This window comes from Carassius auratus, chromosome 32 (genome assembly GCF_003368295.1).
Source record: "Carassius auratus strain Wakin chromosome 32, ASM336829v1, whole genome shotgun sequence".
Lineage (NCBI taxonomy): Eukaryota > Metazoa > Chordata > Actinopteri > Cypriniformes > Cyprinidae > Carassius > Carassius auratus.
Window position 1 is genome coordinate 29632872 of NC_039274.1, and position 118578 is coordinate 29751449.

At 37.2% G+C, this 118578-nt stretch overlaps 10 protein-coding genes and 1 non-coding gene across 16 annotated transcripts; 10 read left to right on the forward strand and 1 right to left on the reverse strand.

The window, feature by feature from the left end:
* The first annotated feature begins 6118 nt into the window (after positions 1 to 6118).
* LOC113052434 (phospholipid scramblase 1-like) lies at positions 6119 to 7658 on the forward strand. The gene is made up of 5 exons (XM_026216875.1): positions 6119 to 6379; positions 6621 to 6770; positions 7048 to 7112; positions 7213 to 7255; positions 7420 to 7658. Exons 1-5 carry the CDS (start codon positions 6232 to 6234, stop codon positions 7656 to 7658), a joined length of 645 nt encoding a protein of 214 aa, XP_026072660.1. The 5' UTR covers positions 6119 to 6231.
* Positions 7659 to 15074: 7416 nt separating this feature from the next.
* On the reverse strand, positions 15075 to 25066 carry LOC113052032 (activated CDC42 kinase 1-like). The gene is made up of 14 exons (XM_026216293.1): positions 24738 to 25066; positions 22288 to 22470; positions 22101 to 22171; positions 21831 to 22019; positions 21572 to 21724; positions 20961 to 21238; positions 20672 to 20798; positions 20418 to 20564; positions 19943 to 20037; positions 19089 to 19298; positions 18899 to 18963; positions 16522 to 17009; positions 15696 to 15791; positions 15075 to 15596 (listed from the first exon to the last, which is right to left on the reverse strand). Exons 2-14 carry the CDS (start codon positions 22445 to 22447, stop codon positions 15444 to 15446), a joined length of 2232 nt encoding a protein of 743 aa, XP_026072078.1. The 5' UTR covers positions 22448 to 22470; positions 24738 to 25066; the 3' UTR covers positions 15075 to 15443.
* Positions 25067 to 31591: 6525 nt separating this feature from the next.
* LOC113052036 (uncharacterized) lies at positions 31592 to 36539 on the forward strand. Of its 3 annotated transcripts, none has more exons than XM_026216301.1 (11): positions 31592 to 31800; positions 32448 to 33154; positions 33418 to 33570; positions 33861 to 33972; positions 34078 to 34225; positions 34329 to 34376; positions 34652 to 34729; positions 35077 to 35214; positions 35373 to 35456; positions 35560 to 35610; positions 35839 to 36539. In XM_026216301.1, exons 2-11 carry the CDS (start codon positions 32485 to 32487, stop codon positions 35947 to 35949), a joined length of 1593 nt encoding a protein of 530 aa, XP_026072086.1. In that variant the 5' UTR covers positions 31592 to 31800; positions 32448 to 32484; the 3' UTR covers positions 35950 to 36539. The 3 variants fall into 3 exon arrangements, with proteins under 3 accessions (XP_026072086.1, XP_026072088.1, XP_026072085.1); XM_026216300.1 differs by having other exon boundaries at positions 31593 to 31915; XM_026216303.1 differs by lacking the exon at positions 35077 to 35214 and having other exon boundaries at positions 31592 to 31915.
* A 573-nt stretch (positions 36540 to 37112) lies between these two features.
* LOC113052039 (eukaryotic initiation factor 4A-I) lies at positions 37113 to 43416 on the forward strand. The gene is made up of 11 exons (XM_026216306.1): positions 37113 to 37192; positions 38630 to 38678; positions 39117 to 39249; positions 39544 to 39683; positions 40080 to 40248; positions 40380 to 40489; positions 40872 to 41015; positions 41332 to 41469; positions 41639 to 41728; positions 42014 to 42093; positions 42175 to 43416. Exons 1-11 carry the CDS (start codon positions 37170 to 37172, stop codon positions 42317 to 42319), a joined length of 1221 nt encoding a protein of 406 aa, XP_026072091.1. The 5' UTR covers positions 37113 to 37169; the 3' UTR covers positions 42320 to 43416.
* Positions 41119 to 41254, forward strand: LOC113052570 (small nucleolar RNA SNORD10). The gene has a single exon (XR_003277074.1). It is a non-coding gene; the product is annotated as a small nucleolar RNA SNORD10 (small nucleolar RNA).
* Positions 43417 to 47567: 4151 nt separating the features above from the next.
* Positions 47568 to 50821, forward strand: LOC113052043 (transcription factor Sox-19b-like). The gene is made up of 2 exons (XM_026216318.1): positions 47568 to 48515; positions 49075 to 50821. The coding sequence occupies exons 1-2, from the start codon at positions 47884 to 47886 to the stop codon at positions 49310 to 49312; spliced, it is 870 nt and encodes a 289-aa protein (XP_026072103.1). The 5' UTR covers positions 47568 to 47883; the 3' UTR covers positions 49313 to 50821.
* An 8827-nt stretch (positions 50822 to 59648) lies between these two features.
* LOC113052046 (metallo-beta-lactamase domain-containing protein 1) lies at positions 59649 to 60980 on the forward strand. Its single transcript, XM_026216324.1, has 2 exons — positions 59649 to 60107; positions 60204 to 60980. The coding sequence occupies exons 1-2, from the start codon at positions 59703 to 59705 to the stop codon at positions 60441 to 60443; spliced, it is 645 nt and encodes a 214-aa protein (XP_026072109.1). The 5' UTR covers positions 59649 to 59702; the 3' UTR covers positions 60444 to 60980.
* A 1547-nt stretch (positions 60981 to 62527) lies between these two features.
* Positions 62528 to 64230, forward strand: LOC113052049 (transmembrane 4 L6 family member 5-like). The gene is made up of 5 exons (XM_026216326.1): positions 62528 to 62843; positions 63021 to 63086; positions 63342 to 63478; positions 63682 to 63868; positions 64018 to 64230. The coding sequence occupies exons 1-5, from the start codon at positions 62652 to 62654 to the stop codon at positions 64024 to 64026; spliced, it is 591 nt and encodes a 196-aa protein (XP_026072111.1). The 5' UTR covers positions 62528 to 62651; the 3' UTR covers positions 64027 to 64230.
* Positions 64231 to 64343: 113 nt separating this feature from the next.
* Positions 64344 to 66486, forward strand: LOC113052435 (lysophosphatidic acid receptor 6-like). Its single transcript, XM_026216876.1, has 2 exons — positions 64344 to 64891; positions 65830 to 66486. The coding sequence occupies exon 2, from the start codon at positions 65872 to 65874 to the stop codon at positions 66484 to 66486; it is 615 nt and encodes a 204-aa protein (XP_026072661.1). The 5' UTR covers positions 64344 to 64891; positions 65830 to 65871.
* Positions 66487 to 70785: 4299 nt separating this feature from the next.
* On the forward strand, positions 70786 to 73306 carry LOC113052047 (transcription factor HES-2-like). Its single transcript, XM_026216325.1, has 4 exons — positions 70786 to 71028; positions 71714 to 71809; positions 71976 to 72048; positions 72219 to 73306. Exons 1-4 carry the CDS (start codon positions 70966 to 70968, stop codon positions 72668 to 72670), a joined length of 684 nt encoding a protein of 227 aa, XP_026072110.1. The 5' UTR covers positions 70786 to 70965; the 3' UTR covers positions 72671 to 73306.
* Positions 73307 to 88644: 15338 nt separating this feature from the next.
* Positions 88645 to 114670, forward strand: LOC113052055 (galactose-3-O-sulfotransferase 2-like). 4 transcript variants are annotated; one of them, XM_026216336.1, is made up of 5 exons: positions 88645 to 88956; positions 106108 to 106199; positions 107740 to 107850; positions 110102 to 110411; positions 111241 to 114670. In XM_026216336.1, the coding sequence occupies exons 3-5, from the start codon at positions 107744 to 107746 to the stop codon at positions 112228 to 112230; spliced, it is 1407 nt and encodes a 468-aa protein (XP_026072121.1). In that variant the 5' UTR covers positions 88645 to 88956; positions 106108 to 106199; positions 107740 to 107743; the 3' UTR covers positions 112231 to 114670. The 4 variants fall into 4 exon arrangements, with proteins under 4 accessions (XP_026072121.1, XP_026072120.1, XP_026072119.1 ...); XM_026216335.1 differs by lacking the exon at positions 106108 to 106199 and having other exon boundaries at positions 88646 to 88783; positions 88877 to 88956; XM_026216334.1 differs by lacking the exon at positions 106108 to 106199 and having other exon boundaries at positions 88646 to 88956.
* Positions 114671 to 118578: the final 3908 nt, after the last annotated feature.

A 118578-nucleotide genomic window follows, 5' to 3' on the forward strand; every position in this document is an offset into this window, starting at 1 on the left:
TTTAATAATATCCCTGTCATAAATGTATGAGTCTGTCATAACATACCACATGACATTTGTTTATAATAATAATCTGGTTGGTTATATAGACACTGGGCTAGTATCAATAAAAGAGTATATATAACATCATTATAAAAATATACAGACAGTTTGTTTTGTTTTAATGTATGTTTTGGTCACTTTTTATTTCAAACTTTTATATAAATTTACTTCATTACACTGCAAATGAAAGTTGTTTCCTATCACTAACACAGTGAATTCTAACAATAATAGAAAAAAAATGTTAAACAATCATTTTGTTAAAACAATGTCAAATTCAGTATCCTAGTTGCTAATTACTAATGTGTTAAACTAACTGTTCTCCGATCTCCCGATGCATAATCAATATACTTGCGTATGTGTCTTCTTGTGTATATGTGTATGCCATATTAAAACATTATACTTAATAAATGTATATTATTGTTATGTTGGTGGTTGTGTGATTTATATTACTTTATCTAATATGTAGCCAAACTGAAGGACTTCAGATGTGGGCTTAAGCTAAAATAACCATCATTTGCAATTTTACAGTGCCTTGGAAAAGCTGCTGCTTAAGGTTTTATAATAGCAATTTGCATATACTCCAGAATGTTATGAAGATGAATTGCATAGTACTTCTTTGCCATGAAAATTAACTTAATCCCAAAAAAACCTTTCCACTGCATTTCATTGCTGTCATTAAAGGACCTGCTGAGATCATTTCAGTAATCGTCTTGTTAACTCAGGTGAGAATGTTGACGAGCACAAGCTGGAGATCATTGTGTCGGGCTGATTGGGTTAGAATGGCAGACTTGACATGTTAAAAGGAGAGTGGTGCTTGAAATCATTGTTCTTCCATTGTTAACCATGGTGACTTGCAAAGAAACCCGTGCAGCCATCATTGCGTTGCATAAAAATGGCTTCACAGGCAAGGATATTGTGGCTACTAAGATTGCACCTAAATCAACAATTTATAGGATCATCAAGAACTTCAAGGAAAGAGGTTCAATTCTTGTAAAGTAGACTTCAGGGCGTCCAAGAAAGTCCAGCAAGCGCCAGGATCGTCTTCAGCTGCGGGATCAGAGGGCCACCAGTGCAGAGCTTGCTCATTAATGGCAGCAGGAAGGTTTGAGCACATCTGCACGCACAGTGAGGCCAAGACTTTTGGAAGATGCCCCGGTGTCAAGAAGGGCAGCAAAGAAGCCACTTCTCTGCAAAAAAACATCGGGGACAGATTGATCTTCTGCAGAAAGTATAGTGAATGGACTGCTGAGGACTGGGGCAAAGTCATATTCTCCCATGAAGCCCCTTTCCGATCGTTTGGGGCATCTGGAAAAAGGCTTGTCCGGAGCTTGTGTGTCATGCCAACAGTAAAGCATCCTGACACCATTCATGTGTGGGGTTGCTTCTCATCCAAGGGAGTGGGCTCACTCACAATTCTGCCCAAAAACACAGCCATGAATAAAGAATGGTACCAAAACACCCTCGAACAGCAACTTCTTCAAACAATCCAACAACAGATTGGTGAAGAACAATGCATTTTCCAGCACGATGGAGCACCGTGCCATAAGGCAAAAGTGATAACTAAGTGGCTCGGGGACCAGAATGTTGAAATTTTGGGTCCATGGCCTGGAAACTCCCCAGATCTTAATCCCATTGAGAACTTGTGGTCAATCCTCAAGAGGCAGGTGGACAAACAAAAACCCACTAATTCTGACAAACTCCAAGAAGTGATTATGAAAGAATGGGTTGTTATCAGTCCCAGAAGTTGATTGAGAGTATGCCCAGTCGAATTGCAGAGGTCCCGAAAAAGAAGGGCCAACACTGCAAATACTGACTCTTTGCATAATTGTCATGTAATTGTCGATAAAAGCCTTTGAAACGTATGAAGTGCTTGTAATTATATTTCAGTACATCACAGAAACTACTGAAACAAAGATCTAAAAGCAGTTTAGCAGCAAACTTTTTCAAAACTAATATTTATGTAATTCTCAAAACTTTTGGCCACAACTGTAATATCTGTCACTCTGTTTAAACAAAATAAGGAAAGGAGCATTAACTCAAAATGCACTGTACACTCAAATGGCTTGCCTTAATACACACATGCAGATTTAAGATGGACATTTCAACAACCCCTTTTTTTTTTTTTTTTTTTTTTTTTTACAGATTAATTTGAATATAATTCACATTAAATGATGCTAGGAAATGTAGCCATAGCTAACACTAATGTCAACAAGATGCACTTGTTTCTGTTTATCTACATCCACTTTCCCTGGTTCATATTTCACAGAATTATATTAAAAACATTAGATAAATCAAGTCATTTTTAGGGTATCCAATATGACCAAACCAATTTATCGGATCGAGATTGTACAGCACCGCTTTATGTAACATTACATAATAAATTACATGAAAATAGACGGTCTACGAAGACATGCAGACAGACTGACAGATATAAAAATTGTGGTACTTTTTAGGTATATATTAAACTCCTGGGTCTGCTAGAGAGTGAGGCATTAGTGTAATATGATCTTTTAAAACAAAAAAAACAAAAGTGGTACACCTTTCTCAGGTTGTTAATTTAAATATGTAAGAAAGGGGAGGAGATACTATCAAAACAGAAACCATAAATACATGAATGGGATAATACAACAAGCACAGATTTCTCCACATGTTAAACCAGACAAAATCCCCCCAAAAATTATTAATCCCTGTATCAAGACAATCATTCCAACACCAAGGAATTTCTCTACAGAACATCCCATTTGTGGATCATCCAGTGAGGTAAGACTTTGTTCAGAGTTTTGATAGGTAAGTGATAATTTATGTTATGTGTAGTTGTTGGACTAATTATACTACAGTATGTCTATTTCTGACTTCATAGGGATAAAAAAATTTTTTTGTACAACTTAAACTTCATTTACTTCTCCTCCATCACCATAGTGGCTGTGCTGCTTCTCTAACAAAAAGTCTTCAGCATCTCAGTACCATGTATTGAAGTTTAATTGTTTAAAAGAATTCTAGTCATTTAAATGACCTCCATATATTCAGTTAATAGTCACAGTTTTACTGTGCTAGGTTTTTCTCTGTGGCAGGTGATACACATCCTGTTGCTAGGTGATTTTATATAGCGATTTGTCTTGTTTGAATGCCCAATATCTTTTATTTTTTTTCAATTTGAAAATTCTAACCAAGAAGATGAAGGAATGGAATGCACAATAACATGAATGACCACATTCTACAGTATGGAACGTTTGCAATAGGTTATCAGTGTGTTTTGTTTAGTTTAGTTTTTATGTCTGTCAACTGTCCGTGTCTTAACCTTTCTTTTTTCTTGTTTTCTTTACTGTAAGTGTCTCTGAATAAGTATCACCGGTTAACCAAGTTCCACATCAATCAGAAAAGGCACTAAAAGTCCTAAAAGTATGCCGTCTGACAGCTTTGATGAAAGAACAGAAAAAATTTAAGCGGTTATTCAATGAAAATCTTCAGGCACACTTTGGCATCTTTCACTTTCGTGCAGATTGTAAAGATGGATATCTATGATCTGAAATCCATCCACTGATTCAGACTGCAAGCAAATTGATACCAGAGTGACTCTGTTTTATTGAATATTGCCTTAAACCAGACTGTCCACCAAAACCAACAGAAAACCAATATCAAAATCTCATACCTCAATCAGAAGGTCCTGCACCGGCTCCTCTAGCCAAAGAACTTCAATCGATGAATCAACCACCTCCAGTTCAGCCAGTCATGAATCAGTCTGATCCAAGTAAACCTGCACCTGCCCAGGTTCAGTCTTATGAAGGTAAAATGTACAATAAATGTGCATCTGAGCATTCTATGATGTTTTGATGTTCATGGGAGGAAATTGCACTTTACGAAATTCAACTAAATTAGTGATAATACAAATAGCTCAGCTGAACAAAAAAACTTCCCATAACAATAAAGTTTATTATTTTCAAATTTGGTCTGGTCACACATGCACAGTTACAGTTATAGTAAATCAAAACTAAAAAGTGCTGTGTTTTTATTACTGAGTTTTCTCAGTTTTCTTTATTAAATAGGTTGTCCACCCCAAAATGAGCTTCCAAATCCCATGCCTCAGTCAGAAGGTCCTGCAACGGCTCCTCCGGCCCCAGGACCCCAGACAAATGATCAACCGCCTCCAGTTCAGTCAGGTTTGACTCGGTCTGAACCAGTCTATGAAACTGTTCTCCAGGTTCCTGAAGAGCATACATACATGTGTATGTATATCTGAATGTGTTATAATTTTCAGAAGTTGGAAATAAACTAAATTTAGCTACATGACAGTTAGGTTGTACTTAATCGACTTACATAGTGGCTCAAACAGAATAATTTATTTTACTATACTAACTAGAAAGTTTTTCACTCTCATTTAGGTCCTGATCCAGCTTCTCCTCCTGCTGCTCCAGTTCAGCCCGTCATAAATATGTCTGCTCCAGTTAATGCAGTGCCACAACTGATTCAGACGTATAAAGGTAAGTGTAAAATAAAATGATATCTGAGTGCAACATAACATTTAGATGTTCAAATGTTTAACTAAAAAGGCTATTTTTTTTTTTAAATAGACGATAAAGTTAATATTTTCAAATACTAAACATCACATCAATAAAATAGTGCCACATAAAGAAGAAATGTTACGTCACTGTCCTAACTAGATTCTTTAAACTTTCAAGGCTTTTACTTTCACTCTCTATTTTTTATTTTTTTTGTTTGTTTTTTTAACTAGACTATCCAGTCCAAATCTACCCTCCAAATGCTATACCTCAGACAGCAGGACCTGGACAGGTTCCTCCAGCTGCAGGACTCCAGCCACATAATCAAACACTTCCAGTTCAGACGGTCATGAATCCATCTGGTCTGAGAAATCCAACACCTCACCTGGTTCCATCATGTACAGGTAAAAAAAAATATATATATATATATATATATATATATATATATATATATATATATATACACTCACCTAAAGGATTATTAGGAACACCTGTTCAGTTTCTCATTAATGCAATTATCTAATCAACCAATCACATGGCAGTTGCTTCAATGCATTTAGGAGTGTGGTCCTGGTCAAGACAATCTCCTGAACTCCAAACTGAATGTCAGAATGGGAAAGAATGGTGATTTAAGCAATTTTGAGCGTGGCATGGTTGTTGGTGCTGGACGGGCCAGTCTGAGTATTTCACAATCTGCTCAGTTACTGTGATTTTCACGCGCAACCATTTCTAGGGTTTACAAAGAATGGTGTGAAAAGGGAAAAACATCCAGTATGCGGCAGTCCTGTGGGCGAAAATGCCTTGACGATGCTAGCGGTCAGAGGAGAATGGGCCGACTGATTCAAGCTGATAGAAGAGCAACTTTGACTGTAATAATAAATAAAAATGTCGCCTGGTCTGATGAGTCATTCAGATGGTAGAGTCAGAATTTGGTTCCATTATGCCTTGTTACCACTGTGCAGGCTGCTGGTGTCGGTGTAATGGTGTGGGGGATGTTTTCTTGGCACACTTTAGGCCCCTTAATCCCAATTAGGCATCGTTTAAATGCCACAGCCTACCTGAGCATTGTTTCTGACCATGTCCATCGCTTTATGACCACCATGTACCCATCCTCTGATGGCTACTTCCAGCAGGATAATGCACCATGTCACGAAGCTCGAATAATTTCAAATTGGTTTCTTGAACATGACAATGAGTTCACTGTACTAAAATGGCCCCCACAGTCACCAGATCTCAACCCATTAGAGCATTTTTGGGATGTGGTGGAACGGAAGCTTCGTGCCCTAGATGTGCATCCCACAAATCTCCATCACCAGCAAGATGCTATCCTATCAATATGGGCCAACATTTCTAAAGAATGCTTTCAGCACCTTGTTGAATCAATGCCACGAAGAATTAAGGCAGTTCTGAAGGTGAAAGGGGGTCAAACACAGTATTAGTATGGTGTTCCTAATTATTCTTTAGGTGAGTGTATATATATATATATATTATTGTGATCTCATAAGGAAATTAACTAGATTATTAAAACTAAAAAAGTTCATGGTTTTCAAACTTTTTTGATTATTGTATTAAACTAGGCCATCCTGTCCAAATCTACCCTCCAAATGCCATACCTCAGACAGCAGGACCTGGACAGGTTCCTCCAGCTGCAGGCCTCCAGCCACAGAATCAAACACTTCCAGTTCAGACAGTCATGAATCCATCTCCAAATCCAATGCCTCAGCCAGGAAAGCACCCTTATCCCGTGGGAGGTTATGTGACACAGGTTCCTCCACTTGCAGGGCACCCACAGGGCAATCATCCACCTCCAGTTCAGACGGTCGTGAATCCATCTAGTCCAGGTAACCCAGCACCTCACCAGGGTCAGTCATATGCAGGGAGAAAGAATAAATGACATATGAATGACATATTTAGATATTAAAATGTTCAACTAAAGGCTTTTCTTTCCATGTACAATACAATTTAACAATTCTCAAGTGTGCTTTGTTGTCAGTCGATCCAGTGACATAGGAAGGAGTACATCAATACAAATGAGGACACCAATCAATAAAAACAAAAATGGTGATTATTGTCTTAAACTAGGTCATCCCGTCCAAAACAACCTTCCAAATCTCATGCCTCAATCAGAAGGTGGAACCATGGAACTTCAGTCAGTGGGTTCTCCAGTCCAGCCAGTCTTGAATCAGTCCGGTCCGAGTAATCCTGCACCTGACCAGGTTCAGCCATATGCAGGTAAACCTAGAATAAATGTATATCTGAGTGTTATTTAATATTAAGATATAAGAAATGTTACTTTGAAGTTGGAAGGAAGTTAAGCTTTAACAACATCAAATTAAATTAAGTTAAACAACTCAACTGAAGTAAAAAAATCTGTACTTCCCAAAATAAACTATAAAGTTAATATTTTCCTATGCACAGTTGAATAGTGTGTTTGTGTGTGTGTACTTAATGAACATCAATGCTTTAAAGACGATGCAAGTCTAATGATCCTCCTCACAAACGTCTCTAGCACCTGCAGTTCCTCCACTACTTCTACTTTATGGAGCACCCCCCGGTCTCGAATACCTCGCTCAGGTGGGGCTTCCCTTTTTCTTCCTAACAGTAGATCTTTCTGGAAGTGTAATTTCTGGTTACTACCTGGTAATCATTATTATAATTTTTTTGTGCATTTCAGATTGACCAGATACTCGTTCACCAAAAAATGGAGTGTATTGAGAGTGAGTCGTCTTCTATTAGTTCTTTTATTAAGTGTGTCAGAGCAATATCAATGTTTGAAAACATATCTGTTAACACTTTGATTTCTAAAAGATAACATACTTTCACCCTGTTTAAACATAAGAGATATTTTAATCTGACAAACTGTGATCATACTTGTCTACAGTGATTACTGGCTTTGAGACTAACAACAAGTATGAGATCAAGAACAGCATCGGACAACAGATCTACCTCGCCAAAGAAAAGAGTAACTGCTTCGTGCGTAATTTCTTTGGTCCAGCACGCGGGTTTATAATGAAAATTACAGACCACATGGACCAAGAGGTCATTCATCTGGAAAGACCAATGCGCTGCTGCACGCAAGAGGTAGAACAGACTTTATCAGTCTTATCAAGGTTAATGTAGCATCTAAATAAAACGTTTTAATGCCAATTTTAAAAGGAGCTCCAACATACTAGGCATCGGGACAAAGAAACTGGCAAATAATTTTTTGACCTAGAATGAAATATCATTGGAATCAGTCAATTTATTTAGTTGACAGTTTACATAATTGCTAATTAAAGATTGCTATGGATCAGCTTTCACCTAACTTGATAAAGCTTAAAAAAAACCTTTGTAGACCCACACAAAGCCTAATTGTGCAATTAAAGGTTGAGGATAGCTATTTGAAGGGCTAATTTGAAACTAATCTTGGTATGAATGGGAATATGATATGAATTTTTAAGGACATACTTGCACGCAGCTGTGCAGGGATTTGATTTTATTCTTTTTTTATTGGACAGTGGTACAGGGGTTAAACTGATTTAGCATAAGATTGACAGCACTCTATTTTTAGCTTTGTATTTACACACTTCTTGGGCATGTGTCTAACACTATGAGTTATTCGATTCACTATTACAAATTCCATAATATAACTTTGTCTGATTGCACACATTACACAATTTATCCATTGATGTGAATTTTCCATCTTCAGATTGAAGTACAGTCTCCCCCTGGGATAACCATAGGCTACGTGAAACAGGAGTGGTCCTGCTGTTATCCTACATTTTCCATCCTGGGGCCCAACAATGACGTACTACTGAAGATCCGGGGACCCTTCCTTCCGTTCAAATGCTGTGGTGACATCAATTTCGAGGTAACATTTATTCCAGGCAACATGAGAGCAATAATGAAATATATTTTTTTGACTTGTTACTGACATGTTAATGTGTTTTGCATTTGATGTTAGTATTATACGTCTTCAGCACCACTAAGGAAGTCTGTCTTTAGGTAAAAGGCTTGAATAGTGGACAGTCCATTGGTCGAATCACAAAACAACGGAGTGGTTTCATTAAGAAGTGCATCAGTGATTCCACCAACTATTGTATCCAGTTCCCTATGGACATGGATGTTAGAATGAAGGCTGTATTTTTAGGTGCTTGCTTCCTTATTGTGAGTATTAAGCAAATTACTTTTGTGATTTACAGGACATTGTGGTCTAACTGTAAATATTGGAAGTTTATTAAGAGCTGATGTTATTAAGTTTTTTTTGGGGGGGTGAATTAGACTTGGCATATAACATAAATTAATAAAATATCAACAGTATGCAGTTGTGTTAGAATGTATAGTATTATAGTAGTGATTGTTTGAACTAATCTCTCTTCATTCTCTTTCCTTTTCTCCTCATAGGACATCATGTTCTTTGAAAAAGGTGGAAATTTATTTCTAAAATTATTAAAGGGGTTTTAAAATCCCTTCCTTTTTTAAAAAAGTATTTTTTTTATAATGGGTCTGAATTTAATAATATCCCAACATTTTCCACCCTGTCCCTGGCTCTCTAACTGAAAGGCTCAGTTTTTGTGGTGCTTGGCATTTTTTTTTGGGGGGGGGGGGGTAATTTTTGTCATAGGAAATAATGTCGTTTTTTTTAAGAATACAAAAATACTGTATGTACCTAGGTGATTTATTGCATTAGTGGAAGGAGATACAGGATTATAAGAGGAAAGATGCAACACAATATGTTATATATACATATATGTTATATATACACATATATATAATATAAATTAATCTTACACATGTATAACTTAAAAAGAATTATGTTCTTGTCCGTTTGCAAACAAGCATTGCTCTAAATGTATGATTCACACACTGTCCTTTCAATTTATTATTATTATTATTATTATTATTATTTGTATTTTATTTGTATTTTTTTTTTTAAATTAGCTCATATAATGTTTAGTGCAAAAACACAAAAACAAATTCCATGAGTCTGTAAAGGTTAATCAGGAGGTTAATGAGGTAATATGCAGCCAATTAAATACCCATGTTTTCTGTTTGTTCGTTTCTTTTTTTTACTATTGGAATGTATTTTCTGGAATGCCATAAATAAATTGCTAATATTATTTTGATTACATATTACGTGTGCAAAAGGTGGTCTTATATTTAAACAAATATATGATTTTTTTTTTTAACAATATGAGACCAGTTCATTAACTTTTACAAATGGGACTTTCACAACAAAAAAGCCAAAGACTGTCTTTTACCATAACTTGCTAAGAATAAAACTTCAAAGTTTTGAAGCAGTCAGCTGAGGTATCTCTTTTTAAATATGTTGGTCACTGAATTATCTAATCACACTGGTGTGATTAATCAAATATCAAAAATATTATTCGGCTATTTTTGTGTTTTGGAAGCTGCATTTAAAATCCACTTGGCTCGGACACTTTGAATGGACACGATGCCTCTGAAGTTAGTGATAATGTCTGTTCATTTAGCTATATAATGTTAGCAATAATTTATTCGCTGTTTGAATAACTGTGGAAAGGAAATGTTATAGAGCCTAATTAAACATTTCTAATGTTTTCTAAATTGTAATCACATAAGGACGGTTTGCCATCATTGATGGAACAATGAATTCTGAATTATACCAGCAAAAGGAAAATGTCAGGACATCTGTCCCACAACTGAATCTCAAGAGAGAGTGGGTCATGCAACAAGACAACCAAAGAATAGTTAAAGAAGAACAAAGTTCACTTTTAGGAATGGTCAAGTCAAAGTCTGGACCTTAATCAAAAGGAGATGTTGTGAAAGGACATGAAACAAGCAGTTCATAAGAGGAAACCCACCACAGAGTTCAGTGATTCTGTATGGAATGGGCTAAAACTAACTAAAAGCAGTTACAAGAAATGTTTAGCTGCATTTACTGCTGCAAAAGGCGGTCAGACCAGATACTGAAAACAAAGATTCACATACTTTTGCCACTTACAGATATTTCACACTGGATATTTTTTTTAATAAATAAATGTCAAAACAAATTTAGTCCCATTAAACATATTTTATTAGCCTACATAACACCCATGTCTGGCTGTTGCCTAAAGAGACGGTTTATGATGTTTAATACATTTAGAGTTGGTTCACCCTCCGCCTATGACCTCGCTTTAGTTTCTTAAGGATTACATAATCAGAGAATATTCGTTTTTGATTTGAATTCATTAAAAAGTAGACACAGGCATTCTATAGACATATTTCTCATTTCTCTGTGTCAAATTTCGCTCAGTTTGTGACATGTAGAAAGTTGCTCATGAGACCTAGGCGGCAGTTTTTTATTTTTATTTTGCAAAAGCACAATGTTTTGTTGTTATTGTCACTGTTCACAAATACAAGTTGTCCCTTTTGAGATTCGATTGATTTTTAGTCTTATCTGAGTATTTGAGGTTTCTCTGTGAGTGTGGAAAAACTGAAAGTGAAAGCGCTGGCGTGTGCACAGAGGGTTAAAGACGCTGCGTTCAGTTTTATCTTTAGATGGTAAATTTAGATTTCAGATTCAATATTGATTTAAGAACTGTTGAAATTATTTACTGTATGTAACGCAAGTACATTATAAGTAACTGTAATTCAATTACCTAAAAATGAGCAGTAATCTTTTACTTTACTTTTTCAGTGGATAAGTAATTTAATTACAGTAACTCTTACTTAGTATGCGTTACACCCAACAGTGGTCCCATTTTATATTAGGTGTCTTTAAATGCTACATGTAGCCTACTTCATATTATTGATCTATTGAGGTGGGATAGGATTAAGGTTAGGGGCAGGTTTGGTGTCATGGTTAGGTTTAAGGAGTAGAGTTAGGGTCAACGGTGTAAATATTGATGTAACTACAGAATTGAATTGTAAATGTACAGTATTTTCAAATATAAGTACAATGTAAAAACATGTACATACACAATACATGCATTGTCTCCAATTAATAATTTAAATGTAAGTAGTAAATTAGGACACATTATAAAGTGGATCCAAAATGATTTAGACTATTATGCCCACCAAAATTAAAGGTTAAATGCACATTAAACCATGAAGTCAGGACCCAGTAGAATCATATCAGACAGGGGAGGGTTACAGAACATAAATCAGCAAGACTTCTTGTCCAGCCTGTTTATGTTGTGAAATGAGTGAAGAGAATGCAACACATCTGTAGCATTTACTTTTGCTTTCTTTATTAGGCTTTGTGTCTTTCTTTTTGCATTTTCAGAATCCAATCAAACAAATGAGACAAAATATATACTTCCTTATTTATTTATTCTGGAAAATGATACAATATTACATGTAAATGGCAAAAGCCAAAAAAGGGTTTAAATGAGCAGCGTTATGTTTGGAGAAAGAAAAAACACTGCATTCCAGCAGAAGAACCTTTCCCATCTGTGAAACATGGTGGAGCTAGTCTCATAGTTCTGGCCTTTTTTGCTGCATCTGGTCAAGGACAGTTTGCCATCATTGATGGAACAATGAATTCTGAATTATACCAGCAAAATCATGAATCTCAAGAGAAAGTGGGTCATGCAACAAGACAACCACCCCAAGCAAACAAGACGTTCAACCAAAGAATAGTTAAAAGAACAAAGTCACTTTTAGGAATGGTCAAGTCAAAGTCTGGACCTTAATCCAAAGGAAAAGTTGTGAAAGGACATGAAGCAAGCAGTTCATAAGAGGAAACCCACCACAGAGTTCAGTGATTCTGTATGGAATGGGTAAAAGTCGTTGTTCAGGACTGATCAGCAGTTACAAGAAATGTTTAGCTACATTTTTTGCTGCAAAAGGGGGGTCAGACCAGATACTGAAAGCAAAGAATCACATACTTTTGCCACTTACAGATATGTAACACTGGATAATTTTTTTAATAAATAAATGACATACTGTAGTGTATATTTTTGTCAAATTTGTTTGATCAGATTATTTTTGTCAACTTTCAGGACTTGTGAAAAGCTGATGATCTTCTGGGTCACATTTATTTAGAAATGTAGAGAATTGTGTAGGGTTTACAAACTTTTTTTAAGCACCACTAAAAAAATGTAACTGTTCACTCTCTGATCTCTAACTTTTTTTGCGATAGTGAATGAATGGCAGGTGTTTATAGCCAGCTAAACTCCAGGACCAAAGTTGGAGAACCCTGGCATATTGTTGTTTGAGTATTTACTTTCAAGCTGTGGACCTGGTTCACTAATATAAATGTAAAACAACTTTTCCCCCTCTGATTCTTTATTTCTAGAACACAGTGGAACACTATCATTATTATAATAGGATGTATAATTGATAAGCCATTATCCAGTAATGTTGATGGGCATTCTGATTCTGACACGCGCTGTGTGCAGTGGACCAATCACAACAGACTCCCAGGCTCCTCTGCTCTGTTTTTTTTTTTTTTTTTTTTTGTACTTGAAGTCTCAGCCAGGTGTCCTGTAATTAAGGTCAGGTTCAAAGAATTTAACATGCATTTATGTCAATGGCATGTTTTTATGTTAGTATGTTGTTAGTATGGCATGTTTGGAATTAAATGCCTCACTCAAAATATAGCCTCACTAAATATAGGTACATGTACCTCTAATGTACTAAAATGCACTCTTCAGGGGTTAATAATCCTTACAAAAAAGAAGTATACTTCAAGTTTATTTTACTAACTATACTTAAGTAAAGTTCAAGTATATTTTTAAGTATACTTTATGTAGCAAGTATTAAGATATCAGTGTTCTAGTAGTATACTTGTAAGTGTACTGTTTCAATACTCCTTGGGACTAAATTGGCCCACTTTCTAGTATACTTTGTATACTTTGAGTACACAACTAGTTTACCTCTATGTTTATAGTTTGTACTTCAATTGTATTAAAGTGAAATTATAAGTATACTGATAGTTTACTAATTAAATACTTTACACTTTGAAGTATAGTTTCAGTAAACTATTAGTTTTATACTACAAGTATACTCGTGTAAATACAAGAATAAATGTTTTCGTTAAGTGAACTTTACATCATACCTTAAGTATACTACGTCCCTATTTAGGTTTGAAATTGTATATATTTTGTTATATAAATAACTGAGCATACAAAACATCCAAAGAAAGAACAGGGTATCTGCTTGTAAACAAAAACATTTTATTTTAGCTTCATGCATAATTTTTTTAAACACTTTAATGTGGGTAAGTTTTATTAAAAAAAATAAGAAATAACATTTTAAACAAAAAGCTGTAAAAAGACTATGAATTGGATTCAGAATGATAATCAAAATGTCGATCAACACCCCAAACCTTGACTGTAAATATTAACTCTTCATCGGTTGACATTTTATTCCATAATGTTACAGTTTTGGGGCTTGTTCCATGTCAGACAATGTGTTACATGTGTTAGTATCTGGTGTTTCTTTTGTCTTCTTTACTTGTGTTTTTTTTTAAAGTTCTGTGCAGAAGATGTGTACTAGCGCCCTCTACCGTATAACAATGAAATCACAGATTCTAGGAATTTAGCTCAAATATATTTAGAATGTTTAAGTCAACTATACCTAAATGTCATTTTAAGTGTATTTATGAGGAGTAGCCTACATAAAGCCCATTTCTGAGAAGTACATAAAAAGTCAACTAAAAGCCAACTTTCCTATTTTTAGTTTAAAGGAAGTATACTAATAGCAAACTTGAATAAACTTCGTTTTCATAAGTGAAGGTACAAACGTATACCTTTTGAAAGGGTACTAATGTATGCACAGTGACAGCTTTTTAACCTTTTTCCTGAAAGTGTAGCATAGGCTACAACACCCAGAGAAATCAAGCACTGGGCCAGACATCTTGTAGCTCAAATGCCTCAGGTTGAGTTTTGAAAACAGCAATGTTTCCTTGAGTTGTTGTCCCACTATACAGCAGAAATATTGCTAATAGAATTATGTAGCTCCTTACATTGTAACTCTTTGAAAGCCTTCTCTCAAACATTTGTGTTACTGTGACACATTGTGGTTGTTTTGGGTACAGCAACTCTTTTAGGTTCTTTTCAGTTCCCATTAGTTGTTGTAACTTCAGAGGACATTCTTTTTTTAATCAATATTCTACAATTTGAACCCTTTTTTAATGTCAAGTTGTGTTACAAGCACATGTTTAACTTAATAACTGAATGACAGCTTGATCTTCAAAACTTACGTAGACGTTTTCCTCTCAATGATATGTAAACATTTTATATGTGCCTCACTTTGTCCTTGTCATAAATATATCCATTTGTACCTTAACTTTGATACCTGGAGTCAATATGGACATTTTTCATTACAACTACAAACTGAGATGGAAAATCCTTAGCATGCTATTTTCCATAATTTGTTATGTTTTAAATTCCAGTGTATGAGAATATGAAAACAAACAAACAAACAAAAATGCATGTTACTTTATTGAACAAATACAAATATTTCTAATACTTCATATGTATTTTAGTGCTGTCAAATTGATTAATCACATTTGTTTACATAATATGTGTGCACTATGTATATATATATATATATATATATATATATATATATATATATAAAATTTCATCATATACATTTACACAGTTTCACTGAATTTAATACATTTCAAATTTTACAAACCTAATTTATATACAAACAATAGTAAAGTAACAATAAACAGTCACAATGGCAACTGAAATGACATTCTGCATTTAATATGAATGATGATGCTGTCTTTCCAAACAGATGTGAAATAACTGATATCACCAATTTAATAATCAAGCACATTATACATAGTCATTAAAAATAGTTTCACATTGGAGATGGATAGAAACTTGTTCCGAATGAGAAAACAGAGTTTTTGTGTGCCTTGGATTATTTTGACCTCTTGACAATTCAGTGATATCACTGAAAAACATGAACTCATCAATAATTATTCAGTTTTAACATTGTCTTGCATTAAACTCTTTCTCCCCGTCTATCAAATGCAGTCCTATCTCTGTCTTGTCGGATGATGTAACGTCCCGCCAGCTGTAGGTCCCAGTTGTAGCTGGTGAGGATTTTTTGACATTCCTCACGAGAGCACTGAGTCATGTAATACAGCTGGTCTATCTGATGATGTAAGTCAAACATGAAAGAATAAGTACAAGTAATGCAATGAATAAAGTCAAATGTTTTACTTTGAAAGCACAAGGGCTAATTCTCTATTACCTTAAGTTGCTGCTCTGCCCTCACAGGATTCCAGTCATTGCGATACAGAGCTTTCTTGACCTGCTCAATGGTCACTCCATGTACTGCCTCTTGAACCTAGCGACCAATCAGCATTTAACATATTAGCAACAGCATTGAGGAATTATATTATTTACAAAAAGGTTATCCAAAACTTCAGCAAAAAAATTAATTATTATCAATTTTGAAATCAGTTGTGCTGCTTAATATTTTTGTGGAAACTGTGATATATTTTTTCTTTGATAAACAAAAAGTTACAAAGAACATTTATTTTAATACATTTTCAAGAGGTGTAACAATATATTGCCAATATACCAATACAAAAATGTAACAATAAGTATCATGGATAGTGATATAAATAACAAACACGTTATTTAATAATATACAATATTTAAAACTTTTTACATTTATGTATTCAGGTACAGAGTGCAGCCTTATGTAGCTATTTAACAAAATAAAAAAAATAATATTTGTGTTGCTTAGGGAATACAATTAATTTAGCTATTCTTTATGTAACACCAACATTTAATAATAGTATTTTAATTTAAATTAAATCTTGTTAACTGTTTATCATGTCTTAGAAGTAATATATTTTTTGTATTCAATTATAGTTAGTGTTAAAATATATTGAGATCAGAATCATGTTAAGTGTATTGTTACATGCTTGCTGAATAAAAGTATTATATATATATATATATATATATATATATATATATATATATATATATATATATATATATATATATATATATATATATATATATATATAGACAAAGCAAAGTTGTTGAATGTAAAGAAATCTACTTACTTGCGCCATGACTGCTTCCTTGCCAATTTGTGGTGGATACCTCTCCTTTGCCTTCTCCCGCTCTCTTTCTTTATCTTGCTCCTTCTCTTTCTCAGGGCCATCATCTAACTGAGGGCTTGATTTGGCAAGATGTGTCATCCTGGCAAGGTTACTATTCCCTAAATACTGCTGTTGTTGTTTGAACTGGATCTGTAGCTGTGAATGAGTTTGAGGGGCCCAGCCCGCTGGGTTTACTGGTCTCCGATCATGGATCGTCGTCTGAGGTTTGACGAATTGGAAGCCAGTGTTTGGTGGGCTGATGCATTTGAAATTGGGACGTGGTGGCCGTGAAGGTGGGACAACAATAGCATCACTAAACCTGCGTGGATCTTGCAATAAATTACTCTGCATGAGTCTGTGTGGATCAGGTCTCTGAGCTGCATTCCCATCAGCACTTTGACCTTTTCCCTGTGAAACACCAAGGACAGACTCCAGACTCCTTGACATGCCTGAGGATTGAGAGTAAGTCAGAATGTGACTAGATAGATAATCACATGATCCTTCAGAAGTCATTCTTATATGCTGATTTGGTGTCAAAAACAGTTGTGCAACTTAAATTGTTTATGGAAATTGTGATTCCCTATGGAACAGTCTCTCCCATGGTGTTATACACTTTAGGAAAACTCTTGTTTACTCTAAAAATGGAAGCCTGATTTTTTAATGTTTGTATACCTGCATGACCAAATGGTGCTTCTGCCCACCAAAAGGTGTAGGGCTGACTGTTACATAAGTTGGCTCTGAGCCCCATTTCACCAGAATGTTCTCCTCCAGTGCAGGAAGAAGCAGCAAGTAGAAGAGACCCAGCAGCAGGAAGACACTCCTCTTTTGCACCTTCTCCCCTGATGCCATGCCGCTTATTCGGCTCATGCAGGGCGCCCCTGCACACTTCAGATGAGGACAGTGAGTGTGCTGCTCGCCTGGTCCATGCCAATGCTGAGGCTGCTCTCACTATGATAAGATCCAGGCACTATTTCCCCAATTAATTAACACGTGCTGGCATGGGTAGCAAACTAGAAGTAAAAAGTGTCTCGCCCTCACTTCTGTTGATGACACTGAGTAAAATGGGACATGGTCATTGCACATCTCTACCCTGTCATAAACCAGTGCCGGTTTTCCTGGAAGTTCACAATGAACTTACCAAGGTGGGGCACATCCACTGTGTGCGTATCCACTCTTCTAATTTTGCTGCCCTCACCTCTGCTGATGGTGCTGAAAGAAAATGTGATAAGGCAAGGTCCCTGTCTGGAGGTTGTGGTCGCTGCATATCTCTGCTTAACAGCCAGTGCTGTGTACCCTTCCAGGCCCAGCAGGTCCTCTGCAGAGGATTGGATGAGTCCAGCCCTTAAGGAGTGCGCACAGCAACTGACCTGACTCTGTGCACTACCAAGGCTATTGGACAGGCAACTGGCAAAGCCATGGTGGTGCTAGAGCGCCACCGTGGCCAGATTTAAAGGATATCAAGGGCAGAGACAAAGTCGCCTTCCATGACTCCCAATTTGCCTATGGGGTTATTCAGCCTCGCCATGTGCGAAGTTTTTACCGCAGCACAGAAGTCATTGCCAAAGCAACTGGTTCAGGTAGCCAGAAGGCTCCATCTTCCCAGCATCCTGCGAAGTCTCCAGCTCAGCCTCAGAGCTGAGGCCCTGACAGCGCCCTCAGATGGCTAAACACTACCGTTTTATTGGCTCATGCTCATAGGAGCCCTCACTGCAGGCGATCAGGGGATTGGCTTGCAGAGCGGCTTCCTTCTGCACTTGCTTAAACGTTCCCCACAGTGTATAACGCAATGGGTGAGACTGTTCAATTGGGAATGCTCCATTTACTAATGTAACCTCGGAGCCTCGTATACGAGCATTGTATATGTTGCCGTGCTATAAGACACACCAGAGTTGATGACTGCTGCTGTCAGTCAAAAGATTCTGACACAATGGCACTCAAAACTGACTTGTATCAAGTAAACAGTAGTTTCCATGTAGTATATAACGCAACTCTCGTTCACTTATCTGGAGACTGGGACCAAAGTTATGTTAGTAACCGGAGCATTTCTATTAGGATTCAGGATCCTTTGATGAAAAGAACATTTAAAAACAGCATTTATTTGTAACAGAAATCTTCTGTAACAATGTAAAAGTCTTTACAGTAGCTTTTGATCAATTTAATGCATGTATAAAATAGCTAATTTCTTTCAAAGAATCCTTGCTGACCTCTTAACTTTTGAACACATACACTCTTAATGTATGTGTACAAGATAATAACCTCTCTTATAGTAAATTCAGGCCTTGAATAATACTCAAATGATAAGGTGTGAAGTTTGTTACAGTATATTTTAAGTTCTAACCTGCCATTTTCTTGAGATTGGAGCCTTCCTTCTCTCTTGCTAATGGAATCCTCCAACGTCTGGAGCTGAAAGGTACACAAACAAAAAAATGGCAAAAGTCACATAAACAGTTACATTAGATTAGAGTGACATCCAACTGTTAAGTGAATTCAAACCTTTAGTTAATATCTTTAGTTAAAATGTCACTCACTCTTCTATTCGTTCTGGGTTGCCCCAGCTGCGTGCTGGGTCAGTATCTCCATGGCCCGAGTGCTTTAGACTACCTTTAATAGGAGAAGAGATCAGAGTCGGACCAGATGCAGGAACTGCTGCTGTGAGAGCGGGGGCAGCCAATGAAGGAGAAAACCAGCCAACACTTAGAGTTCTCTGGTTTTGGCCCTTCCACTCACATATTTCCAGCCTACAACACAACAGAAGAGCATAAAAAAATAGAGAAATCCAATGGAAGTTATTTTTTAATAGTTCCTGGTGATCACTACAAAGCCCTAATTTAGCATCTCTACTTGTAGTTTACAAATAAATTTAGATGGAAAATCTACAGCACCTTTCTTTTTTGACAATTCCAATGTGTTCTTAATTTTTGCTCCAAAATTCTGTCTATTGTTAATTATTATCTTCAATCTGCTATTGCATATTGCACATGCTAATTATTTTCATTCTATAAATTCATATTTACAGAAAACTGGATAATGTAATTTGATTTCTGAATCGGTCATTTAATTTCTAAGAGTGGTTTGCATGAGCTTATGGAGAAAAAAAAACACTAAGTTGATTGAAATTAAAGGTTGAGCTATGAATTGAATGCTACGAAGTCAAAGGGAGGGGAGACTGGTTTAAAATTACCTAAAACCTTTATCAGAGTCAACAGAGATTATTGGCAGAACTGTTAACATCTTTTAACAATGCCAAGGGTATAAGGTATGAAACAGACAATATAGAAAATGTATATACTAAAGTAAATTTCAAAAATAAAGAGAGAAATAAAAGACAGAAAAATAAAACATTTTTATTATTTTATCGTGATTGCCCTCAAACCCTTCTTACCCATGATCTATTACAGTCACTAGATCATTCGCCTGTAGAGAGAGTTTTCTGGGCTCTGCGAAGTCTTTCATTGCACGAACCTCCATAGGCTGTGCCTGAAAAATTAATTTAAAAGAAAGAAAGAGAATTGTGAGAGAAAATACATTTGATGTGTATCGTTCATTAATTATAGTACATGTACACAATTAACACACTGCACCAAGACAGGAGGAAACTGTCCTGGTTTTAGATATGTTTTTTTGTATAGCACAAGAGGTACAGTATACTGTTCAGCAGTTTGGGGTCAATAAGTCTCTTATGCTCACCAAGACTGCCTTTGTTTGATCAAAAATACAGTAAAATCTGCAATTTTATGAAAAATTATGACAATGCAAATTGTAATTTATTTTTGCATGGGCAAAGCTGAGTTTTCAGCAGCCATTACTCCAATGTGAATATCAATGAGATCACTAAGAGGCAGAGCTTTAAAACTGACCTCTGCTACCATGGTGGTGAGCTGTGAGAAGGTCGGCCGGTCAGAAGGACTGCAAGCCCAACATTTACGCATCACAGAATATAACTCCTGCGGACAGTCTGGAGGCCTTTCCAAACGCTCGCCTTCCCGCTCAACACGATATAAAATCTATACAAAGCACAACATTTCATCAAAGGAAATAGTGCTGATTACAAATATAGTTCATAAACAGAACACAGCATTTTTCACAATGTTATTGCATCAAACATATATACCTGTCTGCCAGACAGCCCAAACCAGGGCTCCTCACAGTACGTGAACATTTCCCATAATGTGACACCAAACATCCAGACATCTGACGCATGAGAGAAAGTACCTACACGCAAACTCTCAGGAGCACACCTATAGGAAGCAAGAAAGAGTTACTATCCTCGACCTAGCAAACAGGTAATAGTGACAACCTTTCTTCATTAAGATCATCGTTTCTACTTATCCTTTGATTTATGAAATTGTATTCAAAATTCTGAGATAGCTCTTTCTGGTTCTTTAATCCAGCTTTCTTACCATGCAAAGGGAATGCGCTTGTGTGCCGTCATGATGTAGTGGTCCCTGTCCTGATCCAAGCCTCTCATCAGCCCAAAGTCTCCGATCTTCACTAGCTCTCTGGCAGCCAAGAACACATTCCGGGCAGCGAGGTCTCTGTGGATGAAGCGTCTGGACTCTAGGTACTCCATACCTGCAGCAATCTGTGTGCTGAAGAGCCAGAGCCGTGAAAGAGGATATTCTCCCTGTCGTAGACGCAGAGTGTCGTATAAAGAGCCAAGGGGAGCCAGCTCTGTCACCTAATAGAAAAATACTGATTCACTGAGGAACGTGCAGCGGTTAACTCTGCTTTGCTTAAAAAGTATTTTCATGAGTGGTGCACAAAAATACACTAAGTAAAAGGGCAATATTGTGTCTGAAATATAAGTAACTAAATATTAACTTCTTGTCTATTGAACTGGTTTATAAAAGCCAATATCACACTCGCAATCATATTTTGGTCTGAATATAAGCAAGACTGATACTCCTTCAATTAACAATAAAATAAATATGAAAAGGTAATAAGTTATTTATATTTATAATATAAGCATAAAAAAATAGAAAGAATCGATTATTAGTGCAGTTACAATTACCATTTTAAGAGGGTGAGTAAGGACAACACCATACAGATGTATAATGTTGGGGTGGTCCAGAGACTGCATGGTCGTAACTTCCTGGAGGAATTCGGTCACCACTTCTCCATACCTGGATGCGCCACCCCTCAAGGTTTTCACTGCTACAGACAACTTAAAATCGGAAAACAGGACTGTTAGTGCAGTATTTATTACGATCTGTTCAAGCTTCTAGATAGAAAAAAAGAACATATACTTATATTTGGTTTAAAGCACTCACCACTCGTCCAGTCGGTGTTTGCCATTCTGCTTTCCTAACTACCCCAAAGGAACCTGAGCCTAGCCTGTCCCCAAAAATCAGTTCACCGTCCTGGATAAGACAGGGGAGTGCACGTGCTGGTTCTGGCCCCTGGCCTGACCCAACACCATTAAACAGCTCACGTCCCTCTGCCGAGCGACTATTGAAGGCCTAGTAGAAAAAAACAGACAGTGATGATCATAGGTAGGCTAAGTGAATGAATAAAAAGAGAGTGTATAAGATGTGAAATACCTTAATCATCGATGACCGTGGTTGCATGTTGTTTTTGTAATGGCTGACGCCTTCCCATAATCGTCGCTGTCCTGTTGACAGAAAGCACTTAATGGTTATATTCACCATTGTAGGGTCTTGAAGTGCACAAAGAAAATCAAACAAAATAACATGATCTTCAAATAACAAACTGCTTTACAAGACAAACCTGGTTTACTAATGCCAATATGTTCAAGATCGGCTTCTTTAACGTAGTTCAGGTGCTCAAAACGTGTCACATTGAGTCCATCTCGCATCCTTAGGTAGAATCTCTCTAGCTGCACACCAGCAAGGAGCTGGTACAGCCACTGAGTGTCATGATCCATCATTATTAGACTGTCAAACAGCAACTCTGAAAGACCAACAGAGCAATGAAATCAGATCAGAAAATAATGTAAAATAAATCTGAACAATCTAAGACATCCGTTGTTTTTCCCATATTCCTGAATAGACACTACATGGCTGTTCCTTACAATTTGAGTCCTCACTGGGATGCTATGAATGCTTGTTGAGAATTTGCTGCAAGCCAATGAGAAGTGAAACAAACAAGAAACCTGAGCTGTGTTTAGAAAGCCCTCTTCAAGTGCATGCTACTCAAAATACTTCCTTTTTTTAGATTTAAAAGGGTGGTGGACATATATCTTTTTTTTTTTAATTGCCAGCTTAACTGTTAAAGAGATCATTTTCAGCTATAGTTACATAATAGTTACATAACCAACTACATAAATATATCTATATGTTTATAAGTTTCATGTTACTTTTACTACTGGTAAAAAATGCAGAAATGAATATCTACTGTACATGCTAACAAACAGACTAAATCTTAAGGAAGCAGTTGAGTTTATAAACCAAACAAACCACTTTTTTTTCAATGGATGCCAATGAGGAGAGAGGTATGTTGCCAGCCACTTTAGGCATTTGATTAAAAGAGAATGATTTAGCTGCTCAGCAGGATTAAACTCATAAAGCAATCATGCTATGAATGACCACTAAACACCTCTCTGAAGTATACTAACTTGTTTGTATTGGCAAGGAAATCCCGTTTTACAGTTGCATACTGTATACACAAGTATGCAAAGCAAGATTTGGAAGTTATGTGCAGCACAGAATATTTTTTTGCCTGTCAAGCACTGTGTCGTTGTCTTCACAAGTCCATGAACCTCCCACTCCTATCAGCATGTGTACAAAAACAACAACAACTAGAAACTCTCTGCACTCTTGTGTTTACAGAACCATGACAGCATAAAGACCAACTCAGACATATGATCTTTTAGTGAATAATCAGCCAGCATGCCTCAGAACAGACCACTCTAAAACTATGGGGGCTTGTCTGAGCAGGTAACATGAGAGTATCAAAGTAAGATTCTCCAAGACAACACACCCAAAGTCCACACCCTGAATGACAAAAACAAGACACTGTGTGAAACTCAAGGCTCTACAGTTTAGCTGTGAAGTCTATTCTAGACCAGATCTTACATTTGTAAAAACTACAGGATTATATAGTCGTTAATCGGAGCATGAGGTTGCAACTTTTAGGCTGGTTTTCCACAAGCTGGCTTGTTTGATAAAGCCATGCTTCTGTTAACATTTGATACAATCTCCTCTGAAACTGGGTGTGAACTGATGCATCAAACTGTTTCTACAGCATTATTGTAATCAAATATGTTTTAAACCTCTTGAAAGTCTTAAAAGCAGAAAACAATGGACTTTTACACAGAGGTATCAGTGAGTGTAAACCCAGTGTAAAGAAACAAATGACAGCTTATGTTTGTCATGTTTTGTCAAAAGGCGTGACTTTAATCCTTCATGTATAAATAACTTTAGAAATGTGTCAAACATTTGCACTTGACCTGTGACCAGGTAGTTAGTCTACAAACAATATGCAGGTCATTACATACTAATTTCCCAATTAATGGCACAGTAGCTACTAATTAAGATATTAAAGTTATATGAGAGATTTGTTAAGTGTACTGTATAATGCTACCTGCCCACCTGATATTCAGAATGAGTGTAGGACAAATAACTACTTTATTTGTTATACATTTTTTTCATAGCAGGCAGCAGATAGCAGTATGGTCCCTCATTAATAATCCATTTTTCAATAAGGAGAGAAACAAAACTTGGGTCATATGAAGAACAGTCATTTCAACCAATATGAAAAAGGCCTACACTTAATCTGAAACTACACAGATACTTACAGATACAGTGTGTTTGGGGGGGCGTCGTCTATATAAGCCTATATATTTTAATTTATATAAGCCTGTATATACTGGAATATAGAGTAATTATTATATACACTGACACAAAGTCTTTAATGCAGTTTTTGAAAGCAAACGTACATACTATTGGTTTCACCTTGTGCTATAAATCAACCATGACGGCAGATATGGACGGCTTTATACTTTGAACCAGGTGAGTGTTTAAAGCATAAGACCAAAGCGGAAATGACGCTTTTAAAAAGTAATTCCATGGTAAATCGTAAGCTGCTTTTGACCAACCATCCCTTGTGCTTAGACTCTCATTCATTTTGAATTAATACACTGCTTATTTTCCATGTATCATTAATTTTTCTTTTCAGAATAAAAATGCTTATTGCAGTAAAAAATAGCTTGTACTTACAAATAAATGCTCGACGTTTTTTTTTTCAGTCTAATCACTTTCTTCAGCTCATAAGTCAGCTGCACTCCAGGTATAAACTGTCCATTATGAATCGTTCATTTTCATGGAGTTCCACGCATGTTTATTATAAATTATAATCCGCCGTGCTAGAATATGGAAGATAGTCTAAATAGTCCGCCTATCATTAATCTGTAGGTTAAGAGTATTTTTTAAAGTAGCCTAAAGAAAGGTGTTTTATAGACTGCATCTGACGTCTCTCTGCGATTCCAAAGCATCCAGTCTGAGCTCTTCCTCACTCCGCCTCCTCCGCCCTCAACACCGACATTTCCCTTCACCGCCTGCCGGATTTATGCCCTTTATTACATAATACTGTTGATTTTCCTCCGCAAATTTGACACTCATATGGATTTTGATGTTTAGGCTATCTTATTTTTTCCTCTATTGTTTAGCTACCATGCTTGGCTCAAAAAGCTACTTTTCAAAAAGCTACATCCCTAGCCTACTTGACATTGTTATTTATATTCCCCGTCATTCCCTGACATGATGAATAATCCAAAACACTGTTTGTATCTGCAACTGGCATTTTAATTAAATTGTTATCTAAGGGCATGGGCAATATCATGGTTTTCCAATATCCTTTTTTTTTAAATATATTTTACTAAATAAATGATTAAATTTAAACGTGGTGCTTGTGGTTATATAGGTTAAAAGTAATATTCCACAGCAACCATGTGTTTAGCTTTTACAGGAAACGTGGGCTTATTTTCTTGTTATTGGTTTAGAAAAGTCGGAAGTGTTGAAATAAAGGACGTCAACAGTTGTGACAAATTACAATAAATGGGCGTGAAAAGAAATTTGTAAATATTGTCTTAGTACACTCAGTATGAAGAAACTCTCACATATTACATTAAGCCGTGCATCATTATTAGCAATTGAAAACAGAGACTATTTTCACCAGTGCTCATTTCAGTTAGCCTATGCCTTTCTGATCCTGTCTTTCCAGTTTGACTGGATGTTTATGGCCTTTCTTCTTCTCACAAGACACACACACGCACACATATGCAAATGATCACGTGAAATCATGTATTAGATTATCCTTAGTCAACCTATAAAAATTACCCTTATGGGGAAAAAAAAAACTTTTATTAACAACTCACTTCCTGGTTATCTATTTATGATACTCTACATGTCATAATATTGACTGTTAACTTTGGGAAAAAATTATAAAAAATTATATAATTTTTTATTTATTTATTTATTTTTAATGTAGGTGATTTAAACCAGGGAAAATAAACTAACTGCATTGCATGGGAACATGCTTATTAAGCACTATATATTTATGCCATCAACTAAATATTTTGTCAGTGACCATTAATTTCATTTGCAAATAAACCAAATACACAAATAAAATATTTGTATACCGTAGTGAACCATTAGCAACATAACGGATATTATCAGCTCTGAGTTCTGAGAAATCCCATTAACTGTGAATAGGTTGAGTCAACTGTGTTTTACAATTAAAAGGCCTCATCATTTAGTCCAGACTAGTCCCATCTTTTAAATAAGTTCTTCCTTCCCATCACATTGTGACTCAGACCTAGAAATGTGCAGCCTGTACTTGACCATATGTTTTTTTGCTTTAAGTAAATACTAGATACTTGATCTAGAAAAAAAAACTAAATAAGTAAAAATTTATATAAGTTCCGTTATGTTTCTCATTTTTATTCTAAGAGTTAATTTGCTTTAACCCACTTTTTACATTAAAAGCTCATTCTTCATCACATGGTTTGATCCAGTATTAGTATGTGTTGCAAGTATCTTCGTTTGGGTGTTATTTTTAGTGTGTTATTTTTAGTGCCTTGTTTTGTCATCATTTGATGGGAATCCGGTCTCTTTTTAGGGATCCAGATCATTTGGCTCAGCTCAGAAAAAAAAAAATGGTTTCAGCTCTCAGATGTCTCTTTTTAGTAGGCAACCACTTCTGGCTTTTTTAATTCAGCCAAATTTGTCAGCGTTTTGATCGATGTCTGTTATGTGTGCACAAATATATTTGAATTATTAAACGTAATTGAACTAAACGATTAAAAAAACTGAATGCAATAAAATGCCATGTAATATTCAGTTTTGTTAAATTACATTAGCCTATAGTTCAGATTTACACAATTTAAATCGTTTTGTCATATTTCTGGCTCCATACGCCTTTCCGAAATAACATAATTTACAATATTTTTGTTATTAAACCCCAAAACTCAATTTATGTAAAAATTACAGAATATTATTACCCAGATTGCACAGGTACAGTACGTCTCTAAGATGTCTGCTAAAGATGCTTGTTCTGGGAAACATTTGTTGTGTAAAAATATCTGATTTACATAGATTCTAAAACATCAACATCCAGCAAACATTTAGTGTAATTTTATATCAATTCTAGGAAGGATATTTTCGTGGCCAGAGAAAATAATTTAGTATTAATGCATTTAATTCGATTAGATTAGATTCAACTTTATTGTCATTGCAAATGTAGGGTACAAGGCAACAAAATGCAGTTAGCATCTAACCAGAAGTCCAATAAGCAGTAAGTAAAGGATATACAGTGTCTACAATATGTTACAAATGTACAATAATATACAGAGAAGGCAGTACTATGGACATAATTTACAAATGTTTAAATACTATTTATTTTTAAGTCTATATAAGCAGAAACTATGAACATATGAACATAATTTACACAAATGTGCAATGGACATGAAAAAAAGGGCATAGAAAAATATTCCAGTGTGCAAATGGATCTATCAGTATCCTGGATGAACAGACAGTAGGAGTTTAAACAGTTATTGCACTGGCTTCCAATATCTGCTTGCATAAAATTCAAGGCATTGATGTTTGCCTACAAAACCACCACTGGCTCTGCACCCCTTTACCGAAATTCATTACTTCAGACTTATGTGCCCTCTAGAAGCTTGTGTTCTGTAAGTGAACGTCGCTTGATTGTGCCAACCCAAAAAAGCACAAAGTCACTTTTACAGACTTCAGAGCAACTCAGAGTCCTTAGCCATCATAGAGTCCTAGCCATCATTAAGAATTGGCCTAAACACATCTCTTAAACTTTTAACACTCACTATTCTAATTATATTCTTATATGTATGTATGTATGTATGTATGTATTGTTATGGAAATTTTTAGTCTTGTTAATTTGGGATTGATTGCATTAATCTCATTTAGGTATCTTTAAACATACAATGATCAAGGTAGTATATATAGTCCATAGGGACATTGAGTTATTTTATGTATCTTGTGCACATAAATGCTTTAGGCTGAAAAACAACTTCTAAAGAGGAACCATGTACCAGGAGTAATTAGTTCTGAGACAGTCCGTACCAGGGAGAGGTGCATCATCTACGTGAGTTATGAGGTGATGTGCACTGAGCAACATGATTGGCTCAAAGGTCCTAGTCTGTCCTTCAATATATATTTTTACATACTATAAAAAGTGGTCTGTGAGTCTGTGTGTCATCTCTTTGCACACAGACTCATAAGCTGTGTGTAAACCAGATCATTCTCTGCAGAGAATTAAAGCAATACAAAGACAAAACTCTGTTTGGTTTTTCATTCTCAGTCTTTACAAATTGTTATTGAATTAGAATTTCCACGACTGTACGCATGTATGTATATCTAACTAACTTTCTATTTTGTTATATATTATACATTTAACAAAAGCAAAAAAGACCTCTAACAGTAGTTTCCTCTATTCTTTTTGTATTCTATCTGTTTTCTTTGTAGTCACAATATTTATTATATTATTTAAGAGCCCTTGCTATACAGTATGTACTGCATTAAGCTAATTGTGAGACTTGTTATAGCATGTGTATATCATTGCTATTTTGTTGTCCTCATTTGTAAGTTGCTTTGGATAAAGCATCTGCTAAATGACTAAATGTAAACGTAAATGTAAACGGTCTATGAAAGGATTCCTTAAGAATGCTGAAAGCTTGATATAGACAGTGTTTCCTCTGGATCCCTGTGATACGTTGAGTGGTTTTCATTCAAATGGAAACATAAAGTGTCAATGTAAGCACACCTAATCTTAAACGCTGAGCTGATATCAATATACATCATCCGTACATGTGTTATTATTATTGTTCAAATGTGTGAGTACAAAGTGCCGCACTGTGCATACTGCATCCTCTGTGCACCTATTGCTACGGTAGGAAAATTGGTGTGGGTCCAGTATGGGTGGGAAGCAGATCTTGAGATATGCTAGAACCAGTCACTCAAAGCACTTCATAACAATAGGTGTGAGTGTTACGGGGCGGTAGTCATTCAGGCACAACAAGGAGTGTTTCAGCACTGGCACAATAAATATGTGGACTTAAAGCATGTTGGCATAGTTGCTTGGGTGAGGGATAGGTTGAAACCGCTGTGAAGACCCCTGCAAGCTACTCTGCACATGCCCTAAGCACTCGTCCAGTAATGCCTTCCAGGCCAGTAGCCTTGCGTCCATTGATCTGGCTCAATGCAGTGTGGACATCTGTGGAGGTGAGTTTGAGGGGTTGGTGGTCTGCTGAGGGTGTGATCTTGGTGGCTGTCTCCTTGCTGTCACTGCTTAAGCAAGCATAATAGTCATTTAGCTCGTTAAGGAAGTAGACGTCTGTGACCGCTGGATTGGAGTTGCTCGGCTTGTAGTCACTGAGGACCTGGATGCCCTGCCACATGTGTCGGGGGTTAGAGTTTGAAAAGTATTCCTCTACCTTTAGCTTGTAGCAGTAATTGGCCTTTCTGATGCCCCTCCTCAGGTTAAAGGGTTAGTTCGCCCAAAAAATAAAATTATGTCATTAATGACTCACCCTCATGTTGTTCCAAACCCGTAAGACCTCCATTCATCTTCGGAACACAGTTTAAGATATTTTAGATTTAGCTTAATTAAAACAAAAGGAGCCCCTGCCATTGAGTACATGTACAGTAAATGAACATACTTTCCAGAAGGCCAACAATTCACTAAAACATTTTTTTGTCTTATGAAGTATTCTCATTTGTTGAGATGTGCATGTGCATTGGTGGGTTTTTGTTTAATGTTAGCCAAAATCATCACAATTAAAAGAACCAAAGACTTAAAGGGGGGGTGAAATGCTATTTTTGCTAGTTTTTTACACTGTTAAAGAGTTGGATTCCCATGCTAAACATGGACAAAGTTTCAAAAATTAAGTTGTACGTTTGAAGGAGTATTTCTGTTCCAAAAATACTCCTTCCAGTTTGTCACAAGTTTCGGAAAGTTTTTTTCGAGTATGGCTCTATGTGACGTTAGATGGAGCGGAATTTCCTTATATGGGTCCTAAGGGCACGTCTGCCGGAAGAGCGCGCGCTCCTGTATAGCAGAGCAGAGAGAGGCTGTGCACAGACAATCACTGATCAGAGTGAGAGCGTCGCGAAATGTCACAAAAGGAGTGTGTTTTTGGTTGCCAGGGCAAGACAACCCTGCACAGATTACCAAAGAAAAAACAGCATTAAGGGACCAGTGGATGGAGTTTATTTTTACAGAGCATCAACAGAGTTGTGCAAGTGTTTGTGTTTGTTCCCTGCATTTCTAAAATGCTTGTTTTACAAACAAAGGCCAGTTTGACGACGGATTTGCGTATCGTTTATTTCTTAAGGATGATGCAATCCCAACGAAAAAGGGTCACGATTGTGTGTTGGAACCACAGGCGGTGAGTAAAACTGCTTAAAATATCTCTGCCTCCTTGTTAGTGCGTCCGCCTCCCATCGGAGACCCGGGCTCGAGCCCCGCTCGAGCGAGTCGTTGCTGCTGCTGCTCTCGTTCAGTTTCAGCCTTCACAGCTGTCACAGCTTTCAAACGCTCTCAACGCAACTGGCGCTCATGATTCTTTAGCTCCGCCCACATGTCACGCCTCCAGGCGCTCGTGTTTTTCCGGGAAAAATCGGTACAGACTATCTTTCTCTTATGAATATAATAAAACTAAATACTTTTTGGAGTTATGAAGGATGCAGTACTACTCTATAGGTACTCAAGATTAACATGATATTGAATGAAAACGAGCATTTCACCCCCCCTTTAAACATTCAAAGAGTTTTACTCCCGTCTGTTTGCATTGAATTTATTTAATATACAAGTTTCACAATTTGAGTTGAATTAATAAATAATTGAACTTTTCTACGACATTCTAATTTATTGAGATGCACCTGAGTTTCATATGAATAGGTGCAAGTATGTGTGAGATATACATCACGTTTTCTGACTGTGTTCCAGGGGGAGAGCTGTAGAGCCTCTGTGCCACACCCGGGTCTCCTTTTCCTTAGGATTATTTTTTTTTTTCGATTATCCGGGGCATTTTGGGGGCCTTAACATGCTCAAAAACTCTTGAAAACACTGCAGAGGCTGGAACCCGGGCATAGCACAGAGGCTCTACAGCGCCACCTGTAACACGGTCAGAAAACGTGATGTATATCTCACACATACTTGCACCTATTCATATGAAACTCGGTACACATATACAGGTGCATCTCAATAAATAAGAATGTAGTGAAAAAGATCATTATGATAATAAGATATTACATATAATTTGGTAGTAAAACAAAGTGCTACACGTTTTAATGGTGCAAAGGGGAGTAGCCTATATTTATTTTGTGCATCATTTACAAATGATTTTCATCACTTAATTAGAAGCACCAGAAATTAAATTGTGTCATCTGTTTTAGAGACTACTGAACAGACATTTATAAAAGTTTATTTTAAAATGCAAAGTATCGAAAATAAAAATGCGTTTTTACAACACTTGTGTCCCACCAGGTATAATGACAAGTTCTACACACACTTGTGGTCTTCATCCTCACTAGGGCCAAATACAGGAAATACGCCATACAAGTAGTCAAGTGATCAAGTGCAAAGACCGCAAGTGTGGATATTCAGACAAGGATCTTGGTATGGACAGTAAAAGATCTTGGTCAGCATCTGCAACGCCATTACAGGAGACCAATGATGTCATCAGTTTCGCGCAGCGTTGCTGTTTATGCTTTCGTGGAAACAACGCGACTATATTCATTGATTGAGGTGAAAAAATCTCGTCATGCATAATTTGGTTTATTTGCCCCAAATGCGTGGAAAATAAAGGCGAAGCTGCTGTGTGTGATATTATCTTACACTGGTGTAAAACGGCACTTAAAAGGTGAGTGACATGTGAGCACAATTGAATAGGCTGTAAGCTGCTGTTAGCTCGAAAGCTAGTTAGCAAATTTGCACATGCCAACAAGCGAAAAATACCAAATGAACCGTGAATTATAAAGTCTGCCGTTAATGCAAAACGCACTAAACGCGAGTTGTTTCAAGAAATTAAATGGCTTTTGAAAGGCTTGGTGGATATGAAGCTGCATGTTCTCCGTTCATTTGATTTGTACAACTGTCCATGGACATACCTGAATATATTGAACATGAATAAATCTGCAAATTTAATCTGAATCTGAATCCTGTTTTGTTAAACGAGCACAGACAATTTAATTACTCTGAGAATGCATATCGTATAAAAACGCCAATAGCTGCTTTCTCTTCAAACATCTGCTAACATCTGCTTCACATGTCAGTCATCATATAACTAACTGATAACTGGTCTTATAAGTAACACATCTGTATTGTGCAAATACCTGCCTACACCGTAAACAAAACTCAAGGCACTGAAATGACCCTAATTCTCACTCTTGCAGAGACGAGCTGGCGCAGGTAGCAGGTTGCCAGTGGACTATGAGAGACAGCGGTGGAAGCCTGGCCCAGAACCACTGGCAAGGTGAACTCTCCTTGATTGTGAGCCAGGAAGCCAGCAGTGTTGGGGGAATGGGAGGTGTTCTAATGGACCCAAACTCCCCTCCGAATGCTACCAGCCCCATTCACCTCAAACTAGGTCACAAGGAACAAGTCTGGACTGGAGAGTACATAGAACCGGTAGAGGTTGATGAAGAAGCTGGTTTTGATGAGGATGACGAAGATATGGAAGAAGAACAAGATGAGGAAGACATAAATTCAGAATGTGCTCCATGGGAGGAGAAAGATGAAGTGGAAGACTGGCAAATGCCATTTGAATCACAACCGCAAACCATGCTCGCTAACAATTATCGGCAGCAGGAATCCTTGTGTGAAGTTGAGGCCAGATTCCAAGCCAGAGACTTTGTTGAGAATCCCTTCCGGATTCGGCTTCATGGACTTAGACAGCAAAGGCTGAAGCGATGGCGAAGACTACGGTCTAGTGCAAGGTTACACAACCAGCTTGTGCAGAATTGGAAAACGTGGAGACAACGGGCCCAGTGGGTCAACACCTTAGGGTATCGACGGGCAAGGAGGTGCCGCCAATATAGCCTTTGTGCCAGCAAGAGACGGGATGAGCAGGGATGTGACACCACGGGTTCATCACAAACAGGTTTGGATTGTATCTGTATCTATTAAACTACATAAATGAAATAAATTGTTAAAATGAATGATTGGTTTATTTTTATAATATAAATTATATTTTAACTGCATCTGTACAGTACTACAGTGAGTAGAAATATAAAGGTAATAATGTAACATAATAGAAATGTATTATTTTGCAGAGTTGGTCCCTCACACACACTTGAAAACCACTGATTAAGAGTAAGCAGAATTATAGTCAAAACTGTAATATATGTTTGTCCCTGTCCACAGAAACCAATTTCTCTGGTTTCAATGGTTATCGTGGGGATTCTCAGTCAAATTCAACAGTCAGTGGTGGTCAGGAATATCTTTCTGTGCCCCTGAAGCCCACCGCTCAAAGGATGGAGATGACTCTTACAGAGGAGCACAGGTCTTATGTCCAAGGTAAACTCTTATTCTCTAAAAGCTGTAGAAACATACATCTAATCTCTTACAATCTCTTTTGGTAATGAAATGGAAGTATGTCCGGTGATAATATAGGACTATACACCAAGATAGCAGTTTAAAGTTGATCTTATACTCAATTTATTGAGATGAAACTGGTATTAAGAAAATATTTTTTTAGTTTTATTTTACATCTGCATGATCCATTTTTTTCACATAATTTGATGTTTAAATGGAAAACATTTTCTGTACTCTGTGGTTCTCAATGCATTCAATTATTTATTTCTCAGGTCTTCTTGACGAGTACCTTCAAAAGTATGGAAGTCTGATTCCTGTACATTCAGATGACATTGTTGAGGAATTGCAGGGCATTTTCAGCGAGGACTTCTCTCAGCCTCACAGGTCTCACACATGCACAAGCTCAAATGCACTCTTTCTTTCAGTTGTTTATACCACATGCATCTTTGGAAAGAACTAATTTTTTTTTTCTTTACCATGTGCCCACAGGAAAGTCATGGTGCAACATTTAATTCAGTCCTATCAGAGATCATCAGGGACTGCCATGGTGAAAGGGTTCCGGGTGAATTACAAGCGTCATGTTCTCACAATGGATGATCTCAGCACCCTCTATGGACAGAATTGGCTCAATGACCAGGTCAGTTTTGAGTTCTAAATGCACAGCACTATTTTGCATTAATTTTTCATCTGTCCATTCTTAAAGCACACTTTGTTCTTATGCACACATCTGATTTCTTAAGGTCATGAACATGTATGGAGACCTTGTGATGGATTCAGTGCCTGAAAAGGTGATTATTTTTAGTTATTTCTCTCTTTTTCCTATTCTTTCAAATTAGTTAACCTGATCCTAGTTCAACCTTAATAACAAAGGTTGTGAAAAACAAATGGATCCTGGACAGTTCAGTAATCAATGTCAAGTGTATAATAAAGTTAACATTTTTAGACACACATTATTGTGAGTTGGTTAGTCAGTTTTACAGTTGTTGATTGCTAGGGAAAGTTATTTGTATTCTGTTGTGTTCAGTGCTTTCTGTTATATTTAATGACATCTCCTGCATTTTAGGTGCACTTCTTTAACAGTTTCTTTTATGACAAGTTGAGGACCAAAGGTTATGATGGAGTGAAACGGTGGACAAAGAATGTAAGAAAGCTGTAAACCTCTTATTTTTTGATTTGTTGTACACTACAGTTTAAAAGGCAACATATAATATATTTTAAAAATGTATGTATTACTTTGATAGCAAGGCTGCTTAATATTTTTGAAGAAATCACTTTTGATACATTTAATGCATCCTTGCTGCATTACTGGTAATCAATAATAATAATCTTATTGACCCCACACTTTTCAGTGTATAATTTTCTTGTGTGCATTACATGTACTATCTAATGATTAATTTATTTGGGTCCATTCTTTAGTAATAATCCTAAAAGCAAATCAGCAGAACTTCTTGATATGCTTTTATTTATACAAGTACAAACATGTTTTAGGTGGACATCTTCCAGAAGGATCTGTTGTTGATTCCCATTCATTTAGAAGTGCACTGGTCACTGGTCTCGGTTGATATTAAACAACGCTCCATCACGTACTTCGATTCTCAGCGAACCCTTAATCGCCGCTGCCCCAAAGTAAAAGCTCTAAAAAATATTGTTTTATATACAGTCAAAAACTTCTTTAAAAGCTATGAAATTTCTTTAAAGTTGTGTGTAATGTATAAAACATTATACAATTATTTGTTTTATGTTTGTAATTCATATCAGCTAAGTGACATTTTCTCTCTCCACAGCATATTTTTAAATACCTTCAGGCAGAAGCCATAATAAAAGAGAAGAGAGACTTTCTCACAGGGTGGAAAGGTTTATTTAAAATGGTGAGTCCAGTGACTGTTACCATAAATTACTGCCTGACTTTTTTTGGAATGTTTAGTGCTGTTTGAATGACAGTTATTAAAACCTCTCTATTTTATGTTATAGAATGTTGGCAGACAGAATAATGACAGTGACTGTGGTGCATTTGTCCTGCAGGTTTGTATATACACCAACTTCATACTGAAGATTTATCTGTGCTTGATCAGAATCAGATTAACTGACAAAGCACTGTACATTTATAGCAGTCTATCCAGAGGAAAATCCATAAAGCTCTTTTAAAAACCACAAAACATTTGTCAGAACATATGTTGTTTGAGATGTCTTTTTCTCAGTTACACACACAAAATATTTACCTCTTATTTCTCTTTTTATTTTCTTGTTTAGTATTGCAAATGTCTTGCATTGCGTCAGCCCTTCAGCTTCAGTCAACAGGACATGCCCAAACTGAGGAGACTTATGTACAAAGAACTGTGTTATTGCAAGCTCTTACTGTGATATTTGTGTAAAGACTGCACAGCCAGTGGAGAAAAAGATACATTTTACCTGAGAGACTTCACACTGAGGATATTTCATCCTCACTTTCTATTTTATTTTTTTGTATAACTTTTTTGTTTGGTTTCGTACTGGAGCCCAACATATTGTCTGAGAAATATGAAGTGATTTATGGTGGACAGCCTGTCTTGCCCTTGTGACATACTGCCTAAAAGGAAAACTGTTTCAGATTTTGCTTTTGTTCTGTGCATAAAGATGTAGCTGTTCCGAAATGTTGGCATGAGGGTATCTGTTCCTGGATGCAAGTGACAAATCATGTCTGCAGTTTTGTTTTTAATAAATCATCTTATGAAAATAATGATCTGTGTGTTCATCAGAACACTTAAATTATTATTCTGTCAGTCACATTGCAATTAATGATGACATGATATTTTGAAATGGCCGGGATTTCTAATGAAGTGCTACTGAATCAATGTGTCAGGCTGAAGTATTCTCAGGTTAAGCTGTTTTCGCCCTTATTCAGACTGGAAATAAAACCAGTTAGCTGATTTTTCCTCAATGCATATTTGTATGGATTATTAAATGACACACTAGTAACACAAGCTGTGAATCATAAATGACTCAGTTGCAACATTTATGTACAGGAAAACAGCTCTTGGGTAATAAGGGAACTGTTACCTCTGTATTTTCTGGAAGTGAACAAATTAGTATTTGTATGACATAGTAACAGAAGATCAGAATTTTTTTTTTTTCAGTTTTAATTCAAGTACAGTTAGTAAAGTTCAAAAGCAAAAATAAGTTATAAAGACATATATTAACAATGAAAGTACCTTCACAGTCTATTAAAATCCCATTAACAAATAGTCCTCATTCTTTTTTAAATCGGAATAATAACCTCAAATTGTAGGGACGAAAAAAATTTGGTTTGCCCTTTGTAAATTGTTATTAATTTAGTTATGTTACTTATTAAAACAGGTCATTTAAAAAAGCATATTCTGGAAAACCAAAAAGATTTTTCAAAAAAATGTGGTTTTAACTTCCAGCTAGGATTTTTTTCGTGACGTCTTCAAACAGGCGGCACCGATCGTTTCTGAACCAATGGGAAATCACGGTGGGCGGGTGTATAAGCTGACTGAACGGGACGATGTCCAATCAGTGAGCTTTAGCGGTCGTCACGGTTTAAGTATTTGCGCGTTTCCGCCAGTCTACAGTCTTTTGTGATAATGTCGTCTGAACATGAAGATAGGTAAGAGAACGTGTTCGAAGAATCTTTTCCCCGTTTGTGTTAATGGTCGCAGTTTACTTAAATGTTCAGTCAGTATCATTGATTACACATGATTTGTTTGAAAATATAGAATATTTGTTTTCCATTAGCGATTCAAAAGCTAACATTATCAGCCGGTTTGGCACGTTCGTCCGTTCTCTCTGGTTCCCGCCTAGTTTAACGTGAAATGCTTTTGGAAATGTTTTTTTCACCGGGTAGTGTTAAGTACCAGTCACTTTTTTAACGTTATATCCGTAATGTTTGTTGGAAAGTCTTTTAAAATGGGTTTTGTAACGTTTATTCGACGTTCCGTTAGAATGCCGGTTCTTGTGACGCAACGTGTCTCACGCGCTCGTTCAGTTCCTCGTGTGTCTATGCGGCACATGGTCGCTCCCTTCTCCTCATTTTAAGCCGATTGCCTACATTTTAGACATTTGTTGTATTATACTTTACCTGAGAGCTCCTTATCCAGTGCCATGAAATAATAAGTCTATGACTGTTTGCAGATGTCACGTTAGGCCTAAAATTGAGAAAGTACGTAGGCCACATGGCCTTTGCTGGGCGAGACAATAGAATGGTCTGGAAGAGCAGGCCCAAGGCCTATCATCAGATATGCCTCTTTTATAACTACGATTGATATACTATTTATTTAATAAAAAAAAGGGAAGCAATGTCGTCGTTGAAAACTTTACTAGTATTATGTATCTCTAGAATTAAATGTCGTTATGTGTTGGCGTAGTAATACGGTGACGCACAAGGTAATTTTATATGTATTTTTTTTTTTTATAAAATCCAACATTTTAATGATCGTTTGTTACCGAAGCGTCTTTGTGAATTAGTGGAGCCACGTTGTGAATGGCGCAGAGCGAAAATGGCTGCCACTTAGGCATTTTAACGACGAGGTTACAATGTCTGTGTTTAAATTTAAAACTAACGCTGTTTTATGGGTATTGCAGATGATTACAATCAAAATCGTCATCCAAACCGGTGTGACGTTTTCCCTGTGGACCCAAAAGAAAACGTTAGACAGAATGATGGGTCACTGTTCACTTTCATTTTATGGAAAATGATCTAATGAAAGTGAACGGTGACTGAGGCTGTCATTCTGCTTTTGTGTTCCATAGAGCAGTCATGTGGTTAAGTAAGTTTTAGTTTTTGCGTGAAACTTCATTTAAACTAGGTCTTTCACACATTAACAATAGCTGTACATGTATGGGATGTTCGTGTAGGCAATTCCCTGCACTTTAAAGTGACGGGGTCTAGCAAATATTGGTTAGAATCCACTCTATTTACTGTTTAGTTAAAGGTATTGTGAAAAATGTGCTCTTTGGGGCTGTTTTTTTTCTTCAAGTGCTCACAACTGTGAATGTGAAATGAGTTTAACACAAAAGCTATACTAATTACAATGTCTTGTTTCAGACCCAGAGACAATGGCCCTGAGGGGATGGAGCCCGATGGTGTCATTGAGGTTGGTGTCTCATAAGAGCCATTTAATGTAAATAATGTATATTGCTGATTCAGGTTTGTTGTAGCACTCTGTACATGTTGGTGCTTTTCCATAGAGGAAAGTGTAAGAAACCTTTCCAAAAAGATGTGCCAAACCCTTCAGTCTATAAGCATGTCCCCTAATTGGGCAAGGCAGTGTCTGTCAGTGACACAGAGTCCTATATCAGTTAGGGGCAGAGCAAATAAAGGCCATATTCATCCCAGTCAGCTCAACACAGTGAGAAAAAGACTGTTTCATGGTATGGGCACAGATACTTGTCCAAGATGGTGTAGTATTGATCCCCCCCCCCCCCCCATTTATGTTAGGAATCAATTACATAGGAATGACAGTTCCCCCTCTCACACTAAATATATATGTGTATGTATGTTTTTCAAAATCTTATTTTATTTTTTTAAACAGAGCAACTGGAAGGAGATTGTTGATAGTTTTGATGATATGAACCTGCGAGAGACTCTTCTCAGAGGAATCTATGCTTATGGTTTTGAGAAACCTTCCGCCATTCAGCAGAGGGCAATTCTCCCTTGTATCAAGGGTACGTAAAACCTAATTTCTAGAATGGTCTATCTGTATTTGTCACTTAGGTATCATAAGTTCAGTTTATTCACACCCTTATCAGTTGGGCAGGGCAGTGTCTGTCAGTGACATTCTGACCTATATCTTGTAAGGGCAAATTAAATAAAGCCCATATTCATCCCAGTCAACTCATTACAGTGAGGCATAGACTGTTTCATGGTATGGGCATAAGCTGCCTTGGTACTGTAAATTGTAACAGCCATTTATTGAATGGGCATTTGTTTACTTTCTGCCTGTTTTTGTCTGTATGTAGGTTATGATGTCATTGCACAGGCTCAGTCTGGCACAGGAAAGACCGCCACCTTTGCTATCTCCATCCTGCAGCATGTTGATGTGGACTTGAAGGCTACACAAGCTATGGTGTTGGCTCCTACCAGAGAGCTTGCCCAACAGGTGAGAACCATTGCTCGTTCAGGTTTGTTTAGCACTTTGTACTGATTCTGCTTTTTTTTGTTGGAGGTTTTGGAGACACGGAATACAAAGTGTAGCTAACACTTCAGTTTTATAAGAGTGTCCCCTATTAATTGGGCAAGGCTGTGTCTGTTAGTGACGCACAGTCCTATATCTGTTAGGGGCAGAGCAAATGAAGGCCATATTCATCCCAGTCAGCTCAACACAGTGAGAAAAGACTGTTTCATGGTATGGGCACAGATACTTGTCATAAAGCTCTTATAAGACGATTGACTAGTAATTTGCCGTGACTCATGAGCACAGGTGGTTTTTCAGATCCAGTTGAAGTTGAATGGAGTTGATTTATTTTAGTTCTTGATCAAATGTCTTTGTCTTCAGATTCAGAAGGTGGTGCTGGCTCTTGGAGACTACATGGGGGCATCCTGCCATGCATGCATTGGTGGGACAAATGTCCGTAATGAAGTTCAGAAGCTTCAGGCTGATGTGCCCCACATAGTGGTTGGAACCCCTGGCCGTGTGTTTGACATGCTCAACCGCAGATATCTTTGTAAGTCTTAATTGAGACTTGTACTAGCATTTTCTCAACTACCTGCTCTCTTAATTGAGTTTGTACTTAAAGGTTTAATATTCTGCTTTGCAATGGCTTTAAAGACCACTTGATTTTCCTTGCTTTTTCAGCTCCCAAATATATAAAGATGTTTGCACTGGATGAGGCAGATGAAATGTTAAGCCGTGGCTTCAAGGACCAAATCTATGAGATCTTTCAGAAGTTGGCCACAGATACTCAGGTGAGCTGATCCTTTTGGTTTGATTTTCTTGGTACCCACACCAAAGTCCCTCACCTACCAGCTTTCTGTGCTGTGATGGGAATCATGAACTTTGGTAGAGTAATGTAACTGCTCTCCACTATGATTGGGCTCCTAGGTCCCTCTTCATGACTATTAAGCAGCTGACATTTTATATCCTAAAGTTTTTAATTGCTTTATATTTTGACTTCAAGAGAGACGAAAGCTGGCATACCAGTTAATTATGTCTGTCTTGGTCAAATCTACTGAAATAAGGTCACGGTGACTGTAAATGTACCTTTTCATGTTATAGGCATTTTTTTAGGTTGTGGTTAGAGTTGACTCATTTTGTAAACTAACTTATGCGTGTTTTTACCATTTCCAGGTGATTCTTTTGTCTGCCACCATGCCTCAGGAGGTGCTGGAGGTGACCACAAAATTCATGAGAGATCCTATTCGTATCCTAGTTAAGAAGGAAGAACTGACCCTTGAGGGTATCCGCCAGTTCTACATCAATGTTGAGAAAGAGGTCAGTGGAGAACTTAATGTTAAGGAAGGAGTACTTGTATCTCAAAGCTTTATTCATCATTTTTTCAAAGTTCCAATCATTTGTTAATAAAGTTTTGAATGTTGTTTTGTGATGATCCCCATGCGTGTCAACTGATCCCAGACTTCCTGCAGTGCTCAGTGCCTGATGAGCGTTTTGCTTATCTGTGCATCTGACCCTGTCAGGCTCTGTGAACATGATCTTGACTTTAGTCTGAAAACAGCACCACCCAGTGGCAGAGTTGTTTTTTTTTTTTTTTTTTTTTTTGGTGCTAAGTTGTTTCTCTTTATCTTTTAAGGAGTGGAAGTTGGACACATTGTGTGATCTTTATGAAACCCTGACCATTACTCAGGCTGTCATTTTCATCAACACTCGTAGAAAGGTGGACTGGCTGACTGAGAAAATGCATGCGAGGGACTTCACTGTTTCTGCGCTGGTAAGTGACATTAACATAAGCCCCTTTCACACTGTGATTCCGGAAAATACACTGGTAATGTGTCCTGACAATTGTTCCTGGGTTGCTAGATTTTGCACTTTCACACTGCCAGTGATTATCCGGAATATGTGCTTGCTTTCACACATGAACCTGTACTCTGCCTTCATAGCACGGTGACATGGAGCAGAAGGAGAGGGACGTCATCATGAAAGAGTTCCGCTCTGGCTCCAGCCGAGTCCTCATCACTACTGACCTGCTGGTAAGCAATCTTTCACCTTCACGCACAGTTCTCATGGGTCACACCAAGGATTACCTCTTCCACCAGCGTTCTGTGCTGTGATGGGCATCAAGGTCTTTGGGAGACTATTCTAACTGCTCTCCACAGTGCCTGGGCTGCCAAGTCCCTCAACACGACTATAAAGCAGTTGACATTCACATTTGTCTCAAACACATGCAAAAATCTGTGCTTTTAAACCTCTTTAGGTTACTAATTGACTTTTTGTTCTTAAATCTGTACTAAAGTGTCTTTTTTATATACTTTAAGGCAAGAGGCATTGATGTGCAGCAGGTTTCCCTGGTAATCAACTATGACCTACCAACCAACAGGGAGAACTATATCCACCGGTAAGTCAAAGCTCATTCTGCTATTTTTGTCTGATTTGTGCAATTCTGGCTGTTGCGTAATAAGTGCTTTTATTTGTGTAGAATTGGACGTGGTGGCCGTTTTGGCAGAAAGGGTGTCGCTATCAACATGGTCACTGAAGATGACAAGCGCACACTCCGAGACATTGAAACCTTCTACAATACAACAGTGGAGGAAATGCCCATGAATGTTGCTGATTTGATCTAAGAACTTGCCTCATTCTTTCCCCCCAAGTTTTTGTTTTTTCCCCTCTGCTCCATTCCCTCTTTAGTCTCATTCCAACCCACATCACTTTTCACGCAAATCCCTCAAAATTCAAGTACTATTAATTCTGAGGATGTGCTTTTTTTTTCATAAATCCAGTATGTCGGTCACTCATTTATTCAGAATAAATAAAACATATTCCTAAAGCTCATTTAATCTAGACCTTTTGAGTAGTGCCATCTAGTGATCAAGAGGCAGCGTTTCAAGGCTTATTTGCATGCATGGTGTAAATGTTAATGCACTGACTGGTATAATGGATTGAAGACATGTCCGCTTTTCTTGATAGTGTTGGTTTAACCAATTTTGAGATGTGACTGTTTAACCTTTTTTTTTTTTGTGTAACACAGCAAATTATGTAAAATACAGAATTATTCATGTTTTATATGGGGAACTTGGACTTGTTCCAAATCTTGGTCACTGCCATTTTCCTTTTACAGAAGCATCTGAGTACTGTAAGATGCTTCAGTCCAAAAGGAAGCTGGATTGTGAGAACAAACCAGATTGTAAAGTTGCAAAGTATGTTAATTTCTCTCTCTCTCTTTCTCTTGTCCAATTCTTCTGTTACATCTCTTGTGTTGTCCTGTCTGTGTGGTTGTAGCTTTTTGTAAATAGGCTTCACTGTGGCAGGATGGGTGGCTGAAAGCATTGGAAATGAATTTGGCATGGCTGGTTAACACCCTATCTTTGTATTGCCTCAGATTTCTCTGCATCAAAGTCCTATCGGGGAGTGTTGCTCCTACAACCTACCTCACCAAACTGTGTTGGATGGGTCTAAATATGTAAAGGACCAAACTGCAGTAGTAGAGTATATAGAGATCATTGTCTTTGTATTGTTCAAAAAATGCCTGTCTTTTGTTGAGTAGGTTTGGATGTGGGGTTTACATTGGTCAGTGCTATTTTTTTAAACAAATTTATTACAAATGTGATGATTATTAACCTTTTTGAGATGGAAGCCATGTATTAAATGTTTTCTACATTGGACTCTGCATAGTATTTATTTTAATGGTCTGAAATAAAGGTATTTCCCATTTTTAACGTGCTAAGCTGACTCTTACTAGTTAATTGTACAGGTTACAGTAAGTCTATGGTTTGATCTGATACACGCGAGACTTCAAGTGTATGTTCATGGTTCCTGTCTTGTTTGAACTTTTTATACTCTGTTCCCTTTTGAAGCTCAGTGTGAATAACTTGGTATTTTTATTGCTTTATCAAAACTTCAATTGCTGTCTTTCTGAAACAGTCATGTCGACTACATTAATGACGATGAGAATTAAATGTAGGTCATTTGGTTACCGGTGGATCCTCTGCTGTCAGAATTGAGTCAAAACAGTGGATTAAAAACAACAGAATAACTAATTAACAATGCCTTGTGCAGTGTAATGCTGTGTTGAAGAAACTGCGGATGGGTTGAGAATGAGTAGATGTACAGCAAATCTTCATTTTAGAGTCAGCTATACCTTTAAAATGAATATTTAAATTTGCATGTACAAATTTCCGTCCTTTAAATTGCGGTTTTAATTTAAACCTTTGGTGCATATTTGTCAGTCAAATAAAACCGTCTGATTTATGTCATATTAAACTGTTTTTTTTTTTATAAACTATCAATTTTCATATCTTAATACATTTCATGTTTATAATTATATCCTGCTTGTTCTTCAGCCAGCTAGATTTAAACAATCTATAACTTTTTTTTTTACTAATTTAATGTAATTTTGACAGATTTATAGTGATGGCTAAGGATTTTGTGGGAATATAGTTAATATGATAATGTAAATAAATTCACACAGATAAACTACTGTTGTTTCAAAAATTTGTAATCCTACATTTTGTTAGATACTCGGGATGATCCTTGCAACACGGTGCCTACTGATCACAACTATTGACCGAATTAGCCTACCTTTTTATTTTACGATGTTTGTTAAATTAACGGAAGCATGTGCACTTTGATCAATAAGTTAAATATTATATTAAATCTTATTCGTTGTAACTATATTCTCATTTGGGCAAAACTAAACTATTACTTCTTGTTCAATATCCATACCTAATGAGGTATTTAATCACTACATTATTATATTATTATGGTAAATCCGGTACCCATTTTACTGTGAAGAACTCCTGAGGGATGCACGTCATGAACCAAGACCTAAGAAATCATTTTACAAGTTTTTTTTTTTTTTTTTTTTAATAGCAAGTTCTGAGTGCGTCCACAGGATGGCAGATCTGTACAACATCTGTATCCACAGGAGCGAAAGGAGCTTTCAGCTGTGCCACAAACTCAGGACGCATAATAATCAGATTGGCCTTGGCATTCCAGCACACGAGGATATATTAGGAAATGTTTTATTCACACATATGTGAGCCGATAGTTATCCGAACTCTCAGAAGGCCTGTGTCACTACAATTCCACGGCTGCAACTTTTGATCACTTCAGCGAGATCTCTTCACCAACATCCCCTGACATAATGCATGGGCCCTCATTCTCCTGTCCATCACGCAAACACTATGTTAATTCCCGCATCATGTACCCCTGTCCCACGTCCCCTTCATTCAATTCATTGTACCAATCCCTTCTCTTTCCTGCCCTTTTATACCCACAGTCTTCTTTTCCGACATTCTTCCTCCTATCACAGCCCTCTGTCGGAGGCATAACAGCCTCTCCCCTCCATCTCACCGAGGGCTATACACCTTATGAGAAATGTTTGGATTATGTGCGCTCAGTGTAGGTGGCCTGCTGAACACTTTCACTGTCTGCATGGTAACCCCCCTCGCCACTTCCCCCCTCTCCCCCTGCTGGGTGCATGATTGTGGGTTCAGGGATTATGCGAGCAGGAGGCTCGTAAAGGGCCTGCCAGGGTCTTTCTATGCAGTGACGGATGGCTAGGAGACTGAAGCCTCCATTTACATAAGAAGGGAGAGAATAGAGGCCCCATTCACTCAGTCTGTCAGGGAGGACTCAGGGACAAACTGCACTCTCTCCAAGTTGCCCTCTTCCCCTCTCAGTCTCTCTTTTCTTCTTTATCTTTGCCATTCTCCTTTCTCCTCAAGCTTTTCCTCATCCGTCCTCCTTTCTTAAGGCCATTGTAATTTATTGTGTATTCAGTCTCTTCATTTTTAGGCCACTTAATTTTTTTTCCCTTTTACTCTATTGGGTTTCCGAATTCATATCAAATTGTCATATTTGTCCCAGCATTTAAAGTTTCATTGTTGACAGATTAAAACAAAAACTCCAAAAAAAAAGGTATCAATACTCTATAATATATTCTAATTTTAAAAGGATTCTTTGAATGCTTGAGTCCAAATATTGTTAAAAAAAAGCATCAAACTAAAACATTTAAAGCCTTTTTAATGTTTTTTTTTTTTCGTGTTTGTTTCTCTTTCTTTCCCTTCAATCAGGCAAAACATCTTTTTTTTTTTTACTTTTATTTATTTGCATTTCTAAAGATTTAAATTTATTTACAAATTTTGATGGAGCCAGTGATGATGAGTAAATTTACTTTACTATTTACAAAATAATAATAACAATAATAACAACAACACTGGCTAAGTTCTAGAAATTCACTGTCCTTTTAAAAATGCATAACAAAGTTTCTATGTCAAGTTCTTGTCAAATCAAGGAAGCTAAAATATTCAACCAGGATGCTCAATGCCTTTTTTATTCTAATGAAACTTTCAAATAAACTTTCTTGAAATTTTCTGATGAATTTATAATTTATATTTCAATGACTATAATTAAATGGGGAAAAATGCAAACACACACACACACAAAGGAAGAACAAAAAACCAAAAACAGTCTAGACACAATATTTATTTAGTTCAGTAAGAGAACTCAACTCACGTTGGTTCTCCCTTACAGGTCGATTCAGGTAGAAGTGTTTGAGCAGCTTAGAGCCCAGCTGAATGGGTGGTTATCTTTTGTGTGCGCTTTGGAAAAACAACTGTGTTGTAACTTGTTTTGGACATACATATTCAAACCCATGAAAACATTGGTTTAAAAAAAGCCATACAATAGTCATAGAGAGGCATGTGAAGCACATGTGTATGCAAACATGAGGGCTTTAAACGACCCGTGTTTGTTTGTAGGGGCCAGCCTTAACATTTTGGACAAAGAGAAAGAGCTGTCTTGGTGCTGTCACAAACCAAATTGGAGAAAGAAAGAACGGCTGAACGAGTCAGGCACTCTCCATAAGAGGTTGTCTGTTTTTTCAAAATATGTTTTATTTATTTTTTTGGATATGGTTATAAGAATAAAGCCCAACAGTTTGTGGTTTGATTGGCATAAAGGCGTAACTGTCAGTCACGAACAGAGGCCACTCACATGGTTCACAAAGGACCTGCAAACTCACAAGCACTCACACCTGTGTCTACACAAAAAAAAAAAAGAGAGAGAGAGAAAGCAACATCTTAAAGCTTCGCTCCCACACCTTTTCTCAAGCAATTACGAACACAGAAAATCCCACACCTATAGAAAGTCACATGCCAAAAATTGTCAACAAAATGGAGTAATGTCACAATACTGTTTAAGGACTTGAAAAAAATGGATCTAATTATATAGGCCTATTGTCTGTGAAAAAAAAACATTAAAATTACACAGAAAACAAAGCTCGAACAAGCTTTGAAAACAATTACTTAACACAATTTACACAGTGAATAACAACTGGTTAATATAACAATAAATCAAAACACTCGTTTTATTTTATAATAGTATATGATGAATAATAGTTTGAAATAACATCAGAATAATAACTTTTATTATACACAGCTAGTTTTCACAGAAACATTTCTCAGACCAGTCTTTTTCCCATGACCCCAGGGTGTCAGGGTTAAGAGCTAACAATAGAAGACACAGAAAGTGTAAAAGTGTAAGTGAAACTAATGAAGTCATAGAAAGTGATTCAAAGAAAGCAGGTCCGGAATAACACATTTGCGTGTGCATCTTTTAAAAGTTCGTTTATTCAAAAAAGAAGTGTGTCGAAAACACTCCGTGAACATATCTAGCCTACTACAGTATTTAATAATTAATAGTAACAGATAATTAGTGCTCTTAGAACAACAAACTTGCCTCGATTCCTTTTTGCAACAAGTGATCTGCTACATAAAAACACCACACCCCTACAATTGATATGCAAATGAGCAAAAGGTTGCATTGAGCGCTGATTGGTCAGACGTGGAATACAATTATACAATCGGTTCAACGTGGACTGCAAACTATTGCGGCTCAACAAGTGGCTTGTGGATAGAGTTCAGCAGAAGTTAGGCAAACAGCTATGATTGAGGAGCTTTTCGCGCCCTTTTTACTTTATTTTGTTTGAGAATTTGTTCTTCATGTTTTGACACATCGAGTTCTTTCTTCAGTGCTGCTTTTTGGCGTTTCATTCGGCCACACAATCCCGGCTGTAAAGAGACTTCACCTGCTCCGGATTTGTTTGACCTGATTAGGTCCGCTTGGACACTTTTAATTGGCCGCCTTACACATTGAGCGCTTGAAACTCAAAGTGTGTAGTGGCACGATGTACAGCATGATGGAGTATGAAATGAAGACCACGGGTCAACCTCATCCCCACCACAACAGTCCAGGGATGTCTCCTCCGGTCAGCGGGGTTGGAAACGCGCACCACGGATCTAAAACCTCTTGTCCACCCGGCGGGGACCCCATGGACAAAGTGAAGCGCCCCATGAATGCGTTTATGGTGTGGTCCCGGGGTCAGCGGAGGAAGATGGCACAGGAGAACCCCAAAATGCACAACTCGGAGATAAGCAAACGCCTCGGGGCGGAATGGAAACTTTTAACGGACACGGAGAAGCGGCCGTTCATCGATGAGGCCAAACGGTTGCGGGCCGTACACATGAAGGACTACCCCGACTACAAATACAAACCTCGGCGTAAGACCAAAGCTCTCCTCAGGAAGGACAACCCCGTCGGTAAATATCCTCTCGGAGCCGGCAGCCTGCTGGCATCAGCCGTGGCACAGGGACAAGGCGGGAGCCCGAGAATGGACGGCTATGGCTGGGGTCACACCGGCGCTTATATGGGAATGCAGGGTGAAGCGCTCGGATACCCGCAACAACTGCACCGGTACGAGCTGTCAGCTCTCCAGTACCCGCCGGCACAGACCTACATGAACGGAGCCAGCTCTTACAGGTTTCTTTTATCACTATATATTTTTTTATTTTTACGTTGGCTTGACAATGTGTGGAACTGGAAAGCTAGTGGTGTGCTCCATTTTCTGAAGAGAAGTGGAAGAATCGAACGTTTGTGAACCATTTCACATCGTTCTCTTTAATTCGTTTCAGTGGAGTATATTTAATATAAATTCAAGTATGTAAAAGTACTTCTATTTAGATTAAGAGTATTTTGAAGATTGAATTTCTCAGATTAACGATTTTTGTGCTGAATGTGCTTAACTTGTCGCTTAATATCCTCTAAACCGCACACCTATTCCGTCTATAATATCGTTATCAACGCACATCTCCTCACAATTTGCCTATATATTTTCTCTCAGAATCACCACAACTAAGCTGGCTTAACCTGTGTAGACCTGTTAATTGCTTGTCAGCATTACTGGGAGCAAATGGGCGTTTTATGTGTGGAAAGATACAGATTATCAATGCTGCTCTTGTCTGTCTGAGATCTATTTATCAAAATGTTTTTTTCTTCTTCTCACTATTATGGCTAATTGTCTCTTTGTTTTTGTCCACAGCCAAATGTCATATAGCGGCAGCCCTCAGCAGCCCAGTCCGGTGATGTCTATGGTTAAACCAGAACCACTATCCCATTCGCCCACTGGCCACCACCGTGGGGCTTTCCAAGGGGACCTGAGGGACATGATTAGCATGTACATTCCAGGTGGTGATGCCAGTGATGGCTCAAACCAGAGAACCTACCCTGGTGTCCAACAGCACTATCTTGGTGGAACTGTTCCCCTCACTCATATCTGAAGTTTAGGGAATGCTCCCTGAACTCCTATTAGTTGGCCCGTTATTGGGACCGTAGTGCTACAAATAGACTATGGATTACTGAACACTTCTGATTGTTTACTACCTCCTTGCTGTGAATGATCTGAAGTTCTGTTGAACCTGTATAGCTAATTTAGCTGTTTCAGTCTCTTGTGTTCTGTCTTTTTCACACAATGACCAGGCATAACTACTTCTCATCACATTAAGGTCAAGTCAGCCGTTTTCTCTATTCCAGATAATCTTGCACAGCTATCCTCTTTATTCCTCTAATAGATTTTTTTTTCTTTTTCAACAAGTGTTCTTTTGTGCTCTGTGCAATGTTTAGAACATGCGTTGTTCATGCAGCAGTGGGCAATCATTATTCAAAGTCTTAAGTGGGGTACAAAACGGGGCGAAACTGCATTTTGGGAACTTCAAAAAACAGGTCCACTGATGATGATCGCAATGGCCAGTGATGGCATATGTGACCTTGAGGAGAGTAAAAATGTAGTTTTGTGAACCCGGTTTTCCCCAGATGTATGCCCAAACTGGCTCAGCACATGGAATAACTGAGTAATGGGTTGAGTTTACCTTTTAAGTGTCTCTTTAAATTTGGGCAATATCGTAAAGTGTTTTGGAATATCTCAGGGCATTCTTGAAATAAATAGCAGGACATGACCATATAGATCAGCTTTAACTTTTACTTCATATAATTAGAAATCTTTGGAACCCAATTTGTAATTGAGAGGAGAAAAAAGTAATTGTCACAATCTGCCTTTTCCTACTTTTAATAATAGCTGTAAATTCATATTTACCATACCAGTGTGGACGTGAGTTTGTGAACTAACTTTTTTGTTTATAGTCATTTTTTGTTGCACTCCTGTAAATGGTGAACTTTTGCCATATTTATAGCTTTCTAAATGTTTAGTTTGTCTGGCTTAGCATTCCAGCTTTTCCCTCTTATGGGTCAAACTTAGTTGCACTGATCTTTTGCTGTCAGTCAATGCACTTCGTTAGACTAGGAGGTTATCGACTAATCACCTGGTCATTCTTATTCTACCACAGCATTAAGTCTGCCTCTGCCATTACAGTATGGTTGACCAGTTAGTTCAGTGCACTTGACTGAATATTTCTTTTGGTGGCTTTTTTATTTTTTTATAATATACCCCCCACAGTGACCTTGGTCCTTTGTCAATAAAATGCAAAGTTATGTCAGTCTTGAGGTTTGTTTTGAACTCAAACTGTGCAGGTGGCAGTCAAAAATTAAAGTTTGTCAGTCCAGCTCATTTTTGCCACAAAGCTTGGTTAGCTAGTTACTAATGTTTTGGTTAATGAAATGATTTTAAGCACAATGAAAAGTTTACATTGCCATTGAAGTGAGTTTGCAGCTTGCTGTTTAAATTTTCTTTAAAAAAATGGTTTTAATGTTGGTTGTAAATACCTTTTTGTACAGGTGTTTTTGTGGCTCTTATAAGGGCTATTCTTGCAGAATAAAAAAAATTGAAAACGCAATGTCTTGTCTCAAGTTGTAATTATTTTGAAGTGAATCTTTTTGAATGTTTGTAATTTCCAAGTCGCATGCAACTCGTATTCTTTCATTTTGGACCTTCAGTATCATCGCAATAGTTTTATCACACTAATGGACAATGTACCTACTATTTGCAGTCAGTCATGGTCTGTTTAATGTGACGGTGTCTGGTAATAACTAAAGATTAAAATGAGTGTTTGTGATTATCAACATGGTGATCTCAAAGAGGTGCTGCTCCATGTAAAATAAGCCCAGTTATTTTATGGCTTTATGTTTTTCACAAATTACAAACAAATTTAAAATGCATTAGGGCCAACATTCTTAAATGGTACCCAGTGTTTATTATTAATCTCTTATTATAATTATGAATTTATTTCATAGTTTTATTAAAACCGCTTCTAATCTAGGCGTATTAAGATTTTTAACGAGGAAAAATGCTGAGTCCTAAATGTAGACTACTGTAATGTGTGTGTGTGTTGGGGTGGGGGGGGGTAATAATAATACATTTTTTAATAATACGTTTGTGTCGTAAAAAAGTTTGAGACGAGGGTTAAATATAGAGCAAACAGCCAGAAAGGAGCGATTTAAGGGCGAAAGCATCTACTTTCACTGTCCACCTCAGGATAACCCTCTCTATCCAGATTGAAAACTGGTTGTTGTCTCGCTCGTAATTGGCCGTTTCGGAGGGACATTGTCCGTGTCTTTTGAGCTCGCAGGTGTACGTAGTAAGCCACTGAATCCGGAGAGGCTCCCTTGGACCACTTTGTTCTCTTTTTTCGCTCCCCGCTGTGCGGAAAATTAGCGTTGCCGTCGTTTCTCCCCGTTTTCTCTTTGGGTTTAACCCCCGCTCCACCTAATGTTATTCTCATGAAAATGTAAGAGCTCGCTGCGGCTAATCGGAGGGCGCGGGGGGGCGAGAAGTTAAGTTTACATTTACCTTGATTTACAGTTCAGGCGTGTTTCAAGATAGATTAAGTAAATCATTATCTATTATCATTTTTGGATAAAAATGTTTAAAGGAAGAAAATTAAGCCCTCTTAATTTTTTTTTTTAAGTGCTTTGCGTATGGTCAGACAACTTGTGGTGGTGGTGGGGGTAAGAGGGTGTGTGTGGGGTGGGGGGTTTGGGGGTTCCTGGATGCTCTGCTGAGAAACACAATCACTTAGCAACAACCAGTGAGGCTTCAACGAACTGTTACCAGTGTATATTGTGGGTTGCCAGTTTGCAGATTAAGCCCAGAATTCGATGTCGGAGAATGTGTATTTAAAAAAAAAGTTTTAAATTAGTTGACAGCCTGTTGTAATTTCGTCATAAACCCTGAAACGAGATTAATGGTTGCCCTGGCAACTGGGGGGGTGCGTAATATTTACATGCATTCCGAGGGAGCCGCTCCCCTCTTGCACGCACACACACTCGCGCGCACACACACACACACATACACACAGGCTTCTGCCCAACAGGTGAAATAAAAACTGCGAATATGAAGAGGCTGGTGATTGTGGGTATGAACTGAAAAAAATACTGTAAAATTTTGACATTTGATTTGATTTCAGTCATGCAAATGGAAATACAATGCAGCATGTTGCATTTTTTTTTTTGTCCAGAGTATAAAATTTTTTGTCTCACACTCATGTTGCTTTGTTGTAAGCATGTTTTGTTTATGGCCGTCTTAAATGTCTTAAACTATGCATTCTCAGTACTATACTACTTTAGCATTTATTTTCATTTCTGTTTCACAGAAAAAAAAATGTCTCGATGGTGAGTAAGTAATATCATCATTTTCATTTTTAAGTGAGCTATTTCTTTAAGCAGACTATGCTAAGTAATGAATTTTTCAACCTGTCCACAGGCCTACATTAAAGCATGTTTAATCACTCTTACACGATGACTTGTCAGTCTTACCTCAGACGCTGTGTATGCACAGGTGAGTGAGTGGGCGTACATTTTTCTTCCTTTTTTTTTTTTAACCGAGTCGCTACGCTTGGTTGAAATGCCACCAAGGCTGGATACACGCATGTTTGTGAGTCAGCCTCGATGAGCCACTGCCTGTCACGCAATAACAGGAGGGTGGCCCGACTCATCCGATAACAATCTGTGTTGTGTCTGCCACACGTCAAATGTAACTTTATAGGTTAATAATATGAAGCCTGTTTAAACAGAAACATCTGTTTGTGTATACTTTATACTTTGTATTGTGTACACAGACAAAAAAAGCACAGTATAAAAATGTAAAAGATAATAGAGAAAAAAAAATCTGTACACCATTGGTGGGACGTTTCTGCCAAATCTATCAACTTCCTGTATCTTGAGGTATCTTTTAAAATCAAGATTTTGGATGCTATTTTAAGTTGGAGTAGGTGTGTACCTCATAAGTTTTTCGCTTTATTTATTCAGAGGGAAATAAAATGAAACACACAGACAGATTCCAGCTTGTCAACAAAATATATCTACATCAAAAGACTGGCATAAGGCCAAGGCAGTAGTCTACCTGCTTAGCTCATATAGTTGGCAATGACCAGGGTAAAATGTGTTTTGTTTGTTTGTTTGTTTTTTCTGGATAAGACAACCGTAATACCCCTATAAATTTGTTTTTTGTCATGATGAATTTAAAAAGCTGAATAGGAAGTTGAATAAAGTGTGTTATTACTTCACACTGTAAAACTGATTGAAACTTTAAAAGACTAAAATACTACCATAAAACATGTTAACTGGTTAACACTATGTTCTCTTACTATACAGGAAAACTGTAATGGGTCTTATTTAAAGTGAAGCTGTAGACTGACATTTCCAGATTTCCCTGGCTGACACTTCACATTTGTTGATATTTTAAATAATTGTGTTTCTTCATAGTTTTGTTATCAGTTCGGGTTTTATGATACATCCTAAATGGTTCAATTAATGTATTGCTGTGTTACGATTAACTAGTATTTACCTCAGCCTGTGGAAAGTCTACTTGTGAAGAACTTTGATTCTTTATCTTGCCGCACCACCTTTGTTATTAGTGGTTATCAGTATATGTTAATGGTGCACAATAAACGGTTTTAATAGCAGCATAGGCTTGATAATTCAGCAGAAAAGTGCTGTTGGGTTTACCAGTTTAAAATCAAATCTTTTTTATAATATAAATTACACTTTTAAGATGTGAAATGTACAGGTTGTTCTGTGAATATGTGTACATTTTAACTGTATTTGTTACACAATTATTCCGGCAGTGTTTTTTCTGTACAAACTACAGGACTTTTTTAAAACAGTGTACAGGGGGAAAAAAACTGAAAACATAGAGACCCCAGAGGTCTAAGCCCACCTTTCTGAGTATCCATGGCAGGCTTTGACAGAGCACGTGTACATTTCTTAATGTGGTTAATAGAGGAAGCATTTGTGCAGCAATGAAAGAGTGATTGACAGATAACACTAATGAGAGCACCACACCCCGGGCAAGACTGGTCTTGCAGCAAATCAAGGGAGAGCAAGGTGGGGTGAAACAGAGGCAGAATGAAACAAGATACTCTGGATTACTATTCCCAAAAAAGATAAATCCATCACCTGTGATTTTATGCATGCAATGTTAACATGCATGTTAACAGGCATACCTATGATGCTACTTTATTGTCTATGCTTTGACAAAAAGCTGGGAGCTAAGGATATCTTTGACAAACCGGTCTGACACAGGAGATCTGCCACTGTAGGCTGGATATAGGACATTTGTCAAGCATCCCACATAGATGGGAAGGTGCTGGTGCATACCACTGATTAAAAGATATAGATACAGCAGGAAACATTCTCCTTCTCAGGTGAGGTAAGATAGGAATATAGGCCAAACTTTGACCTGACAAACAAAACAACAGACTGTGTCATCCAACATTATGGATTTTAATAATAGGCCTACATTCATTTATCTGTCAAAAAAAAAAAAAAACTGCACTCTCAAGAACTAACTAAACCTCTGTCCTTACTCCACTGAATATTATTTACATAGATAAATTATACTGTTTAAAAGAAAGATTTTGAATTATTTAATTTTATGTAAATGTATTAATTTACTGTAAAAAGGTATATTATTGTTTTAATATTATTACAATTAAAACAACTGTTTTCTATTTGAATATATTTTAACATGAAATGTATTCCTGTGTTTGAAAAGCTGAATTTTGTTGCAGGACCTTTTATAGAAATCATTCTAATGTGCTCACTTGGTACTCAAGAAACTATTCTTATCAATATCAGTGTTGAAAATGGTGACGCTTAAAACTTTTGTGGAGAATTTTTAAGGTTCTTTGATGAATAGAAAGTTCAAAAGAACAGCATTTATTTGAAAGAGATTTTTTTTTTTAACATTATAGATGGCACTTTTGATCAATTAAATGTGTCCTTGCTTAATAAAAGTATTAACTTGTTAAGGTTGACCCCAAACCTTTGAATAGTAGTGCAAGGATATTTACACTTTGAATGACCTTCATTCATATCTTTAGCTATCTTCAACTGTAAATAAGAAAAACAAAATTCATTCTCTGTCTGACAGTTTATTTGAAATGGGGTCTGATGAGCATCGATGATAGGTGTGTTGACGTGTGCCTAGCCCTGCTGATCAGCAAGAATAGCCGGTTGCAGTTGGGGGTGGAGTTGAGAAGAGATCCATCAGATCAGATGATTTCTGCTTTTCAGTCTACGGGAATTACACTACTTACAAGAAAGCAAACTTAATGCTGATCTTGAGTTGACTCTGCAGCTTAAGGAAAATGTGCAGTCTAAATTAGAAGCATTTATTTAACCATGAACAAGCCTAAATTATGACCACAACCAAAGACAACATGCAGAGAATATCCCTTTAGAGGAACTTACAAAGGAACCTATTCTGTTATGCTTCACTTTTATGTTTACGTATATGAAATCTGTGAAAAAAAAAAAAAAAAAAAAATTCTAACGCCTCCTTAAAATGGAACAATTTACAGAAACAAAACATATTTCTTCTAGCCAATTTCAATGGCACTTGTAAATGTTTGTCATAATTGATTTGAGAATTCCACTACATTATTTACAAAGGATATGCAGTTTGGAGAATGGGTGGATGATTTGGAGATTCTTTTGTATTATGTTTTATACTTTGCTTTATTTAAAATAATTTATACCAGTTTATTGTTTCATTGCTTTGTCTCACACACATTTCACATCAGGTCACACATCCATTCTTAGTTTAATTTTAGTCGCAGTTTTTATCCTGGGAAAATAAAGGCACAGAAAACTTTTTGTATAGGACTAGAGTAACTATCCATTAAATGACTGTTAATTAGTAAGAAAATTATTTGAAATGATATGCTTGTAAATTGATTGTCAGTGTTAAGACTAAATTAAATGTAATATTTATTTTCATATCACAAGTCATTTTAAGTGTCTGTGCATGATGAAATTAAATTGAACTATATAATCTGAGTTTATATTAGAGAAAAGATTTGCTCTTCCTGCTTTTACTATTTAGATAAAGCTCTCATTAGATGCCAGGGCTTATCTTTCTGCCATTTGCATTCAGCCGTCCTGTCTGAGTGCATTCGGACTATTGTTCAAGCAGTGCTTGTTTAACTCTGTTTGTCTGTCTGCTCTGACATTCTTGAAAGGAAGAAAGAAAAGAAATCCAACTCGTAGTAAATTAAAACAAAATCTTTATTCTGATTTCAGTCTTACTGATTTCAGACTTCTTGAGGTGGTCTTAATAAAATAGCAACTGAATGCATTTTCTGAACCAGAACTAATACTGCTAGTATATCTTTCCATGCTTTCTACTTCTACTTCGAAGAGTTTAAACTAATGAAATGCAAAGAAATGAGTTTGTTTCAGTCAAATACTACTGAAAGTCCATTGTACTTAAAATAAAAAAGTTATATGTACCCAAAATGTTATATTAGTAAGTTGGAGCCACTGATTTATAATAGAGATGAGCGGTTGCAGCAGATTTCTAGTTCCCAGCATGCTTCATGTCAGATTGTGTAAGTGTTTTCTTCACAAGAAGAATAAAGGGGAGATGTATTATTATTATTATTAATTACTGCTCTGTTATTTTGGCATTTAAAGGAGTTTATTTTATGTTCTAGTTTTATAAGTTTATCATCGTTGGTAAGAGTAAAGCTTGCGGATAGCACGGGATAAGGCTAAAAAGCTTCAAGGTGATAAATACATCATGGAAATATAGTGATAGGATCTTTGATGGTTGTATTAGCACGTGCTAATGTGATATTGCTTATTAACACATAACCATGAAGATTCAGTTAGTTCTATTTCAAGTCAAATTGTGGAAAACAAGTTTGTGTAACCCTTTGCCTCTCTCTAGTGGTATAATTATGTATCACAGTTCATTAACTTGAACCATCCATAATGGATAAATGCAACAATACAACTTCATATAAGAATAAAAGATTATTTGTTTAAATGCTTTTTTCCCCCTACAGCTGTTTAAGTCTTTTTAAAAGCCTTTCACACAACAAACACAACAAATGATCTGATGGAACTGTTTTACTCAGTGGTCAGAAGTACACTGGAACTTTTAGATATGGAAGAAAAAAACACTTGTTTGTAATATTTCATTCATGAAATAACCAACAAAGAACAACAGATGTTCAGAAGCAAAAATGGAAAATAAATTCACAAATGTAATGTGTGCAAATATGCAATTTTCATCATTCAAATAAAATTGTCCTTTTACCTGCTTGAAACTTGCTTTTGATTGGTGAATAACATCTATATATAAAAAAAGTTATTTGTACTAAGTTTCTACAATTACACTCAACAGCATGGCTACATTTAGTATTGCATGACAAATGCAACATAAGAAATACAACAGTAAACGATTCATTACTGTTGTGTCTCTACATATAAACTAAAGAAATCATTCTGTTTTGTCAAATGACAACAGAATATCTTTTCTAGAGTGTGAAGCTAAATGGGCATATGTCCTGGAAGACTTTTTGGATTTGGTTGGATTTGTCTAGATAGAAAAAAAAAATTAAAAATTTAAATTTAAATTTAAAATATTTTAGTCATTTTTGGTATTTTTTTACAATTCTTAAATGTATATTTACAAAACTCTTGACAGACTGTTTTTATCCCACAGAATTATTAAAAATGGTTGCATGGGTTTTAGTGTCTATTTAGTGAGCCAGTGTAAAGTTAGCATTGAGAAAGTATTTCAGCAATAATATATGTAGGTTTAGTACATTTTTTTTTAAATGTATGGTTGAATGCAAGCATTCAATTGACACTATTCCTTTACTTGGGAAAAAAAAAAAAAAAATCCTCACCATACTGTTTTTTTGGTCCACTTCAGGTCACCTGGAATACGTGAATGTGTTCATTATATAGTATTTGTGCCTGCTTCTCAAGTAAACACTGATAAATTCTTTTAACAAGTGACAGAGCTTCATTTCACAAGAACTGTCATTTTGATTAAAGTACATCTAATTCCCTGATCGACTGTTCAGTGCACTTTGTCAAACTAAGTGGTCACTGAATTTTCCTGGTGTTTGGATCTACTCAGTCGTCTTCCTGAGGGCAGGGCTGCTTTTCCAGAGAACCTGAGCTGCAATCACACCATTAAAGAAAGAAGAAATGATGTAGGTGACAGCCATGAGGGAATAACATTGGAACATCTTTAAATGCTAATGATGGGGCTTCGTGTTTAAGAAGTTGCAATATCTACGATATTAATTAAAAAGAATGCAAGATGCAATAATTGAAGTTGAAAAGTGGGTTGATAATAGGGGATTTCAATTATCAGTAGCAAAAACACAGATCATTTGTTTTTCAAGGGTGGCATAAAATCACACCCCTCTCTTTAAAATTGTATGGGAATCCTCTGGAAGTAAAAATGTTTTTGGGGTTTTGGTTTGATGAAAAACTGAGTTCATCTGTATAAAATTAAAGACAAGTATAAAAAGATTATTAATAGTCTTCAGTGTTTATCAGGACAGGAATGGGGAGCAAGTAGAGCATCTTTACAAAATATACACAGGTCACTCATGAGGTCGGTCTTTGACATGGATGTGTAGCTTATATGTTGGCAGCAGAAACAAACCTCAAACAATTTGATGCATTGCAACTCAAGCCCTAAGAATCTGTAGTGGATCATTTAATTCATTTCGAATATCAGTGCAGGTGGAAATGGAAGTAATGCCAGTTAATATTGGCATATTAGTTTAATATCCAGGGCAAAAAAAGTGTTTTGCATCCAGTCAAAAGTATATTAGGAACATTGAGACAAACTTGAAAAGTTTTGGGTGGATAGGTGATGCAAAGACTACGTCAATTAAAGTACAACAATACAGTCTCAATATCTTCCATTAAGTGGGAAATACAGTGGGAAATAAATGACAAATCTAAACAAATTCCAGTGTGGTATATAGTGCAGAATGATTTTAAGAGACATTTCAGTGTTTTTATTTGCCGATCGAAAGATCAGGATACAGGATATGCTGCAGGTACAGCTGTATATATTCCAAAGAATGATTCTTATATTAAGAAAAGAGTGTACTGGTTCATTGCACGAAACACAACAAAGAAAGATGTAATTTTATTCAAAAAAATGTAAAGTCAAAGAAGTTTGATCACAAATACTTTTCTATAGCAGGTATTATAGGGGTAAGGCTAACATCATTAAGTTTATTAAATAAACTAAGTTAGGTAAAATAATCAATTTTATTTTTATTATTATTAATATTATAATAATATTTTTCTTTCTTTCTTTCTTTCTTTCTTTCTTGCATTATGTCACTGCACGTCTTGTTCCTCACTCCAGTCCAGTCGGTGGCGGTAAAGCACCTACAAATTGGTTTGCAAAACCCCAATAAACACCAAAGAAGAAGAAGAAGTAAACAGGTTGAAATGAACACGAATCGTTCAATAAGAAAAAGTGAGTCGGGACTAAGTTCCGACATCTCGGGCCAACCGTATTGCGTCTCAGTATTGAAAGAAGGGTACTGCACAGCTGAATCAGACGGGACGTTCAGAGCTGACGGCACTATTTCTTTAATTACTGGACCACACACTATCCTGGTAGACACCGGAGGTCCATGGGATCGAGACTTTCTAGTCACAAAACTTAAGGAGAAGGGTTTGACACCAGACGATGTTGCTACAGTAGTCGGAACCCACGGTCACTCTGATCACGTGGGAAACTTGGGGTTGTTTCAAAACTCCAAAATAATCGTGGGATGTGACATAAGCGTGGGTGATCGATATCTGCCCAACCAGCTGGCTGAGGGACAGCCATACCCTATTGATGATTTCGTAAGTTATTCATATGTCATTTATGGCCATAATTTGACTAACGAAAGGTCAGTATATACTGCCTACTTAAGTAACATGATCCACTCTATCCTCAAGGTGTCCGTCATTCCCACGCCTGGCCACATGGGTAGAGATGTCAGTGTCCTGGTGAAGGGAACATCGGAGGGGACGGTCCTTGTTGCTGGAGACATGTTTGAACGCTGCCATGATGAAGATTCATGGAAAGAGCTGAGCGAGAATCCTCAGATACAGGAGACCCACCGACAGAAGGCGCTGCAGATGGCTGATGTGATCATTCCCGGACACGGGCCATTATTTAGAGTGCACCGGGAATAATAACGGCATTGACGTAATCCTGGACTTGAGACTCCGTTACTGGGCAATTATGAAACCTTAATCACAAAGAACACATTGATTTATATCACCAGTCTGACGCAGGCATTTTAAAATTGGAACTCGTCGTTAACACTGTACATCTACTGTAGGTGTGAAATGAGATAACTTCATTTATCAGTGTTGGCCGGGGCATTATACTGCTTTCTTAGTTTTTTTTTTTTTACCCGTAGTGAGCGCTCGAGGCAGTGACTTGCTTGAGTTATTTTTAGGCTTATCTTGATTTTAGATCGTGCTACAAAAGAAGGCTACGGAAGATATGATTGTCGTCATATGTTGTAATTCAGCAGTAAATGAGGTCAAAGAAGGGACTTTGACAAAAATAATCTGTGAATGGAAATTTTATGTGTGGCATCTTAAAGCTTTATAAAAGGTTAATACAAAAGACACCTGTAAAAAAAATGTCTGCTGTTGAAAAATTTTGTACGTGCATATTGTGCCTTTAAATAAAGTTATCAAAAGTAGCAACAAGCAATCTAATGGCTTGTTTCCACTGAGTGGTATGCTTCGGTAAAGTGTGGTACACAATGGGACTATTTACATGATTTATAATATATTTTTATGTGACCTAAATATTAACTCATAGCCACTCAAAATATATGCTATATGATTCTATTGTGTCAATATAAATATGAATTACAGCATTTTATTAAGTTTGCATGTTCTTGTTTTCATTATCAGCCAAAAACCTTCTTTAGGACATGCAGCATCAGCTAAAAAAAATTATTCATATTCAGGTAGTATTTAAGTACAGAACATTTACTCTTACATGAGTGCTGTCAAAAGTAATGGATGTAAGTTTCTTTTAAATGTAATGGTAAGTTTTTATTCGCTGAGCTATTGCTTTACAACATTTGACATTTTGTACATTATTTAGCTCAGGAATTAACTTTACCTGACATTAAAGAGATAGTTCACCCATAAAAGAAAATTTGACGTTTATCTGCTTAACCCAGGGGCGTCAAAGATGACTTGGTTTCTTCAGTAGAACACAAACCAAGATTATTAGCTCAAACCGTTGCCGTCTATCAGTCTTATAATGTAAGTTGATGGGAATCACGGCTAAAATATTCAATAAAGTGATAGGTGGTGGTAATGCACTTATAAGTCTGCGATCCGCCGCAAACCAAGAAGAAGAAGCCTGCTTGAGAACACGCTCAGGACAGTTCGAACAGTCTGATATTGTGTGAATCAGAGGAAAAAAACGATATAAATACTGTTCAGTTTCTTGCACAGACAGATCGTTTTGTGTCTTTATACATACAACTTTATACATGTATCGTCTCGAGCCACAAGGTTTAATAAGGTTTTGTTTTCGTATGTTTGTTTTAGTTTTATATGTTTTAGCTGTGATTCCCATCCAGTGCAACGGTTTGAGTTAAAAATCTTGGTTTATGTTCTACTGAAGAAACAAATTAATCTCGAAAGCCCTAGGGATAAGCAGATAAACATAAAATTTTCATTTTTGGGTGAACTATCCCTTTAAAGACAGTAAAGTTACTGTTGTCAAAAATACTCTGGTACCTTTGACATGTTGTCTTTACATGGAATAAAATTATGCAAATATCTTATGTACTAGTGTGAGCTTGATCTAAGTTTGCACTGGTGGTTAATAGTTAGTTTGATAAGAAATCATGTGGGATCTGAACGCAATGAAAGGTTCAGAGTTCAGTAAAGAGTCACATGCAGGCAAATCTCCAACAATGAATAACATTCACTGATATCTGACTTCAGAATAGATGACAGGATATAATAATTATCATGACATCAATTAATAGATTATGTTGCACCTTTGAGGTTATATGCATGATTGGTTAGCAATAACAGAAGCTTTATAAGATAGAACAATGTCTCCTTTCCTCAAAACACTGTTTTTCATTCTAGCATACATTTAGTATGTTTCTACATTTAAAAAAAATGTTTTTGACAGACTGACATTGGTAATTCAAAGTACAGTCATAATTTTTATGGCAACTAATAAATCGTAAAAGTGTGACATCAGTTAATGACCTGATTACAGGTAGGTGTGGTGTTAGTCTAGTCAAATACAGTATATAATTCATCCTCTCCTCACTTTAGCACTTGAGAAGAAAGGCTTACACGGCTGAAGTCTACTTATTATTTCTTTTAATTAAACAAAATATTTACATCATGTGTACGGGAAAGTGCTCCAAGGGTATTGGCATCTGTCTCTATCCGCTGGCACTGGTGTCCATCTTCTGCAACATTTTGCTGTTCTTCCCTGATTTTGAAACCAGTTATTCCAAGATGGAAGCAGAGGGACTCTACCGTCTTACAGATGAGATCAAATACATGGGAGGTGTTGTTGGAGGAGGCATCTTGGTAAGGAAATTCTACTCTTTCTCATTGTATTGTCAACAACACATTTCCCCTGACATTTCTGCTGGTGTTGTCTGACTACTTTATTGGCACTATTTACCTGAATGTCCTAAAAACAGAGCATACATTGTGGGCTACATATCTTATATATATTGATATGGCAACTGTTTTCCGTTTTAGGTGTTGATCCCTGCGATCCATATCCACAGCACTGGGAGACAAGGCTGTTGTGCAAATCGCTGTGGGGTGAGTTTTTCCCAGGCTTATGTGTTGTTGTTTTTTTTTGTAGGTCTACACTCTAATACACTTCTATAATACAGCTGGCATGTCTACTTTATTTTAAAAATGAATATTCATAATTTATTTATGAGACAGAATTCACCCAAAATAGAAATATTCTATCCTTTACTCACTCTAATGTCATTCCAAACATGATCAAATATGCTCTTCTACTTTTTCCATTTTGTGACCCTTGCTGGTTGTGTTGTATTTGTCCATTAGATGTTCCTGTCCATTATCTTCGCTGCAGTTGGTCTGGCTGGTGCTCTGTACAGTGGCACTATAGCCGGGGTTGGACTGATTCGTGGACCAGTTTGCAGGTTTAATGATACCACATGGAGCAGACCATTCCTAAATAGGTATGGAAACAACTGGTCCGTCCCATTTCAAATGGCAAATGAGATTGTTTTCCAAAATGAACATTTACTGAAAACAAATTATTAAGAGGAACAAAGGCTCTCTCTCTCTCTCTTTCTCTCTATGGCTCTGTTAACTGTGTTTGTGGAAAGTTACGGTTTTCTTTTTCTTTAATATGACCATTTTTTGTTGTTGTTGTTTGCAGCACTGAAAGCTACTTGGGGAACTCTGACATGTGGGACATTTGCGAAGAGCCAAAAGATATCGTGGTGTTTAACATTGGCCTGTTTTCTGCGCTGCTGGTGGCTGCTTGTTTAGAGCTGCTGCTCTGTGGATTCCAGGTGATCAACGGTCTCTTTGGCTGCATCTGTGGAACATGCAATCACAAAGAGGTATGTACTCTAGATACAAAGGTGACTTCATTTCTAAAGGTCAAATCATTCATTTACCGCATTTATTACTGATAGCCATACAATATCTAACAGAAAGATTGATTTACAATTTTTTGACAGTTGATCTAAATTATGCTCTTTTCCTTTAGGTTGCGTAAGTTCAAAATGACAACAGCCAGATAACGTAGGAGCAAGATTTATCACCAGACACGTATCAGTCTTCATCTGTGACCTTTAGCAAATGTAGGAGTGTATAGTAATAAACAAAAAAGGATCTACAAAATGTACTTCACTGTCTAACATTATATGTTGTATATAAAAACATTATTTACAGATTGAATAAAAGATTGAGAACTTGTGGCAGAACAACCTTTCTGATAATTTCCAAATCAAATATAATTGGACCATTTTTTTGTATAAATGTAAATATGTTAAAGTTTTTTTTTCCTTTCTTATTTTATTCAGATCTTTTAATAATAGTCAATGTTATGTTAATATTTATGTATTTATGTTAACATGGCAAAATATAATAAAAGAATGTTATGTAAATAATGTAAAAAAGGAATTACATCAGTACATGTGTATCAAGAGTAATAGCATATTCAACCACTTTTATGTCAGGCAGGACTTTTTTGACTATGATTTGAATACCCAGATTTTTAAAGCTTTTTACTCTTAAAAAAAAAAGGATTTAGCTGGTGTAGTTGGTTGTAGTGGCTGACATAAAACTCCTTTTTTTTATTTATTGCACTTTTGTGATAATCTTGCTACTGAGGAGTTCAATGTGGTTCAGTGTGGTTTTTGGAGGGTTTCTGCATGTATGTTTATTTTCATAAAATTAGTATTTTAAACAGTATACAGTAAGATGATACCTTAAAAAGAACATCTCAAGCAGTGGACTGTTTCTGCTCTCACCACAAACGCATTTCCTGAAGTGAAGTGGTGACACAGCAGCACAAGAGACGGTTTGTTTCATTGGCATCAGTACCAAAAGAAGAAACAATTTTCTATAAAACTCAAAAGGTGAGTGCAATTACAACATGCACCTAATCATTTTTTCATGTTAACAAATGTTAACAGATACAACTTTAAATTGTAATAATGGATTATTATTAAATGTATGTTTTGAACTTCATATTAACTAACATTCATAAATGCTTTGTTATTATTTTTTATGTTAATAATATAGTTTATGTTAACAAATGAAAGCTTACTGCAAAGTGTTACCAAATACTGTAAATGTAAAACATAGGATTAAAATAAATTCCTTGTGTATTAAAGGGATTTGACTTCACTATATATATATATACATCTATATATTCACATCTATAAATACATTTAAAATGGCATGTTTTTGGGAAGTCCTGACTTAACAACTTCTATTAAAGTATTGCATGTTACACTTAAGGTATTCCTTTAGTGTGCAAGTAGCGTGTATACATACATACATACATATATATATATATATAGATATATATATAGAGGCTATAAATATATTTAAGTAAACCATGCAAGATTGCTACTGAATTGAAGAGCTTTGATCATTATGTTAACTAATTTTCTGTTCTACTGTAAAAACATAACTTATACAGAACATACAGAAGTTTTATTTTTTCTAGAACTCATTTTTTTCAAAAGAGATCGCAAATGTGTGGGTGTCAGGATGGCATGATCTGAAATGTACATTGTACCTCTTATGAGACTGTTGATGTCACTTGACCTTTAAAATTACAAATTTTAACCCGACACTCATTTCTAAACACTTTGAGTAGATTAAAGGTTTATTCTTAGACACTTTTGTACTTCCCACACACACAAGCTACTACATTCTCGCAATACTCTGCTGAACATCTGCAAAGAACCAGTGATTTCAAGATCTCTTCTTGGTGCAAAGATTGTTAGGCATGATGTTGTTGTTTTAACAATCATCACACAACCATTTGTTTCTCTTGTCATTACAGGCCATTGAAGATTAGTCAAGAAGATAAATCCTGAGAGCGGCGATGCCAAATCTTACCAATATGACATGTCCAAAATCAGAAAAAGACCAGGTTTTTGTTGCCGTGTATTCAGTGGTTTTCATTTTTGGACTAATTCTCAACCTGACTGCACTTGTGGTTTTCTTCCGTAACTCTAAATCACGCTCGCACACCACAGTGTACATGATTCACCTGGCCTTTGCTGATATTATTCTGGTTTGTACACTTCCTGTGCGGATCTATTACCATGGGGGGTTGGGGGTTCCAAGTCCAACAATCTGTGAATTTGCTGGTGTCATACTGCTAAGTAACATGTACAGCAGCATCTTACTCCTCACGTGCATTAGCTTGGACCGTTGCGTAGCAGTCTGCTTCCCGATGTCTTCTCGTGTCCGTGAGGGCCGCAAGAAAGCATGGTGCGTGTGTCTGGGAATCTGGATCCTAACTATCACAACAAGCTTACTGATCTACTTTCAAGAGAAGCAAAACAATCAAGAAAATAAAAACAACATCACATGTTTTAGTGATTTTCCTAGAATTTCGACTCAAAAGCCTGCTCTCGTTTCCACTCTAATTGTCGGGTTTGGGATGCCACTAACTGTAATGATTGCCAGCTGGGTGACTCAAGGGAAATACTAAAGGGAGGGATTTTTTGCATCACATTCAACCACAGTGTCACGCACTTGCTGCATCCCAATGTGTCTACTTATACTACGACCTTAAAGTATGTACTCTTTTAGTGAAGAAAAAGTGCACACATTTGAGTGTGTAGTAGAAGAGTAGGCAATCTCAGAGACATCAGTGAAATCATTGATAAACTAACTGCCTTTTTGCTTTATTGACCCACTATTTTCCCATTTAATGCTGTTCAGTTTCTTTGTCAGAATCTGTATTGTTAAAAGCGCTATATGAATAAAGGTGACTTGACTAATGGACCACTCTGTTGCACAGTTACATGCATCCTGTCACTGTAAATTGCCCTGTCAATCATCCTCTCAGTTTAATTTAATTTAACTTCCTACCATGTTGAAGATAATTTTTAAATGATGCATTTAAAGGTGCCACATGCATGTTTTTGACTCTACTAAAACATAAAAATACTATAATATGTTTTCAGATATTTCAGAAACATGCTAAGTTAATATACTTGTTTATCTGAAAAACAATGCTACAGTCAGTTAATCTTCTTTGAAATTGTGAAATTGTGTCTCATTTTTGTTTTGTGAAGGTCCAGAAAAGTATGAAATGCAGTCAGAATAGTCCATCTGCCATCAGTGGTTCAAACGTAACATTATGGAGCAATGAGAACATTGCTGCGCAGAGTACTTTTTGTATGCAAAATTCATTCAACAATTTGTCTCCTTTGTGTCTCTCCACATCACTGTAGCGCCATTTTGGAGAATATGAGCTGATTGCAGGCAGCTTACACTCTTCTGTGTCAGTCGCGCCACAAGAATGCACTGTTTTCTTTCAAATCAAAGTGTAAATACACATAGAAAACGTATCTTTGTGGTGCAGTTGACACAGAAGAGCGTAAGCTGCCTGCATTGAACCACTGAAAGCAGATGGACTATTCTGACGATGTCTTTGATCCTTTTCTGGACCTTGCCAGTGTATGGGACAGTCGCAAGCCTCCCAGTTTTTATCCAAAATATCTTAAATTGTATTTCAAAGGCAAGCAAAGCATTTACGGGTTTGGAACGACATGTTACTAATGACAAAATGTTCATTTTTGGGTGGAGTATCCTTTTAATGGAAAAAAGTTCACATTGTTGTTGAAGATGAAATATAACACAAATAACATTAAATAAACATTTTTAATAGGTCAAATTTTTATTATTAATAATTCAAACCCTTTTATCTAAACCTCTCTACTTAACATTCGTTCGCACACATCCACCAATGTTTTTTAACTTTTTTATTCGTGTTTGTAGTTCTTAATTGAATCATTGGTCAAAGCACAATGGATTGTGGGTAAAATTAGCATTCCAAACTGGATATATAGCCCTCCAAAGGGCACTTCGAAGTGAAAACAATTAAGGCTGCCATATTGAAGGGTTGTCCCAAACCGAAATGCTCAAAACTGGCCACTTCAGGGCTCTTTGGATTTAAGGATTTTGAAGGGTACAACTGATGGACACCTCGGCCCCCATGATCCTTTGCACAGGGAAGTTGTTTGGCATCAGAGTTCGACTTCACCGATAAATGTATGCGCTATAAAAAATAATTTGTTGAGTCAACTAAAAATACTTTGTTACCCCGCTGTCAAATTTTTTTTGTTATCTTGACAATTAAATTTTTGTTTAAACAACTTATAAAGATAATAAATTTGTTAAGTTGACTTGACTATTATTTCCTAGTTCAGTTGACCTAAATCACGTTTTGTCAGCTGGGATTTTTCATTTGTTTTATTTACCTGTATCAATAAACTTAAGCAAATGTAACTCCACTGCCTTAAATTTTTAAATAAAAATGACAAAACACTTTTTTATTATTTAATTTATTAAACGATAGAGACAACAATTTCATTCACATTTAAATTGAACAAGCAATTTGCTGTGTCAACACATCAACAGACAATGTGTTTGTCAAAAGGGATCATTTTAAATTTCATACCTCAATATGAAAAGTCAAAAGGTTAAACACTGCATATTAACCCTGCAAAAGTTTACCTGCACTCCCCCCACAATAGTGCAAGTTATTGGTCAAAATGAGAAACCAAGATTACATTTTGTGGTCATAATACAAGAAACAGATAGAAAAAGGAAAGAAAAGCACTTGTCAATTTAAAGAAAAATGTGTACATTACTGTAAAAGAAAATGTGATTTGTTTTCATGACAAAATGCATATTCCAAGTCATAACATTATAAAATTTAATGTGCATTCGAAAAAGTAGTGAAAGGTTCAAAACAACCAAAAGCTACTTTTAAAAAATGGAGCAGCTGTCCTTTGCAAGTTTTTGCAGAGCTTCAGTGGTGTATTTCATGCACTTGTGGTAGTGGATGTTTACTGCAGACAGGCCCTTTAGGAATCCAAATGCCTTGGGGACATGGGAGATGTCAGTGATGACATGATGTCAATAAGTGGAAAATACACCAACTAGGCTTAAAATTGTTTACATGTTATTTTCTTTATAGGTACCCTATATGATTTCTGAATGTCATCAAATGTGACAAACCAATGCAACATATGAGTTTTCTTTTTCCTCAATTCAATTTTGCCTGCTTGCTATTCAGTCTAGTCTGTCCCACCATTTTAAGCCCATTTTGTCATGACAATCCTGCATGAATATTTACAAAATTAACAAGGTCCATTTTGTTATGAAAATCCTACAAAAATAACTCCCCTTAACACAAGATGAAATATGAAGGAGCCCCGTGCCTAGGTGTAGTAGAAAAAACTCTTAACACTTTGAGTAACAAATTTGATCATCGACCGGAGAAGGCTCTCACTTCCGGTTCAGTGGCTGCGGTTCTGAATCTGTGGTGCTGCGGGTCTGCAGCTGGATATATCTCAACTCATGAGACAGTTTAGATGCACAATATTTATGTGTGTCTCTCAAAACAACGCTCATACCGAAAGCTCATTTTACACAGTTAAAAACTTTACGTTACTTCAATAAAATCGACATTATACCAAATCTCAATCAATCAATCAATATATATGTTATAATGTAATTTCAATTTAGGACAAGCCCCCATTTGTTTTCAATTTAGGACAAGCCCCCATTTGTTTTCAATTTAGGACAAGCCCACAATGGTTTTATATGTTTTATAATATTATATATTTTGCCTATAATAGACTGTTCTACTTGTAGAATTTCTTGAGTTTCTAAGTCACCAGAGGCCTACTACCAATTTTGAGGTAGCATTATCAGCTCATGTATTCATGGTTCACTCTAATGTCATTGTTGTAGACTGAGCACCCCCTAGTGGTAGGTTAAATCAAATATTTTACTTTAAACAGGAGCAGATTTCTCAGTCATTTTAACAATCGGAGCAATGGAAATTATCAATTATTTAGACACATAATCATGATAAATTTGACACGTTTTTGCTGGTTTATTGCAACGGCTCTGGTTTATATTTTATGCTGATAACGTCACATTATTTGCCTATAAATTAGTCTTCTTTTTTCTCTTTCATATGCCATTATTTTAACAAATCAGTCTTTCTTCGAAAACTCGATATAGGGGTTTGTTTTTCTGGGTTGCTGAAGCGTTTAAGATGGCCAATAGTGATTTGGCACCCTGTCTTATTCCTTCGACCGAGGGTCATTATTGCCGGACAACAGCAGAAAAGGGGATCGTGCGTGCTTCAGTGACGTGTGCCCGTCCCGTAGGTGAAAAAAACAATAGTGATGGGGCTAGAGGGGATGGGTCGCGCGCTGTGGAGGAAGGGGTGGGGAACTAAGAGATAATAGGAGTTCTCCTACTTTGAAAACACTTAAAACTAAGATTTCTTTGCCATTGTTGCACGTTACCATCCTCCAACTTTTAACATCCTCTGTCTTTGCGGGGGTGGCGGATACCCGCACTGAAAAAATGTTTCATTCATCCAAAAAAAAAAAAAAAAAAAAAATTATATATAGAATAGCCTATATATATTTAACGTAATGACCGCACCTATATGCCCTATACCAGGTTTAAGGGCATAAATAAACAGGATCATTAACTCTACAGGTGCATGCTTGTTGTGCTAAAATCAGTTTTTACTTTAGTGTTAATAGTTCCTAAATAAGGTAAGAGCCACTTTCATTTTTCAACTGAGTCAAATCCGTGTAACTGTTTCTGACAGTGAGTCACTTGTAAAGTCAAACTTTTGAACTCTGCTGCTTCTTCTCAGAGCACCAACACTATGCAGTGGAACGTGGGATTCGTTGTAGGCCTCTTTAATAGGCCAAACCCGAGACTGTGGGAAATTGCGCAGCAAAAAGCACCCATGCATTGTCATGGTAATTTCAGTGGGTGGAGGTTTGAGGGGGAGTACTTGTTAAACGAGGTTAAATGAGACTGTTTAGTTTCTAGCTTTATCAAGACTGCGCCACCGAAACCTCAACTTTTATAAACAGTCGTGGGAAAGCGAAAGGGTTTCTAAACGACCTAGAAGTGGAGAAAAATGACAGCCTCTAATAACGGCAGCGGTCCGGAGAAGAATTTCAGCGCAAAAGAAGAGCGAAAGGTAGTGACATAATATCATTTTATGTTGTTTTCATGTAATGCAACGATGGCAAAATATGCATTTATTTGTTCAATGCGGGATACATTAAGTGATAAAAAATAAATGAACGTAGGTCACAGCTTTTAGTAAATCATTCAGAACAGCTTTTGCATATTGCTGTTAGTGTAACTTATGGCTATTGACAATATCTAAACAAAAACTTAACTAAACTTCCAGAAAGAACTCTGTTACATAAATCTATTTAGTTGATTTGCTAATTTCAATATTGTTTTTCACAGTATACCTAGTATCTTAGTTTTAGATTTAGTTCCTTATGCATATTGAAAATGAGTGAAAAGAGATTGCAGTTAGTATGTTTTTTGTTGATGCCTCAACTTGTGCTCAAATCTGTTGATGTCAAGTATACTGTTGTAAATTTGTCAGTGATTAAATATCGAATCAAATATTTAAAAATACTTGACACTCGAATTAACTTTAGTCAAGGCATTACAGTTTATGTTGAATACTCACATGCGGTTTACTTATTTGGGATGTCCAATTGATATTTCACACTTCAGACATACACCTTACAAAACTGGCACATGTGCTGTAAGTCTTGTATTGTCAAATTTGTACTTATAAATCCCTTAAAGGATGTCTAATGAATATTTCATACAACCTAAAACATGCTTGTTCATCATTTTAGCTGCGGAAACCCTTGATAGAGAAGAGACGCAGAGAGAGGATTAATTCGAGCCTTGAGCAACTAAAGGGTATTATGGTGGATGCCTACAATTTGGATGTAAGTGACCTAAATAAACAATAACATATAGAAACATTCTTTATAGATCTCCTTGCACAAATATAATTCATGTAATACATTGATTTTTATTTATATTCTATTAAAATAAATAATTAAAAAATAATTGTATATTGTATTTTTTCTCTAACTTTTACTTTCCCCACAGCAATCTAAATTAGAGAAGGCAGATGTTCTGGAGATAACAGTTCAGCACATGGAGAGCCTTCAAAGAGGTTCAGGTTAGACTATGTTAAAACCATATCTTTTCACAGATATTTGAGGTTAATATTATCTAAAACATACAAACAAACCCTTCTGATCTTTAACTGTACATTTATGATTGTTTACATGAGGTCAAACACTCCCATGGTTCTATATGTGTAAATTATATATCTATATATTTTTTTAGGTGGTAGCCTCAGTCCAGGCACTGGCTTTGAGACTCGACAAAGATACAGTACTGGCTATATTCAGTGCATGCATGAGGTGCACAACCTGCTCCTGAGCTGCCCTGGGATGGACAAGACTCTGGGCGCTCGTCTGCTAAACCACTTGCTGAAATCTCTTCCCCATATCAGCACCGAAGCCGGAAGCACGAGTTCTGTTGGCACTCCCGGCCCTCTTCCTCTATCCCCGACCCAATCCCCTCTAAATTTGTCCTCTTTACATCCCCACCCTCTCCACCTGCACACCCCTCCAACTCCTTCCCCACCCTCCAGCCCTCCTCACTCTCACCCGATTAGAGAGAGACCCCATGAACAGTCCTCTCCCCCCAGGTCTCCTTCCCCTCAGTCTCCAGCACAATCAGCCCTTCCCCCTTTCTTTCCAGGAGCCGATCCCTCCATGTGGAGACCCTGGTGAATGAATCCAGCCCAGCCCCTTGCTTTTCCTTGTCCTGCCCTCTTCTACCTAATAGTTTCCATTACATTTGATCTGTTGGGAGTGCTTTCCACTCAAAGGGGTGCATCATATTGGGTTACAAAGTCTCATGGGGTTGTGTGGTATCATTTTAAGCACTGGAAGTTAATTTTTAGCTATGTTCATGTTTTGAGGGTATGATCACAAATGACACCAAAGTTGCCCTCAATGACTTTATATACTAGTATTGCTGTCTTGACCACTTGTAGGGCAGGTTTAGATGACCTTTGCTTACTTTTTTTTTTAACAATTATATTTTTTTACTAGTTTGGTTTTAGATGTGGTGTGCTGTTAGGGGATTTGTTGAAATTATGCATGTCCCTCTACCTTAAATGCAAAACGCTAATGGTGATTCAGAAAGGGTAGAACTGACAAGGTCATTTGTGAAAAATATACTCCGTCCTTGTATATTACAAGAAGAGAGGAGTCTGACTAGTACCTCATATTGAAGCAGTTAAAACTGATTTCCTTTATGAAAAATCAGAACTGTGTATTGTATTGACCTGTACTCTCAAAAAATTGATAATGATGATGATTGTGATAAAGGTAATAAAGGTTAATAAATGAAAATGACACTGATGAGTTTGCTTTTTTTTTTTTTTAACTAATATATAATCTGTCATTCATAAGAACTGGCTCTTAGCCCACTGACAAACAAATATGGTTATTTTTTATTATTATTTTTACATTCACAAGCACCACAGACACTTCTAAATGAATTTTCTCAAATTCAATATTCTGTAAATTACAATCCTATTGTATAATCAGTTACTATACCAATAATTTGAACCTGAAAATTATATTCGATACACTGTGTAAATAAAGAAAAAATTAGAAAACACTTTTTTTCAGTTTTGCTAATTTCTTGATGGATAGTTTAGCATGCCAAATAGAAAAGAGCACAGGATCAACAAAATATCAAAGAAACAAAATATCTTTTAAATTACAAGCAACTCAATTAAAGGAATAGTTTGAAATTTTAATTTGAAGACACTTATCCATTGCAGAGGATCCATTTCTCAGCAAGTGATGTAAGGCTAAGTCTGTTCAAATCAGTACCAATGAAAAAACAAGCAAGTTTGCAGGGTTAATAATTTATTATCATTATTTATTAATTTTATTATATATTTTTTTGTTAAACTGTTCCTTTCTGGTAAACAAAATGTGCACTTGTTCCATATTGTATGAAAATTGTGCCATTACATAAAACATCCACTAGATGTCAATACCTACTAGTCACATAACCAAGTCCCACAGTTATTAGTCACGTGCTAAAATAAGATAACTGCCTCTTTTTTTCTTAGAGAGTTTCTTTAAGCCCCGACAGAGTAATATTGCTGTTTTTCCATTGCGGTAAAGTTGTTTTTATATTGGATACTCCTCAGACATTCGCGGACAAACATTGGGGAATATCTCAAAAGTGCATTACTAATAAAAGATTTGTCATAAAAAAAAACGTTGAAAAAACAATGTGAAAGGATAGCCTAATTAATTTATGTGTAGCACGTGGAGTAGGCCTAGCTAGTACAAAAGTGTGATTTCAAATAAATGACGATGACATAAATGACTTATTCAGTAGTAACTATTAAATTGTTATAACATAATTTCTTTAGAAAATAGCATTGATGATGTCACAGCATGTGTAAAAGACACCTCCAACCAGGGGCGGACTGGCACCTTTAAGTTGGATGCCAGCATAGACAGTAAAAGAAAGGGACACAGCGACCCCATTGGAACTCAACTGAGACAAGTGAAGTCTGACGCGCAGACTCAAACGAAGCTTGACGACGTCAGCAACCTGTCTGACAGATGTAAATCTTCTAGTGGCTGTGCGTGCAAACTGCCATCGTTAATCTTGCAGAGACGGCGAGCTTGAGCGGGGAGTTCTTTGTCGTGAGTGAGCAGGAGTAAGTATTCTGATTAATTATTTTGTATAGTATTTTAAAATGTAACGCCAGTACGCCATATTAAGTTAATTGCCTGCAAGCTTCTCCTCCTGTCTGTATGGTAATGCGACATAGAGTCGAGTGGTTATGACGCAATCGTTAGCCTATTTTTTACAAAAACTGTTTCTATGGGGCCATTATGTAACATAAAAGGTAATGGAGCCCTTTATACATTGTCGTGTATCTTTAGAAATAAATAATGGACAAATGGAGTCTTTAAACGCCTCAGATGTAAAGTTATTTGCTGTCAAAGTGACGCCAAAATGAATGGGAGTCAATGGGAATGCTAACGCAAGTGAAGTTCTGCTACAAGATGGCAGCACGCAGCCGACTTCAACTTCCGGTCGACTTCCTTGCTGCCTGGATGCCAGCTGCACTGGCTGTGGCCCTCAAGTAAGGAGAAGAAGAAGTGGAAAAGTAGGAAGAAACCAACAGCAAAGACATTAGATAGAAGAAGCATAGAAACAAACAAACCATAACGCGGCCGCGGGTAAAAAACTGAAAGAAAGGGTGGGGGTGAGAAGGAGAGAAAAAAATTGCGGAATTTAGATACTGAAGCCACTAAATGTCGCAAACTAACTCAAATATATAGAAATATTTTCCAGCAGCAGCACCTCACAGTTAAATATTAGCAGCAGTGAAGAAGTGAACCAGACAGCTGCAGCAACATGCCACCAGTGATGATGATGATGGACAGAAAGAAGAGCTGGTTCCACAGGCAGATCCAGGGCAAGTATTTTTATTTTTCAGACTCTAAGTCGCACCTAAGTATAAGTCGCATCAGTCCAAAAATACGTCTTGACGAGGAAAAAAAACATATAAATTGCACTGGATTGTAAGTCGCATTTATTTAGAACCAAGAACCAAGAGAAAACATTACTGTCCACGAGAGGGCGCTCTATTTTTTCAGTGGTAGACTATAAAAATTAATTTTGATAAGTCGCACCTAACTATAAGTCGCAGGACCAGCCAAACTATGAAAAAAAGTGTGACTTATAGTCCGGAAAATACGCTATACCCTTTCATTTATTTATTCTGGAAAATGCATAAATTAATTAAAGATTATTGTAATAATATTAACTCCATATTCATCGGGAGGAAGGAGGCGGGAACCGGCCTCAAAACGAAACTTTAATAATTCAAAATAAACACAAAACAGCGCACCAGTCCCTCACGAACGACTGGTGCGCATAAATAAAAAGCAAACACATAAAATAAGACCCAGGCCTGGTCCTCTCTCGTCCTTCACGGTCGTCGCTCCAGTTTTATATCCTTCAATCTCCTACGTGGGACTCGAGACTCGAGGTGGTGGGTCGCAGGTGTAGCTCATCTCCAATCACTACACCTGGCCTCACTCCTCGTTCCCACGTCTCTCGGCCCCGCCCCACTCGTCACAATTATTAAGTAATAAATTAATTTTAAGACAGCATGGAATAGATTGTATAATATGCTGTTATAACAGCATATTATATAATCTATTCCATGCTATTTTGCAATAAAACCTTTTTTTTTTATCCATTTCATCATTTGTTTATTCAGGTTGAGCTTAGACCAAGACCAGAGAAAGACGCTCATTCCAGCTCAACTTTAAATTACTTTAAGCACCCCAAGTCAGATAGTCACATCCTAGAGTTTTTTTTTTTGTCAAACCACCCTCAGAAGAAGACAAAATACCTGACAGTACAGAGAGTGTTTAAGTTGAGCGTTTAAATAAACAGTACACAAAGATGGCACAGACAGACTATTGGTGAGTTTCCGTGCGACGATTGCTTTGGGCCGGGTTTAGTCAAAGTCCAGGGCCATTTTTTAGTCCCAGTCCGTCCCTGCCTCCATAACATATTGTCATATAAACTCTATTTAACCAACTGGTCCTATAATATCTTCACAAAGATTTCCACACATGGTACATAAAGTTGTTTCTAGGAATTCACTTTGAATTTACAGCAATTTTTAAAACATTAAATACATTTAACTTCTTAGTCATGTGACCCAGTCTTTGCACACCCTATATAATAGCTTTAAAACTTTTGTCACGCATGGTACATGCAGGCAGTTTTAACAGTTTGTCCTTGTTGATTTCTTTAAATATTTATTTTACATTATTTGTTTGTCTATTTAACTTCCCAGCGTTGCCACACCCCGATAATATCTTCATTACTCACACATGGTAGACAAAGCTGTTTCTAAAAATCTTGCTTCATTTGTTATATTTAAATCTATTTTCCTGGTCATGTGACCCAGTGTTGCCACACCCACAGCAATATCCTCACCAACATTTGTCAGGCATGGTGCATACAGCTAGTTTTGACAATTTGTCTGTGTTGATATTAATACATACATATATATATATATTTAATTTAAGTCTATTTCACTTCCTGGTCATGCGACTTCTAAATGCCACACACTGTATTTTATTTATAAACATTTGGCAAACACCTCTCATGCAGTTGTTTGGACACTGAGACAATTTTCATAATTTTGACTCGGTATACCACCAGAATATAATTAAAATGAAACAATCAAGATAAAATTGAAGTGCAGACTTTAAGCTTTAATTCAAGGGGTTGAACAAAAATATAACATAAAATGCTTAGGAATTACAACCATTTTTATACTCAAATGTAATTGGACAAATAAATATAATGATAAATAAAATGTTACTTTTTTAATATTTTGTTGAGAATCCTTTGCAGGCAATCACTGCCTCATGAACATCAAACTGGGTTTCTTCCTTTGCAATGCTTTGCCAGGCATTTACTGCAGCTGACTTCAGTTGTTGTTTGTTAGTGGGTCTTTCTGCCTTTAGTTTTGTCTTTAACAAGTGAAATGCATGCTCAATCGGGTTGAGATCAGGAGATTGACTTGGCCATTGCAGAATATTCTATTTTTCGCTTCATAGTAGAAATGGACGATGACAAAAACAAACTGCAAAAGCAATTTTGAATTGCTTTTGCACTTTGTTTTTTGTCATCGTCCATTTCTACTATGAAGCGCATCCAATCATTTTCACTTTATTTGACTGAATCTGGGCAGAGAGTATATACCTATACACTTCAGTATAATTCATAATTCATCCAGCTTCTTCTGTCTTCTGTCACGTCATCACTAAGCACCAGTAACCCAGTGCCACTCGAAGCCATGCATGCTCAGACCACACTGTTCCACCATGTTTCACAGATGATGTTGTATACTTTGGATCATGAGCTGTTCCAAGTCTTCTCCATACTTGTTTCTTCCCATCATTCTGGTACAGGTTGATCTTAATTTCATTCTTCCAAAGGATCCTTCTCCAGAAGTGGTCTGGCTTTTATAGATGTTTTTTGGCAAAGTCTAATCTTGCCTTGTTTGCACGTCGTGGTGAACCCTCTCATGGATAGTGTTCTTCACTTGGCTGGCTTGTAAATAATTATTTTATTTCAAACATTTCAGTTGACAACTTCTTCATTCCCGTTTAATACATTTCTACTGCACATAATACATAATATTGGCAATCTTATGTCAGCCATTGTAACATATAAACTCCAAATAAGTTAGTTTAAATCTCTTAATATCTCAGCAGAAGATGATGTAACAACTCCAAAAACAGCATTGCCTTTTCACTTTTCTTTTTTAATTGAAAATGTGTTTATTTGAAGTGACCATTTTGGTGAACTGTGTTTGCTTGGGTGTCACAGTGTCTGGTCTGTGTATCCCTGGGCGTCCACTAGAGGTCTCACTTCCCCTTATCGGCACTGTTCACTGTTGATCCGGCGCTCCTGTGGAATGGGTCAGAGCCACCGTCTCACCATGGCGGACGGAGAGGTGAGAAGAAGCGCATGCTCGCCATGTTGGTGCCACTGCCCATGATGGCCGCTAGATCCGCGCCAAGAGGTTCCGGAGGCTGAGGTTATGCCCGATGCCGAGGCAGTGCCCGATGCTGTTCCGGAGGCCGAGGTGGTGCCCGATGCTGTTCCGGAGGTCGAGGCGGTGCCCGATGCTGTTCCGGAGGTCGAGGCGGTGCCCGATGCTGTTCCGGAGGCCGAGGCGGTGGCCGATGCTGTTCCAGAGGCCGAGGTGGTGCCCGATGCTGTTCCGGAGGTCGAGGCGGTGCCCGATGCTGTTCCGGAGGCCGAGGCCGTGCCCGATGCTGTTCCGGAGGCCAAGATGGTGGCCGATGCCGAGGCCGTGCCCGATGCTGTTCCGGAGGCCGAGGTGGTGCCCGATGCTGTTCCGGAGGCCGAGGCCGTGCCCGTTGCTGTTCCGGAGGCCAAGATGGTGGCCGATGCCGAGGCCGTGCCCGATGCTGTTCCGGAGGTCGATGCTGTGCCCGATGCTGTGCCCGAGGCTGTTCTGGAGGCCGAGGTGGTGCCCGATGCCGAGGCGGTGCCCGATCCTGTTCCGGAGGCCGAGGTGGTGCCTGATGCTGTTCCGGAGGCCGAGGTGGTGCCCGATGCCGAGGCGGTGCCCGAGGTTGTTCCATAGATCTAGGCGGTGCCCGATGCTGTTCCAGAGGTCGAGGAGGTGCCCGATGCTGTTCCAGAGACCGAGGCGGTGCCCGAGGCCGCTCCCGATGCAGTGCCCGAGGCCGCTCCTGATGCAGTGCCCGAGGCCGCTCCTGATGCAGTGCCCGAGGCCGTTCCCGATGCAGCTCCCGATGCAGTGCCCGAGGCCGTTCCCGATGCCGTGGCCGAGGTGGTGCCCGAGGTCGCTCCCGATGCGGTGCCCGATGCTGTTCCGGAGGCCGAGAGGCGGTGACCGGTGCTGTTCCGGAGGCCGAGGCAGTGCCCGATGCTGTTCCGGAGGCCGAGGTGGTGCCCGATGCCGAGGCGGTGCCCGATGCTGTTCCAGAGGCCGTGGCGGTGTCCGATGCTGTTCCGGAGGCCGAGGTGGTGCCCGATGCCGAGGCAGTGCCCGAGGCCGTTCCCAATGCCGTGACAGAGGCGGTGCCCGAGACCGTTCCAGAGGCAGTGCCCGAAGCCTAGGCGCCTCAGGTCTCCACAGACAGTCCAGAGTCTAGTAATGTTCCCATGCACAACATGTATTTCAATGCCATAAGTGTAGACAATTACAGCCGGTTTATTTATTTAAAAGACAAGTGTTTTAATAAAACACTACTGCAATTGTATTAAAAAAAAAGAAGAAGAAGAAGCTTAATCTAATAAAAGCCAAGGTCAAGTGTTCAATTAAAGTAAAAAAATTTCACTTTAATGGATAAAAAAAAGATAATACACTAGAGCTAAACGTCTCAGCTTACGCATGTAACCATGGTTAACCAAGAGGCAACGAGATGATGCCTCCCTTATGGGACATATCGGGGAATGCAGCTAGCATGACCGTTGTCTGAGCATGTGTGAAACAAAGCCAATCCTATGGTTAACGTGGCCTGTGACATTATATGCGGGTGCCCGAAAGAATAAAAGGGCACATGCTGAATACATCACCAACTTAGCTGTCTGAAGGAGACATAAAAAGGCAGGCCGAAGTCAATGGCGAAAGGACACAGCATCTAGTTCCCTCTCGGGAACCATGGTTATATGTGCAACCTGAGATGTTCCCCTTTAAGGGAACTTCACTCTACTTCCCCTAGGGCAGCGGTCCCCAACCTTTTTTAGCAACAAGGACCGGTTTAATATCAGACAATATTTTCACGGACTAGGCTTTAAGATGTGACGGATAAAATACAGCAAATAAAATGATACGACTGGCATAAAAACTGTGGTATATTATAAATATAATAATAAACATTAACTGTGTATTAGTATGCAACTTTATTAGCAGCGTCTTAATAAAATTGTGCCAACAACACGAATAACATCCTCTCTGCCCCCTAACCCTAACATGAAGGGGTATATGCAGTCAGTATTTTTGTTGATTTTTGTTTCAAACTTTAGCATTCATGCAACTGCTTTTGTTACAGAGACATCATCCGAAGGCAGCTACCTGCAGCTTGTTGTTGCCTCAGTCAGGGTCGGCCGTGTGCTTCATCACACACATCCTCCTTGGCGACGGTAGTATGGGGTTTCTATGATTTCAAGCTGCTGTTTAGAGCAGTGGTTCTCAGCCTTTTTTTTCACTGCGCTGCACTATGTTCCAAGTGCAAGACTCACAGGCCGTACGCAAATCATTTACATATTATGTCAGCGATACAAACCAACCAGCTTTATAATAGACTATTATAGCCTATCTAATCGATTACAATCTAATTGATTACATTAATTGAAATAAATATCTAAATAATTATACTCACCATTGGTAAAACACCTGATGCTGTCGGGAGCTGACCAATTTAGTGAATTTCTGTAATTATCCGGAAAAGTCTGCATGTGTGATTGTGTGAATGGGCTTATTTACACCCGAAGTGTGTTGCTTATGTCCAGTCTACTCCATAAAAAAAATATATAATGAGCGAGTACATCATGAATAAATTTTCCAAACCATGTTTTTGTTTTATCCAGAATCACTACAGGACACCTATAATAAGTGTTTATATTTGGACTATTTTAGTCTGGTTGGGGTTGGCAATGCTGCAGAGCAGTACAGTTCCTGCGTGACTCGCAATAGTTATAAACAGAGAGATGTAGCTCCGGCTAAAATGTTCTTCTGCCAGACGCGAGCGCCAAAAGTTATAGACTACAGCTTTAATGTAAGTTGTTTATTATTTCTTGTGCGGCCCGGCACCAAATGACACATGGACCGGTAACGGTCCGCAGCCCGGCGGTTGGGGACTGCTGCAATATATAACCACCCTCAGATCCCCTCAGATCCCCAATCAATGTCAGTCCCCCAGTAGACTAGTAAAGTATGGCTGAACAATAAATCACATGTAACTGTCAATGCACATCTCGTCAGTAAAGCTAGTTATGTTATTAGTAGTAAATCTCCATCATGTGGGTTCAGATGGAGCGGCATTTAATACACAGAGCCGTAATTCGCAGACAAGCTACGCAATATCACGTTCATAATCGAATGTGATTCATCTGTGATTATGAACGCAATATGGCATATCTTGTCCGCCATATATATAATTAAATATATATATTATATATATTACTATAGTACTACTTAAATATGGTAGGCACATAATATAAAGTCAAGTGACTTGTGCCAAAGTATGCACTGAAAGTAAAAAAATAATGAACATAGCAGTCATATTTTAGACCAGACATCTGAGCAGCAGAATATGCACTGGATTACATTTGTTTTTCGAGGAAATGTGACCACGACCTAGGCCTACCACATCACATAATGCGTCTCTCTTTGAGTTAATCATTCGTCCAGCTACAAACCTCAAAAACAACACAAAAAATGGGTCACTGGACACAAAACCAAGCTTCTGCTATGGCCATTCCAGAGTGGGGTGAACTGAAGAGGAGAAGCACTCACATGGAGCTGGGAATCTAAAGGGTGTGGAGTGATTCTGGATGAAGGAATGGTCTCTGATCTCTTGTGAGGTGTTCTCTAACCTCATCAGGCATTATAGAAGAAATGTTATTTCTCATTTAGAAATGTTAAACTGTCAAATGAAGGTTTCAAAAAGTATTGAATAAAAGGGTGCCATTAATTGTGGCCAATGTGTATTAGAGAAAAACATTTATTTCATAATAATATTTCTCCCCATTTTAAATTATTATCCAATGAAAGAATTCACGAATTTTGTGATTTTTATTTTATTTTATAAAAGATCAAAAGGATTAACAATGCAGATACATTTTTACAGCCTTCTTTGATCATATTTACTAAGGGTGCTGATATTTTTGGCCATGACTGTATGATAATAAATTTTTGGGTATTATTTGATCCTATGTATGCATAGTTACCCTTTTAAATTTCTGTTTAAAGGTTGAAACAAATTTCATTCTGTATTTGGAGGAGGAGGAGAAACAACAAAGTTGATAACCTCATGTCCTGCAGTTTTGGGATAAAAATCCATCCTTCATTGTGTTGGGGTGAAATGGCACTGAAACAAGACTGTCTTTTTACAAGCAGTTGATACGTGGTTTAGACTATTTTACATTTTGAACATTGCATACCCTAAGCCTTTGTAACGCCACGCCAGCAGAGGGAGCCCTCGCCTGAGTATTGACTGGTGCCGCTCCCTCTGCTTCTACTATCACTACCTGTTTGGCAGCCATTTAACATAGACAGTAAAAGAAATGGACACAGCGACCCCATTGGAACTCAATTGAGACAAGTGAAGCCCATTTTTACCGTTTTTTAGCACTTCCGTTTCTGACGCGCAGACTCAAACGAAGCTTGACGACGTCAGCAACCTGTCTGACAGATGTAAATCTTCTAAGTGGCTGTGCGAGCAAACTGCCATCGTTAATCTTGCAGAGATTGAGTTTGAGCGGGGAGTTCTTTGTCGTGAATGAGCAGGAGTAAGTATTCTGATTAATTATTTTGTATAGTATTTTAAAATGTAACGCCACTACGCCATATTAAGTTAATTGCCTGCGAGCTTCTCCTCCTGTCTGTACGGTAATGCGACAGAGAGTCGAGTGGTTATGACGCAATCGTTAGCCTATTTTTTACAAAAACTGTTTATACGGGGCCATAATGTAACATAGAAGGTAATGGAGCCCTTTATACATTTTCGTGTATCTTTAGAAATAAATAATGGACAAACAGAGTCTTTAAACGCCTCAGATGTAAAGTTATTCGCTGTCAAAGTGACGCCAAAATGAATGGGAGTCAATGGGAATGCTAACGCAAGTGAAGTTCTGCTAAAAGATGGCAGCCCCCACCCGACTTCAACTTCCGGTCGAGTTCCTTGCCCCTTGCCATTTAAGCATGGCCAGGCCGAAACATGATTTGCGAAGTATTGCCAGTTCTACTGCCTTACCAAGCATTTTTCCATTGTCTGATTTGATTACACTGTGTTTGACTTTTTGCCTGTTTCTCTGGATTTTTGCCTTTGGATTGCCCCTTTTGCTTGTTTGCTGGTTGGATTGTTTTCTATGATTTTGACCCCTTTGCCTGTGACCTCGACTCTGATTTCTGCTTCACGGTTTGGATGGTTGAACTGTTTTTTTAAATAAACTTCTGCAAATGGATTCTAACACAGCTTCGGCTTCACCGTCATTACAGAATACTTCGCCTCCTATGAATCCAGCGGAAGTTTCCCAGCTTCAAGCTGCTTTTGCTTATCAAGGTGAAATGCTCAAGAATTACCAGGATCAACTCAACAAACTTCAGGCTGCAAATGAACACCTAACCCATTATATACGATCACTTCCCTCTCCAACACCACAGACGGTAAGACTGGCTATGCCAGAGAAGTTTGACGGTTCAGCTGAACAATGCCGGGGTTTTATTCGTCAAGTGGAGTTTTTTTTTGCTAACCAGGAAGAACAGTTTCACTCAGGTGAAAAGAAATGTGCTTTTCTAATGTCACTGCTCTCTGGTAAAGCAATCGATTGGGCTGCAGCAGTCTGGGAGACGGATCATTTGTTTCGTTCCTCCTATACCTATTTTATTCAACAATTACGAGATGTGTTTGAATATCCCGCTGGGGGCAAAGATATTTCCACACAATTGCTTCATCTATCTCAAGACAATCGCACCGCTGCAGATTATGCTATTGAGTTTAGAACCCTCGCTGCACAAAGTGGATGGAATGATGTCTCATTAAAGGCTGTGTTTCGACAAAGTCTGAACCTCGACCTACAAACTGAACTGGCCTGCAAAGGGGAAAACTGTTCTTTGAATGAATATATCACTCTTGCTATCAAGATTGATAATCTTATGAGGAATGCTCCCAAGAGGAAGATATCACCCTCCAGTGCTACAGTCACACCCCAGCTTTCCCATGTTCCCCAACCCATGTCAATGCTTAGCCAGGAGCCCATGCAACTGGGTTTTTCAAGACTCACGGAAGAGGAGAGAAATCGACGACGTCAACTCAATCTGTGCTACTACTGTGGTGAAACAGGCCACCACAGCATAACATGTCCACACAAAGCCCGGAAAAACACCAAGATAACTACCCGGTTGAGTGTTGAACAATTTTCTCTCCTTCCTACCAAATCATTGACTTTTCCAGTTCGACTATCTACTGAAAGTACTTCCATTGATTTAACAGCGCTAATCGATTCGGGAGCTGCCCTAAATCTCATCCACAAGGACATCATTAGCAAGTTCAACCTTCCCACGCAACCCTGTGTGCCATCCATCAAGATTAGTGCTGTTAACAACACCCTCATAGGAGATGGCATTAACCACCAAACACAACCACTACAACTCCATGTTGGACTTTTCCATCAAGAGGCCATCTCATTCTATGTCATTGACTCCCCAAGATATGATATTATCCTTGGATACCCCTGGTTAGCTGTTCACGACCCAGTTTTTTCCTGGCATCATGGTGAGTTAACCCATTGGTCTGAATTCTGCCAAAACCAGTGTATGCACTCCACCATAATCAAGCCCTGTTTAACGACCACTATTGAAAGCCCAAACACCACTCAAAATACTAAAATTCCATCCTGTTACAAAGAATTCTCTGAAGTTTTCAGTAAAATCAAAGCCACACAGTTACCACCTCACCGACCATGGGACTGTGCTATTGATTTGTTGCCCAATGCCATGCCTCCTAAGAGCAAGGTTTACCCTTTGTCACGTAACGAGACTCAAGCCATGGAAGAATACATTGAAGAAGCCATGAACTCTGGATTTATCCGTCCCTCCACCTCTCCAGCGGCTGCAGGGTTTTTTTTTGTAGAAAAGAAAGATGGAGGCTTACGGCCATGCATAGACTACAGAGGGCTAAATAATGTAACTATCAAGTTCCGTTACCCCCTTCCACTGGTTCCATCTGCACTGGAACAACTACGTGAAGCAAGGGTTTACACGAAGCTGGACCTCAGAAGTGCGTACAACTTGATCCGCAATCCAAGACACCCAAAGAACTACCCTCTGGCCTCCTTCAACCGTTACCCATTCCACAGCGTCCTTGGTCCCACTTGTCCATAGACTTTGTAACAGACCTGCCTCTCTCCACTGGTTTCACCACCATACTAGTAATCATTGATCGCTTCTCTAAAGCCTGCCGTCTGATCCCTCTCAAAAGTCTTCCCACTGCCATGGAAATGGCTCAAGCCCTATTTCACCATGTCTTCAGAGTTTATGGCTTACCTGAGGATATTGTGTCGGATAGAGGACCTCAGTTTACCTCTCAGGTTTGGAAAGCTTTTTGTAAACAACTTGACATCAACATAAGCCTTACATCAGGATACCATCCACAATCAAACGGCCAGGTGGAGAGGTTGAACCAGGAAATTGGCAGGTATCTCAGAACATATTGCAGCCGTGAACAGAACCGATGGGCAGAATTTCTTCCATGGGCTGAGTATGCCCAAAACTCCCTGACCCACTCTTCCACTGGCTTGACCCCTTTCCAATGCGTCTTGGGATACCAACCCCCCTTGTTTCCGTGGTCTGGTGAACCCTCAACAGTACCTGCAGTTGATGACTGGATCAGACGTAGTGAGAGGGTGTGGGACAGTGCTCATGTTCATCTACAGAGAGCCGTCAGAACCCAAGAATTCCAGGCTAACAGACGACGTCGCCCACACCCTCCCTACCAACCAGGACAACGGGTCTGGCTTTCTACGAGAGACCTCAAACTGCGGCTACCTAGCAGAAAACTCAGCCCAAGGTATGTTGGACCTTTCAAAATAATAAAACAGATTAATGAGGTCACATACCAGCTTGAACTTCCCGTTAACTACCGTATCTCCCCATCCTTCCATGTCTCGCTCCTCAAACCGGTCCATCCGGATGCTGACCCCAATGCTGAGAACCAAGAGCCACCGCCACCACTGGACATAAATGGATCACCTGCATACAAGGTGAAGGAATTGCTGGACTCAAGACGCAGAGGGGGTCAGCTCCAATACCTGGTGGACTGGGAGGGCTATGGACCTGAAGAGAGATCATGGGTAGCCGCCTCCGACATCCTGGATCCATCACTCATCGAGGATTTCCATCAAGCCAGACCCGATCGTCCAGCACCCCGACTACGGGGACGTCCCCGTCGAGCGCCAGGAGGCGCTCCTGGGGGGGGGGATCCTGTAACGCCACGCCATGCTTCTACTATCACTACCTGTTTGGCAGCCATTTAAGCATGGCCAGGCCGAAACATGATTTGCGAAGTATTGCCAGTTCTACTGCCTTACCAAGCATTTTTCCATTGTCTGATTTGATTACACTGTGTTTGACTTTTTGCCTGTTTCTCTGGATTTTTGCCTTTGGATTGCCCCTTTTGCTTGTTTGCTGGTTGGATTGTTTTCTATGATTTTGACCCCTTTGCCTGTGACCTCGACTCTGATTTCTGCTTCACGGTTTGGATGGTTGAACTGTTTTTTTAAATAAACTTCTGCAAATGGATTCTAACACAGCTTCAGCTTCACCGTCATTACAGCCTTTTTCAGCTGCAATTACACTCTCTGTACTAGCTTTATTCTGTTTGTTTGTTTATTAGTGAATTTATTTTTATTTTGTAAACTGAAACAATTGCAAATAATCTAATGTGATAAGAAAGTGATTAAAAAGACAATTTCTAGCAGTTATTTAATTTAATTGAAGTTTTTGCAGCTTTAAATGCATATAAATAAAGTGTTCTCAAAATATTTGTATGATATATTTTATTATTTATTTACATAGCAATAATTTTACTACTACTACTACTACTAATACTACTACTACCCAGATGGTGAAAGCAACATTTTGGCCCAACAAATTACTTATTTTATAACCCAACGCATTGGGTTACTAATTTACTACACAATCCATTGGGTTAAAATAACCCAACAATAGTTAGGTGCTATAGTAAAACTAGTAAAAACTATAGATTTTTTTTTTTTTTTTACCCAGCTATTTCAAGTGAGGAAGCTTTGTTTTCATTCCTGAAAATTAAAGGGTAGATAAGGATGAGTAAATTTTCCAGGCTTCCAGCTGTTCCATGTGGTTCATTAGGGCCAGTGGTGTGTTTAGACATGTCTTTGACTGGTAACTTGTAGTTAAGTGTTACCCAGTCATGTTCACCATACATCCAGGTGGCAATGGATTATTTCAACAAGACAAAACAAGTCTGTGATGGCCGACATTTATCCCTCAGTTCGTTCAGGCTGCTCAGTCTTCCTTGTGAAGAATTGTATTTTCTCTTAAGCTTGTTAAATGCATGCATACAAAAATTGGCCATCTCTGTGCTAAGCATTATTCATATACAGTCTACTGAAAAGAATAAGCGGATTGAACAAACTCATTCAGGATTCTGATGATGGAAAGCAGTGTGATCCTTGTGATCCCCAGACTCCCATTGAGGTTCATTATTCAATATCATCTGGCTGACCAAGAGCTCTGAGATGAATGGGGCTTTTGTTGGTTTGGATATTGTATGCGAGTGAAACAGATGGAGGTTGCATAATTTGGGTGTACAGTGACACATCAAACCTAGTTGTCAGTTCTTCAGTCTCATAAGAAAGCAATAGATCCCATATTCACAGACTTCACATTTATTAATTTTCCATGACAGACAAAAAGTAGGAAAATGTAAGGACAATATATATTAAATGCAAATTAGTGTGACATACTATACTTCATGTACTTCAGTTTACATCAAAATTAATAGAAAAAATCACATCACAGAGCAATTTAGTGAAAAATAATGAAGTTAAAAACGCAATTTAAAATGATTAAAAACTAGAGATAATGACCAGATACATAGCCTACACTTTCCAACATAACTTTTTTTTTTTTTTTTTTTTTTTTTTACAAAATAATATGAAATAAAAAAAAAATCGCTCGATTTTTGTAAATTATATTTTTACAATTTTATTTAATTTGCTATTTTTATTTTACATTGTTAACCTAAAAGTTGTCAACTAGGCTACATATTTATATGTGTACACACACAATGGATTAATTTAATGAACAAATTATTGTCCTTGCATAACAGTCCCTTTCATTCCGGCAGCAATAACACGAAAATGTAGCATGGGATGAAAAAACTGCAGCAAAACGGAGAAAGTTACACTCTCCCTGCGAACTGCAGAGAGCGCGCCGCGCGGGCACGTTCAGAGAGAGGACAGACGTGGATAAAGTAATGGATGGGGGTTGGGACAGACGCGAGGTACTTCTTTAAACGAGTATGAGCGTATTTATTGCACTTTAAAGGACAGTCAATAATCTCTGTGTGGTGGGCTTTTTTTTGCATTATTGCCAGTTGTGGATACGGGGAGAGTGTCACTCGAACTAACGTTTTTTAGGAAACAGCCGTAGTTTGCTTCTGAAAAACACATTTGGGTGAGTAAACCTGATAAATACAAAAATACACTCACTAACGATTGTATCAAGGGACATTTTGTAGTCCATCTGATCCGCTAACTTCACATCCCCCAGGACTCGTATTCAAATAGCTTAGTTTGACCACATAGCTACCACACAGCCTACTTTTAATATTTTCGGGATTTTTTTTCCACCTGGAAACCACATGCTCTACACTTAATTCAGTCTTATGTTTATTTTACTTGTACTTTTGTCTTGAGTAACGTTATGTGTAGTGTCAACATACGGTCTAATGATATCCAGCCTAAAGCGCTTTTCCGTTGCTATAGTCATCCCGAGTAATCACTTGGATTATTTGGCTATGTGGTGAGGATATATTAGTGAGGATAAACTCGTTTAGCAGCTGAAGTCTCAGGTGAACGGCATGTGGAACAAGGCTGGAGTTATGTCCACTCTAAGAAAAGATTTCTTTGAGGTTTTCCATAGATGCAACTTTTTGCAAAGGACCAATTATTGTGTTGCTCTGGAGTTTCACTATAGGATGTTATATATATATATTTTTAAATGCATGAATGTATGTCACATAAATGGCACATAGCAATTGTTATTAAATATAAACACAGTACTTGCTGACAATTGCATTGTAAAATTAGCACCGCATTTTGATTGTTGAGCCCATATTTGAACTTACAGTGACGTCTCACTTTAATAAAATATTTTAGAGGTCATGTGATGTTGCTAATGATGTTTGTGTATTTGCTGTAATGAAATCGCTATATGCAGTTTAAGGTTTAAAAAACACATTATTTTCCACATACTGTACATTATTGTTTCTCCTCTATTCCTCGGCTTCCTGGAATGCATAATTATTTACAAATCTCATTGGTCTGAAAAGCAAGGTGTGCTCTGATTGGCCAGATATCCAGTGAGTTGAGATTGGCCGAATACCTCAAACTTGTGATGGAAATGTTACACTCCTTAACATACTGTGAAGGCGTGTTTTGGTCAGAAAACTATGGAGCCAGAAGAGTCTCAATACAGATAAATGCACACACTACAGTCACATATGCACACACAGGATTCATAGATGCACACACATGATTCATAAATACACACACAGGATACACAAATGCACACAAAATTCACAAATGCACACACAAAATTTAAAAAGCACAGAAGATTCACAAATGCATACAAAATTCAGAAATGCACACAAAAATCAGAAATACACACACAATTCAGAAATGCAAACAACCTTTACAAATGCACTCAAGATTCACAAATGCACAGAACAAGATTCACAAATGCACAGGACAAGATTCAGAAATGTATTTCTGATGCACACACACATATATCTTGATTCACAAACTGCTTGCGGTCTGTGAACTTCACTGCATTTGTGTGTGAATTTTGAGACTCCCCTGACTTGGCTCGACACACAAATGCTTTTTTTTTAAACAGGGAATGATCAGCAACCAATCAGATATCTGCCTTCTTTTAGCCAATCACAAGAATGCACCCCACGTGGGGGGGATTGTTTACTTATAAGCCAATCACATGAACGTGTTCACACAGCAATTGTATTAAATTGTATAAAAATACAGATGTTTAGATTACAATTCAGGTTTATTTTTTATTATTTTTTACAAAATATAAATAAAAAAATGTCTCAATACATAGCCCAGTGACTGCAGAAAAAAAAGTTAACCATGGATTCATAAATTTGCAATAGGCAATTATTTCATTTTATTGAAATATTTTAATGAAAGTAAAAAAAAAAAAATGTTTAAACCTTTTTGAATATTTAAATATATCTAAATATTCTTTTGGATGCAATATAGAAGTCACTTTAATTATAATATTCAGCCCCTACATGAAGAGAGAGTCAGTGGTCCGCTGCGAGAGGAAAGTGGCTCTCTGGCTGCGAAAAGTGGGTCTGCGGCTGTCGTTCGCTTAGGAAAGTGAGTTGATCGCTGCGTGAGGAAAGTGAATCGTTCGCTCAACTTCGCTGCTTGAGGAATCGTTCGCTGAGGAAAGTGAGTCGCTCGCTGGGTGAGGAAAGTGAGTCGTTCGCTGCGTGACTCCTGAGGAAAGTGAATCGTTCGCTGAGGAAAGTGAGTCGCTCGCTGGGTGAGGAAAGTGAGTCGTTCGCTGCGTGACTCCTGAGGAAAGTGAATCGTTCGCTGAGGAAAGTGAGTCGCTCGCTGGGTGAGCAAAGTGAGTCGTTCGCTGCGTGACTCCTGAGGAAAGTGAATCGTTCGCTGAGGAAAGTGAGTCGCTCGCTGGGTGAGCAAAGTGAGTCGTTCGCTGCGTGACTCGTGAGGAAAGTGAGTCGCTCGCTGGGTGACTCGTGAGGAAAGTGAGTCGCTCGCTGGGTGAGGAAAGTGAGTCGTTCGCTGCATGACTCGTGAGGAAAGTGAGTCGCTCGCTGGCTGAGGAAAGTGAGTCGTTCGCTGCGTGACTCGTGAGGAAAGTGAGTCGTTCGCTGCGCAAAGTGGGTCGCTGGCTGCGCAAAGTGAGTCGCCGGCTGTGTGAGGTAAGTGAGTCGTTCGCTGAGGAAAGTGAGTCGTTCGCTGATTGGCTTATAAGTAAACAATCCCCCACGTGGGGTGCATTCTTGTGATTGGCTAAAACAAGGGAGATATCTGATTGGTTGCAGATCATTCCCTGTTTAAAAAAAGGCATTTGTGTGTCGAGCCAAGTCAAGGGAGTCTCAAAATTCACACACAAATGCAGTGAAGTTCACAGACCGCAAGCAGTTTGTAAATCAAGATATATGTGTGTGTGCATCAGAAATACATTTCTGAATCTTGTCCTGTGCATTTGTGAATCTTGAGTGCATTTGTAAATGTTGTTTGCATTTCTGAATTGTGTGTGTATTTCTGAATTTTGTGTGCATTTCTGAATTTTGTATGCATTTGTGAATCTTCTGTGCTTTTTAAATTTTGTGTGTGCATTTGTGAATTTTGTGTGCATTTGTGTATCCTGTGTGTGTATTTATGAATTATGTGTGTGCATGTATGGATCCTGTGTGTGCATATGTGAATGTAGTGTGTGCATTTATCTTTATTGAGATTCTTCTGGCTCCATAGAAAACCAGCGCGACAGGACAAAAACAATAAAACCCATTACATCAAGTGTGGACATAATTACGGATTATAATGACTTATACTGTGTTTTGGTACCCAACCCTACAAACGCTTCTTTCTCAAGCGCAAATCAGAACAGCTAGCATTGTATTCTACTCTCCCAGGTTCAGGAAACAGTCCTCCATAAAATGCGTTGCACGCATCTGAATATTTGGGTTGAACTGTTCTGGAACAGTGTTGTAAATACAACTTAACCACTGATTTCTAGTTGTGTCCTCTTTTGGAAGACCAAACAAAGTAGTTTCGCTTTCACAATGAAACACACAGCATCTGTATCCACAACACGGTGGCAGCCACAATGCTAAAGCGAGAATCAAAGTTATGGTTTCTTTCTTTGCATGAACATTTGGGTGGTGTTATGCAAATCTTCCCACATTGTGACATAGACTTGTGGGGGCGTGTTTAAACAAGGCATTTTAGGAGGGCATGTGTTTCAATGTGGGTAGGTTGGGAACACAAAATAGGGATGGGTATCATTAAGGTTTTAACGGTATTACTACTCTTACCAATACTGCTTAATGGTCCGGTATGTATATTATATATATATATATATATATATATATATATATATATATATATATATATATATATAAATATAAACATTTGTAAATTTTTACACGGGAATATTGATTGATAGCAACTTATTTCACTAAACATAGAAACAAAGCGATACGAAAAACCCTAATGTGTTTCCACCACTGGAACCAGGATCTAAACAATATTCTGTCTGCAGCTGTGCAGTGATTCAGTCTATTTTTGCTGTGCTGCACGTGCTGAATTAAAGTGCCAGCGCATTGTTCGATGTAAAAATGAACATGGATCAACATGGAAATTTAAGAATTTCACAGTAAATTGATACAAATAAAGTCTACCGTGTTTCACAGTCAACACGTGGCTTTTTGGCTAGGGTTACCTTGAAACAAGAAAATGTGCAATTAACATAATAGATGCACTTGTGAAGGCAGAAAATCAAGATCCGCGGGATTGCTTGTAATAAAGATTTAAATGCAAAAGGGACAAGAGATGACTATTTCTGTCAGTGGTGAGTCCCTCCTTCCGACAAGCAAATTCTGCTCCTATTGGCCAACTGACCCAGTGCATTGTGATTGGCCGAATACTGCAAGCACTCGTTGGAAATGTAACACCCATTTGCATAATCGCGAGCTTCAACTTTTTTTTATCATCAATTCAACCCCGAAAGAGGATCAGAGTGGTATGACAGACACAGTGATGAAGCTCATATGTTTTAGCAGTACACAAGCCACGGCTGATTAAGACAGCTGACTCCACTGTTCGACCATCTCTCTCTCTCTCTCTCTCTCTCTCTCTCTCTCTCTCTCTCTCACACACACACACACACACACACACACACACAATGCACGAAACTCTGGATTTGAACAGTCAATAGCAAATAAACTTAAACTAATAACAAAACAAAACAGTTTAAGCGGCATGTCACGGAATTTGTCAAATTTATTATGAATTAATCAAAAGTAGGTAATTGCACTTACATCAAATCGGGATATGGACTAATATCTGTAAATATTAAGCAGGAAATGTATATTTAAATATGAATCCTGCATGTTCGCCCAGAAGCGCGGCTTCATTTATTACACATTTAAGGTTACTGAAGTGCGCGTGACGCTCGCGGTGATTTTAGCATCTGTCATCTCCCTAAATGAGGACGTGAACACATGAACAACATCTCCAGAACTGAGAGTCGCTTCATGAGCATCTGACCGTTTGATGTGAGTAAAACTAGCATCATATCACATCATAAACTGTATCACATACACAGAACTGTAAAAGTATTCATGGCAGACCGTCAAAATAAAAGTTTAAAGTTGGTTTAGTTTAAAGACAAGTATTTGCCAGAAATCTATTACTATTGTTCAGCAGAATGTACATAGCCTCCTCCTCCTACTACCAGTGTTAATTTCGTTGACTAAATATTTTCGTCATTATTTTCGTCACGAATATATTTTTGCGGACGAAAACGAAACGAAAACTAAAATAGAAGGCACTGATGGAGACTAAAACTATGACTAAATTGATTGACATTATCGTCAACGAATAAAGGACGAGACGAAAATAGACTGTGACGAAAATCAAATCAGCAGACGGGAGAGATGCGAGGAATGAACAAAAGAACCGGCAAAACGGAACAGACTGCATGAGAGAAGAGAACCAATCCGAGCCTGACTTATTGAGACGTGAAGCGAAGGTTTTCAGTTTTTAAATGAGCTCCCGGGAAGACGGCATTCGAAGAGGTGATGTCTAAAAGAGCGACAAAATGTCCACAGCTCACTTTACGTTTGACAACGAACAAAACAAAACAAAGTGTAAAGCACGCAGAGCGCTCATTCGTGGCAAGAACACAACCAATTTGAAAAGACATTTACAGACGAGCCACCCGGACATTTTCTCAAATGTAATTTCACAACGATGTTCTTTTGTTTATTGAGCTAAGCAAAATTGGAATAGTGCAGTGCGTAGATGTTGTAGCATTAAATATTACGAACTGAAAAGTACTGTAAAATAGCCCCTTCTTCAAGTTAGATGAGAGCACAATACTAATACGTAATATCATGATAAATACATTTGATTAATACTAATGTTTAGTATATTTTATAATGTTCTACTTGTTGACAATATCACAAATATTTCTATATTAGTCATGTGAAACATGAATGTTCACATCCTATCATTATACATACAAATCTAGCAGATCTATTCAGAATCTATTGTAGTATTTAAAACATACAATATTGCTAGACAAATGAATACCTTATAAAATCTTGTTACTTTTTTTTATCCACCTAGCTGCCAACTTATTAAATATTTACTTTAAATGTATGCACTTATTGTTCAGCTCAGCTGTAAGCTTTAAGGTCCTGGACCTAACGTTATTTTTCTTTTATTGATGGTCAATTGGCAGCTAGTTATTGTTTACATTATCATGACAGTGTTTGTTGCTGCATAAAAGCTTTTGAATCTAAATAAAGACACAGTTGTGTTGAAATAAAGTTGAATTTGTGTTTTATATATTTTGGTTAAGTTTGTTTCCTATACCAGCTGTAAAAAATTGTCTAGTAAATCTGTTATTGATTTTAGTCTTATTTTAGTCGACTAAAATACCAAGCAATTTTAGTCGACTAAAATACCAAGCAATTTTAGTCGACTAAAATACCAAGCAATTTTAGTCGACTAAAATAAGACTAAAATTAAAACAAATCAGATGACTAAAACTTGACTAAAACTAAAAATAATTATAGTCAAAAGACTAAGACTAAAACTAAATTAAAATTTCGTGTCAAAATTAACACTGCCGGCAAGGCACAAACTGAGATATTCATTTATCTAATTAATCTATATGCACAAAGACAATACGACCTTTTTGTCCCTTTTTTGTTTTAAAGCTTGATGAAGATGTGGCAGATTGGTTAAATTCCCTCCCTGCATTTAAAATGACAGCTAATCAGAACCAGGTATGTGTAATATAAGGGAGTAGGCCACCTGGGATGCGTCATTGCTAGCTCCGCCCCAGTGTTAATTTCGTTGACTAAATATTTTCGTCATTATTTTCGTCACGAATATATTTTTGCCGACGAAAACGAAACGAAAACTAAAATAGAAGGCACTGATGGAGACTAAAACTATGACTAAATTGATTGACATTATCGTCAACGAATAAAGGACGAGACGAAAATAGACTGTGACGAAAATCAAATCAGCAGACGGCAGAGATGCGAGGAATGAGCAAAAGAACCTGCAAAACAGAACAGACTGCATGAGAGAAGAGAACCAATCAGAGCCTGACTTATTGAGACGTGAAGCGAAGGTTTTCAGTTTTTATGAGCTCCCGGGAAGTCGGCATTCTTTTTTTTTTTTTTTTTTGTTTTTTTTTTTTTTTTATAATGCTTTATTGACAACAACAGGTAGCATGTACAGTGCCATATCTTGTATAACAAAAATATTTTCCATGCCTCAACAAAAAAGGACAAACTAGAACACACACACACACACACACACAAAATAAAGATTTAAAAATAAATAAATGAATAAATAAATAAAGATGAGAGGGTACATAAGCATCATTTTACAAACAGATCTACATTATATATATAACAGTTCCATAGGATATTACAATGTAATTTAAGTACAGAATATATACTTTTCAGGTCAGTTCCATTCATTACATTTTATTTTTTATATTAAGTGAAAATGTTAAAGGAGGAGCATATATTAATCGTTTTAATTGCTTTACTATTTTTAGATTTAGACATTGCATCTATGTACATTTTAATCTCCTTTTCAAGCACCATAAAAAGAGGTTTGCCTTTTGTAAACTTACATTTATGGATGTGAAATTTACATACAAATAAAATAAAATTTATAATAAAACCAGCGTCCTGTAAAGAGCGATCCTTTATATAAAAACCCATAATCACATGTTTATAAGATAAAGAAAATGTTCTTAAAATATTATTAGCAATGAAACCCTCCACATTATTCCAAAAATACTGGGTAAATTGGCAATACCAGAACAAATGTGAAATTGTTTCAGTGGAGCATTCACAAAAAGAACATTTTAAATCAATATTAATTTTAAATTTTTGTAAGAATACCTTTGTGGGATAAACTCTATGAATTAATTTATATGAGATTTCTTTAACCTTGTTTGTAAGGAGGAATTTTTGAGGTAATGACCAAACCTTAGTCCAATTTACATTATTAAAGAAACTGTTCCAGTAGAAAATAACATAAGGTGTAGAGATAATCTCTCTTAAAAATAAGGATCTAATTTTATAATTGTTAGGCTTTAAGCCAGAGAAACAGATAGTGCCGACAGAGGTATGTTCAGGTCTAGGAGGACAGACAGATAGTGTGGATGTATATACACTGCTTTTGAACAGCATAAGTATACCTGCAGGTATGGCCTTAGTAATCACCTTGAACTCTTTTAATGTAATAGGTATTTTGTATCTTGAAATAAAGTCTGCAAACGAAAATAAATTCCCTTCATTATTAAATAGCTGATTCACTAACAACAATCCATTACTAAACCAATTATGAAAAAATAAAGATTTCTTTTTATTCAAAATATTAGCATTATTCCAAATAAAAAAACTATGAGGGGAGAAATTGTGTTTATAGATAAGATTCCAGGTAGCAAGTACTTGTTGATAAAATTTAGAAAGTTTGACTGGAAGTTTTTCAATTTTATAATTACACATCAAAAGAAATTCTAAACCACCCACATGAGAAAATATAAACCGAGGAATTATATTCCAAATAGATGAAGAGTTTTTAAGATATTGTCTTATCCAATTTATTTTAAAGTTACTGTTTAGAGAGCTAAAATCAATAAAATTCAACCCACCTTTATCATGTGTATTAAGTATTACTGATTTTTTAATATAGTGTATTTTGTTTTTCCACAGGAATTTTGTCAACATACTGTCAATTAATTTACATGTGTGTTTGTCAACAGAGATTGATTGAGCGGCATACGATAAACGAGAAATGCCCTCTGCTTTAGTAAGCAGAACTCTGCCTTTGAGTGATAAATCTCTTTGCAACCAATGGTTCAATACCTTACGTGTCTTTTCAATAATTGGAAGAAAATTGGAAGGGCATCTAATTTTATCATCTTTGATTATTTTAACTCCCAAATAAGTAACACTCTCTCTCACAGGAATATTACAAATTAAAGATTCCAAACAATGACCAATTGGGAGTAACTCACATTTGTTAATGTTAAGGCGAAGGCCAGAGGCTTTGGAAAAGGGCTCAAGAGTCTCTAATGCTACCGCAACCTGAGAGGCATCCTTCAAAAACAAAACGGTATCATCAGCTAATTGACTTATTACCACTTCAGTGTCATCAATAGTTACTCCTTTTAAAGGGCTTTCTCTGATATGCAAATTTAGAAGTTCGGTAGCTATCAGAAACAGATAAGGGGAGATTGGGCATCCCTGCCTGACTCCCCGATTCAGGGTAAATCTAGGTGAGGTTCCACTGCTGAGTTTGATAGAGCTATTGCAATTTGTATAGAGCATTTTAATAGATCTACAAAAGAAGTCACCAAATCCCACCTTACGAAGAGTCTGGAACAAAAATTCATGCTCCAGGGAATCAAAAGCTTTATAATAGTCTAAGAAGAGAATAAGAGTATCATTAGAGAGAAATTCAGAGTAATCTAGAATGTCTAAAACCAGACGTATATTATTAAAGATGTGTCTTTTTTGTAGAAAGCCAGATTGACATTCATCAATTAAATTATTCAAAATACATTTTAATCTTTTTGATAAAACCAAAGCAATAATTTTATAATCGTTATTTAACAACGTAATTGGCCGCCAATTATCAATTAACAAGGGATCTTTATTTGGTTTTGAAATTAAAGTTATAAGTCCTTGACACAAAGTCGGAGGAAGCAGGGCTCTTTCTATACTCTCTTTGAAAACTTCGAGCAAAAAAGGGGATAAAAGTTTGCTAAAAGCTTTATAGAACTCAGCCGTCAACCCATCTGTTCCCGGAGACTTATTATTTTTCAAAGAATTAATTGCATCAATAATTTCTTGTAAATTAAGAGGGGCTTCACATATATTGGACTCTTCATTATTAATCTGCTTCATATTATGTAAGGACTCTAAAAACTCAGAGGTAGATTGTTGACAGAAATTCGAAGCATACAAGTTACTATAAAATTCAGAACAAAAATTTGCAATAATCTTAGGGTCCTCCACAATATTATCTTTAATCCTCAATTTTTCAATATGATTATTTCTAGCTTGTTGCCTCTCAAGTCTAAAAAAATAAGCAGAACTCTTTTCGCCCTCTTCAAGCCACTTCCTGCGCGACCTAACAAACGCTCCTTCAGCCTTTTGTCTGTAAATCTCCTCTAGTTTGAGCTTCTGTTCAATAAGTTCTGCTTTATCACATTCTGATAGTTCTTCTACTCTTTTGGATAATAAAGTAGATATTTTAAATAAAATGTCATCCTCTTCAGCTTTCCTCTTTTTTGCAAACTCACTGCAGTACCTCCTAAAAAAAATTCCTACTTCAAATTTGAGAAGTTCCCAATTGCTACAATATTTTTTTTCAATTTTTGCTTTATTCCAATAAGTCAAAATAATTTTTTCTATGGCAGTGATTACTTCTTTATGTTGAAGCACTGTTTTATTTAATTTCCAGTATCCAGACTTTTGAATTAAATTTACAGAGGAACTAAAGGGGATACTTATTGAAATAGCCCTGTGATCCGAGAATGGAGATGGTAATATATCAGTAACAATATTAACTATATCCTTAGATGTAAGCCAATAATCAATCCTGGACTGACTAGATAAAGAATTATTACTCCAAGTAAAGCATTGTTGTGATGGGTGAGATTTTCTCCATGTATCAATTAAGGAAAATTTCTCCATAAATGTAATTACATATTCTGGACTTGTATTTCCAGCCTGAGGAGGCCACCTATCTAACCTGCTGTCCAGGACGACATTGAAATCACCTCCAAAGATCAGATAAGAATTTGGATATTTGGCTAACATACGAGTCACCCGATCACCTAATCTGTCAAAGAAGGCATTATTTTCTTTTTGTAAGTTGAAACCATATACATTAAGAACAATACAGGTTGAATTAAAAATTTCAAGGACAAGTAAAATGTAATGTCCAGACGTATCACACTCAGAGCTTATTATTTTCCCTTTAAAGCGATTTTTCAAGATACAAACCCCAGCAGAGTGAGTAGTTCCGTGAGCTAACCATAAATCTAGTCCCCATTGTGACCTCCAAAAATGTACATCTTGATTATCCGAATGGCACTCTTGCAAGAAACAAAAATCTGTATTAAAGCGCTTCAAATACAAAAAAATGGCTTTCCTCTTAACAATGTTACGTAACCCTCTACAATTAAGAGAAACAATAGATAACGACATAAACCAAAACTCTATAGAAAATACACAGAAAAACCCAGAAGATTCCTATAAAAAACAATTATAGCAAATCTTAGACGGTTGCAACAGGTGTATACCGGGGATGAGAACAGCAATCCCTTTTTAATGCAAAGAATGTTTTTTATTTTCTCTCTCTTTTTTGTTTTTCTTATTAAATTGCCTCTTTTTGTGTACAAATCAAAATATTTTAACTGGTGTCTAAGTCTCAATCAAGTTTTTAACCAGTATAAGGAGAAGAGTACCTCCCTATTTAAAGCAGAGAAGAAAAAAATAATAATTTTGTATTATTCCCGCATTAATAAAATTACAAAATAAAACACTTGATCTGGAGTCTCTGTCTCACTCGAGACTTTAAACAGAAAGAATGAGAGTACTTTTGCACTGAAAGAGGCCATAAACGTGTATTTTCTTCCAGTTTCATTCACCTTAGCCTAATCACAGCATCCCTCGTAGTTTAAGTGGGTGGATGAATCTCAACGCCGTCAACAAAAGCACGGCCACCGACAAAGAAAGCTCTCTTGTTTTCCTTACGTGCTTTTTCGACAGCCGGCCATAATTTCATCCTCTTTTCTCTGTCGGCAGGAGACAAATCCTCAGAGATCCTCAGGTGGTTGTTCTTCAGAAAGTCTGCATCTTTGGCAGCACGCCAGACAGCATCCCTGAAAAAACGTGATGAGAACTGAAATATAATACTTCTCGGAGTGCTGCTTCCAGGTTTGATACGACCGAGGCGATGTGCAACATCCACGACGTCCGGCAGTTTATCTTTATGCTGCGGCACGAGACACTGGCATATTTTAATGACCTCATGACGAACATCTTCTCCATTTGTCTCTTGAACCCCTTGAATTCTTAGATTCCATCTGCGGGAATAGCCCTCCAACAACGTTAGACGTCTTTCATGCTCCTCGGCACACTTTTCAGCTTGTTTCAGTCGAGGTTTCATGGCATTGACGTCTGCGCAGATAAACTCAATCGTTTCCTTTAACTCGGTGATTTGTTTTGTGTTGCCACTGACTTCTGTTTTCATTTCATTTATTACCTGTGAATTTCTTTCCACCAACTTCTCTAGAGTGTCAGACCTATCCTTCACCAGCCGAGAAAGGTCCGAGATCTGCGAGAGGATGACTGAAATATCTTTATCCACAATTTTGCGTTGTTTGGGGGCTGGCGATTTACAGGGAGTTTCGGGGAGACACGGAAATTCCTCCTCCACCAGCATAAATTCTTCTGGGTCATTACCTTGTTTAAAATAGTCGTGCAAGTTGTCTTCAATCAAGTCGCTAGAGGAGACTTTAATCGTACTTTCGGTCGCCTGCAAACTGCTGCTATTTTTACTAGCCATGTTAGCATGTGCAGTCGGTTCGGACTTTCCAGCCTTCTTTCCAGAACTCTTCCTTTTCTCTGAGCCCCCCATTGTGGTCTTTGGTGAATCACTATAATATCAGCTTGAGTTAACTTTCAAATTTTTCTTTGCAGTAACGTTATGAAGGTCCGTTTAAGTGATTAGGATTGCGAGCTCATCGAAACGCGTGCGTTCAAGGAGCCATCTTGAAAGTCCCCCCGGAAGTCGGCATTCGAAGAGGTGATAGGGACTTTAAGCAACAGCCTCTGGTGGAACGGCAACGCCATTCTGGCGTTGTATAGAGCTCGGGCGTAGACGTCATGGAATGGTGCATTGTGGGTAACGGCGGCCATTTTAGAGGTATCGCAAAGCAGGTTTGTAATAAGATAATAGCCAGTCTCCAGAAAAAGTTATAGAACGTGACAAAAAAAGTTGCCTATACCTATACGGACAAACTTAATAATGAAGTCAAACAACGCTACTTAAAAAAAAAAAAAAGAGGTTGTAGGCGGAATCGATCCCTATGAACACATGAAAGTTTACCAAGCCTCAGTTTCCCTGATAATTTATCCTACCGGGTCTGTGGAGTGAGCGCTTACACCTCCGATCAATTTAAAAATGTCACTTTCACTTTTTAAAAAGTCACTGGAGGCTCACCTGCAGATCATAAATGGATCTGCAAATTAAACGTGGAGAAAACAATATTTTTCACTAAGGAAATGTTAACATTAACCAAGCATCAGTGGTGACACACACACACACACACACACACACACTTATCAGATTCTGCGAGCTATGAAGCTTGTCTATGCGGGTTTGTTACACTTCAGGAGTAATTACTCACCTATCATAGCCTACTTGCAAAAATCCACTGTTTTCCTCCGGTAGTTCTGTAATCCGGTATAATATTGACGAACATTCACCTCAGACACAACCCACCATTCACCAAAACAAGACGCTTAACTTCCTATTTTGAAGTTCGTTCCAGTTTTTTTTTTTTTTTTAACAAGTTGTTCAAATTTGTTAAATACAGTCAGCACAAAAATATCAAAAAGCAAATTAAGTTCAGGATTGGGTCAAAAGAAAATGTTTAAACAAAAAATACAGACACTAAACTGACTCCCTTACTGGCCGAAAACGTAATGTGTTTGTGTCTGAGTTTGTGTGTGTGTATGTGAGAGAGAGAGAGAGACCATACACAACATGTCTCACCATAACTATGTATTATAATATTATCGAAGGTGATGGTTTCCCTCCGTACAGTGGCGACCCAAGCCATCTGACGCCTCTTGGTGATTTCAGACACCTTGTGTTTTTTTTCCAAGTAGGAAAATGTTGAAAACTAATATGATTCACGAGGCGTTTGCCCTGTCGATCATGAAACCGATTACAGCAGTTCACAATACAGCAATACTGAACCATTTTCCAAAAAATAATCAAAATTAATGACCAAATGACCAACGTTACCTAATGCCTACTATACAGTACATCTACTTCTGTACCGCGATTCCCACAATGCATTGCGACGTGACGCAACGATCCCGACCTCTATTGCGCCTGCGCGAATTTAACTGCTACTTTGTGACGTTCTAATTTAACGGTCTACTACGGGAGAACAGCTGATTTGCCGGAGTCGCTACAACGTGAGAGGTTAGGTAAATAAATGTTATGTTTTTAGACTTATTTACATCATACAATATTAAAAACTCCTCTTCTGACAAAAGATTGTCATTTAACGCCAAAAGCAATCCTTCTCTTGCTTTTTTAAATTATATATTTTTTTGGATCTCAATAAATGAATTAATGCTGCGTTGCGCTGTTCTGTTTTACCGTTGCTTAGTGACTTTTACGTTCTTGGCTACAGCGGTGTGACGGCAAACTTCCGGTCGCTGTAGCCGTTCCATTCGCAGCTGTTGCTTAAAGTCCCTACTGTCTAAAAGAGCGACAAAATGTCCACAGCTCACTTCACGTTTGACGACGAACAAAACAAAACAAAGTGTAAAGCACGCAGAGCGCTCATTCGTGGCAAGAACACAACCAATTTGAAAAGACATTTACAGACGAGCCACCCGGACATTTTCTCAAATGTAATTTTACAACGATGTTCTTTTGTTTATTGAGATAAGCAAAATTGGAATAGTGCAGTGCGTAGATGTTGTAGCATTAAATATTACGAACCGAAAAGTACTGTAAAATAGTCCCTTCTTCAAATTAGATGCGAGCACAATACTAATACGTAATATCATGATAAATACATTTGATTAATACTAATGTTTAGTATATTTTATAATGTTCTACTTGTTGACAATATCACAAATATTTCTATATTAGTCATGTGAAACATGAATGTTCACATCCTATCATTATACATACAAATCTAGCAATATTGTAGTATTTAAAACATACAATATTGCTAGACAAATGAATACCTTATAAAATCTTGTTACTTTTTTTATCCACCTAGCTGCCAACTTATTAAATATTTACTTTAAATGTATGAACTTATTGTTCAGCTCAGCTGTAAGCTTTAAGGTCCTGGACCTAACTTTATTTTTCTTTTATTGATGGTCAATTGGCAGCTAGTTATTGTTTACATTATCATGACAGTGTTTGTTGCTGCATAAAAGCTTTTGAATCGAAATAAAGACACAGTTGTGTTGAAATAAAGTTGAATTTGTGTTTTATATATTTTGTTTAAGTTTGTTTCCTATACCAGCTGTAAAAAAATTGTCTAGTAAATCTGTTATTGATTTTAGTCTTATTTTAGTCGACTAAAATACCAAGCAATTTTAGTCGACTAAAATACCAAGCAATTTTAGTCGACTAAAATAAGACTAAAATTAAAACAAATCAGATGACTAAAACTTGACTAAAACTAAAAAGAATTATAGTCAAAAGACTAAGACTAAAACTAAATTAAAATTTCGTGTCAAAATTAACACTGCCTACTACTACTAAAATGAAACAATTTTTTTTTTTAAGGAACAATCACACAACATTTCTTCTGTGTTTTATTTTTAAAAGTAAATCCCCTTTGTTTACCAAAAAATAAAGTTTGCTTAATTTCAATAATTAAAAGATAAATTAAATGAATGTTTTATGCCTTAATTTGACAACCAGAAAAATGTAAATGCACAACAGAATTTCAGAGAGAAAAAAAAAATACATTTCATAAGGCTTAAATTTTTTTTTTTTTTTTTTAAATAACAAATGTAGTTGATTTTATGCATTGAAATAATTACACATGCTAAAACACAGAATTAGGTAACAATAAAACATATGGTGAAGAAAAAAAATCATTTAATAGGGCCCTGTTATTTTAAATTTTAATAAATTGATGTGAAAATTTATAATTTTTATGATTTTAATTAAGTGGACATGCTTTTTGATTAATACAAATTTATTTAACTATTAAAAATGAGTTGAGACAAATTAAAACAGAAAAAACAAAATTTTGAAAAAAATTTAAACGTATTTCATAGGGCCCTACTACTGCCATGAATGCCGAAATTGATGCCAACCAAAGCTTCTAGCACCACAAACCTTTTCCACCATTTACAGAGAAGGCACAAGCTCGCATACGAGGAGTTCACCAGACTAAGTATCCCAGCCACTAAACCCACTAGCTCTGGCAACACTCCACACACTACAAACACTACACAGATAACACTCCACAAATCTTTAGCGTAGAGTGTAGAATATGAAAGAACCCATTTCTGTCATTGAACAACGTGGCTTTACACATGCTGAAAACACTTGATCCAAGATACAGTTTACCTAGTCGGCCACTAGCAGTCCTTCTGAAAGGATCTTCAGCTGCAGTGGAAATATAGTTACTTGTCAAAGGGCTGCACTTAAGCCTGACACAGTAGTCAGATTGGTATTCCTTGCTCAAAATATTAAAATGCAAAAGAGTTACACAAATTTGTTTTTTGGCTATTTGTTGATAGCTACAACATAGTTAATGCAAAGATGAGCTTGAGTTGTGTTGAGTTGTTTTCTTTTTGAATGAGTTACATTTTTATTTATGTAATCAGGTTTTTTTGAATGAGTTAAATTGTTATTTATGTAATCAGGGATTTTTTTTTTATATTAAATGTTGCAGAAGCACTTTGTTCCTATATGCACTGCCTATGTTGAGTTGAGTTGTTTTATTTTTGAATGAAAGAAGGCAATATGTATTATCGCTTCCTTTATTTTACAATTAAATTATTTTTGTATACAGGGTTTGTTTTTTTTAAATGTCGCAGAAGCACTTTGTTCCTACATGAACTTCCTACCTCTTTGCACTTCAATAAAAAAAGACTTTGTGGTATTTGGCATATTTGTTTTTGCAGTAGGTTTTGGGGGGTTATTTTTCCTCTAAAGATATCGAGATATATATATATTGTATATTGAGATATAGCTAAATATATTGAGATATATTTTTTGCTCCATATCACCCAGCCCTAGTCCTCACTCCAGGCAACACTGAACAGTGCAACCTGTTATGTCCGACTCATAAACAAATGACTCTTATGAGTTTATCAGAACAAGTTCTAAACAGATTTTCATTTAACGTATAAGTTATTGGTTTGAATTGATGTATGCTGGATTTCTCATTTAGTTTCATCTGCATAAATGCATACTCTTTTCTTACAATTGACTGCAAGCTCACATTCAGATCTGACTTCATTTAATCAACAACACTGCATTTTTGTCTTTTCAGTAATCCGTTCCATTCTGATGTTATCTCACAATACGAAGGAAAGGATCTGTCACTACTGCCTATACATTGCGACTTTAAAATTACACTACAAGGTATTATTATTATTATTATTATTATTATATTATTATTGGTTTCAGATCATTAAAACAGAAACAACATGATTTATTTTTATAAATTATTTGTAATTATTGTTTATTTATTTATTTTACATTTTGTTATGGTATGGTATTGTTTGAATAATTTGGGTCTATATAATTTTTTAAGTTATTTAGCTGACCTGGCAAGTCTTTAAAATCTTAGTCTTACAGAAGTTACAGAGACAAGTGATGTTTTCAGATCTAACTACTTTATGCCAAGTCAATTATATGCGAAATGGTAGTTTTGTCCTACAGGTCTTACAACAAAAACATTCCATGTGCGCTTCCAATAATGCAGTAAGAATGAGAAAGTTATTTTCACAATATATTTTTTAAATATGTCATTTTGATGATCAAAGATAAGTTTTAAGGGATAAAGTATTTAATTTTATATTTATTTTACCCCTTTTGTGTTGTTTTAGCCTACTACTTAGACAATTATTTAAGGTATAAAACATTGTTATTTAGCTACAATAGCTACACAGCGTGGTTTTTAATCATATTTTAAGGGGACAGCCCTCAGATAGGCGAATATGGGTAATAATAATGATTTATCTTGCTTCGCTTTCAATCACGTGTTCTTTCTGAGACTAGTGTTTTGGCAAAGAGCCGGTCTGACGTCAAGGCTTCGACTCACATAGCAGCAGACAGGTCCCTTAAACCCGCCCACACTCAAAACACGAAGCAGTCCCTTTTCTCACTTTCTCCGTGGTTTTCGAGTCTTCGACAAGCTGGGGCGAAGCACATGAGCGTCAAGCAAACTGGAAATGTAACGCATTTGACTGCAGTCGTGCAGACGTTCAGTTTCGGACCATGTACGCACGGATGGAGCGCTTCCATCACACAGACGTCGGGCAGATTTGAAAGGCATCGGCCGAGATGCACCGTGGCTGCTGTTACCAAGCGCCGATCTATAGTGATACCGGCCGGGATTTATCATGGTTTTCAGACGGTCTTCTCGGTAAGTGTATCTGGCTCAGAGCGGCGACTGGCACCGATTGCTAGGCGCAATATGTGATTTATGACAGCGGTTATCTGTTTTTGTCCGAGCAAATTCTGCAGCACCCTTTTGAGCAAGACGAGGCAACCGAATTGAAACAGGCCGGTTTTTTTCTTTTTGCAAATATTTTGTCCCTCAGCCCGTTTAGTTTTACTCTATTACATTTTTTTATGCAAGCATAATGTAGTTCGCAATAAAGCGTTGAAGATAATTTCCAGTAGCAGCAATCAAGCGTTTTGTGTGTTTACAGTGCAGACACACCTGCCTGTTTGTCTTCTATTTTCTCACACTAGTCTGTTTTCTTAATGTGACTTTTGTGTTTCCAATCATGTCTTCTCTGTTCTAGCTCTTTTGACACTTGACATGCTCACATTCTTTCCCTTTATGGTCCTGCTGTTGGTATTTTCAGATTTCATGCTCTATTAATGAGCATCTCACTCTTTCTGTGCTGCTCAGTTTCACAACTTAGGCTAACTGTCCTCCTCTTGATCATAGGAGAATGCGGTGGTTGCGATGTTATCGGATGGGGCCCATATGGAAAGCACTCCTGGTATTTGTTCTCATTGCTTTTGCCGGACAACTTCTGGGAGTCATCTTCAACAAGAGGTAGGAAAATGTAGACAATCTGGTCAAAAGATAAAAAATATATATATATATATTTCCAGTGAAATTCAGTAACTTTTAATTTTACTGAATTCAGTAATTCAGTAAAATTAAGTTAATACTATAAAATTATTTATACCATTATAATCTTGTCTGCTGAAAAAAAGATTATATATATATATATATATATATATATATATATATATATATATATATATAAAATGGGAATTGTATTGGATAGAACAACAGTAATTCCTATTGGAATAATGCCAAAAACAAAAAGGAATTTTGTAATGGTTTCATGGAAACTGTAAGAATTGTTTTTTATTTCTTTTTTTTTTTTTTAGCAGGGTAATTGTACTCATACTGTGCTGCACATTATTGACAATATTGAGCTGAAGCTTGACTTTGCAAATGTAAACTCGCAAATCCAATCGCAATATCTGTCAAAAAAAATCGCAATTCGATATTTTCCCTATAGAGCTTGGGAAACTACGTCACTGCGCATTGCATTCTGGGTAGTCGCGGCCATTTTTGGGGACACGCTTATCAGTAAAAGTTAAAGTGAAAGAGACATGACATACAGATCAAGTGTAAGATTACATATAAAGAAAAACTCAACAAGGAAGCAAAGATGCGGGATTTAGAAAAAAAATCAAGACAATCAACGAACTCAATCTGCACGAACACAAAGAGTGGTCGGATGATCTTAAAGAGCTGCCACTCGTAACCAATGTCTTTTCTAACCTTGTTTGTAGTGTCAGAGCGTACACCTCTGATCAGTTTAAAAATGATAAATCTTTTGAGTCTCACCTGCAATTTACAAATGGATGGGTGTAGAACCTACACATTTTCCACGTCAACGAGCGAGTTACACTGCCCCTTTACTTTTTAATATGCGTTATTGTAAACTGTACAAATTAACCTCAGTGCGTTATGATGCACAAATAAAGAGATACAGAATTGATCAATTTTGCCGTTTATTACTGTAACAGGTGGTATGCAATATACATAACACTGATAATGCAGGAGATGTGGTTCATGCATAGGTAACATTTAATGTAAGTCTGTCAAATCGATTAATCACATCCAAAAAAAAGTTGTTTATATAACGTACATTTCTGTATATTTATATATATATATATAAATGCACATACATACGTGTGTATATATCAGACCAAAGAGACACTCCTTCTTTTCCTTCTTACTGCTGCTAACCAAGCCATGTGACGCCGCTTTGTTAACTCGGAGACCTGAGATCAAGGTGTGGTTTTCCATGGGGAAAGCTGAAAAATCGCACTCCATTCAAATTATTTTTCCATGCCGGTCATGAGTACGAGTATGGCATTTAATTACACAACAAGGTTTTACCATTGTAACTTATTTTTTAGCTGTAGGGAGCAAACAAAACAGTCTATTATCAATACAATACAATACATACAGCAGCGTCCGTGTCCTAAAGTCCCAGAATACATTGCGTTGCTGACGTCATGGTCCCAGACTCTGTATCACACAGCCCTAGGTCATATGATGTGTTTAAAATGTTTTCTTTATCTTTGGAGTGTTACAAGCTCTTGCTGCATAATGAAGATATGTAAAGTTGCAAAGACTAAAGTCTCAAATCCAGATAGATATTCTTTATCAAAGTTAAGACTCAGCCACCCCCCCCTTAAAACAGTTCATTCAAACACGCCCCCACATGTCTACATCACTATGTGGAAATATTTTCAAAATACATTTTGGGGACTTTGTAGAAAGGGACTTTGTAGAAAACTACACATTTGAGAGAGGCGGGGCATAGAGGATCTACAGTATTTGTGTACAGTACATATTTTGTTTCACCAAATAATGATCTTTAAAAAAAAAAAAAAAACATCATATGACCCCTTTAACACCCAGCATTAAGAAATAATGTTCCTTAAATGTTTCTGGATTATTTTCAGCTGCAAAAACTGATAATGCTTTAGTAACCTGCTGTAAAAACCATCTGTTGCTGGCTTTTCTGAGAAGGAAATTCAGTTCTCACTTAATATAAAATCTGTCATCAATATACTAATTTTCATGTTGCTCTAAACCTGTAATTTTTTTTGTGGAACACAGTTTGAAAAATAAGACATACTGGGGTTACAAATTTTGTGTTAAATTATCCCTTTAAGGAATAGGATTGAACATTCCTAGAGTACAATTTATTGTTAAGGTATTCTTTTGGTGCATTATCATTTTTAATTCATAATTTGTTCTTTCTCTACTTTAGCTGGATGCAGACAGAGAGACCTCACTCCCTCTACTATCTTCCCTCTGAGAATTCCCAAGGGGAGTCTCTGGGGTCTTGTCAGCCCAGCATCCACATCATGTTCCTGAAGACTCACAAGACCGCAAGCAGCACAGTTCTCAACTTGCTCTATCGCTTTGGAGAGGAGCGGGGCCTTAAATTTGCCCTGCCCATGGGGTATCAGTTTGGCTACCCACTGCCCTTTATTGCCCTGAGGGTGAAAGGATACAGAGGATCTCACCTGGCAGAATTTGACATTATGGGAAATCATATGCGGTTCAACAAACCAGAGGTACAGCATACCATAGCTGGCATTTCCTTAGATAGGTGTTGAAAATCACACTCTGGCTGTTCAGATTTGATAAATATTTTAGGGGTCCAAGTAATAAAATTTATTTACTTCTTTTGTGTCGTTATTGTGTTTCTGCCTGCTTTGGCATCAAAAACAGTGAGTCGCAACTAGGTGGCGCTATAATGCGTACTAATAATTATATAATGATTTAATTGTAAATAATAACATAAAAAATATTCGTTTTTGTTTACATAATGAATATATATATATGTGTGTGTGTGTGTAATGTGTATGTTTATTATGTATATATAAATACACACACGTTCATTTTTATATGTAAGTAACATTTGTTTATATAAAATATTTATATATAATACAAATCATAACTGAATATAAATATATACTTGTAAATATTTTTAAAATGTATATATGTTTGTGTATTTATATATACATAATAAATATACACAGCACACACACATATATTATTTAAACAAAAACGTTTATTTTGGATGAAATTAATCGTGATTAATTGTTTGACAGCACTATTAAAAATAAATTTCAAATAATCATGCAAATTATTTTATAGTCAAATACTTCTGATTGACGCTTGTATGTTTTTTTTTTCAAACAACCTTGACTAACTAATTGAAGATTCATACTACTTTTATAACATATTTATTTTATTAACTCTCATCCAGAATATTAATAAAATCTTAAGCATAAAAACTATACAAATATCCTATGAACATTTATATAAAAAATTTGATTCAGTTACATGATTAAAGATGTCCGTTTTTGTAATGTGATTCTCTTTTTACTTCCGTTGCAGGTTGAGAAGGTCATGCCAGCTGACACCTTCTATTTCTCCATCCTCCGAGACCCTGTTGCGCTAGCCGAATCCTCCTATGCCTACTATAAAAATGTTGCCCCTGCCTTCAGGCGTGTCAAAGGACTGGGTGAATTTGCAGACAACCCCTATAAGTACTACGACCCCAGACTTCGAAACAACCATTATGCCCACAACCTGATGTGGTTTGATTTTGGTCTGGATCATACCTCCAACTTCAGCTTTGCGCTGGTCAAGCGCGGTGTGGCAGCAGTGCGTCAGAACTTCAAGCTCATCCTTATCTCAGAGTATTTCGACCAATCTATGGTGCTGCTCCGCCATGCTCTGTGCTGGCCGTTAGATGCTGTGGTTTCCTTTAGCCTGAACGCCAGGCAGCAGATGCCCCGTGGAAGATCAGGATGGGTGGGCAAGGCTGCAGCTCCAGCTCCTTTGGCATTAACAGACAAGCAAAGATCGAAATTACGTGAATGGAATGCACTAGACTGGCACCTTTACCAAGCTTTTAATCTCACTTTCTGGCAGGAAGTCGAGCGATTCGGGCGCAGTCGAATGGAGTCTGAGGTGGCCTTGCTGAGGACCAAACGGGAGGTTCTCACTCGCATCTGTTTGCGTGATGGGGGCCGCCTCGTAGAGGCCAGTCGCATCCGTGACAAGACCATCCGCCCTTTCCAGAGTGGATTAGTGAAGATCTTGGGTTACGAGTTGCAGTCGGGACTAGATAATGCCACGTGGGAAGCTTGCCTACGCATGATCAGGCCTGAGATACAATACAAAGACTTGCTGGATCTTCGGCAGTTCCCCCGAGCCCAGCAACCCCCAGCCGCTGGAGGGCTTCCAGTAAAGAGAGAGTCCTCAGTACTCAGGACTGAAGACCATGGGGGAAAGAGGTTGGTGGAAAAGGACTGGGATGGGACCATTCTGTTTCGGAATCTAACATTGGGTCAGGTTGATTCAAAAGTAAGACTTAGATAGTGAGCTAGTTGCACCTTTTTGCCTCAAGGTCAGTAGTTCTGACCCATTTTGGCTCCACAGGCCTCTGTGCTGCACTACTAGAGGAGAAGGGATATCCAAGACATACAACACACCACTTTGTCATTGACTTTTCCTTCCTCCATCTTGCCCATCTACATTCTATTTTATAGAAAACAACATTTGTTGAATGTTCAGCATTTGTTGAATGTGCAAAGTGGTTTGTGATTAGATGGCAGTGGCTAGAATGATATAATGGTACAAACATGCCAGATGATGGCTAAATGCACAAGCTCGCTGTCGGTGAGTTTGTTATTGGGAAGAAGTGAGAAAATGCTGTTTCCCTGTCTGTGAAGAGCCATGGTATAGTACAAAAAAAACATAGCCGTGCATGTAGTTGCATTGTTTCAAACATGCTGCCAAAACCCCACTTTCAAACAGATACGTTACAGGTACGTTAGTGTTCAAAAGTTTGGAGTCAATAAGATTATTTTTGAATTTAATACTTTCATTGAGCATGCATTAAATTGATCAGAAGTAACAGTAAAGGCATTCATTATGATTTAAAAAAAAATCGAATACATTTTGTTCTTTTGAACTACAAGAAACAATTATATTAAATTGTAATAATATTTCACATTACTGTATTTTTATAAAATAAATGAATCATTTGTGAACATAAGACACTTCTTTTGAAAATGTTAAAAAAGTGTTACCAACCCCCAAATTCTATGTATGCTTGAGCATCCAAGGAAATAACAATGTGGTAATGGAAGTGTATTTGAATTTGATTATAGTACACCATGGAAATCCATTCGCTACCATGATTCCACAAAAGTGCAATCACAGACGATTCATTGTCTGGATCACGAGATTCAAACAGTGGTACTTTTCAGAGTTGCTGGAATTTTATTTTAAATCCGTTTATATGGGTAATTGTTCAACAGGAATTTTTATTTCTTTCTTTTCTTTTTTAGAAGGGATGGGTTGATTTCTATGCCACACACATTTTTCAGTGACACAGTATAAGCTAATACGCTCTCATGGTTCTGTGAGAACAACATCTCCAGTTTTTAATACTGTGAAATAATATGACCTTTCATCAAGTGATTGGCCATTGCGCTTCCTGTAACAGTCTGTTTACCTATCGATAGCTACTTGCTAGAGGTTGATATTTTAGCTTTTTATTTTGATGTTTTCAATTTAAAAAAAAAATCATAGATGGTGAATGTTCACTGGCATGGTCAATGCTGTTATTTCTGAGGCCTGTCATAAACATTTTAAAGATCAGAACACCTGAAATTCCAAAACTCAATGGTTATTATGCCTTACAATTCATACCTTTGTGAAGCAGTGCTTTAATATCAAAGTTTGCTGTATTTATTATGCTTTTGTATACATTTCTCTGTGTATCTACAGCATTTATATTCTCAAACTACTACAAACTGTTTTTTTCTCTTATTGCGTGTGCTGAGAAAATGTACTGTAGAAATTTGACTTGAATGCACTGTGCAAATTGCCCCATGTTACGGACAGCCAGCTTTTTTTATGTAGATTTCAATGCACAGAGTAAGACGACATCTAACATTACCAGTGATTTTATTTCCTCTGTTTTAAGTAAGACGATATTGAAATGAAGAAAACACTAGTATGGTCACTGTTGTTTACCTATTCATGTGCATAATTTAATGTAGAGTTAGGATTTATATGCATGGATTTAGTTAGCAATCATTTCCTTGTATTATTGATAAACAACTGCATAACATGCATTTTAATACCCCATTCCATTCTAGTTTGGACTGTATTATTGCCAATTAATTAGTCTTTATCTTTGATTTATCTTTCCTTTCCCAGTAGCTTTCATGGTTGCAGCTCACATTAGTTTTTTTTTCAGTGAATATGGAGTAAAAGAACACGCATTTAACTGATTATATTTCACAAAAAAGACTCCATTTGAAAGACCGTGATTCGTTTTTATCATATATGTTTTTCTTTAGAAACGTTGGTGGAGAATTTAATGTTTCTTCCATTAAAAAGAAAAGAGTAATGCTATTACTGTGAATCATGTTTGCAGAAATCCACACTAAATTAAGTGTGATTAATTTAAGCAATGATTTTCTGTTCAGCTTGAGATGTAGAACTTTTACACTCGCTCACCTCGTTTTAGAGAAAACTGTAATGAGTCTGGCAATATTGTGCTGTAATACCTGCGTGTTATACGAATCAGTGTCTCCGTGACTCTTTAGGTAGATTAACTATGGTACTGTAATTTAAAAATAAACCAAAGAGGTACAGATGTTTCTGTGCTTGGAAACTTGATATATCAGAAATTGGCACAGTTTTTCATTACATTCATTGACCAGAAAATTGAATCAGAAGGAGTGCAAACGGGCAAATTCAGCCTAGGGTCTGTGTCAACTATCATCTCATAAGAAAAAAAAAAAAAAGAAAATTGGCTGGAGTTGAGTTTAATTGAAAATGTGCTCTCCAAATGAGAAAATGCAACATGTCTCTTGTAACACATTCTTTTAGTCAGTATCTCTCTGTTCTATTTGAGCAGTATAAGTAAACTCATTCACGTTCCTTCTCTTCTGTACTTTAAAGACTATAATGCGATTCAAATGATATTTATGTTCCGTCTTCTTTCACTAATATTATTCAAACCTGTTTACCATATTTATTGTTTTCTTTTAAGTGATTTGAATATATGGGAAAACCTCTGTAGATATTTGCGTGTGATGAGCTTGATTTGGTTTACTTGTATGTAGTAAAATAAAACAAAAATTGACATGTGACAAAAGTGTTTCTAATGTTTTTTTTTTAATAGCTAGCATTAGTGTCCTCCTCATCTCTGCACTGAATGAGATAAGATCATTGCTACAGGATGCTTATTTGATATACAAAGTTTAACACAATGAAAATAGGTGCTGGAACTGTAGCTTTGCATATGTATTTTCATGGGCTCTTCTCAAAACACACATGTGACCTTTATGTATAGCCTGCAAATAGGAACACAGTTAGCACATAAGGCCAGAAATTGGTAGTGATATTAGTAATATCTGTTGACTTTTTTTTGCCTCAGGTTTACATGCCTATTACTCAAGAAGATATCTGAATATCTTAATATTTCTGTATTAAATATTTCTCTTTAAGGAAATAAAAAATAGCAGCTGTATGCAAAATTACCCACATTTGGTTTTTGGCCAATGAAAATGTGTACAATTTACAAGTTCGAAAAATAAGATTTGCAAGCTTGCAAAATGTAAAAAAAATATATATATATGTCTGCAAACATTATGTTGTTTTTGAGATTTCCTTCTTCAGAACTGCAAAAAAAAAATTACGATGTTGTGCAAAGACTTTTTCTGAGTTTCAAATTTGTCAGTGTTCTCCCAGTGTATTAGATTGTTTTCCAGGTTTGAAACCTTGTAAATGGTGATCTGAAAACTGGTGTGCGAATGTGTGAAAAAAAGTTTTGAAACTCTGAAAACAGAGCTTTGCAGGCTTGCAAAGTGGTAAAAAATGTTAAATCTCTTCAAACATAATTTTGTTTTAGAGTTTTCCCTCTTCAGAAGTGCAACACTCTTTTTAATGGTGTTGTGCAATAATTTTTTCAGGGTTTCGAATTTGTCACTGTTCTCCCAGTGTATAGTTTGTTTTCAAGATTTGAAACTTTGTAAATAGTGATCTGAAAACTGGTGTGTAAATAGGTGAAAAAAAGTTTTGAAACTCTGAAAACTGAGGTTCGAAAGGGCAAAACTTATTACATTACATTACATTTACACTCCTATGCAGACTATTTTTTCAGAGCCGAGTTTACAACACCCACTTTGCAGAGATACGCCCACACAGTTGCGAGCTTGCAATTCACGTAGCTCTGCTCTGAAACTCTGAAACTCAGACTGAGCGAAAATGAAGCTTCGCAACCTCGCAAATAAAAATAAAAAAAGCCTGGAGGGAGGGCCTTCTGCTCTTGGCCAATGCTTTGCTGTCTGTCGACGTACAGTCCAATCACAAGTCGTATTTACCTGAAAGGTGGGATTAAACGACTGCTCCGCCAATGACAAAAGCGCACAGGATACGCAAAATAAACGTTCCTAAAATGTAAAAAAGGTTACCGACTTGTCGCTGGAATTCACCATACAATTGCCAGCAGCCACTGAGTTTACCACTGATAGGCCGGCGGTGCATCAGTATACACACTCACCTCACGCAGCGAACGACTCACTTTCCTCAGGCAGTGGACCACTGACTCTCTCTTCATGTAGTGACCGAATATTACAATTAAAGTGATAAAGTGACTTCTATTGTGCATCCAAAAGAATATTTAGATATTATATTTAAATATTCAGAAAGGTGTACAGTGTATGTTTTACTTTTATTAAAATATTTCAGTAAAATTATAAATAATTGCCTATTTTGCGTATCCTGTGCGCTTTTGTCATTGGCAGAGCATTCGGTCAATACCACCTTTCAGGTAAATACGACTTGATTGGACTGTATGTCAATAGACAGCAAAGCATTGGCCAAGAGCAGAAGACCCTCCCTCCAGGCTTTTTTTTTTTTATTTGCGAGGTTGCAAAGCTTCATTTTTGCTCAGTCTGAGTTTCAGAGTTTCAGAGCAGAGCTGCGTGACAACACTGCCACAAATCACGTGAGTGATTTGAACAGCCCTGTGACTGCAGTAGAGTCATTCAGGTTCCTGGGCACCACTATCTCTCAGGACCTGAAGTGGGACATTCACATTGACTCCGTCGTAAAAAAGGCCCAGCAGAGGTTGTACTTCCTTCGCCAGCTGAGGAAGTTTAACCTGCCACAGGAGCTGCTGAAACAGTTCTACTCCACCATCATTGAATCCATCCTCTGCACTTCAGTAACTTTCTGGTTCAGCTCAGCTTCTAAATCTGACCTCAGAAGACTACAGAGGGTAGTCCAGACTGCTGAGCAAATCATCGGTACAACCCTCCCTTCTATTCAAGAACTGTACTTATCCAGAGTGAGAAAAAGGGCTGTCAAAATCACTTTGGACCCCTCACATCCAGCACACTCCCTCTTTGAACTGTTGCCATCTGGTCGACGCTACAGAGCACTGAGCACTAGAACGACCAGACACAGGACCAGTTTCTTCCCTCAGGCAATCCATCTTATGAACAGCTGATAATAACGGCGAACACACTACACTTTATATTTATATACACATACACTTTATTTATCTAACACACATACTTAGTATACACTTAAATTTTGCACATAATTTATAAAGTACATACATAACTGCATTTTGTAATATACCTGCCTACAATTGTCATTTGTATATTGTCATTCACTATCTACTTATTTGTATTTTTTATTCTTTTATTATGTGTATTATGTTCTGTCTCTGTCATTCTGTTGTACTGCGGAGCTTCTGTCACGAAAACAAATTCCTCGTATGTGTAAATATACCTGCCAATAAAGCTCATTCTGATTCTGATTCTGAGTTGCAAGCTCGCAACTGTGTGGGCGTATCTCCGCAAAGTTGGTGTTGTAAACTCGGATCTGAAAAAAATAGTCTGCATAGGAGTGCAAATGTAATGTAATGTAATAAGTTTTGCCCTTTCGAACCTCAGTTTTCAGAGTTTCAAAACTTTTTTTCACCTATTTGCACACCAGTTTTCAGATCACTATTTACAAAATTTAAAATCTTGAAAACAAACTATACACTGGGAGAACAGTGACAAATTCGAAACCCTGAAAAAAAGATTGCACAACACCATTAAAAAGAGTGTTGCACTTCTGAAGAGGGAAAACTCAAAAACAAAATTATGTTTGAAGAGATTTAAAAAATTTTACCACTTTGCAAGCCTGCAAAGCTCTGTTTTCAGAGTTTCAAAACTTTTTTTCACACATTCGCACACCAGTTTTCAGATCACCATTTACAAGGTTTCAAACCTGGAAAACAATCTAATACAGTGGGAGAACACTGACAAATTTGAAACTCTGAAAAATTATTTGTGCAACATCGTAAAAAAACAATTTTTGCAGACATATTTTTATTTTCTTTACATTTTGCAAGCTTGCAAATCTTATTTTTCGAACTTGCAAAACTTTTTTTTGTAAGATTTTGAGTTTTCGAACACTTAGTTTCAACCTTTCAGAACTGTATTTTCAGTTTTGAATCATGGCAGGATTTAAATCCCATATTTACCAGTTTACTCATGGAGCCACATTAAGATCTCCACATCTCTGGGAATGGACCGGGGCCTTTAAATGAAGATACCAAAGTTTTTTTAAGGATATTAAGTAATGTTTAATACTTCTTGAGTTACAGACATACAAACCTGAGGCAAAAAAATTGCTTTTTGCCATTTT

Excerpts from the sequence above, each read along its gene's own strand:
- LOC113052434 (XM_026216875.1), top strand. The coding sequence starts at position 6,232 with ATGAATCCATCTCCAAATCCAATGCCTCAGCCAGGAAAGCACCCTTAT. Across the intron at positions 6,380-6,620 it reads CGTGAATCCATCTAGTCCAG|GTCATCCCGTCCAAAACAAC; the intron begins GTAACCCAGCAC and ends GTCTTAAACTAG. Across the intron at positions 7,256-7,419 it reads AAAAATGGAGTGTATTGAGA|TGATTACTGGCTTTGAGACT; the intron begins GTGAGTCGTCTT and ends ACTTGTCTACAG.
- LOC113052032 (XM_026216293.1), bottom strand. The coding sequence starts at position 22,447 with ATGATGGATCATGACACTCAGTGGCTGTACCAGCTCCTTGCTGGTGTG. Across the intron at positions 22,020-22,100 it reads CACGGTCATCGATGATTAAG|GCCTTCAATAGTCGCTCGGC; the intron begins GTATTTCACATC and ends TTTTTCTACTAG. Across the intron at positions 15,792-16,521 it reads AGGAAGCAGTCATGGCGCAA|GTTCAAGAGGCAGTACATGG; the intron begins GTAAGTAGATTT and ends ATTGGTCGCTAG.
- LOC113052036 (XM_026216301.1), top strand. The coding sequence starts at position 32,485 with ATGAGAGACAGCGGTGGAAGCCTGGCCCAGAACCACTGGCAAGGTGAA. Across the intron at positions 33,571-33,860 it reads GCACAGGTCTTATGTCCAAG|GTCTTCTTGACGAGTACCTT; the intron begins GTAAACTCTTAT and ends TTTATTTCTCAG. Across the intron at positions 34,226-34,328 it reads AGAATTGGCTCAATGACCAG|GTCATGAACATGTATGGAGA; the intron begins GTCAGTTTTGAG and ends TGATTTCTTAAG.
- LOC113052039 (XM_026216306.1), top strand. The coding sequence starts at position 37,170 with ATGTCGTCTGAACATGAAGATAG. Across the intron at positions 41,016-41,331 it reads ACATCAATGTTGAGAAAGAG|GAGTGGAAGTTGGACACATT; the intron begins GTCAGTGGAGAA and ends TTATCTTTTAAG. Across the intron at positions 42,094-42,174 it reads AGGGAGAACTATATCCACCG|AATTGGACGTGGTGGCCGTT; the intron begins GTAAGTCAAAGC and ends TTATTTGTGTAG.
- LOC113052043 (XM_026216318.1), top strand. The coding sequence starts at position 47,884 with ATGTACAGCATGATGGAGTATGAAATGAAGACCACGGGTCAACCTCAT. Across the intron at positions 48,516-49,074 it reads AACGGAGCCAGCTCTTACAG|CCAAATGTCATATAGCGGCA; the intron begins GTTTCTTTTATC and ends TTTTGTCCACAG.
- LOC113052046 (XM_026216324.1), top strand. The coding sequence starts at position 59,703 with ATGAACACGAATCGTTCAATAAGAAAAAGTGAGTCGGGACTAAGTTCC. Across the intron at positions 60,108-60,203 it reads CATACCCTATTGATGATTTC|GTGTCCGTCATTCCCACGCC; the intron begins GTAAGTTATTCA and ends TCTATCCTCAAG.
- LOC113052049 (XM_026216326.1), top strand. The coding sequence starts at position 62,652 with ATGTGTACGGGAAAGTGCTCCAAGGGTATTGGCATCTGTCTCTATCCG. Across the intron at positions 63,087-63,341 it reads GTTGTGCAAATCGCTGTGGG|ATGTTCCTGTCCATTATCTT; the intron begins GTGAGTTTTTCC and ends TTTGTCCATTAG. Across the intron at positions 63,479-63,681 it reads AGCAGACCATTCCTAAATAG|CACTGAAAGCTACTTGGGGA; the intron begins GTATGGAAACAA and ends TGTTGTTTGCAG.
- LOC113052435 (XM_026216876.1), top strand. The coding sequence starts at position 65,872 with ATGCCAAATCTTACCAATATGACATGTCCAAAATCAGAAAAAGACCAG.
- LOC113052047 (XM_026216325.1), top strand. The coding sequence starts at position 70,966 with ATGACAGCCTCTAATAACGGCAGCGGTCCGGAGAAGAATTTCAGCGCA. Across the intron at positions 71,029-71,713 it reads GCGCAAAAGAAGAGCGAAAG|CTGCGGAAACCCTTGATAGA; the intron begins GTAGTGACATAA and ends TCATCATTTTAG. Across the intron at positions 71,810-71,975 it reads TGGATGCCTACAATTTGGAT|CAATCTAAATTAGAGAAGGC; the intron begins GTAAGTGACCTA and ends CTTTCCCCACAG.
- LOC113052055 (XM_026216333.1), top strand. The coding sequence starts at position 107,183 with ATGGTTTTCAGACGGTCTTCTCG. Across the intron at positions 107,206-107,739 it reads GTTTTCAGACGGTCTTCTCG|GAGAATGCGGTGGTTGCGAT; the intron begins GTAAGTGTATCT and ends TCTTGATCATAG. Across the intron at positions 110,412-111,240 it reads TGCGGTTCAACAAACCAGAG|GTTGAGAAGGTCATGCCAGC; the intron begins GTACAGCATACC and ends CTTCCGTTGCAG.